Source organism: Miniopterus natalensis, chromosome 11, assembly GCF_054644295.1.
Source record: "Miniopterus natalensis isolate mMinNat1 chromosome 11, mMinNat1.hap1, whole genome shotgun sequence".
Taxonomy (NCBI): domain Eukaryota; kingdom Metazoa; phylum Chordata; class Mammalia; order Chiroptera; family Miniopteridae; genus Miniopterus; species Miniopterus natalensis.
Window position 1 is genome coordinate 59684516 of NC_142091.1, and position 141736 is coordinate 59826251.

The 141736-nt window shown below is 36.9% G+C and overlaps 3 protein-coding genes and 2 pseudogenes across 7 annotated transcripts in view; 2 read left to right on the forward strand and 3 right to left on the reverse strand.

Moving 5' to 3' along the window:
- DEPDC7 (DEP domain containing 7) overlaps positions 1 to 14276 on the forward strand; it is a 19962-nt gene extending 5686 nt beyond the window's left edge. The window contains exons 2-9 of one of the 2 annotated variants that reach the window (XM_016206191.2): positions 6433 to 6823; positions 8601 to 8728; positions 9529 to 9718; positions 12028 to 12239; positions 13024 to 13166; positions 13355 to 13480; positions 13575 to 13653; positions 13963 to 14276. In XM_016206191.2, the coding sequence (XP_016061677.2) occupies positions 6433 to 6823; positions 8601 to 8728; positions 9529 to 9718; positions 12028 to 12239; positions 13024 to 13166; positions 13355 to 13480; positions 13575 to 13653; positions 13963 to 14156 (1463 nt within the window). In that variant the 3' untranslated portion in view covers positions 14157 to 14276. Of the gene's footprint in view, positions 1 to 6322; positions 6824 to 8600; positions 8729 to 9528; positions 9719 to 12027; positions 12240 to 13023; positions 13167 to 13354; positions 13481 to 13574; positions 13654 to 13962 lie in introns of those variants that run through there. The other variant, XM_016206190.2, reaches the window with a different exon arrangement.
- A 7303-nt stretch (positions 14277 to 21579) lies between these two features.
- TCP11L1 (t-complex 11 like 1) lies at positions 21580 to 42950 on the forward strand. Of its 3 annotated transcripts, none has more exons than XM_016206192.2 (9): positions 21580 to 21804; positions 26175 to 26307; positions 28895 to 29015; positions 29757 to 29977; positions 33144 to 33280; positions 35395 to 35600; positions 38854 to 39035; positions 40748 to 40920; positions 42403 to 42950. In XM_016206192.2, exons 1-9 carry the CDS (start codon positions 21642 to 21644, stop codon positions 42603 to 42605), a joined length of 1539 nt encoding a protein of 512 aa, XP_016061678.1. In that variant the 5' UTR covers positions 21580 to 21641; the 3' UTR covers positions 42606 to 42950. The 3 variants fall into 3 exon arrangements, with proteins under 3 accessions (XP_016061678.1, XP_087677929.1, XP_016061679.1); XM_016206193.2 differs by having other exon boundaries at positions 21724 to 21804; positions 26179 to 26307; XM_087821803.1 differs by lacking the exon at positions 40748 to 40920.
- Positions 22474 to 23092, reverse strand: LOC148092039 (large ribosomal subunit protein uL15 pseudogene; annotated as a pseudogene).
- Positions 28253 to 28638, reverse strand: LOC107531963 (NADH dehydrogenase [ubiquinone] 1 beta subcomplex subunit 4 pseudogene; annotated as a pseudogene).
- An 8621-nt stretch (positions 42951 to 51571) lies between the features above and the next one.
- On the reverse strand, positions 51572 to 121419 carry CSTF3 (cleavage stimulation factor subunit 3). Of its 2 annotated transcripts, XM_016206195.2 has the most exons (21): positions 121245 to 121419; positions 106339 to 106440; positions 106124 to 106219; positions 72641 to 72673; positions 72150 to 72247; positions 71155 to 71221; positions 71036 to 71070; positions 70815 to 70941; positions 69240 to 69317; positions 68320 to 68482; positions 66388 to 66497; positions 65648 to 65764; positions 65314 to 65388; positions 62700 to 62843; positions 62216 to 62318; positions 58750 to 58819; positions 57306 to 57501; positions 54840 to 54993; positions 54081 to 54175; positions 52732 to 52792; positions 51572 to 52294 (listed from the first exon to the last, which is right to left on the reverse strand). In XM_016206195.2, exons 1-21 carry the CDS (start codon positions 121269 to 121271, stop codon positions 52092 to 52094), a joined length of 2154 nt encoding a protein of 717 aa, XP_016061681.1. In that variant the 5' UTR covers positions 121272 to 121419; the 3' UTR covers positions 51572 to 52091. The 2 variants fall into 2 exon arrangements, with proteins under 2 accessions (XP_016061681.1, XP_016061682.1); XM_016206196.2 differs by lacking the exons at positions 54081 to 54175; positions 54840 to 54993 and having other exon boundaries at positions 121245 to 121416.
- Between the last annotated feature and the right edge of the window lie 20317 nt (positions 121420 to 141736).

The following is a 141736-nucleotide window of genomic DNA, read 5'->3' on the forward strand; positions in this document are numbered from 1 at the left end:
TATTGGAATCACTGTACAGGAACTTTTTCCCATTCAGTCACAGCTGTCTAGTTTTAACACCCCAAACACAGTTCTCTACCTTTATCTATTGTCAGGTTTTGGTTAGTATCCAATAAATGAAGTCCTTTTCCTTTGTCTTGACAATTCTGTAAATAATGTTTTAAAACCTCATATAAAAAAATCCTTAAATAAAATTCTCTTAATTAAATCTTAAATGATTTAGGATTTTTATATTATTTTCTGATGAAGAGTTAAATCCTCTGGCATGTATCACATCTTGTCTTTGCATCTGCTAGTGGCCTTTATTTAACTGAATACTGTTCAGAGCTTGACATCATCATCAAGGTGGTATGAATAGGTAAAGAAAGGGCAGACTCTTTGAGGGTAGAGACTGTCCTCTTAGTTCAGAGAAAGGAAGAAGAAAGATACCCTCACCTTTCTTTTTACTTTGTGTGTGTGTGTGTGTGTAAATGTTTTAATTAGAGGATTCTTAGATAAATCTTTAAAATTTTAGAATAGATTTAGATTTACAAAAAAGTCATGAAGTTAGTACAAAGAGTTCCCATATGCCCTTCACTCAGTTTCCCTTATTAGTATAGTACATTTGTCACAATGAACCAATACTGATACATTATTATTAACTAAGCCCACACTTTACTTAGACTTCCTCAGTTTTTGCCTACTGTCTTTTTTTCTATTCCAGAATACCATCTAGGATATTCCATTACATTGAGTCCATGTCTCATTAGGCTCTTCTAATTGTGACAGTTTCCCCCTTTGTTTTCTGTTAATTGCTGGGTACTGTGCTAGCCACTTTACATATATTGTCTCATATGATCCTCACAGTGACTGAGAGAAGTGTAATTAGCTCTGTTTTGAAACAAAAAAAGTTGGGTAGTTTTCCCAAGATTGCATTATTAGTAAATGATGGCGCTAAGAATAGGACCAGGTCTCTGGGACTCCAAAACCCATGCTTTTGTTTTATATTTTGTATTCACAGAAATTAGCACTGTGCCTACTGTATTAACACAAGCTTCCATGTCTGAACAGTATTTGATCAACCAAAGGTTTTTGAACTTTGGCATTTGCTTTGTTTTGGGGGCTGGCCCTGTGCATTATTGGATGTTTAGCAGCATCCCTGGACCCTCAACCCACTAGGTGCCAGTAGCATCCCCTCTCCTCAGCTTGTGACACAAAAATGTCTCTAGACATTGTCAAATGTCTAGTGGGGAGTAAAATCACCCACTGTGAACCACTGTGTTAAACCTTCTTTAAAATTTTTTAGTAGTTGGTAATAATTTACAACTAACAAGTACTGAATAACCAACTGTATTATGTGAAGCACTCCATAAGGCATTTAAATAATTTGAATCTCTGTAAACTATAAGGAAATTTGAAAGAAATAAGGCACTAGCTCATTGTTCAATTTTTGTAGAAACTGCCTACCATGAGCTATCTGAGTTTTTTGGAGGGGAGGGGGGCAGTTTAATGTCTGAAAATGAAAATAAAATTCTTACATGTTCATTTTTAGCATATTTTAGTCATTATGTATGTATGTTTATATTACATTGGAATCCAATTTTATTTATTGATTGATTGAGAGAGAGGAAGGGAAAGAGAAATATCGATCTGTTGTTCTACTTATTTATGCATTCATTGGTTGCATCTTTTTTAAAAATTGATTTTAGAGAGGAAGGGGAGAGAGAGAGAAACATCAATGTGAGAGAGAAACATCAATTGGCGCCGCCCCCACACCACATGCACCCCAACCAGGAATCAAACCCACCACCTTTTGGTATACTGGGTGATGCACCAACCAACTGAGCCACACTGGCCAGGGCTTCTTTTTTTTCTCTTTAATTTATAATTTTTATTGTTGACACTACTGCAGATGTCCCCCTCCTTTGCCCACCTCCCTTAGCCCTGACCACACTATTGTCTGTGTCCATGAGCTATGCCTGTATGTTCTTTAGCTAATCCCTTCACCTTCCTTTATCCAGTCCTCCCACCCACCTCCCCTCTGACATTTCTCAGTCTGTTCCTTGTATTCATTGGTTGCTTCTTGTATGTGCCCTGACCAGGGATCTGACCTGCAACCTTGGCATATTAGAACAATGCTCTAACCAACTGAGCTAGCTGGCCAGGGCCATGGGATCCAATTTTATAATGTGTATATTGATCTTCTAAGGAGTTAATATAATCTTACTATTCAAAATTATTATGTGTTTTAGCCCTTAAATAGGTTTTCACAGTAGGACCATAGTTGATGCTGACTGCACAGATCATAGTCAGTGCTGGTTATCCCTTTGTCACTCTTGAGTAAGTGTAATTTCCTGACATGTCTGCCTCATGACTTGATTTTTAGGGAACTATTATGGTAACAGCTTGATTATTTAGTGTGCATTTTTAGAAGCAAAGATGGTTATTTATTATATTACAAATATATATCAGAGCTCAATAATAGAAGTTTAACTTTTTTATTATTGGTAACTTTTTGGTAGACTTCTAATACATAAAAGGGCAGGTCTTTTTTTTTGAAAAACAGCTATCGTTTTCAAGCAAATAAAGATAACACTGCTTGAAAAATGAATGTTAACTAGCCTAGACTTATGTAGTACTTAAAAACGTGTATAATATGTTACAGATCTGGTTTAAAACAATTTCTGAGTTTCTTGTTAGGCCACTTTCCAAAATGCTTTTTATCTGATAAGGTCAAATTTTTCATATGCTTCATTTCTTACTATATTGTATCTGGTGTTCAATATCTATATCTAACTGGAAAGGTATAATTTCAGTCTCTGAAATCCTATAATCAGTAGTTTAGGCCTGAAGTCAGCATTAAACATAGCGTTCAACTCTTGTAGCATGAAATGAAGAAACCAACCTAGAGGTAAATCTCTTATACAGGTTGATCACAGCTGGTCTGAAGACTCTTTGATTCTTTGGTCATGATGATTTTAGAGCACACTTGACCAAATGTAAATAAGGAAGCATCAAGATGTAAACAGTGATAAATTTTAAAGAATTTTCCAGCTCATATGCAAGTGATGTTTGAGGACAAGCTGAAGCTTCAATTCTGGTTGCTTGGCTTACAAAGCATTCATTATATACTTCTGATCTCTTGAATCCTGTTTAGAAATCACAATAATTCATCTTACTGGACATGTTCTGCTATACCAATATTCATTTCAGCCATTAGATGGTGATAAATAAATTTTAAACCAGCATGTGGGGGATCTGTGTTCAACTGGTGAAGTCGGCATTAAAAAAACAGGTTATCCTGGTGTGGGTTTTGGCACATTTACTTGTTAGGTCAAGGGTATATTATGTATTAAAGTATCTGTACGAACATGAGCTAGTTTAGGCCTGTGGGTGGCAATGCTTGAGGGGAAATATTCAGGGTGCAATGGCTGGGAATTAATGGTCAGTGAGAACAGAGGGGACCTGAAAGGGCTGAATTATATAATGCCTGGAGGACTCTGGAAACACTGTGTGGCTCACAGGTGCCTGCTATCCTGCTCTAACCTGTTCTTTAATCTTTTATGCTGTGTTATCCAACCTGCAAAACTTCCTGACTTCCCATATTCAAGCAAGTTAACAGGGAAATTTATCCTTTACCTTTAAATTCCCACGTGCAGATTAGCCTTTTCCATGTCGCTGAGGCTGTGTATCCCTCCCTCTCACCTACTTCATTTGTCTTATTGATCTCAAATTAATAAGTGACTCAGCCTTATCTTTCAGGGTTTGTGTGCCAACCTACTTGTAGCTCAGCTGACTTACGTGTTTCGCCATTAATATTATCACTAACCCAGAAGTCTGTTTCACTGGTACTTAAAAGGCAATCTAATCTCTACAAGATTGAATCTGGCTTATTTTCCTTTCCTGTCTTACCCCTGTGTACTGTAAATAGTATATATTATAGAATTTATGACATCCTGCCTTGTTTTAGGAGTATTAACTACTAAGTTAATAGTAGTTAAGGGTTCACATAGCTTGATTAAGGATTCACAAATCTTAAAGTTGGGTATTTTGTTTCTTTTGATCTCACTGGCTCACTTAAAGCTCTTTCACTTAATCAAATTCTTCAATGAAAGTTAATGCTAAAACTCTCTGGTGGCTTACTTTTTTACTTGAATGTATTGGGATGATAGTGATTGGTGGCTTGCTCTAGTATATTTATATTTAAGTACTAGGAAAAGCTAGTATATATTTACTACCTATGAAACAGGGCAAGTTTGTTTAATTCACTGAGCCTTAATTGCCTCAAAATAGGGTATTAATAACTATTTCAGAGGAGTTTTTCAGGATTAAATGGGAGAAGGCAGAGTTTGTCATACTGTGAATACTAAATGTTAGCTATTAATAATACAATGAAGATATGAAAAAGACTAAAGAGCAGACATTAAGTTCATTTAAATCTTCACTATAATCTCTGGTAGTTTAGGAAGTTAAGCATAGTAATGGCTAACACTCCTTCTGTTTAGTCATTGTGACTGGAAACAGTACAGCTGTTCCTGAGTTCTGGACCTATTTTGAAATTCCATCAAATGCCTGATTCTGGCTCTATTCAGTAGAGACTAAATAGTGTACCAGTAGTAAATCTAGTTCCAGTTAGATTTATCTAGTTGATTCTCTATAATTTCATTCTTAAAACTGCTCACATGATATTTGGAAAACTGGCATCATTTTTTCCCCTTCTTTGTTTATTAATAGATTATGAAGTATCTTGAATTTTAAAATAGAATTTTGATAATTAAAAACAATTAATGATTATTTTAAAATAACACCATAATAATGACTAGATAGTAAATTGCCCATCAGCTTTTGGTATTGGAAACCTACAAATAAACAGTAAAGGGCTTTATGTATATGTGTATGCCAGTAAATTTTCATAGTAAAGATGTTAACAATGCCTGGCCAGGCGTGGCTCAGCAGTTGAGAGTCGACCTGGGATCCAGGCGATCAGGGTTTGATTCCCGGTCAGGGCACATGCCCGGTTGTGGGCTTGATCAGTGACTCTCTCATCATTGATGTTTCTGTCTCTCTCTCTCCCTCTCCTTTCCTCTCTCTGAAATCAATAAAGATATATTAAAAAAAAAAAAGTTAACATTGCTAGTAGCTACAAAATTATAGTGTAATGGTTCACTACACTCATTATATTAATTGCAACACAAAAGATGAATTCCAAATGACCCACTTAAAATTTATGACTCTAGTGCATTAAGTGGAATTTTAATATCCTTCAGGAACTTATCTTTGCTTTCACCTTATATATTCTGTTTTATCTAAGAAGGCAGGAAGGTAATTTCCAGTAGTAGTTTCAATTATAATTCTCCATATTCCTTACTGTTGTACTGATGCATATTGTTTTCCTTTTTAAACTCCCTTAAGGGAAGTTTTCAACTTCTCTGTTAAAATATCCTAAAAATAAAGGAAGTTTGATAAATGCTTTAAAATTATATAGGACATGAGCCAAATCCCAGTACCATCTCTTATAATGTCTGGAATTACACTTATCCTCTGTAAATGTTTTCCATCTTTCAAAAAGAGGTATCTCCCTCATAAGGTTGCTATGAAGACTAGATCATTTATGCAAGGCCCTTAATAGAGTTCCTTGCACATAACTGGTAACTGCCATAAGGTCCTACTTGATCTGCAAACTCTTACCTCCACTCCTCTCTGATCTCACTTCCTACTGTTCTCTCCCTTGGTCACCCACTCAGGCCATGCTGGCCCTCTTCCTCTTCTCAAGGCCTTTGCTCTCTCTGTTCTCTCTGCTCTTCCCCCAGATATCTGCACAGCTTGCTTCCTGGTTTTTAAATGGCTCCCAGAAACTCAGTCTTCTGCTCAGATATCACATTGTTAGAGAGCTGTTTCCTGACGTCCATCTAAAATAGCCTTCTCTTCCTTACCTAGCTTTAGTTTTCGTCTTAGAATTGATTTAACACATTTGTATTATCTGTACCTCCCCATAAAGTATGGCTATGAGAACAAGGACTTTATTTTGCTCACTGTTGTATCCTAGTAGATAGGACAGTGTTTAGCATATAGTAGGCACTACATTTTTTAATGACTTGTTACTAATAACTTAATATTTCAGTAACAAGCTGACCCCATAATTATTCCTTATTAATAACTTGGGAAATTGCCACTCTTTGCTTTTTTTTTTTTTTAAATATATCTTTATTGATTTCAGAGAAAGGAAAGGAGAGGGAGAGAGAGAGGCAGAAACATCAATGATGAGTCATTGATCGGCTGCCTAGCCTGCGCAACCCGGGCATGTGCCCTGACCGGGAATCGAACCCCAATTGCCTGGATCCTAGGTCGACGCTCAACCGCTGAGCCATGCCCGGCCAGGCGCCACTCTTTGCTTAAGGATTGCTTAGACCTTATCACAAATGAATAAAGCTACTCTGATTTTTTCCATTCCAGGTTTCAGTGTGGCCCAGAAACCATTTGGAGCCACATATGTATGGAGCAGCATTATAAACACTCTTCAAACACAAGTGGAGGTGAAAAAACGAAGGCACCACTTAAAAAGACATAATGACTGCTTTGTTGGTTCGGAAGCAGTTGATGTCATTTTTTCTCACCTAATTCAGAATAAATATTTTGGTGATGTAGATATTCCTCGGGCCAAAGTGGTAAGAGTGTGTCAAGCACTTATGGACTACAAAGTATTTGAAGCAGTTCCAACCAAAGTCTTTAGAAAAGACAAAAAACCTATGTTTGAAGATAGTAGTTGCAGCCTTTATAGATTCACAACAATACCCAACCAAGACAGTCAATTTGGCAAAGAGAATAAACTACATTCACCTTCCAGGTTAGTATATAATGTAAGATCATCATGGGATATTGGCAGGATTTTGTCTACTTTTTAATGAGATGCTCACTGGCTTTATGTTCCTTTTGAATTAGCAAATTAGGCAAAAATCTGAATCTGTGGATAAATTTGATAGAGTTACCTTTTGTTTTTTCAGTATCTCTTAGAATTCTTGTTTGTTTCTGCTAAATATAAAATATGAACAATCAACAAACTTTGATTTTTCTGCTTCAGGTTACAATTATAGTGTAAAAAATGTTAGAGAGTTTATACAGAGCGGTATGAGAGCAGAGAAGGTGAGGGCAGGCAGGTAGGGTATCACTAAACTCCACAAAATGGCAGCATGTGGGAGCCAGAATGCACATGACCCATGAAGGAGTTTGTGCTTGATCATACGTTTGGAGAGGCCACAGAAAGATGAGACTGCATTTTAGAAAGGACGCCCTGCAGCTGTGTGGTCAGCCTGATAGGGAGAGCTAGCTCGGAATCTTTTGCAGTGTCGCCGCCTACACGTGAGGGTGAGGCAAGCAGCGTGGTGAAGAGGAGGGGGTCATTTAAGGGAGAACATGGGACAGACTGTACAGCCCAGTGATTGAAGTGAATGTAGGTGAGGAGTGCATAATGAACCGAGTTATTTGTTATAAAAAAACCTTTTCCCTTTTATTCCCCTCAGCTAAACTGTGTCAAGGTAACTGAAGCTCTTATAATTCAGAACTGACACAAGTCAGAGTTTTAGTGTACTGACTTTCAAATATTTAAAAATTCTTATATTTAAAACATAAAAATTTACCGCTATATGTAGGAAGGAAATATGAGGATAAGGTAGGGCACAGTCAGCACTTTCCAGATACAGGTCCACAGGCTTTATCTGAAACCCCTGGTTCCTGACTGATGGGTCTAATAGTTTGGAGCTTTGGAGATTTTAGAGGAGTATTTTATACATATATATTAGATAATACCCCTAGAGGTCTAGTACAGCATCTAGCAGTCAACCTATTAATATTTTTTCGGTAAGCAAAATACTCATACTAACTGTGATAAATAAAAGCTATGATAGTCTCAAGAGAGGTTTTGTCATATGAGTTCTGAGTAAACTTAAGATTTTTTCTAAGCTTTCTGGGTTTCAGAATTGTGGACAAAGGATTGTAGATCTGCATTTGGAAAATGATTAGCACTGTCTATCAAAGAATGCCCCAGAAATAGAGGTAACTGATAAAAACATTAAGCATAATGAAGTTTGTTTTAAAATTCAGACTAAAATTTTAATCATTGAATTACTTAAATATAAATGTTCAAAGGGGAATTTAGAGTATGTATATTTAGGCTTGATAAAAAAGGTGGGATTTTGCTTTTTATTCTATTCTTAGAATTTGCATTGTTGTGGGTTTTTTTGTTTTAGTTTTGTTTTGTTAATCCTTGCCTGAGGATATTTTTTCCATTGCTTTTCAGAGAAAGTAGAAGGTAGGGAGGAAGGGGGAGAGAGAGAGAACCATTGATGTGAGATAGTCACATTGACTGGTTGCCTCTTGCACGAGCCCTGACCAGGGGTGGGGAGCAAACCTGCAACCCAGGTACGTGCCCTTGACCAGGAATCGAACCCACAGCCCTTCGGTATGTGGGCTGACACTCTAACCACTGAGTCACACAGACTAGGGTGCATTTGTTGTGGTTTTGCTCTGAAACACAGAAACTTTCTAGAAACTCTTGGCTCTCGCATACTGAAATATTTCTGTGGGCTTACTAATAAACATGAATTTATGAAATAAATTCATTTTAGGTATACAGATGCATTATTTAAGTCATCTGATATCAAATCGGCAAGTTTAGAGGATCTGTGGGAAAATCTGAGTTTAAAGCCTGCTAACTCCCCTCATGTAAATGTATCTGCAACTTTGTCTCCACAAGGTAAGCTAAAGAGGGTACAAGTAAGAAACAGAAGATTAACTTCAAATAAAGTTATTTAAAAATGTTTCAATCGTAACCTTTTTAGAATTTAAATATTCAAAGCACAAAGAAAGAGCACACTGTGTATTAAAACTGTTTATATTAAGTTTTAACAGAGGTCTATTATCTTTAACAAATAGATCAGTGTTGCAATTCTTGAACACTGACTTTTGTCCTATCAGCTGGCAGAGGTTCAAATCTGAAATGTTTTGCATGCAAATTTTTATTTAAAATATGCCCTCAGATATTTTTTCCCTAAGATTTTATTAGTTTAAATAAAAATTTGAAAGTTACATTAAAATAGTAACAGAATTCTTATGTTCTGCCTTGTCAGTAGCAGTGGAATAGAGTTTAATGACTGATTTCCACCTTCCCTCCCCCATCCTTGGGGTGGAAACCCTGATGGAATAATCTGCAACCAAGGGTTTCAAACCAGTTTTCAGACTGAATGAATCATTCTTTCTTCCAAAGTCCTTATTAACATGTTATATGACTTGATTTCTTATCTCTGCCATATAGCTTTTTATAGTACAAGAATGAAAAGAATTCCTGTTGTCCAAAGTCTGTTCTCCTACACTTTAAACAAATCTCGAATTGTTTTAAGAAACTACTTCTCATAAAGTTGACTATTTCTCTTTGTCTCTTTTTTTTTTTTTTTTTTGTGCCACAAATTTACTAGCTTAGACCTGCCTAGACAAATACTACAGTGAACATTTAGTAACTATTGCTACTTTTCACCCCATCATTTTTTCCCTGTGTAGTTATTAATGAAGTATGGCAAGAAGAAACAATTGCACGTCTACTACAACTTGTAGACCTTCCACTTCTTGACTCCTTACTCAAACAGCAAGAAGTTTTACCTAAAGTTCCTCAACCTAAGAGGCAGCCTGACTTGGTCAACAACAGTAACTATCTGGATCGAGGGATTCTCAAAGCTTACGGTGACTCTCAGTATGTGGAAATATATGTATATAATAATTTGAGTGTGCTTGTAGGGTGATTATAGCTAGTTTTAAGATAACCTTTTTAATTCTTCTATCCATAGAATCAGATATGCATGGGAAGTTGATATTATCAGTATTTGAGAAAGTAAAGAACAAAATCACCATCGTCAAAATTAGAAAAAGGTTTATATTTCATTATTTTTCATATTCATTTTTGTTTCACATATAACTTACTTGTACATCAAGTGAAGAAAATGATTATGCTTCATCTTCTTATCTTTGTTAAAATGTAGGTCTGGTTTCTTAGGGCTATCTGGTCTTCAAAAAAACCTGGAAAAAATGAACAGATTTGGCAAATTCTTAGAATCCTTTGACCACATATGCTTTAAAAAAATTTTTTTTTAATTTATTGATTTTAGAGAAGAAGGGGGAGAGAAAGAGGTTTGTTGTTCCATTTATTTATGCATTCATTGGTTGATTCTCATATGTGCCCTGACCAGGGATCAAACCTGAAACCTTGGTGTATTGGGATGATGCTCTAACCAACTGAGCTACCTGGCCAGGGCTCCACATATGCTTTTATATGCCTCTAGAATAGTGTTAAATATGTATTTTTAAGTTAACTAGTTTTATTAAAGAAATATAATGAAAGTAACTCTTGTTCTCACCTCTGACTACCATTCTCCTGAATATAAATCTTAAGGTTTAAAGGCTTAAATTAACTTCAAGAACTAAGGGAATTATTTCTTTTTTCCTTAAGGAAGAGTGCTATATTCCTTATAACTTTGAAGCTCCTCTCCTAAATAAAATTATTAAAGGTTAAAATCTTGTAGTTTTAATTATTTTGCCTTAGCAGATAGTGTTCTAGCACAGAGATGGAAATGTTAGAAATACAACTTACATGTTTAGTACTTCGCCAGCTCTACATTCCAATGAACTGTTTTATTATTTTATTTTTTAATTGGTTTTTTAATCCTCACCAGAGGATATATTTTCCATTACTTTTCAGAGAGAGCGGAAGGGAGAGAGAAAGAGAAAGAAATCATCAATGTGAGAGAAACATCAATTGGTTGCCTCCCGCATGTGCCCCAACCAGGGCTAGGGATCCAGCCTGCAACCAAGGTATATGCCCTTGACCAGAATTGAACCCAGGACCCTCCAGTCCATGGGCTGATGCTCTAACCACTGAGCCAAACTGGCTAGGGTTCCAATGAACTATTAATAAACAGCTGAATGTCTAAAGATAGCTTAAAACCTTATGTGAAAAAGTTAATCCCAACTTACTAGTTATTGAACTCTGCATGTATAATAGGAAGTTTATTATTCTACAGGAATTTTAATTACATTTCTGTAATCTAACGTAACGTGAAAACATTATTACCTTAAAATTTAAATACAGAATCAGAAATTGTGCTAGAAGTAACCTTAAAGATCATCTAGCTGCATCTTTGCCCAGAGAGGTGAAGTGACCTGCCCACCATAATGCACCTGGGTGGTAGATTAGTTGTTAACCTGAGTCTATAGCAGCAGAGTACAGGAATATTTTTAAAATCTCTATATATTAACAAATTAAATATTAAAAGTCATTTTATGGGGGAGAGATTAACCAAAGAATTTATATGCATATATGCACAACCCAAGGACATGGACAATGGTGGGGAGAGAGACTGGGAAGGGGTTTGGGATGGGTTGGAATGGGTCATTGGGGAGAAAAAGGGGTATCTGTAATATTTTAAACAAAAATAAACATAAACAAACAAAAAAAGTTATTTTATGTCTTGAAATATACAGCATTTCTCTTGTTACTCAGCTGGTATTTTATTAGAAATGGTAATAAATATTTAATTATTCTGAAACCTTATCATATCTTCCTCTATTCTCTCCTAGCCAAAGTGAGAGATGACAGATCATATGTAGAGCTCTGAAGGAACACTATATTAGAAAAATAGTGGTCTAGGAGTCAGATCTGGGATCTAGTCCTGCCTTGGACCTTGAGCAAGTAATTTAGAGTTTCTGTGCCTGCACTGTAAATGTGAATAAAGTTTGAATTTTGATGTCCTTTTCAGCTCTGTATTATTCTGGATAGCTTCCATTTTCACTTTTTTAAAAAGTAAGAAAAAGAAGACATATAATAAGCCAACCTTTTTAATCTGTGATACATGACCTAGCTATATATTAAAAAGAATCACACATATCTTTATCTAAGTGTGTAGAAATTTACCCTGGTGGCAAACTTTGAATAGCTATTAAGTTGGATATTGTGTGTCTATTTGTTACTCTTCACTTTTTAAAATACTTCTTTTTTTCCTCCCATAGGGAAGATGAGTGGCTCTCTGCAGCAACTGATTGCTTGGAATACCTTCCAGACCAAATGGTGGTGGACATAAGCAGAAACTTTCCTGAAGAACCAGATAGAATAGACTTAGTGAAAGAGCTTCTTTTTAATGCCATTGGCAAATATTACAGTAGTAGGGAACCTCTATTAAATCACTTATGTGATGTTCATAATGGAATTGCAGAACTCTTAGGTAAGTAAGATCTTACTGGATACTAGAATTTGTCTTTTGGATGAAACAAGAAAATGTTAATTGTCCTCAAAATTCAAAATTAATCAGAATGGTACAACTTCAAGCTGGGAGTGGATATGGATTGCATGTTTTTTTCAAAAACGTCTAGGGATAATTTGGAAAGAGGCTCTGAAAGTTATAAGCTCTGAATAAAAAAAAAAGTTATAAGTTCTAAATAGCTCTGAAGTTAGCTCTAACTTCTGGTGGCCACAGAAGAATGTTGCTCTCATTCACTGGAAGCTTATTGAACAGAGAGTAGCAGTTCTCTTCTTTAGACAGCAACACCATTACCACCACCATTCCCCTTCAGTCGTCAAAATGGCAGGCACTCTGCTTTGTCCCTCTACAAGTGAGCCAGACTGTTTCACCTGGTCTGTTGAAAACAAATTGGCAGGTTCAGAGAATCCTATTTTTCTCAGGTAACATCAGTACTGTACATATAGTGTGCCCTCAGAATGTACTGAATTGTTTGAAACAGGCTGGAAATTTATGTATAAAGCCGAGTTAGATTTAACATCCTAAGATGATTATATTGACAAGGACTTGGGTATTAGTTGCCAATCTGAGAATCGGCTTCCTTGATGGTATTGGTCATTCATTGGAAATCCTAGTCTTTTTGGTTTGCTTTTGAAAATTGTTTTGAGTAAATTTACTGTTTAGCTTAAGCTTTAATTTGAATACTGTTCCCTTTAATATAGTCATATTTGGTCAAAATTAAAAGCACTTTTTTTCCTTTTGGCTCAAGTGAATGGGAAGACTGAAATAGCATTAGAAGCTACTCAGCTCTTTCTAAAGCTTCTGGATTCCCAAAATAGAGAAGAATTTAGAAGACTACTGTATTTCATGGCTGTTGCAGCACATCCTTCTGAATTTAAATTACAGAAAGAAGTAAGTCTTTTGTGTAAAATGTTAATTGTAGTCAGTATCCTTAATGCTTATAGGACCCACGTGTCACATTATTCCATCATCGGCATCAAGTATGCTGAAATGGATAATAGCTATTATTATTTAACATTGCCTTTTATATTGAACTTTTAAATATATGCCATTAGGTATGTTTTGTTTTATTTTTATAGTGTGACAACCGGATGGCTGTGAAAAGGATATTCTCAAAAGCTATTGTTGACAATAAAAATTTATCTAAAGGCAAAACTGATCTTCTGGTACTCTTTTTAATGGATTATCAAAAAGATGTTTTTAAGGTAAAACTCTGAAAGTAGTTAATTTGGGCTTATGTAGATTAAAACGCATTTGAATAATGTCCAATATCCGCCCCCCCCCTTTTTTTTTTTTAAGATTCCTGGAACTCTACATAAAATTGTCAGTGTTAAGCTCATGGCCATTCAGAAGGGAAGAGATCCAAACACAGACACAGGTAATCTGAGAAATATTATTTTCATGGTCTTCCAAAGATAAATCCCTACTATTTATTTGAAAGTGTTTTGCTATAAGTAGTTGTAGTTAATTTCAACTAAACTTTAGACAGTCTCCTCAGACTTACCAAAGAGCCTCCTTATGCTCAAATGCAGCCTGACCAGGGTTAGAAAGTCAGCAGTGCTTAGTATCTTCAGTGCATTTTACAAAATGTGGAATAAAAATATAAAAATAAAAATATTGCTTGATTTTTATAGTTAAATCTGAAGAATAGATTCATTAACTGAACTTTGTACTTTGAATATTTAAGGATATACTTTTTGCCAGAGAATTGATCAAAGTGATTATTCAGACCACATACAGAAGACAACCAAGGATGAGCTACTGAATTTATTAAAAACTATTGATAAGGACCCAAAACTGTCTGCCAAAGAGAAGAAAAAATTGCTAGGTCAGTTCTATAAGTGTCACCCAAACATCTTTATTGAGTATTTTGGAGACTGAGTTTCTAATGTCTATATATAACTTTTGTATTTTAAGAATTATGTATCCTCAAGACCCAATCACATTTGTAATTTTGAATGTTCTTCTAAATATGAAACTGTACTTAATAAAACTTTTTTTGCATAACCTTTTATGTCTGGAACTGAGTTATTAGATGGTGTATTGCTGTTAAGTACTGATCTCTCTTAGGTGAGTTGATTTATAATTATTGTGTACAATACTTTATAGAACATCATAGGAATTTAAATGATATGACATTGTAGTGTTTACATAAGAAAGTATTAAACAGTAAGGATATACATAATTACAAGTTAACAGGAATGTGGTTTGTACTTTAAGAGGTACTCCTTAAAGATACAAGATTTGATAAAGTGAATTTGCTAATTACCGTAAACTGTAAACAAGTCAGAAATTGAACTTTCCTACTGCTTTTGAAAACTTCAACATCTTTTAAAGCTTATTGTGGAAAATTTCAAACATATATAAAAAATAGGGAGCCCGGCCAGTGATGCTCAGTGGTTGAGCACTGACCTAGGATCCAGGAGATCGAGGTTCGATTCCAGATCGGGGCGGGGGGGGGGGGGGGCATGCAGGAGGCAGCCGATCAATGACTCTCATCACTGATGTTTCTCTCTCTCTCCCTCTCCCTTCCTCTCTGAAATCAATAAAAATATATTTTAAAAATAAAATGGAGAGAATAGGATACTGAACTCCCACATACTTATCCAGTTTCAACAGCTCATGGTCAGTCTTGTTTCATTTACACCCCCACCCATTCCTTGGTCCCACCCCAGCAAATTTCAGACACATCACTTCATCTATAAATTTCAGTGTTTGGCTAAAAGTTAAGGACATTAAAAATATAACCACAATATTATCACACACAGACCCACAATTCCATAATATCATTAAATGTGCAGTGTTCAAATTTTCTGATCTTAAATGATTTTGATAGTTTATTGAAATAGGGATCCAAATAAGGTCCATAGTTGCAATTGGTTAATGTGCTTAAGTCTCTTTTAGTCTATAGGTTCTCTTTACTCTTCCTCCTCCTCTCCTTCGCACATCTCCCTCTCTCCCCCTCTCAGCTTGGTCACTTGTTCATATCTATATTTCTTGGCCATTAGAGCTAAAGTCTTCAACAACTTTTTATCCACGGTACTGATTATTTTGCAACTACTGCACTGTCAAGATATATTTGGTAAATACACAATATAATACAATACTATTTGAAATTGTTCAACCTGATAATAAAACCAAAAGATTACAATGAGAATGAATTTCATCTATTTAAACTTAGACTTTTAATGAAAGGTAGGGAAAATTAAAATGATGCACCAATATGCTAGCATGTCAATAAATCTTTTATTTTCTAAGATATAACTGATAGTCTTTACCTGGGAGAAAGTTAAGGACTCATATCTATAATATACCCATGATACCAATTCTAATAAAGCAGGGAATAACTTCACATCAGTTTTTTGTTGTGTGCATAGGCAAGAAGGGAAGGCAGCTTTCTTTACAATGAAGTGACAGAAGATAGTTGGCTTAAGATTTAAGTGTGAGGAAGTTTTCAGAAACTACTGAAAGTGGTGAGACCATAGCTGGCAGCGCAACTGCATGTGTACTATCTGATTTGCAACCTTTATTTTGCACATAATCAAATAGTATGATTATTTGCCAACCAAAACTAATGCCTCTCTCTCCTTAAGGGCAATGAAGAGCTAAATGCCTAATTATATTCACGGTCCTAGAAGGAACAGCATTCTAATAATGACAATTTCATGGAAAATCTAGTAAACCCAGAGTCTACCTCACACTTCAAAAGCAAGAACAGGATCACGTTGTCAGAAAAATCGGTCATGTTTACTATCAGTGCTGTCAGTGTTCCCCTGAAAGCCTTGGGCAACCCTCCTGTATCACTAGAACTGTGAATCCTGTTTGCTGTGTGCCCTCTGTCACTCATCTATGTTGTCCTCCTGGGGACCCATCCCCACTTATACCCCTGATTCATAAGTGTCTGTGAGCCTCACCACCAACCTAGCTGAGACACAGCTAAGCACTGATCCTAGGACAGCCTACCTGTAGGCGAATGAGACTGATTCTGCACAAAAATCAGCTTGGGCAATCAAATTCTGTATAGAAAAATCTAAACTATGAGGGAGTAACAACAAAGCACATGGAGAAACCAGTCTGTAGTGTAGTGAGGGATGTGAAGTAGCCTGTGGAGAAAAGCAGGGAGGTGATGAGAGCTGATCTCTGAAGCAGCTGCCGGCTTCCTGTTCCCAAACCCTACGTAGCCTTGCAGTGAACGTCCTTTACCTTGAGGTAACCTGAGCTTCCAGTCCTTGTAGCCAAAACTGAAATGCGTGTCAGTGTTTTTAATATTTGAAGGAAACAATTCAAAATATATCAAAAGGTTACGAGGCATTCCAAATCAAATCAGTGGTGTTTGTTTGGTATTGTCACAATGTCGTCTCCACGTGTGAAAATTGTTTATATTAACCCAAGGAAGGCAGGGAGCCTGGAGGTAGGGGGTAGATCTTGCTAGGGAAGGGATTCTAGCCTGCATCTTAGCAGCACCTAGAGAGCTTACAAATTCTTGCCTGGCACCCCCCCCCCCCCCCGCAAGTTTCGGATGATAGTTTTAGAATACCCCCAAAAGATACTAAGGTGTAGTCAGGGTTGAGAACCACTAATCTAGACTCTATGGTACATCAGGCTGGACTCAGAAGTGAGCACTAAATGTTTTCTTTCTAAATCTCAGTTCCAGTTAGTTGAGTATCTTAAGGGTATTTTCCTCCTAAAGTGAATCCTCATCTGAGAACGTGTGTGTATTTAGGGGAAAACAATGTGCTGGTCAGTGAATGGCTTGAGGGCGTTGTATTGCACTCTCGGCCTTCATTATTTTAGGGATAACTGCCCACCTGTGACCTATTCAGACGCGGTGTTCGAAAGCACCCATTCCGCTCCATCTTGTTTTCTAGTCATTTAAGTATGTTCATAAGCTACAGGTAGATGATTATTACCTTCATTCACTTTGTTGAAGGCATACACGATTTATGCTCAGTCTTACAGCATTTTTACCAATGAACAGTGAAGCGTCACGTACCTTTTACTTTTTAAGATGAGGCACAAAAGCTACTTCTGTTCGTGTTCTCTACCTTACTGTAGCTGAGAAAAGCATGGCTTCCTTGGAACAGCCCCGAGGCAGTCAGGAGACAGCCAGGACACCCCCCCCCACCCCCCCACCCCCCGTCTGGGCCCGACGAACACGGGGCTGCAAACCCGGCTTGTCCGATGGAGAGCTGTCCTTTCTAGAACTCGACGGCCGACGCGAGGGCTCCCCGCGCCCCCCGCTCATGGACGACCTAAGCCAAGCTGAACCCTCGTGGGAACCCTCTGCCCCCGCTGCCTTCCGTCTTTTCAGAGCGAAAGTCTCGCTCTTCCTATCGACAAAGTGTGGCAGCCACTTAAATCTGAGCTGGCCCCAAACTTAAACCTAGTCTGCGACATGAGAGCGAGGCCTGGCTATCCAGGCGGTGAGCATGCTTTTTTCTAACAGTCAAAATGAGGGGAGGGGAACAAACTACTACGTGAACTACAACACCTGAAGTAATACTTAAATTTGAAATCCCGGGCCGGGAAGGCTTGGAATGGGGCAGTGGCTAAGCGGCCAGCTCTTCTTCACTTGCCTGACGCCGCACCTCCTCTACCTCGCGCTCCTCGGCCGCCGCCCTGAGGGAAACGCCCGGCCGCGGCGCCCGCCTTTCCGTACGTAAACATGGCGCGGCCCCGTTCTGAGCCACGCCCCCCACCTTTCCGTACGCAAACATGGCGCCGCCCTACACGAGTGGGGGTTACGTCTCCAGGTTAAGAGCTGCCTCCCCCTTCCCGACGCTAAGGAGTGACTCCGCCGGTCGCTGCCCACCCGAGCCGGGCGGGGAGGACGGCTCGCTGCGTGGCGAGGGATGCGGCCTTTGAGGGGCAGAGGCTGAACCGCCCCGCCCGCCGCGCATCACTCCCCGCCTCCACAGCGGCGCCTGCCCAGCCAGATTCCCCGCCCCAGCAGCAGCAGGAAGAACGCCGACTCCGCGGCAGGTGAGGGAAAAGGGCGCGGAGGCTGGAAGCGCGAGGTCGACATCACAGGCAATTCTTCGCCTTCTCCCGTCGGGTCAGGTCCCGGTGATGGCGGGTGGAGGCGAGGCAGGGGCCGCGACCGCGGGCGGGTTTAGCGCGGCCTTTGTCCCACCCCTCGAGGCCGTCCTGCGAGCGCGCCCAGCATCCCTGGCTGGCCCCCCGCCGGGCCACTCCCTCGCCAGCCCAAACGGTTGTTTACGGACGCGGGGAGTGAGGGGCTCTGAGCGCCCGAGGAAGCGGCTCCCGGCGGGGGGGCCGAGCCCCGTTATTCCGCCGAAAGCCCCTCTCTGCTGGGGCGTCTCCCGTGCCCCAGCTCGGGCCCGGCGCGAGGCGCAGAGGGACGGTCTTCGCGGCGGGTGCGAGGAGCCTCCTGCCCGCGGGCCCCTGGGCTTAGCAGGGGCTGGCGGTGGTTGAATGAACGCGCCCTGCAGGCCCGGAACCTCATTACCATCCGCGCGGAGCCGGCTCTGCGCCGTGTGTTACGCAAGTTCTGTCGTTTAAACTTCCCCCAAACCTGAGAGGCAGGTAGGGTGTAGCTGCCCTTTACAGAGGAGCAGGCTGAAGTCACCCAGCTAGTGGAGAACTGGAACCCATGGGTGCCCGCGACCGACGCCCAGCGCGGCCCCACGCGCTGACCTCACAGAGCCTTCGCGCACCGCCTGGGGGTGCACGTGCAGATGTTTGCAGCCTGTGTGGGGACTAGGGTGGGTCTTGGCCCTTGCGTTGGAAATCTAGGTGAAGGGTTTTTAAAAAAATAAAAACTAGCAATTTTACAGTCTGGCCACAATTTATGTTTTTGCTTTTGTCACCTGCCTCTTTCTTCTACTCATTTTCCTGTGCCTCCAGCTAGTGCTGAGTGAAGTGACCCTCTTTCCCCTCCTCTCCCGCTCCAGACATGTTTTTAAATTGTATGGAATCCAAATTTTTTTCAGCAAGACCAGCTCAAATGTCCTCTTTTCTGGGAAGGTTATTGGACTCTCCTTCCAAGCAGAGTTAGTTTCTCCCTCTGCTCTGCTTCCTTAGTGATTTCATAATGCCATTAAGGCTTAAGTTTCACTATGTTTCCTTGTAGCAAAGCCTGCCTCTCCCAGACTAGACCATGCCTTTTCATCTTTCTATTACTATTTTTTATTTTTTGTTTTTAAAAAATGTATATATCTTCATTGATTTCAGAGAGAGGAAGGGAGAGGGGGAGAGAGAGAGAGAAAGAGAGATAGGAACATCAATGATGAGAGAGCCGTTGATTGGCTGCCTCCTGCACGTCCCCGACTGGGGATGGAGTCTGCAAACCCAGGCATGTGCCCCCACTGGGAATCGAACTACGATCTCCTGGATCCCAGGCCGATGCTCAACCGCTGAGCCATGCCCAGCCGGGCCTATTACTATTTAAATAAGTATATTTTGAACTGGATTTAAGGCAGGGATGACTGCCAGATGTCTAGTAACCAGTCCTACAGGAGTTCAGAGAAAGGTCCAAATATTGATGAGGTTGGGGAAGTGTCCTGGAGGAGCTTGGACTTGAGCCGAATCTTAAAAGGATGGGTTAGTCTCCTTAGCTGAGCGCCATGTCAGAGATCTGGAAATCCTGCCCTTTCCCCTCACTGCATAGAATGAATTACTTCATCCTTTCTGAGCTCATTCCCAGCCTGTGCAGAGTATAAAATTAGAAGTGTTTTCCTTTGTCCCTTCCCGTAAGATATGCTGGTAACACTATCTTTTGGGTCTTGGAGCATTTCCAGAGCCAAATAGGGTTTAGGACTGAGAGGAGATTGGTGTCTAGAGTGAGATGTTGGAAGGTAAAGGGGAACTGCTTTCAAGCAGTCTTCAGGATGTGAGTGTGATCTGGCTGTAACAGGTCACTGTATTGATCGCGAGGCTTGATTCAGCTAATCTGGCTGTCTAGGCAGGTGTTCCCTCCCTCCCTCACCGCTCCACATGCATTTCTCCCTAAGCTTCACTCTAGGTCCGAGAAGACGACCTTCCCCGATAGAGGACAGCACTGTTCTTGGGTCAGCGGTATATGAGTAGCTGCTTTCCCCTCCTAGAACCTCCAAACAAGCTCTCAAGGTCCATTTGTAGGAGAATGTAGGGTAGTCAAGCTTCTAAGACTCCAGACACATCCAAATGGGGCACTGCATTTGGCAGTCTGCCTTCCAAGAAAATACAATAAAATTTTTAAAATGAAACAATCTTCATATTAATAATATAGGCCTGAAAATGTAAATTCCAGTAACTTCATTCTATTTAATGGAGGTATCTAAAATTTCAGGTTATTATATCAAGTGATTGATTCTTCTCTAATGTGCAGAAAAGAGTCTGCCATACCTCCCAGAAGCAGTGGACATTTCTTTTGATCTCTGGATTATCTCCCAGGTGTAGTAATAAAGTCTAACTAGTGTTTATGAAAATGTTTTGTGATCTTCAAATGCTAATAATGCAAATACTAATTATTTTCAGTAGTGGAAATGCAGGAACATTATGTCTTTCTTCTCCCTTAGTTGGAAACACCTTAGGAATAGAGAACTCTAAAACTAGGGTGGGGGGAACAACTTGACAGGAAATTTACTGTGGTTACTGTTCCAGGCCTTTAACTGGCCCAAACCGATGTGTTATTTCTATTCTAATCAGCGCAAAAAAAAGAGGAAAAAAAAAAAGCCACACCCAACCACATATATCATGGTTATTTACAACTCCCTGCTTTACTCACCATCCTTTTCTGCTGACTGGCAAGAAGTTAATAAAAGTATTTGCCCCACACATTCTTCTTAAATGCTTCATCAGAGTCTACCTTCCCTCTGTCATCCCAGGTATCTTACTCACATAATGGGATCAGGAAACCAACTCCAGCCCAGCATGTTCACTTGGAAAGCCTGATCAAAAGCATTATCTCCAAAGTTTTCCTACCAGTGCTCAGGGATGAAACTAAAGAATTTAAGAATTGAATCACTCTTTGAATTAAAATAGGAGCAGGCAGTTTATAGTGTTATCTTCTAACAGTTTAAAGCCCTGTGTTCTCATGACATGGTACTCAGGAACGGGACAAAAATATTCAAACGTGTTACTCTCTCTCAGAGGTACAGGTCCATAAATTTGATAAATAACAAGTGTCATTTTACAGGTGTCTGTTTAATCATTGAAGTAGAGTGTTGTAGCTAGATAAGATCTTAGCAAGCCTATTTATTTTACAGATGAGAAAGCTGAAACCCAAAGAGATTAAATGATTTTCCTAGAGTCATGCTGCTGCTAGTCACTGACAAAGCTAGAACATTTTGCTTCATTTTTTTTTTTCTCTCCTAGGTTCATTTTTTTTTCTTTTTTAAGGAAAGTGAATAAACTTAATTGAGAATGTCTGAAAACCTTGACAAGTCCAATATAAATGAAGCAGGAAAATCAAGATCAAGTGATTCTGAACAAGGCTTTGAAGCTGCTATGGAAGGTTCTGATGACGCTTTACAGAAAAAAACAAAGTCGGGCTCTCCTAGCACCCAAAGAGTGCAAAGACCTCACTGTAAGCAAATTTGACTTTGGTTGGAAGCAATATTATCATTTTCAGAGGATATTTGTATTAGGCTTCATTGTATATGTGACCATCAGCTAGGTTCTAATAATATGATAACATTGTCAATAATTAGCATTTAAGAACAGTAACAGTTTCTTAACTGGTAACCTCGTCACTTGTGGGTTTTCAATTACATGAGAAATTACAATTTTAGAACAATGTCCAGAATATTTCTTTCTTCCTGCAGCCTCAGTGACATTCCAATTTCTCTGAAGTATTCTGAAAAATAGGAGGGTAGAGTACAAATTGCAGCTTTAATTAAAAGAGTGTTTGAAAGTCTGAGGCAGGTTCCAGCCAGGACTGTGCTTGTGCAGGTTAAAAAAAGGGGGAGGGGTTGAATGAGAGTGACTTCTCCACACCCTAGGTTCATTGCCTGGAGCTGACTTCCCACATGTTGAGGGGATTCAGATTCTTGAACTTATGTGGTGAAGTCACTTCAGATCCCTGGCAGGAGCGGGCCTCTTAGATGAAAGGGTGGTAGTTTGCAGAAATTCCCAGCAGTTGCCCCAACTCATGTCTTTTATTAAGAGTACTTACACTTTTTGAAGTGAGTCCAAAAATGGAAGTTTTAAGAGGGGATGTCATAGTCTAAGAATGTCAGTGCTGATGTTATCTCTTTTAAGTGCAGATGATCAGTAATTTCTCATAGTTGGAAGAAGTACAAGCATTTTTGTGTTTGAGGTGCACTTCTTTTAAAGCTATCAGGGTCCTTCCAGGTAATTTGTTAGTCAACATAGGATTCTTTTTTCTTTCCCCCTGGAAAAGCACTTCAGAGCATTTAATGAACTTTCCTCCATGTGGCTTCAAGCTACCTGGACACAGCACCCCTCCCACCCCCCCAACACCCTTAGTCTTTTCCTCAGCTCTTCTGCTGAAGAACTTGGCCTTCATGATGACAAGCTGCTTTGGGAGCTTTCCCTTCCCCAGAATTTTGTAGTAGCCCAGTTGCACCACGAGTGATAGGAGCAGCTCCAGCCTTGTTTTTGGCAGCATTTACCTGTGTCTGTTCACTGACCAAGGTCCACAGTTTATCAAGGTTCACAGTTGGGCAGAAGCCCTAGTTCCTCTTTAGTGCCACCAAAGTAACCAGGTGATATTTGTTGAAGTTAATCCTGTGATAATGCACGTCATCAGCATTCCCTCAGCCTCCCAGGGGCTTCCCGTTCTTGCTGATGCAGCTGTGGCCCTAGCTCATGTGGCTCCAAAGTTTCCAGGTCTTCCTCAGTCTGGATGGCATGTCAGCGGCCAAGATGAAAGTTAACATTGTGTTATTATAGGAAGCATTGGTGGGCCCTGTTTTATTACTAAGAGAACTTGTTGTATTTCTGTTATTTTCATAAATTTAAGACGATCTTACATTTGGAGATTTTTGCAAAACCAAGGTTAAAACAAAACTTGGATTAAGAACTCATAGTTTAATAACTCCTGATGCTTGGTATTGATATACCACAGTGGGAGTTCCATTTTTTGATAAGTGGTAACAGAAAACACTGACTTGAAGAAATTTAATAATTATTGTATATCTAATAAATCTCTACTGAGTGCCTTCAAATTTTTAATCAACTTTATTGTGGTATAATTTATACTATATAATAAAATTCACCAATTTTAAGTGTGCAGATTGATGAGTTTTGATCAATACATTTACAGTTATGTCACTACCACCACAATCATGAGCTGCTAGAACATTTCCATCACTTCCCAAAATTTTCTCTGCCCCTTTGCGTGAATCTTTCTCCCTCTTCCCCTATTCCATGGCAACCACTGATCTGCTTTCTGTCGCTATAATTTTGCCCTTTCCTTTGGTAATTTTTTTTTTTAATTCTCACCCGAAGATATGTTTTTAAAAATTGTAGAGAGAGGAAGGGAAAGAGAGACAGAAACAATGTGAGAGAGAAACATTGGTTGCCTTCCACACTGGTGACCAGGGATCGAACCCACAACCTGTGCCCTGGCTGGGAATCAAACCTGCAGCTGTTTGGTGCACAGGATGCTGCTCCAACCAATTGAGCCACACGGGCCAGGGCGAGAGTCATTTTTTTACACATTGCTCCCTAATTGTTCTAGCTCCATTTGATTTAAAAACAACAAATTTTGCCTTAACCACATGTATACTTGACGTGTGTGTGTTTATCAGTCTGTTTCTGGATCTTCTGCTCTTTCAGTTGTTATATATGTCTGTCCTCATACCAAGAACACACTGTCTTGTTTATTGTAGCTTTACAGTGGTATTGAAATTGGTTAGTGTGAGTCCTCCAACTTTCTTCTTTTTTTTTTCCCAAAATGATTTTGACTTTTGTAGGTCTGGTGCATTTTTATAGAAATTTTAGAATCATTTTGGCAATTAAAAAATCTTGTTGGAACTTTGGGGTTGCATTTTATCAATAGATCAATTTGGCAGAAATTGACATCTTAATAATATTGAGGCCCGGCCAGGCATGGCTCAGCGGTTGAGTGTCGACCTAGGATCTAGGCAATCGGGGTTTGATTCCTGGTCAGGGCACATGCCCGGGTTGTGGGTTTGATCAATGACTCTCATCACTGATGTTTCTATCTCTCCCTCTCCCTCTCCTTTCCTCTCTTTAAAATCAATAAAGATGTATTTAAAAAATAATAATAATATTGAGAATTTCTATCTGGGCTTTGATTTTGGAAATTTATTGTGTTTTTTTCAATATTCATGAAGCAACTTTTTATTATTGTCATTAATATTTCCTGGAATTTTGTTGCATTTTCCCAACTTCCCATTATGTGACCAAATAAAAATTTTTGGTCAGACAGGGTGTGACCAGCTCTTAGATTTAGTTCCCTTTTATTTTTTATTCCTCACCCGAGGATATTTTTTCCATTGCTTTTCAGAGAGAGTGGAAGGGACAGAGAGAGCGAGAGAAACATCGATGTGAGAAAGACACATCGATTGGTTGGCTCCCAGATGCGCCCCAACCGGGGCTGGGAGCGAGACTGCAGCTGAGGTAAATGCCCTTGGCTGGAATAGAACTCGGGACCCTTCAGTCCGTGGACCGACGCTCTAACCACTGAGCCAGACTGGCTGGGGCTAGTTCCCTTTTCTCTGATGAGCCAAAGAAAAAAGTAAAAGAGGAAGGAAAATTATTTTTCACTAACTTAAGATCTTTGTAACTATTAAACCCTGTGCAAACCAGTGACATTATCTCATTTTAAGCCCAGATCCTGTCATATGACATAAAATTAGTATTGTCATCTTCTAGGCCAGTGCTTTTCAAAGTACAATTTCTGTGACCATCAGTATCATCTGGAGACTTGTTAGAAATGCAGATTCTCTGGCCCCACCCCAGACCTGCTAAATCAGAAACCCTGAGAGGAGAGCCCAGCAATCTGTTTTTACAGCACCCCTCAGCCACCAATTCTGTTACAGGCTAAAGAACTGCTTTCATGGACTTTATTTTAAAAACAGCTTTATTGATACACAAACAAATGTATGTATTTATCATAGACTTTTAAAAAACCAGGAATTACCCAGTGTTCCTTGGCTCAGAACGCCTGGGGAGATTTGTATGAGAATTTTCTTTTTGGAAGATAAATCTCAAGTTTTATCAAAGGAGAGAGAGTTATGGAGACCAGTTATGGGGCTATTGCCGCAGTTGATACAGATGTGAAATCTACAGGACTTGGGTATCAGGGCAGTGGAAAGGAAGAAATCAGAGAGGAATCAAGGTTTTGATACAGTGAGCCTGCATTCTACAAAGTTCTTGAGTTACACACCCTCTTAATTTCTTCATTGGTCAGCTTTAGAACTCACATTCTCACTTGGTATCTGTAAAGGGTAGTGGTTTTAGCATTGTTTAAACAGCGCCTGGCACCTAAAGTACTTGCTGCTATTTTAATTTGGGGAGATTGAGTGATGGCACAGCCTTAGTGGTGGAGCAAAATGTAAACTGCTCATCAGAATGAGACAGGAAATCTTAAATCTGGCAACTCCTTTTTGTCATTTAGAATGGGTAGGCAAAGGAATTAGGAAATAAACTCTCAACATATCGGTAAATAAAGTCTATGAAAGTTTTTCTAAGTCTCAGTTCATTCATTGTAATAATTGTTCATTGACTAGCCTTAGTTAAAAAACACACCGTGTTTTGAGTATTGTAAATGATTTCTGCTTTTGGGACTGTAGGTTAAAAGAAAAAAATAATATACATTTATTGTTTGAAATTCCCACAATATTTTCATAATTAGAGGCATAACCAAAATTATTAGCTGGTACCAGAACCACTTCCTTCTCCTTACTTTAATAGAAATTCTAGTCTAGAGAAGCAAATCTCTTACACTGGGTTTTTTTGTTACAGCTAGTCCTCCTCGTTTTGTGACAGTAGAAGAGCTTCTAGAGACAGCAAAAGGAGTCACTAACATGGCTCTAGCCCATGAAATTGTAGTAAATGGAGACTTCCAGATTAAACCTGTTGAACTACCAGAAGACAGGTAAGGCGGTTACTGAGTTACTTGTTTAGTAGAATACAGTGGCACCTCGGTTTTTGAATGTCTCCGTTGACGAACATTTCTGTTTACGAACACCGTAAACCCTGACATAAACACTTCGGTTTCCCAGCACGCCTCGGAAGCCAAACATGCCACACGGCTTCTGCTGAGGGCAAGATCCTGAGGCCTAGCTATTGGCTGTGCATCCCTTGGTTCTCGAACGTTTCAGAACTCAAACGGTCTCCTGAACGGGTTACATTTGAAACCCAGGTACCACTGTACTGTCATTTCCCAGTTCTGGAAATGTTTTCTTCACTTGTCACTATTCAAATACACCTCTCCTTTTGTATGTTGCTAAAAATATTTCTATACCAAGAATTACTAGAGTTTGAAAGCAGATGGAAGGACTACTGATCCTTCAAAATGTAAACAAAAGGTCTGGAAATCTCCTGTGGGAATCTTTCATGTTAGCTTCTCCCTTCGCTATAGGATTTAGCTGCCTCATATTGTGTTTTCATTGCATTGTTTCATTCATGTTTTTGTAACTTTTACGCTGTACTGTAGTAGTTGATTTTCTTGTGTTCCTTACCAGGTTGTAAACTCTACATAGACAAGGATTGTGCATTATTCTCTGTATCCCTAGCACCTGGCAAATATCATATTGAATCTAAAATGTGCATTTAAAAATGTATTGTCACAAGAAAGAAATATTGTTGCCCATTATAGTTGTGAAAGTGCAATGGAAAAATAAAGGAGGGGCCCTGGCTGGTGTACCCGTGGTTAGAGCGTCGTCCCATGCACTGAAGGGTCTTGGGTTTGATTCCCGGTAAAGGGCACATACCTGGGTTGCAGGTTAGATCCCTGGCCCCAATTGATGTGTCTCTGTTACATTGATGTTTCTCTCTCTCCCTTTCCCCACTCTCTCTAAAAATCAATGGAAAAAATTTCCTCAGGTGAGGGTTAACAAAAAAAAGAAAGGAGAAGGAATGTCTGCTGGGTTGGCAAGTTCTAATATCTCCTACAATAGGCTTCTAAATAAGACTTTCACGACATTTTTATGTGTTCTGCAAAGATAGTACTTTTTGACATTAATAATGAAGAATTACTTGTTTTGCTCTCGTGATATAATTACTAGTTTTAATGAGATGTTAAATATAAGATGATATAGTTTGGTACCTCATCTAAGCAGTTGTGTCATATATCACATGGGAATAAGATATTTTTTAGGAAATAAAAAGTGCTTCAACCTATATACATGCTGAACTGTTATCTTAAACCACTTAATCATAAATACCTTAGGAAATGTGATGGTATCAGAAAACTAAAAATTAACAGCTCTAAACTTTCCAGTATTCTTTTTATCATATGGCACTGTTATATGTTGTTAATTGGACTAATGCCATCTGTCAAAATAGTTGAAAGTTATTCTTTCCAATGAGGTACTTATTGAAATAAATCACTAATTAAAAATAAGAAGGTATGTGATTAGTTTAAGCCTGTCTGGTAAATCTTCCCTTTATTCAAATTTTTTAAAAATTTCTCACCCTAAACGCATAGAATTTGTGTTTTTGAAAGTGATTCGATAATAGCCAAAAAGTAGAAATAACCTAAATGTCTGTCAATACATAAATAGATAAATAAAATTTGGCATATCCATGTAATGGAATATTTTTCAATCATAAAAAGGATCATGTCACTGATACATGTTACATGGATGATGATGCTTGAAAGCATGTTGCCTAGTAAAAGAATCCAAACACTAGTCCACATACTGTACAATTCCATTTACATGGAACATCTAGGAAAGGAAAATCTGTAGAGATAGGAAGTAGATTAGTGATTGCCTGGGGCTGGGGGTGGAACTGGGCAGTGGAACAAGGGACCTTTTTTTTTAATGATTAATAGAAGATTTATTTAAACAATAATACATATGGTCATCATGCTAGACTTAATGTGAGATGTTAAATGTTTGATCCAATTTTTGTTCCTGGATACATTTTTCTTTTGTATATCAATTTTAAAAACATAGTATCAGAAGAAGTAGGACCCAATTCCAATCACAACTCCTAAGAGTGAGGTCTTGGGAGTGGGTCTGAAATTGAGGTAGATATTTGCTAATCTTGCTTAGGTCTAATGAGTCAAAGCAGGATCTCTGATGGGCCCTCGGCTGCTGGAGTTGTTGTACTGAAGCAGGTACTCCCTTTTCAGCTGGGATCTTTTGGCCATCCTCTCAGCTTGCACCTTTCAGGTTTCTGGAGATATGTCATATTCAGCTGGGTCAAGGGTAGGGGGCAAGGTGTCCAAGCTCAATGGCTTGTACTCAGGGAATGACATCTTTGGAACCTGGCACAAGACTCAGGCAAGAGGGGTCTTACTGAAGTGATGGAAATGTTTTGAAGTTGGATTGTGGTAATGGTTGCACAACTTGATGAATTTACTGAAAATCTTTGAATGGTATGCTTAAAACAGGTGAATTTTACAAAAGTATGTAAGTTATAGTTCGAAAAAAGCTGTTTTAATAAAAATGTCTTGAGGCTCAAATATTTTATTTGTTTTTGCCTTTTTTTCCTCCCTCCTCATTTGCTTCTAGTTTGGAAAAGAGAGTAAAGGAGATTGTGCATAAAGCTTTTTGGGATTGCTTGAGTGTCCAGCTAAGCGAAGACCCCCCAACATATGACCATGCCATTAAACTTGTCGGGGAGATCAAAGAGGTAGGATGAAGAGCAAACTGTGCTGCTTTCGTGGTGTGTTAGGGATATTCAACTTCTCTGTGTTACTGTGCTGGAAGACTAAAGTTAAATTACTTGCTGAAATGTGGATTAGGAGTATTTTTGGCTTAATGCCCCTTTTAAAATTTCAAATAAGCTATAATTACCTGAAGATGAAGAAAAAGTTAATATTTTGAAAAGTTAATGTTTTGTAGCTGAAGAAAAAGTTAATATTTTGAAAAACAGAATTATGTAAAGAAAATTTATTTTATTACATATAGGTGATTTATAAAGGTATAGACATGGTATAGACCAGGTATAGACATGGTCAGTTTATAGTGGCCAAAAGTGATTCAACCTGTGGAATAGAGAAGGCATTAAGTGAAAGGTAGGACTGTTTTTGCAATACCTTTAGCAGTAGTATCAAAGAAGAGATGTATCCGTGGAAATCGGCATCTGTGGTTGGTCCACAGGCTCTTGTTAATGAATGTGTTTTATTTTTCTCACTTTTATTCATGTTGTATCCAGTTGAGTGCTACCTAGAGCTTAAATGGAAACTTAAGTAGCTAGTCTAAATGATTTGTAAACATGCTTTTCTGTAGATTTATTGAATAAGGGGTTAAAATATATGCAACATTATAGTAACGATAGGTTCTCATTCTGGTACATATTAGTTCCTTTATATATAATAAAAAATGATGTCTGACTAAGAAACTGATTAAACTTGGCTGTGCTCTTTTGCAGACTCTCTTATCTTTCTTGCTGCCTGGTCACACTAGACTGAGAAACCAGATTACAGAAGTCTTGGATCTGGAGCTGATAAAGCAGGAGGCAGAGAATGGGGCCCTCGACATTTCCAAGCTGGCAGAATTCATTATTGGCATGATGGGGACACTGTGTGCACCTGCTCGAGATGAGGAAGTTAAGAAACTAAAGGACATTAAGGAAATAGTGACCCTTTTCAGGTATGGGAATTGTGTTAATCACCTCAAGTGTACCTAAAACACAGAGCCTGTTTTTAAATTTAGACTTCCTCGAGTATAGACATTCATGCATTTAAAAACAAAATTTAAAAACAAACATTTTATAAAATATAGAAAGGTAGAAAGAAGGAAAAAATTCACCTATAATTTTACTACCGAAAAGGCACAATCACTATTATTATGTTAATATATATAGTTTTAGTTTTTAACCTTAATGTTTTTTTAAAAATCCAGACCTACAGAAAAGTCACAAAAATAGTATAATTAACACTCATACATCCTTTATGTAGATCCCCCAGTTTTTAACATTTTGTCATTTTGCTTTCTTTGTATTTTATTTATTTATTTTATTTCTTTAATTCTCACCTGAGGACATGTTTTTATTGATTTTAGAGAGAGGGGAAGGGGGGGACAGAGAGAGAGAAACATCGATGTGAGAGAGATATCAATCGGTTGCCTCCTGTACCGCCCCGACTGAGAATCGAACCTGCAACCTAGGCATGTGCCCTGGCCAAGTATCGAACCTGCAACCTTTTTGGTGTACAGGATGATGCTCCAGCCAATTGAGCCACCCAGCCAGGGCTCCCAGTTTGCTTTCTTTTTATATATATGAGTATGTATGCATGTACGTGTATTTTTTTCTCCTGACCCTTGTGAGGGTTAATGGCAGATGTTGTAACGTTTCACCCTTAAATATTTCAACATCTCCTAAGTATGTAGATGTTCTCTTACATAATCAAAATACAAACAAGATATTTAATAAATTTAACTTTAATGTAATCCTATTAACTAACATATTTTATATTAACTTTCTTTGGCCTTTGCATGTTCATATTTAAATATATATAATTATGATTAAATTTGTATAATTTTTATGCTAATACGGGCAAAGAATTGACTTGATGCCACCTTTTGGTTAACTGCTTAGCCATGTGTTTCTGTGAACAGATAAAGGTGTTATGCATCAGAATGGTACTAGGCAACATTACTTATGGGGAAAGTGACCTCTGATTGGTAAATTACATCTGGACTGAAAGGAATGATAATGAACTATAAATACTGCATGGGACACCATACACTGGACTTCCTTTAGTGGGATAACTTTTATAATTGGATGTGCCCCTGGTGGAGACCCTAGAATCCATGCTGTAGAGTTGTTACAAAATATATTAGCACCCAAGGTTTTTAAGCCAGTGGCTCCCACATGTCTGAGTTGTGTGCCTGTTGAAGAGGAATGCTTGATGCTGCCCTGTTGGCAAGCTGTGTGAACAAATGATGCCAAGCCTGTGGCTTATGGCAGTCTTGTAAGTTTGAATGTTAAATTGAAACTAAGGAGACTTCGTGGTGGGCATTGCTGGCCTGACTTTTTCTGTTAACATTATACTAATCATTTCACTTTTTTTTTTATTTGATATTTTATTGATTTCAGAGAGAGGAAGGGAGAGGAGAGAGATAGAAACATTAATGATGAGAGAGAGTCATTGATCAGCTGCCTCCTGCACGCCCCCCCTGCTGAGGATTGAGCCCGCAACCCAGGCATGTGCCCTGACCGGGAATCGAACTGAGATCTCCCGGATCACAGTTTGATGCTTAACTGCTAAGCCACGCTGGCCGGGCCACTTATTTTTTAATTGAAAGTGTCATTGAGATAATTGTATATTTGCATGGAGGTGTAAGAAATAATATAGTGCTCTTTACCCAGTTTCCCTCAATGGAAACATTTTGCAAATTATAGTGTATCACAACCAGAATATTGACATTGATACAATCTACTGATCTCACTTAGCTTTCCTGTTTTACTTGTGTGTATATATGTGTGTGTGTGTATTCATTTTTATTTATTTATTTGTTTTTAAATTAATTTATTTTTAAAAATATATCTTTATTGATTTCAGAGAGAGGAAGGGAGAGAAACATCAGTGATGAGCCCGGCCGGGTGTGGCTCAGCGGTTGAGCATCCACCTAGGATCCAGGCGATCGGGGTTCGATTCCCAGTCAGGGCACGTGCCCGGGTTGTGGGCTCAATCAATGACTCTCTCATCATTGATGTTTCTATCTCTCTCTCTCCCTCTCCTTTCCTCTCTCTGAAATCAATAAAGATATATTAAAAAAAAAAAAAAAAAGAAAAGAAACATCAGTGATGAGAGAACCATTGATCCTGCACGCCCCAAACTGGGGATCAAGCCTATAACCCAGACATGTGCCCTGACTGGGAATCAAACCGCGATCTCCTGGATCCTAGGTCGATGCTCAACTGCTGAGCCACTCCTGGCTGGGCTGTGTATTAATTTTTATATGATTTTATAACCTATGTAAGTTTGTGTATATGCTACCACATTCAAGATACTGAACAGTTTCAACACCACAAGAATTTCTTGCATTGCCCTTTTATAACAAACTTACATTATTTTTAAAAACTTCCTGTAAGCGTTTTCAATGGCTGCAAAATATTCATTTGCATATAATTAAAAAATCTTTTGGTTAAAATGGACAATTCGATTTTTATAATTATTTACTATTTAACTCTGCAATGAATATCTTTGTGCACAAAACTTTCATCTGTATTTTAGGTTCTTTCCTAAAGATAGGTTCTTAGATGGGTTGACTATGTCACGTCTGCTCATCAGGCACATTCAGAAAATGAAACAGCAGTTATGCCACCAGAACTAGAATGTAAAGCATGTCCTAAAACTGAGAGAGACTGAGGTAGGAGGAGAGGAGAAAGGAGAGTTAATTATCTTTCTTTCCTAGGAAAGTGAATTAACCTATGTGAGAATAGCTACCAGGAGGTGAGTTCTGTGCGCCTTTACCTCAAGTCTTGGACTCCTTCCTTCCTCTGTCGCTGCCAACAAGGCTGACCCAGAGCCAAGCAGTGCATTTGGTCTAGACAGGCAGTTGGAGAAGCTTTGTTTGCCTGGGGGCAAGGGGCGGGGACAGAAGGCAGCTTAAAAATTCATAGTCTTTTCAAACTATTATTTAAGCTTTTGTGTTTTCTAAATTTGTTTTTCTTAATCTACTTTCTCATGATTTTTCTAACTTATCTTGCCACCCTTTTGGAGATGATAAGACACTCAGATCACCTCTTTTTGTTAAAACAATGTTACTTTACAAGTGTCCAGTCCTAAATCCTTTTATCTTTTTCTTTTAGGGCAATTTTTTCTGTGTTGGACCTAATGAAAGTGGACATGGCAAACTTTGCTGTCAGTAGCATTAGGCCACATCTCATGCAGCAGTCGGTTGAATATGAAAGGAAGAAGTTTCAGGAGCTCCTGGAGAAGCAGCCAAGTATGTTTAATGTTTCGGGGTTTTCTTCTGTCATCTGTGTTTTTTCATTTTAGTTGTGGTAGCTTGTTGCATGACAATATTGTTTTTAAAACAAAACTAAAATTTAGTATGATAATAGTCTTATTTGAAGAAAGAAAAGCACAAGACATTAGAACTTGAAAAGAAAATTTAATTGACAAGCAAGAGAAATATAAGTGGGATATAAAAATAGAAATTTGAAAGAATGAAAAAGTCTTAAATAGGTCTTTAATGATGACACCAGTTTGAGATAAATTTCATAGTTGGCCTTGATTTTAAAACATGACGAACTTCTTGTGATCGTTGAATTTACTTCCCTCCTCTCTGTGAAGTACATCAAAAAATTTCTCTTTGCTTCTGCTTCATATTCATAAATCTGCTTTCAGACCCCAAAAAGTCCTATTTTTATGAGCCTCCCAGACAGCTGCAGGAAAACATATGACTATAGAATCCAAAACTGTGTTGCATTCCTAGGGTGCTTGTGGGGTCTCTGCATTGGCAGCTGTTTTCTGGGTAAATTGCAGTCTTCACATCCAGTTTATGACTATTCCCATCATAACTTTACTGGTCACAGAGTGAAAGTGATAATCTTGGCATAGACTGTGAATTTGCCTGACGACAATAGTTCATTCAGCCCCAGGGAGAGAAGTTCGAGATGGTGCTGGGACAGGAGGAGAAGGAAAGAGCAGAGGAGAAGTGTCAGCACCAGAGGAAGATTGTCGAGTGCTCCTTATGTGCCAGGCCTGTGCCAGGGCGCATGTGCACTGTCATACGTTACCCTCACCCACTGAGCCTGTGGGGTAGGCCCTGTATTGTAACCTCATTTTACAGATGTGGACATAGATTTGAGAGATTTTTGACCAGAACTGATTGACCACACAGTTCACTTTCTCAACCAGTGTTGCACTGCCCCTCAGGAGACATCCAGGGCTGCAGTTTGACAGGCCCTAGAGCCTAAACGTGAGCCAGGGCCCAGCGAGGGACACACTGCTGCAGGGCGGTGGTACTGCTCCCTGAGCTGGTCAGTCCAGTACTTATTATTCACAGTGGAAAAGCCAAGGTTTCCCAAAGCTGCAGGACTATGAGAATGCTCTTGACAGAAGGATAAAGCAAGAGCGGAGCTCAGAACCAAGAACTTCATGTGGTCACTGTGGTGACAGAAGCAGAGGTGTGTCCTCTTGCAGCAACGAGGAGTGAACTCCAGCCATGGCCTTGGCTGCCCACTGGTTTTTAGGTGGACTCCACTGGCAGAGTTACAACACGTTCTAGGACCTGGTGGAGGAATTTTTTGCTCAGATAATGTGGACAGAAACCTCATTTTCTTTCTCTTGTGTCCTCCCTCAGAGCCCCTGGTGCATTACTCAGCTTAGAAAAGTATGGAGATGTGATGGTGAATGAAAGACCACTGAGGGCCCTGGCCGGGTAGCTCAGTTGGTTAGAGCGTCTTCCCAATACACCAAGGTTGTGAGTTCAATCACCAGTCAGGGCACATACACGGATTAACTAGTGAATGCATAAATAAGTGGAACAACAAATTGATGTTTCTTTCTCTCTCTCTCTCTTTCCCCCTCTTCCCCCCTTCCTTTCTCTCTCTCTCAAATCAATAAATTTAAAAAAATTTTAAAAAGACAGCTGAGGTGTCCCTGACAGTGCTCCAAATGCTATATAATACACATCAAACATGTGACGGAGCTCTCCTCACTCAAGGCTGATAGTAAACCAGATTGATTTGAGACTAAGATCTAGACAAGGAAAAGCCTGGGAGGGAGAGAAGAGAGGGAAGGTTTGTTGAACATCTGTAGATGTCAAGGCCTGGCTAGGTGGTGGTTTATAGATCACGATCTTGTTTCATTCTCACAGCAGATTATGACGTGATATTCATTTCTTTATCTTAGGAATTTGATGTTCAGACAGATTATGACTTGCCTTAGATCACTCAGCCAGTAATTAGTGATACTGTGATTTAAACTAAGTTGTGTTTGATTCCAAAGTCCATATTCTGTACTATACTACACCTCCAGGATGATCTTCCCTAAAGTCATTCCTGGAAGCATCCCTCCTGATGGTCATAGTAATGTCCACAGCCTTGTTCACAGATTCCCTGGACTTCGTCACCCAGTGGTTGGGAGAAGCCGCAGATGACCTTATGAATCAGAAGTATAAAAATGCCCTGCCAGTGGGGGGAGGGGCCCCTGACTCTGGGGACAGTCCCATCCCAACCATGCCAAATCCTGTTGCTGTCCAGAATTGTGCTTACCTGAAGCTTCTGAAATGGGACCACCTCCACAGACCTTTCCCTGAGGTAAGTGCTCCAGAGCAGGCTAACTGCTCATTTCTTTTTGTGCTGCTGAACTTTTTAAAAATAATAGTTTTGTTATGCTATAATTCATATACCACAAAATTTCCCCTTTAGATTGTACAAGTCAGTGGCTTTTTGTATATTCAGAGAATAACGTGACCATAGCACTATTTCATTTCAGAATATTTTCACTTTTTGTCTCTGTGGATTTACCTGTTCTGGACATTTCTTATAAAGGGAGTCATATAGTATCGGCCTTTGTGTCTGGCTTCTTTCACTAAGGCTAATGTTTGTCCATGTCGTAGCATGAGTCAGCACGTCATTCTTTTTTTTTTTAGTTGTGTTTTTCTTATTGTGGTAAAACAGACATTACAAAGTTTTTCATGTTTAAGTGTACAGTTTAGTGGCATTAAGTACATGCATATTGTTGGGCAGCCACCACCACCGCCATCCATCTCTGGAACTTTTCCATCTTCACCCATTGAAACTCATTCATTGCTCCCCTGCCCTTGGCAACCACCATTCTACTTCGCATCTCTGATTTTAACTACTTTAGATGCCTCATGTGAGTGAAATTACACAGTATTTGTCCTTCTGTGTCTAGCTTATTTTGTTTAGCATAGTGTCTCCAGAATCCATCGCGTTGTAGCACATGTCAGCATTTCTTTTAAGGCTTTATCGCTGCACCACATTTTTCTTATTCACTCATCAGTTGATGGGCATTTGGGTTGTCTCCACTTTTTGGCTATTGTGGATTGTGCAGCTGTGAACATTTGTGTACAAGTTTTTGTGTGAACATATGTTTTTAGTTCTCTTGGGCATGTACCTTGGATTAGTTGCTGGGTCATGTGGTAACTCTTAACTTTAACATTTTGAGGAACTGCCAAACTGTTTTCCAAAGTAGCTGTGCACCTTACAATCCTATCAGCAATGTATGCGGCTTCCAGCTTGTGCTGCTGAACTGCTATCCTGTTGTTACTCATCTTGATTAAACGGTAGCGGTGATGTTGCCTTTCAGTTTTATCTAAAGAAACTTCTTCCCCTTCCGTGCACAGCAGTATCTTTTCTTTTTATGTTTTTCACAGTAAGCACTTCTAACTGCTGTAGTCCTTTGAGAAGATGACTAACACAGAATTTCCCCATTTTGTCTGCATGTAATAGCTGGTTTGGTGTGTAGACTCCCCCCTCTTTTTTGAGGGCACTCTGGCTTCTGATCTCTAGCCTCAGATGCTGCTACTTCTCTAAATATCTTTATCTCTAAGTTCCTTATTGTTGTTTTCAGGATATTGGAAGCCTAAGGTTCCACCTCTCACCTCTGAGTTCTGTATTTTGTTCCAGAGAAGGTTCTAAAGAGGGTACTGAATTAGGGGCATGGAGCAGGGAGTAGTTCCTTCTGAATAGTGGCTTCTTCTCTCCTGGAGGGCAGTTGTCAGCCTTAAAAAAGAGCTGTGAGCCCAGCTGACATGGCTCAGCAGTTAAGTGTCAACCTGTGATCTAGGAGATTGAGGTTCGATTCCCGGTCAGGGCACATGCCCAGGTTGTGGGCTCGGTCCCCGGTGGGGGGTGTGCGGAAGGCAGCCGGTCAATTACTCTCTCATCATTGATGTTCCTATCTCTCTCTCTCCCTCTCCCTTCCTCTCTCTGAAGTCAATAAACATATTTTTTTTTTTAAAAAAAGGGAGCTTTGAGGAGAATGGTATTTTCATTGGGGACAGATGTCTACTCTCGGAATTGATCTTTGGGAATCTTCTGCATCCTAAACTCACATAATGCATACTACTGGGAGGCATCAAAGCAAGGACACTGCTGTCTGTCTAGCAAAATGAAGTAAAAAAAGAGGCGGATGAGAAGTCCATTGAAGCATCTGTGTTTTACAGTAGTCTCAGTCTTCTAGGACAGTTTTTACTTGTTAAGATGAATTCTGGGCTAAGACCCCAAATTGTTACTGTCTTGATTTGGTGTGTCAGTTTCTTATAGCAAAACCGGCCGTTAAAGTTTATTTGCTTAACCTGTAAAAACTAAGATCAGAAGTCATATCCCTTTGGTCTTTCTACTGTTCTTTCCCTCACTCCACACAGGGGACTTTGCCCTGGTAGGACCCAGGGTATCCTTAACACAAGGGCACAGTCATGGAAATTCACCACTGACTGCTTTCCAGGAGGCTTTGGGTTATTATCTGTCATTCCCAATTTTTCTATTTACTCTTTATTTTTCTTTCTTTATTCACTTACCAAATCTTGAGAGCCTCCTTTCTGCTAGGTACGAAGGATGAATAAGCGTAGGCTCTGCCCTCAAGGACTTTCTCCCCTCCTTCACTCTGGTGCCAGAGAGGGTGACTAGCTGTCTGGTTTGCCCAGGACTGTTGTGTGTGGGTGTGAGTGTTGGTAGGTGTTGGGGGGAGGGTGGTGTTTCCGGTCCAAAGTCTGTGTGCCCGATGCTTGGAAAAGCTAAAACTCAAAATGTCAGAGTCTAGAGTAAGTGAAAGTTTATTGATCAACAAGGCACCAACTAAGAAGATGGGAGACCTAATCCTCAAATCCACTTTCAGAGAGTACAGAGTTTAGCCTTCTTTTACATTAAGGGTATGGAAGGTGGGAGAGCCTGATTTTGTAAAACTCCAGCCACGAGCCGAATTCCTTTAATGATTAGCATGTTTGTATGCTGCGCAAAGCAAGAGTCATTAGCTTGAAGGCCTTGGGAATGGAGCAACCTTGCACACATGGAGCCAGCGAGATGGAGCATTTCACTCTTACAGTGGTGGTGGTGGTTCACAGAACTTGGGAATTTCATTTTTAAAACTGGGACAGTCCAGACAAACTGGGATGAGTTGGTCACCCTCACTCTGTACCTCATTACCCTTTCTTATCTAATGATATAACTTCTCTTGATTGAGTGTTGCCTCTGCCAGCCACTTTATATGCATGGTCTATTTTCATCTTTAAAACAGCCCTTTGAGGTAGGAATCCTCATTCTGCATAGCGCTGAGTTGAAAAACCTTGCGTGAGGTTATGCTGCTGCTATTAAATGACGGAGTCTGGCTCACACCCAGTCTGTCTCATGTTCTTGATGCGTGTGTTCTACTGCAGTCTTTTCAAGGAAGGGTAATTCACACATGATTCCTTTATGGCTCTGAAATGACTAGAAACTCTGAGGTAGGGAAACTTCAGAGATATGTGTGGGGGCTGTGGCCCCACCGCCCTCTGCTGGCCAGCCCGAATCTACAGCTCAGGGATAATTTCTGTTGTTTTCATTACAGACAGTTTTGATGGACCAACCTCGCTTTCAAGAGCTCCAGCTCCAGCTGGAGCAACTGACCATCCTGGGGGCCGTGTTGCTGGTCACATTCAGCATGGCAGCCTCAGGAATTTCCAGTCAGGCGAGCTTTGCTGAGAAACTTAAGATGATCGTGAAGATTCTGCTGACAGATATGCATCTGCCGTAAGTGGCTAAGAGCTGTGTAGAGAACCTTTTAATGGATGCATGGGAGACAGTGGGTGGCAGAGAGTAGACTGAACTGGGGTCTCTAAGTGTAAGGCAGAATCTGGGGCCACTCTCTAGGAACCGAGAGGAAACCTTTTTCTCCAACTTTCCCTACCCCAGCAGAATTTGTTCACAGTCACACAGTCAAAGTTAGAATCAACTCTAGGCTTCGCAAGGGCCTAGGATAGTAGCTTTCAAATGTTTCTGACCAGGGCCCATGGTAAGAAATTCATTTTCTGTTGTGATCTAGTACACACTTAGACACAAAGTGAAACTTACTCTAACTCTGCTTAATACACTCTGGTATTTCTATTCTATTTCATAAAAAGTACTGTTTGCTACTCACTGAATTGCTTTCACAACCAACTAACAGTTTGGACAATAAGCCCCAGGGAAAGTCCATGTGAGAAGCCATATTCCTCAGAGTTGCATGTATGTGATTAAGGTTTTCTGTCCTTTGGACATTTCTCATAGACATTTTGTGGTGGGTATAAAGTGGATTATTTTATCAGCCAGCAACTGATCTGCACTTTTGAGGGCAGCTGCTGTAACTGCTCTTGTGGTGAAGTCAGATTTGGTGATTTATGTGGTTTACAGCATGTAGAATATTTTTTAATGGTTTTAAGTAAACAAGGTCTGATAAGGTCCAGTTTAGAGGATTCTTCAAGGGGAATGTCCTCAAACATATTCTCATCCTTACAAAAGGAGGAATTTTACTGCTGAGTTAGCACAAAGCGTGGCTGTTGTCTGGTGCAGTGAGGGGCATGTCCACATGTTGTGACGAGGGGTTCAGTAGTCTTGACTTAGGCCAGGAGGTGTTTGCTGAGCTGAGGCCTAGCCTGAGACACTGTACAGGTGTAACTCTGAGCTGTCACCCAGCTTCTCTCCAGTAGAACTGCTCTGTCAAAGTTACTGATAAGAGGGGCCCTGTTCGGCGCTTCCTTAGGATTCCAGCCCTACACAGCCACAGTCACACTGACAGTCAAAGCTGGTGCGAGTGGTAAGTCCCAGGGCTTGTGCACTTGCTCCCACTAATTCTGCCATTCAAAGAATCTAGACCCAGAGCAATGGCAATTAATTGCCTTCTCACAGAATATCCACTGGCAGGAGGGCTCCCAGCAGACACTCTAGGAGAGCCTGGGGTCCCAGGAAATACAGAATCGAATTTTCTTAACTTTTAGGTTTCAATTTTATTTATTCTTTTAAAGTAGTTAATACAGTCACATGTTTTGAAAATAAAAAGGGAAAAAGCATATTGAATGAAAAGTTTCCCTCCCACTACTGTCCCATAGCTACTGAATTTCTGGTTTCTTGTGTATTCCAGAGATGTTCAAGATATTCATAAATCCAGGCTTATTTCACCACACAGATGCTAGCAATAAGTTGGGTTTTGGGTTGTTGGTCCTGATGTAATCTGAGTTCTCCCCTTCCCACTATCCTTTCTGGGGTTGAGTGGGGAGAGGGAAGGAAAGCAGAGAGGGGACAGAGACAGTCCTTGAGTCAGGTGTACACAGCCCGAGAGGTTAGGGGCAAGGAACAGAATCATAAACATTCCCTTTGAACACATTAGTTCGTGAATTGGTTATCATGACTTTTCTCAGGGCATGGGCAGATGTGCACTTTGTTTATAGGTTTTTTCTTCTCTGGCTTCTTGTTTCTCTTTGCTTAAGCTCCTTCCATCTGAAGGATGCCCTGATTACCATTGGGGAGAAAGTCTGCCTGGAGGTGAGCAGCTGCCTTTCCTTGTGTGGGTTCACCTCATTTACCACAGACAAGGAGACCGTGCTCAAGGGCCAGATCCAGGCTTTGGCCAGTCCTGATGACCCCATCCGCAGGATCATGGGTACGTTTCTGGGGAGGCAGGTAGTAGGGAGGCAAAGGTTTGGGCAAGAGAGCAAGGGGCCATCATTGTTCTGAAGGCTCTGATTTTGAAATTACAGGCCTAGGTTCAAAAGCCTGCTCCAACAAAAGCTGAATGATTCGTGGTTATTAGATTTCAGATTAGAGTAGAAGGCTGGATCAGTGGTGGTCCTGCTTCTAATGCTATGACCTTTTTTTATTATTCTTAGTAAAAGAATATTTTTAACTTTTTTTCATATTTTACAAAAAAAGAGGTATGTAGATTAGTGTTTTTTAAAAATCATTTTATCCCAGCCCTGCATTGGTTACAGTTTCCCCTGTGCGTCACCCCGGAGTAGCCTCTCGAAGATATTGTTGGGCCTTGGATCATCAAGATTAATATCATCGACCTTGGTAGAGATGCAGGAAAGTGCTTGTAGATAGACCACTGGCTGAAGAGCTGCTCCTTGTCCTGCTATCCTGGCTCTTTAGTAACAGCCGGTTATAGACATGGAGATAAAAACCTGCCCTCAGGTAGGAATGATATGAGAACCTCCACTTCTGGGTGAAGCTTCCAGCTCTGGGAACCTTAGAAAAACAAACTAACTTTGGAACAGGGGTGATCCAATTAGCAGTACCTCTGTCAGTGTTATTGGGTTCTGAAGGGTGGACATCATTTGCACCTGAGAGGGTTCCCCAGGGCAGAGTGTGGGCAAGTAGTGTGAAAAAGCCCATTCAATATAAATATCCCTATTGCTTTTGTAAAGAAATCTATAAGAAATGTGGCTTATACACACAGTTTTTTGGCTGATAAGGACACACAGGAGAGTACAGAAGCATTGTAGAAAGGAATGGAATATAAAGCACCAACTTAAACTATTCCTCAGAGTAGGACAACTTTACAAATGCCCCCAACTCCACAGCCTTCCATTGTAGGCATTAACGAAGGAAGTTCATGCTTCTTTCATAGGGGCTCAGTGGGAAAAGACATATCACAAGCCAACAATGCTCTTTTCTTTTTTGAACTTGTAATTCCTGCTTTATTTTTCATCCCACTCTTTATGAGATCTTCCACAGTGGCTAATGTTGGTCGCAGTATGGGTTGCTCCTCTGAGAGCAGAACCTGTTGATACTCTGGTCTCCCTTTATTTATTTATACATTTGTTTTTGCTTTCCACATGTAGTTTGAGCTTTTATAGGGGCCAGGTTCCATGCTAGGCACTGTGCTGGATGCTGGGGAGAGAATGATGAACACAGTAAACATGGTTCCTACTTTGATTAAACGAACCATCTAGTGGGGGAGAGGAAACATTACAAATGTGATGACTGTTCAGAAGTGCAAGGTGCTATGGGTACCTGATCTAGGGGGTGGTCAGGAAAGACTTCCTTTAAAAGGTGATTTTTAAGCTAAAAACTGAAGCATAATCAGAAGTTTGTAAAGTCACCCTGAACAAGAAACAACCCACTGCTTTCTTTTCTATCACAGATTCCCGAATCCTGACTTTCTTAGAAACCTACCTTGCCTCAGGTCATCAGAAACCATTGCCCACAGTACCTGGGGGATTGGGTCCAGTCCACAAAGAGCTGGAGGAGGTTGCTATTAAATTTGTTCGCCTGGTCAACTATAACAAGATGGTCTTCAGTCCCTACTATGATGCAGTCCTCAGTAAGATCCTTGTTAGATCCTAGCACGTATGCTCCCTACCGTAGCAGTATTAGCTACTCCACTCAGAATACCTATTCTCAACTATAATGTTGCTTTGGAAAATGGTCCTTTAGTACATTTCTATTTAATAGCATAGATTCCAAAAGGAAGAATATTTATTGTGTATCACTGTTGAAAAGACTTGTTGAAAAATGCGCTGAATTCTATTTTGAGAGTTTGTATTTATAAGTGCAAGTTTATAAATCAAAGAAGCTTTTATCTTGAGTTTCATAGGAAGCACTCAGCTTTTGAATGGTTGACTGCTGTGTGTCTCCACCCCAACTCTATCATGACTGTAGCTGCTTTTCCCAGGAGGCTGGGACCTCTCTCCTGTTTCCTGGGTAATTTTTCTTTCAGACACCCAAGAGTGAAAGAGAGTAAGCCATGACCTTGTTTAGACTCTTGACTCTCTGGCACAGCCTTGCACCCCTTCTCTCTCCAGGTATTTTGTGTTAGAAGGGCTATATATTGTCTTAGTGCCTCACCCCCCCACTGCCCCTATTTATTGCTTTTCCCCTGCCTGACTCAGCCAGAGCCCCAGAGACCTTTTGTTTTAGAGGAGAATTACTTGATTTTAAAAAGCTTATTCTTTTATACAAAATTAGTACTGAGTAATGATAGCAGTTATGATTTATGGGATCTAGAGAGAGGAAGTTCTTTGACTTTTAAGCTTTGAAAGTTAAGGAGAAAATATATGTATTAAATATGTGTTAATGTAATATAAAAGATAAATGTTTGGAGTTTTTACTGAAAAATTCACTGTGATACAATACACAAATGTACTGATTAGATTAGAATTCTAGCATTAGACTTAAGTGTTTTCAGATAAATTAGTATGAATTTACTACTTCTTTGATAAAGAAGTCATAGAAAAATCCCTGCGTATTGTGCAGTAATTTTTGAGGAACTTCAGTGACCAGAACTCCCAACATATCTTATAACTGAAAGAGGAATTTGGGTCTCATAGATGACTTGCTCTATTAAAAAAATAAAATGTGTGCATGTGCATGTGTATTCCAGACAGAAACATTGTATTAGAAGCAGAGCCATGAAGTTATTGGAGTGGTCTCCAACTGCTAGAACAGCAAGGGGTGAAATAATGCAAGGAATACCTTTATTAAAGGCAATGAGGACAGAAATCTAAGATGGTGGCAGAGTAGGTGGAAGCTACACTCACCTCTTCCCAGGACAAACTGGAATTACAACTAAAATATAGAACAATTATCCTGAATAAACAACTGAAGACTAGCTGAAGAGAAGTTTTATAACCAAGGATTTACAAAAAAAGCCACTTTGAGACTGGTAGGAAGGGCGGAGATGCAAAAAGGGCTGGTCCCATTCCCATGGGTGGCAGCTAAGGTCCTGAAGTGACATCTCAGCTGTAGGGGGTTCCCCCTGTGAAGTGTGGGATCTCACCCCAAACTGGGCTCCCCAGTCCAGAGCACCAGAGCCAGGAAGAGGAACCCACATAATATCTGGCTGTGGAAAGCAGTGAGGTTTCTGTCTACAGGGGAAAGACGGAAATCTGTGAGAGTCACAGGCACCTTCTTAAAGGGCTAATGCACAGAATTTTGTTCACTCACCCTGTGCTCTGATGGAGGGATGGCGGAGTGAGTAGAGTCTGGGGTTTGTGGCTCTAGGATCCCCTTTCGGAGTCCCTCTCCCACACTCCATCTTTCTTGGGTGGAGCACTCCCCTCCATAAGCATTAGCCTGGAGGAAAACAACCCCACTTTCTGGACTCCCTCTCATCCCACCCTGTGGAGCTTATGCCCTGCTGAGGAATACAGCCAAAGACTTCTTCAGTTACTGAGCCTAACAGGCAGCTGGCAAGCAGAAGCAGGTGGAGGTGGATCTCGGGGTGCCTTGGGACTTTTGCTGACCTGCCTCCAGGCCCTTCCTGTGCTTGGTCCTTCCTGTGCACACCCAGGCACAGCAGAGGCAGCCACAAACTGTATTGCTTGTAGCTCCAAACAACTTGCTGAGGACCAGTCACAGGCAGTGTCTTACATTGGCCTGCACCAGAGTCCCTCCCAAGAGGCACAATGCCAACATATCCAGGGGCCAGCTTCAGACAACATCAGAGCAGGATCCAGACAGCTTTACAAGTGGCATATCCAAAGGGAGATCTCAGCAGGCACCAAACCCTGCTGAAGAGAATTTCACTTCAGGTGGTGAGTACCTGCACAGCAGCTCACATGCTGTGGTCGGGGCTGAGCCTCATAGTCAGCCAGCCTGAGGGTTGATCCCATGCACAAATGGGCCAATAGTAATCAAGATTCAATTACAATAGGAGGGCCCATATAACCCATGTGAGAGACATTCCTAGAGCTCCCAGCTCAGGTGATTAAGGAGACTGCACCACTAGATCCCACAGGACACCTACTACATAAGGCTACCACACTAAGACTGGTAGTCATAGCAAATCTATCTAATACATAGAAACAAACACAAAGAGGCAGCCAATTGGGAGACAAACAGGCCCCACAGGAGAAATCTCCAAAAAAAGAGCTAAATGAAATGGAGGCAAGTAATTTATCAGATATAGAGTTCAAAGTAATGGTTTTAAGAATGCTCAACAGCATGAGAAAGGATATAGAAACCATAAAAAAGGAAGGTCAGAAATGACTACAATACCTGAAATGAAGAATACACTGGAAGGAATAAACAGTAGGTTAGATGAAGCAGAGGATCAAATCAGTGATTTGGAAGACCAGGTAGAAGGAAACACCCAATCAGAGTAGCAAAAAGAAAAAAGATTTTTAAAAAATGAGGACAGTTTAAGGGACCTTTGGGACAACATGAAGTGTAATAACATTTGCATCACAGGGGTTCCAGAAGGAAAAGAGAGGGAGCAAGGGATTGAGAACCTATTTGAAGAAGTAATGACTGAAAACTTCCCTAACCTGGTGAAGGAAAAATACACACAAGTCCAGGAATCACAGAGAGGCCCAGACAAAATGGACCCAAAGAGGCTCACACAAAGACATATCATGATTAAAATGGCAAAGGTTAAAGACAAAGAGAGAATCTTAAAAGCCACAAGAGAAAGATAGTTACCTACAAGGAGCTTCCATAAGACTCCACTTTCTCAATAGAAACATTTCAGGACAGAAGGGACTGGCATGAAATATTCAAAGTGATGAAAAGCAAGGACCTAAACTCAAGAACTACTTTAACCAGCAAGGCTATTATTTAAAATTAAAGGAGATATAAAGAGCTTCCCAGACAAGAAAAAGTAAAGGAGTTTGTTACCACCAAACCAGTATTACAAGAAATGTTAAAGGCCCTGCTTTAAGAAGAAGAGGAAGAGGAAAGAGGATCATAGTTAAAAGAATAAAATGGCAATAAATATGTACCTATCAATAATTACTTTATTTTTTATTTTATTTATTTATTTATTTTAAAATATATCTTTATTGATTTCAGAGAGAGGAAAGGCGAGGGAGAGAGAGAAATAGAAACATCAATGATGAGAGAGTCATTGATCGAGCCTGCAACCCAGGCATGTGCCCTGACCGGGAATCGAACCCCGATAGCCTGGATCCTAGGTCGATGCTCAACCGCTGAGCCACTCCCGGCCGGGCAATAATTACTTTAAATACATAGTAAGAAACAAAGAAGGACACTACGTAATAAAATAAAAAAAGGAGCAATCCAGAGGCACACTGGCCCCGTAGACTGTAGTGATACCAGGCTTAAGAGGAGTGAAGGATTATATCGGGGAACATGAGATTTCTCCAAATACATGCTACACGTTTTTTGTTGCTGGTTTTTTTGTGTGTTTTTTTTTATTGCAGTCAGAGATGTATGCTGTGTTATGTGGCTAGAAGTCATTAAATTCTAGACTAAAGGACAAATCTTCCCTGGTTTTATTGGAAGGGGATAAAAAAGTTCATAAGTAGAACTTTTAAAGAACAAAATTGTATCTTTTCTAGTGTGTTCGGTGAGGTCACTTCTGGGATCAGCTCTGTGGTTAACGTTGCTCTGTGGCCGCTGTGCTGTGGGCTGTATGATATTAGCTCCAAGCCTGAGCGCTGAGGGGCAGCACTCCTTTGCCTGCCTCAGCCTCAGTGTTTGGGACTTTTCCCCCTCCCCCATCAAGAATGAAGGAGAGGAGCTTTACCCCCAAATAATACACTTCCTGTAGTTAGTCTTCCTAAATCTCAAAAAATTTTTTGCCTTCTTTTGTAAGAGTTAACTCTTATAAGATTCCCCCCCTCATGAACTCCTAAATTGACAAAGTTACGTTTGTTTGACATCTTAATGCATATTATATAACAGGGAGCTTCACAGACTCTCGTGAACACCCCCCCCCCCCACTTTCCACTGATGTTCTTTCTACAAATGGCAAAAGCCAAGAGTGAAGGAGGCGAAGTTCAGAATCACAATATTCATATTGAATCGTTTTGTTGTTGCTCTTTGAAGATAAGTGAGCTAATTTTCTTCCTGGAATCTCATAGGATTATCACTAAGGGCCAGGAAAATTCACTTAGTTCACTTAGTCACTCAGGAAATGTTCATTAAACGTCTACTTGTAACTCCTCCCAACAGCTGTCCAGCTCGCACTCTAAGACAAAATAGCCTATGGCATATAAATTATCATTCAGAAATAAATTGGTTCTTTATACTACATACAGATTGAATTTGACATAATTTCCTGCCGTGTCTTTTATGAAAATGCTAAGTTTATTTGGCAGTGGTACTTAACTACATGTGGATGGAACTGAGAGCCTCGAGGGTTAGGTCAGTATCAACAAGTGTCTTAAATTTATTTGATAATGTCATGAATGAATGAGTGAGTGAATGTCTAGAGCAGTAACTGCTACTTTGGGTGGATGATCAGTCTATATGGTGTGTGTGTGTTTTAATCTCACTTGTAAAGTAAGCTGTGAACTGTGATTGTTATATAATCATGGAACCCGACTATAAATATATTTCAGGTCAGAACCACACTGATAGGATGTCTTATGGAGTAAATGCAGTAGGTGTATAAGAACCTTTTTCTCTGTGAAGAAATGTTATTAATCATAACATTGGCATAACAGGCATATAAAGTGCACATACTGTCTGACAGTTCTGAAGGGATCATTCAGCAGTTCTGTTTTTGTGGAGGTGCTTACTTTTTTTTTTAATCCAAGCCATAAGTTCCTGGGCATAGAGGAGGTTACTGCCACCGATTTTCTTGGTGAATTTCAAGGGAATAGGTGTTTGCTATTTGATTTCCAGTGACCTTTTGGCATGCCCTGATTTCTGTGTACAATATTTGTATTTCTTTTAATTTTGAGGCAGAATGGTAGAGTGGAAAGATGGGGGCTGTCAGGAAACCAGAGTTCTGATCCCATTACTGTTATGTACTAACTGGGGCAAATAAAATAAAAGGACTAGACTTGACCCTTAAGCTCCTTTCTAGTTCTGACAATGTTATACATCTGACTTGAGTAGCTGAGTAGACTGCAGTAGGATTGTGCACAAAGCTCCTGATTTAGAGGAAGATCTGGGTTTGAGTCTTTCCTCTGTTGCCTTCTTACTGCTTTCATGATATTGGCCAGTCTCCCTAGGGCCTCTGTATTTTTTCTGTAAAATGGCAACACTACTCATACTTCCTGTGAGCATTAAATTTGTTAATGGGTATTAGAATGCTTTGTACATGGAAAAGGACTCTTAAGTTGCTTTCTTTATTAAAAACAAAGGAGGGCATATAACCCTCTACCTGTAGGTGCACATCTATTATTGTGATCGAGTCGACTGTTGGTGCCCAACCTCCTTTCAGTCAAGATCATTTTATAGGCCTGTAGGGAAAGCTTGCCTCCTATCCTGTCCCATACTGATTTTCTTCCATCATCTCTCCTGTACAGAGCCTGCAGTCTTACCCTTTCTTATCTCCCAACATCTACTTTCACCCCAGTATTTTCTTCCCTTCTCTACCTCTATATTATTATTTGAACTAAATGAATGCATGGATGGATAAATGAATGGGTGACTGAATGGTAGTGCATGATGGGCTGTGACACTCATATTGAAAGGCACTAATTGAAAATATAATCTAAATGAAGAACTACACATTGCAATTGAGTATTTAAATTGGATTTTGTATTATATTTCTAATGGATAGACTTTTATTCATAGTATTCAAAACGACTTGATGGGCTAGAGAAGGGGAAAGCTTTGAGCCCAATGAGCTCTGTCAGCCTATCAAATGTTCACTGATACTTTCAGAAATGGCCAGAGTCCTAGAAGATAAGTGTCGGAAACCTTAACAGACAGAATTTTACTCAAAACTGTCTCTGGTGTGGTTTCTGTCATACCTGACTACATTGCCTTCTGAACCTCAGAACCAGAGCTAATCTATAGGCCCAGGTTGATGGAGTGTCACTTACTAGGTTTTGAAATCAGATGTGTCTGTAGTTAGTAGCAGTAGTCGGATTTCACCGTTTTTAGGTTTTATCTGAGCTAAACATTGAGAACCTTTAATTAAGTGCAACTTCTGACTTTAAAAGCAAACTTACAATTGAAGTTAACACTGTTCTTTTGTCCTTCCCATTCATGTTGCCTCTGCTTTTTAAAGTACTGTCTTCCTTATGCTCAGAGTGGAACTTTGGTGAGGACTCAGGGAAAAAAATTTAGTGAACTGAATTCTTTTTCTTGACTTTTATTCTCAAAGCTTGGCTGGCTGACACTTCTGTTGAATATTTAAGATTTTTCTTAAATCAATAACATGGTACCTGAGTGTTGTTACTTGGTATGAAGTCTTTCAAGACTTATGAAATTTTTATTGAAGAGAATATGATTTTACTTGTTGAATGTCACAGTCAAGGAAGAACTACCAACTTTAATGAAGTTTGTTTTGGGAAATGAAATGTAAAAAAACAGAATTTAGGAACAGAGTAATTATACTTTTACTACTGTGTAAATGAACTCTTAATTTTACATATTAAGTATAGGTTGATGTAGGGTTATAAAATTACCAAATAAATTCATAATTATTGACCAAGGTCAATATGCTGATAAAGTGGTGTACTTTTTCCTTCTTTTCCAGTGGTACAATTTGGTTGTTCAGTTTTATACTTACTAGGTAGGTATTACCTTTTACTTCAATAAGTTTGGTAACATAGATATAACCTCTTACTTGCAATTTACTGCTGAAGGCTAGAGTTTGACTGATTTTTGTTTAGGATGGACTTACAGTCCTTAAATGTTATCCAGTTCTAGAAATGTGGGGATATTCTGTCACTGTTTTTATAAAAAGGAAATATATGGACACTTTTTGGAAGTTTCTCTGGGTCCTGCAATACAGATATCTGAGAGTCCATGGGCTTGTAGGACTGGCTATGCCATGAGAGTCTGTACTTTAGATTTCCAAAAGTTCAGCTTTCTAACATCAAACTACTTGTTCAGTTGTGTTCACAAAAGGAATTTCAAATATTCAGACAGAATCATTAAAAACTAAAAATTCATATATATCCATAGCAGTTAGAACACTAGAAAATGTTTTCTTCTAACAAGAAATAATACTTTTTATGTTTAAAGGTCAGATAATTTCTAGGGGAAAATATCTTAGAAATAAATGCAGTAGGAGCAGTTATAGCATACACAATGCCTTAATAGTACTAAGTGGCACTTTTCACCAAGGTAGGTAGAGGTGTGTGTCTGTGTGTTTTATTACAATGCTTAAAAAAAATTTCTCATGCACATTCATGTCACTTTGTTTTGTCATTTATGGGACCATTACAGACCAATACAGGTATTTGAAACCATTTTGTCTTCTTCAATACACTACCCAAAGATAGCAGTTTAGTATTCACCAGCTTTATTTTCTATTTTCAAATCTATGCTATATGGTACTACTTGTGTCTTTCAGATTGTTTTGTTGATAAAAAAAAAAATCCACACAGCCTGAAAATGAACTTAAGAGGATAATAAAATCTGAATTAAAGCCAACTGTTTTGAGAGAATTTTAGCTTTAATGGGAAAAAACAGGAGACACATGCTTATGATCAACTTACGTAAATATAACCTGGCTACATATAAGTTTATATAAAAAATGATTCAATAACCTTTTTTCCATTATAAGTTTTATATAAATATTTGAAGCTGATTTTAAAACATAAAATTAATAATCACATTTGAATTCAAGTTCTAAATTGTGTACCCAATATATGATAGTTTCTTTAATAACCATACTTCCTTCATTTTTTTCCTTCCTGATTTTTTGCTTTTATTCTGATTCACAACCCTTAGGCTCAGCTAGTTTTCTGTATGGATTTTCTAGAAATGCGTCAAGAGGAGGTAATGGAGCTAATGAAGAGCAAAAACCTAATGCTTTGGACTTAATTTGCATGACAAGTTTGTGCTCACTGTAATTAAGTTTGGTTAATTGGCTGTAGTTTTCTTTAGTGCTATGTTTAGCTCATGAAAAAAATGTTGAACACCCGAGCACTTTCCCAAATATATTTATGTTAGAACAAGACAGAGGGTGGTTGAAGGAATTCCCACATGTTGCTTTTAAGAGAAATGATGATAAAGTATCTCATTCTGCCTCAGGTTAATTGGGGGAAGTGCATTCATATTGAGGATTTCTAAAATGTTTTAAAAAATTTTACTTTTATTGATTTTGAGAGAGGATGGGAGAGCGAAAGACCAATTCATTGTTCCACCCACTCAGGCACCCATCGGTTGATTCTTGTATGTGCCCTGACAGAGGGTGAACCCAGAATCTTGTTCTAACTGAGCCATTTGGCCAGGGTGGTACTTTGCCTCTTATAAATGGATCCCTCACGTTCCCAGTTAGTACCAAAAAAGATCAGGGGGGACATGTCGTTAGTTAAGTGTACACACAGTAAATATGACTCGTTCTTGTATTGTTGACATTTATTTTAAACAGTATTGGCTGAAAAACATAAAACAAGTAGCTATTTTAAATAAATTCTGAATGAAAGCAAGAGGCAAGATGTTTTTGAGATCCTTTTATTTTTTTAAAGGATTGTTTTAAAATTTTAAACTACAAAACAGATTCCATACATTCTGCCATAAATAAAAACAAACAATAAGGCAGGACTCTACATAAGCAAACTGAGGACAACTGTTTTCAGAAAAATGTGATAAAATGCTTTACAATCATAAGCCATCCAGTTTTTAAAATAAAACTATTGAAAACTCACAAGTCTTCAAGCGGCACATACAAGACACCCTTGAAGAGGGAACAAAATGTGGTTCTGCCATTTTGTACTGTTCTCACATTTTTGAAAACCTAATTTTGTTCAGAGCATAAGTCTGTTCCATATTCTAAAATTCACACAGGTTGGTTGGTTTTCTTTCCCAAGAACCATATGATAGAGGCACCAATGACAATACAACTTTGTTTCCAAGAACCTTGTAACAAAGCATTGTCTCTTTTAAACATATGACTTAAGAGGCAAAAAGGGAATCCTGGATAAGAGTTTTCTTTCGGAGGCAGATTTTGAGCCTGTTTCACCGAATTCGCTTCTGCTGCCGCGCTCTATAAATGTCATGAACAGGAGGGACGACAGCTCCCTTTTCCTCATCTTCATCCGAGTCCTCGTTGGGCCTTTTGACGGCCTTGGTGAGCACTGCATTACTTTCCACAGGGCCGTTGCCCTCCACAGCCAGCTCTGGGGCTCCGCCAGTAATGATCCTCACGGCTTCCTCAACAGCTATTGAAACAAAACAAGAAGGACTTTTGGAAGATGTTGAAAATTGCACTGCTATGATAATGTATGTATGTACTACTTTGCATACTTTAATTTCATAGCCTACCCTGAGCAAAGCATGGGACAGTACTACTGACACTAAATAATTAAAGGAAAAGACAAAAATTGCTGTTAAGCTTAATAAAATTGTTTTCATAAGCCAAGTCTAATAGTGGATGTGCACATGAATAGAAAAGATAAGCTTTTATGGCATTTTAGTGAAATTAGAATACGAAGAAGTCTCTGTGCCAAGGAAGGTTTGGATCACTCCCAGGTTCCTTTGTACTTCTACAGGATGGCTAGCTGGTTTTGGAAACTTCAGTGGCAAAGCATAACAATCCTCTCCTGCACAGGAGACAACAATGAGTTCCACTCTACGAAGAGGAGCTTTCATCACTTACTATTGGGTATCTTGCATCTTCTGAAAATTTCCATCAGTTCATCCACTTGTACAAAAGGACCCTATTTTGATACAAATAAATTTTATTTATTTTAAAATTTTTTATTTTTTTCCCCCAATTACAGTTGACATGCAATGTTATATTAGTTTTAGGTGTAGAGCATAGTAGTTAGACATTTACATAACTTATGATTTGATCCCCTGGTAAGTCTAGTGGGCACCATACATAGTTAAAATATATACTTTTTTATGGGGCACATCTGTAATACTGTCAACAATAAAAAATACATATTAAAAATATACATATATTTTTAATTTTTTTAAAAAAATTTATTGATTGATTTTAGAAGAGGGAGGGAGAAAGCGAAACATCGATTTGTTGTTCCACTTATTTATGCATCCATTGGTTGCTTCTTGTATGTGCCCTAATGGGGGACTGGACCTGCCAACCTTGGCACATCAGGATGATGCTCTAACCAACTGAGCCACCTGGCCAGGGCCATAGTTAAAATATTATTGACTATATTCCCTATGCTGTCCACATCTGCGTGACTATTTTGTAACTGCCAATTTGTACTTCTTAATCCCTTCACCTTTTTCACCCACTCTCCCAACCTCCCTCCCATGTGGCAACCATCAGTTTGTTCTCTGTATCTATGAGTTAGTTTGATTTGTTCTTTTACTTTGTTTTTTAGATTCAACATATAATTGAAATCACATCTTATTTGTCTTTCTCAGTCTGACTTATTTCACTTAGCATGATACCCTCCAGGTTCATCCATGTTGTCACAAATGGTAAGATTTCGTTTTCTAAAGCTGAGTGATGCTCCCCTGTATATGTGTACAACATCTTTATCCAGTTGTCTACAAATGGACACTTCGGTTACTTCCTTATCTTAGCTATTGTAAATAATGCTGCAGTGCACACAGGGATGCAGATATCTTTTCGAATTAGTGTTCTGGATTTCTTCAGGTAAATCTCCAGAAGTGGGATTGCCAGATCATAAGGCAGTTCTATTTTTAATTTTTTGAGGAACCTCCATAGTTTTCCACCATGGCTATACCAAGCTGCAGTCCCACCAACAGTGCACAAGGGCTCCCTTTTCTCCACACCCTCCCCAACATTGTTTGTTGATTTATTGACGATAGTCATTCAGACAGGTGATATCTCACTGTGCTTTTGATTTGCATTTCTCTGGCGATTAGTGACGGTGACACAAATTTTAATTCCCAATAATCTGACAAGTTCAAAAGCACTCACTACTTTATGTTCCCCATGATATAAGAGAAAAAGCACACAGTTACTATAACTCACATAACAAGTATCTATCATGAAAATTGTGAACTAACCTGGAAACAGATAGGAGGGGGGAGAAGTTTCATTAAAACAACAGCTGCGGGTGGTACTGGGAATACTCCACCAGGGACAGGGTGTAAACCTGGAGCTAGAAAAGCAGGAATCACATGGGATGGAAAGATTCTGTACATTAAGAGCTAAAATAAGCAATCTGTACATAAAGATGTTCTATGTCTATGTTGCTTTGTTCTGGACATTTTAAGTTGCGTTTAGTGCTTTACATGTTTGAACAAACTCGAGGTGAAACAGTGAGAGCTGTTTCAACTCCATGGCCACTGGGAGGCAGAAGAGTTAACAAGGGACTTGCATAAAGGGCCTGAACTAAAGTCCATTTTTGTCAAAGACCATTTCTAAGCCCAAGTCATTTATTCAGCAATCCACTTTAAAGTCAGTTATTCAACAACACATTTAATCATAAGGGCATGGTTCAACAGGATCCAGAGAGACTACTGCCCATTAGTAAGTATAAATTATACCAAGTAACATCGCTGAAGTAAGTTTCCAGATAATCTGTATGTAGCAGCATTTCTGAAAACTGTCTAGCATCACTGCCAAAATGGGTTACTGGAATCTGGGTCATTGAGTTTTTTTGTTTTTTTTTAAAGACATTCTTAACATACTTCAAAGATTACAGTCGAGTCACTTGTCATAGTGACCCTAGTCTAATAATGAACCTACAATGGAAAGGTCACATTATTTGCCCCCCACACCTCTGGATTTAAATCAGTACTGGATCTAAAGTTATGGCTTACGTGCTAAATGTCGTGGCTGAAATGGAATCATCTGCTGAGTATCTGGTTTAGGGTATTCTGGTTTTCTATCCACTTCATCTTTCAGAACAGGCACTATAGAAGGAGCTACAACTGGGTCTGGAATTATAGCTGCTAGCTTAGCACGGGAGACATCCTGAAAATGCAGAACAGAAGAATCCTAAACCTGAAAAAGGGACTTATAGAGATAAGTGCAGTTCTACAATCTTGAAGATACACTGAATAAATAGGTAAAAACCACAGAGAGGGAGAATGGAGAGGAATAAGCATGGCGATGAGGGTAAAGACTGTTAAATATGCAACAAGGAAAGTTCAAAGGCTCTAAAGATTTGGTTTTATAACTTTACCCAACCCTAGTTTATTTAGGACATTTGTCAGATAGACACAAGTTTTTGTGGGTAAATACATAAGACTGGGCACCAAGTACAGTGGGGTAATTGGGAAGGAAATATGCGATTTTAGGTACTTTTCTGACACCTCTCTTTCACTGGAATTGAACACCATCTATCAGTTTAGGTGAAGCTAGGTTAAGTGAGGTCCTGCTTCATGGAAGCTGAAATAAAGTTTACCATTGGTTACACTAGGAAGATTTTGCTAAGGAAATGAAAAAGTATTCCCAATATACAATTACTGGAAGAAGGAACACTGAGCAGCCACTAGTTGTCAGACAATTTTAGCCACTTATTCCTTCTTTGATGAGGCAAATATTAACATCTCCATTTCAGTGAAGGGGCTGAAGCTCAAAGAGGCCCTGGGATTTCCAAGGTCATGCAGCCATGAAGTAGAGAGAGGACTGGGAGCACAGGCCTCTGCCCTCAAACCCAGTCTTCATTCTGGTCCACTGGCAGTGCCCCACAGGGCTGAGAAAACTCCAGTGGGAGCCACAGGGCCACCTATTAGCAGAGACCCCACCCCAGAGAAGTTCCTTTGCTACAGGCAACCTGCATCAATCGCCCTGTCTGGAACCAAGAGTCCTTTTTGCCACCATCGAGGGATATAAAAGCATTTCACTTTCTCAGAATTTACTCACATGCTGTTGGTGGCAAGTCTAAATGAGGAGGCCCACTGGGAATTACTTTTTTCTCATGTTCCCTCTCACACACATTACACATTAATCCTTCCAAAGGAAAGGAGTAGAAAGAGAAATAGAAGATGGAAAATTCATATTCAAGACATGTTTTACTTGGAAATAGTTAGCTCTCTATTTCCATTAACTTCCTTAATTTCCATTTTCATCTTGGCAAAGTTGAGACAGCCTTTTCTAATAAATCCACACAGTCTAAATGTCTTTGGCTTTTCATTGAGAAATAGTTAAACTAGAAGCAGAACCTGCTCAGCCCTGAGCAGTAACCCCTTAGTTTAGTATAGGAACCTGGGACTGGCAAGAACGGAGCTTCCAGTAATAAAAAGGTCTGAAGTTTCATTATGGATAGTTTTTCTCAAATACTTCAATCTGGTTTGGGCAGCAGACCAGTGATACGCAGACCAAAAGAGGGCAGTGAGGAAATGGAGAGTGATGGTCAGGAATACAATAATTCTGGTTGGATTAAAGGGGCCAATCTAGGGCTCTTCCCTTCGAATTTCCATCTTAGTCTTTGTTATGATGACACAGAAAAATCAAATAATAACAAAACAATGGTTTTCTCAGCAAGGGCCATTTCTGTGTAAACATTAATTTTTCCTCCTGGTCTGAACAGGTTCAGGTAGCCAGATTTGTTTTCTTATGACTGCACAGAGGAGTTCCATTCCTAGATAAGCTAATTTCCTCAAGGACCCCACTGAAGGAGCTCTGCTTTAAAGATAGCGAGCCCTCAGGGAAGTTTACTGGTTTAACAAACTGTAATATTTCTTCATTATACCTACAAATATGTAACAGGAGCTACATTTGGTTTAAGATCTCCTGTCAAAATATGTTCATCAGTTTTAATAACTATTTTTAAAATGTAATACCTAAGATAACATTCAGATTTTCTTTGTTTTTCTTCCTTCCCAATACCTCCATCTATGTGCCCACCAGACAAATTCAGGGAAAGAATGAAAGCATTTGTTAAATCTCATTTTAATTCTCATTCAGTAATTTTTTTATTCTCGCCTGAAGATATGTTTATCGATTTTAGAGAGAAAGGAAGAGGGGGGAGAGAGAGAGAGAGAGACGAGAGACTAGAGACGAACTAATGTGAGAGAGAAACATCTGTCAGTTGCCTCCTGAACGGGCCCTGACCAGGGATCGAACCTGCCACGTTTCGGTGTGAGAGGCAATGCTCAACCAACTGAGCCACCCAGCCAGGGCAGTACATTCGATACTCAGTGTTTCATAAACTCAAGGAAATTCCCTGAACTTTTTTCTTGTTTTATTCTGCAAATCAATTCCAATTTCTACTTCAGAATTTAGACTGAAGTTCGCCCAGAAGTAGGGACACCACACATATCTGGACCCTAAGTACATACCTTATAACCAAGTGCTTTCAGTTCACTTGCAGAGCAAGGATACAAATCCATGAACTTGTATCTATCTACCAGTAGAGCTGTTTCTTTGCCTTCATACTCTTCCTTGAATGCTGTAAACCGTCTTTTCTCCACTTTGAGTATACTAGCTAGATCACCAATATTACTTTCAAAAGCTAGAAATCGGGCCCAGATTTCTCTGTAAGAAAATAAATATCATCAATACTTAATTATTCTGGGTTTGGGGCTAGGAGTCCATTTACCAAAAAAGCCTTAAGTTCCCTCTCCCTTTAAAAATTATGTCTCTTTTTTATTATAAAGATTTCCAAACTACAGAAAAGTAGAATAGTGCAACAAATATATCATTACCTAGATTTAATCATTGTTAATATTTTGCCATATTTGCTTTATCTTCTTTTTGTTTAAGTATTTGAAAGTAAACTATAGACAGCCTAATATTTCACCCTAAATACTTCGGTATTTAAGCCTTTTTGTGAGTTTTTGTTTATTTAGCATACCCTCCTATCCTTTGTGGTCAATAAGAGAGATTATTTACCCCAGAAAAGGTAAACTCTAGGCGGAAGAGCTAAAAAAGGAATCTGGATAGATTTCCAGTTTCTCCTGAATACTGTGGCTTCACCATTTTGTTGAGTGGCATGAATTACAATGTAGAATACATTCTTCATTCAATTTTATGAATCAGAATATAAAAGCTCTCTATTTTTTCCCATTAACATGGATCACTGGGGATCAATTTATGCCTCACTACTATTCTAACAGCCAAAATTAATTCTCTGAGTCTCTACTAAGTGTCATTAAGCACCAATGTACTAAGTGCCTATTATATACCAGGTATAAAACTATCACAAAAATCCTATACTGGTAGATATTGTTATTCAATGAAAAATAAGGATTGGTAAGGTTGTGAGATCTCCCCAAAACATAGTTAGCTAAGCTGGAATTTGAACCCAAGAATCCAAAACCTTACTATTTCCACTGTATCACTATTTCATGTTGTTCCTCTGTTTAGTAAAACTGACAGAGGCAAAACCATAAATCAGGGATATAATATAATGTGTCAAACAAACTTTCAATCTGTAAGAATCTTTGCTTTCAAATAAGAGAGGTAAAAATTTCAGAATACTTCTTTAATTTGTTCATATCAATTTCTAGGGATATAGTAAATTAGAAAGATATATTAAAATAGTAAATTGCTATGCAAAAACAAAAATTTTCTTGAAAAAAACAACTAAACTAAAATTTTTTTTTTAATTATCATAAATGGGTATGAAAATACTGCAGGCAGGCATTTGTAAGTTAAGCTTCCAGAGAGAAAGGAAATTTCTCCTGAAACTTATACTCAACAAGCAAACATTCATTTCATAGATCACAATTCGAGTATTCAAGCCACATTAGAACTGACCAACAAGTTTTTACAATGGCTTACCCTGACTTTTCAGGAGGAAGGCTTCCAGATGTTAAAACTCGTTCAAACAAAACTCGGGTATTATTGTCCTCTAGGATAAAAGAGTTTTTAAATATTAAAAAACTTCAGTTTGACATTCAATGGTGTATTTTCACATGCATTATCTCATTTAATATTCATGAAAATCCTATGCAGAAAGGTAACTATTATCACAACCAATTTTTATAGATGAGGAAACTTGAGGTTCACAAAAATTAAGTGAGCAGATCTGACTCACTGTTATTGGGTATTAGAGCTATAATGTGAAGCCAGGTCTTTTTACCTGTAGTTCAGCCCTCCTCTGTATACTGCAGTTGTAATGTAAAACTATTTATCACAGTGATATCTGAGCCAGGCATTCCATTTGCCTTTTAAAAGTAATGAAAATTGCATATCTGCTGATATTAGAAATGTCAGACTATTGATAGTTTTTAAATACACTGAATGGGAAGGATGGCAGCTCAAATTCAGACACAGTTGAGTGTCTTACTTTATAGCACCAGGACTACTCTGTATTTAAGTTTAAATTCCTGTATAGGTACAATAATATCTAGACTGGTGGATAAATATGCAAATGAAAAATGAATTGCGCCCGACTGGCGTGGCTCAGCGGTTGAGCATCGACCTACGATCCAGGAGACTGCAGTTCGATTCCCAGTCAGGGAACATGCCTGGGTTGTGGGCTCGATCCCCAGTGGGGGGCCTGCAGGAGGTAACCAATCAATGACTCTCTCATCATTGATATTTATGTCTCTCTTCTCCCTCTCCCTGAAATCATATTAAAATAAAAGACATATTAAAATAAAAAATTTAAAAATAATGAAAAAAGAATGGTAACCAGAGGTGGATTAAAACTTAAGGGTCTTGGGAGGTCCTCTGTAGCTTGAACTGGGAAAATACTTTTTGCTAAGCTCTAAGGGATCTATTAAAACTTAAGAATCAAATTCAATTATTACTAACAATAACTAAATTGTATATTTAAAATGGGTGCATTTATGGTGTATAAATTATACCTCAATAAAACTATTTTAAAAAAATCCAGCAGAGTAGTTGGTTTTTATTGTCTTAGGGTAGTTATTCAGTTTTACTATATGTCCACATGCAAAATAAAACCAAGAGATTGAAAATGTATTGAGCATGTATTAAAAATGTATTGAATACCAGAGCCAGTTTGGGGCTGCCCATGTCCCTCCCTGGTCCCTGGGGGCGGCTGCAGTAGCAGTACCAGTGACTGATGCCTGGCAGAGCAGCACAAGCTCTATTGTACTTTAAAAAGTGGTAAGTAGCCTGGCTGGTGTGGCTCAGAGCACCCTGCTGGTTAGAGTACCAGAGGGTTGAGGGTTCGATTCCCAGTCAAGGGCACATACCTGGGTTGCAGGTTTGATCCCCAGCCTGGTTGGGGCATGTGCGGGAGGCAACCAATTAATGTATCTCTTTCACATTGATGTTTCTCTCTCTCTCTCTCTCTCTCTTTCTCTCTCTCTCTCTCGTCTCTCTCCCTCTCCCTTTTACTCTCTGAAAAATCAATGGAAAAAAATACATATATATCTCTTCGGGTGCAGATTAACAACAACAAAAAGTAGTAAGTAAATCTTGTATTTTATTCCTTTTGCTCTGTTCCACGCTTTGCTCTAGGCACAGTTGTTACCATTCCACGTAACTTTCCACTGCTTGTTACAGTGTTCTCTGCCTGAAAGAACGCATTTTCCTATACCTTTACCTGGCTGGCTACTGCTCACCCTTCAAGACCAATCTCATGTTCTCTTCCCTATGACACCTTCTAGATAGCACTGCCCAACAGAAATATGATGCAAGCCCAAAATGCAATTTCAATTTTCTGCTAGCCACATTTAAAAGAGTAAATCCAGGTGAAATTAGCTTTAACGTATTTTACTTAACCCAATATAAATTGTCATTTCAACATGCAATCAATATGAAAAATTAAGATATTTTACATTTTTTTCATACTAACTCTGAAATCTGATAACTTTTTTTGCACCACATTTCATTTGGGCCTAGTCACATTTCAAGTGCTCAATACTTAGTAGTCTAATGGCCACTATAACTGCACAGCACAATTCTAGAACTTAAAATATACTCTCCTCTCTGTGCTTCCAAAGTATACCATTCAGAGCTCTATTACAGAATTTAGCACATCTTTTTCATAATTGTTGCCATATCATAAGTAATAACATTTATATATAGTATGCTTAACACATTCCATATATTCAAACACATGCAAAACCTCATATAATCCTCTCAACTATCCTATGAAAGTACTCTTTACTATGACCGTTCTGAAAGTGAGAAACCTGAAACAAGTTTATACGCCTAACCCCAGAACGCATGCTGCAGTTATGTTTACACATCTGATTTCCCCATGAGAATGCTCTTGAGGGAAGGAAGGAGTCCTATCCACCCTCCTGTTCCCAGGCCCTAGTAACCAGGAGGTAGTGAATAAATGACAGAGAAATGGGTAGATGGATGAATGAACAACGGACTAGCTAAGACACTGATTGTGGAAGACAAAAATGCTGACACCAGGTATCATCCTCAATTTTAGAGTAGCAAATATTATACATAGTAGTAACTACTTAAAAAAAATCAAGCAAAATAATTTAAAATTGGTGAGGAACAATTTCATACAAGAAAAAAATTTAATTAAATGCTCCACTGTCTCACTTTTTGGAGTTAAGTCCTTTTCCGAGTGCAGAATCACTAAGCTGAAATACAAAATCATATTTAAGTTGTATTCTTTTCTACTATTTAGGTAGACAGAATGCTATATATTTTCTGAAACTATCATTAAAACCATTGATATATAACTGTGATACCTAATTCTATAATCATTTACATGGCATATAATTGTATTTCTTTCTTAAATCAATTTTTATGAGATAATTTTTAGTAAAACAATGACCATTACTATTATTACAACAGGACAGGGAAATAAAAGTAAAGATGCTAAATAAACATAAAGTATGGTTCTGAAATCAGTTCCCCAGTAGCCTCAAAGCATTTTTACTTTACTAGTTGGGCACCTTTGAGTTTTGGTGGCTAGAGTTTTTGTCTGTCCTGTCCTGTCACCTCTCACCTTTTCCCCCAAGCTGGACACAAGAGATGATTTGCAGAGAGTCATCAGAGATGAGCATCAACAACTAATTCTGTGTCTCCAACTCTAAATCTGCAGCTTTATCCTACTACTGATGGGACTTTACTGATAATGTATTAAAGACCATTCTGCAGTCAAAAGGCATCCACCATTTCTCAATAAATATAAATTCTTGGTTGAAAGGCCCCAAATATTTCTTGAGTGCCTAAGAAGTGCCTGATTCTGGTGTGATGACATAATTATAATACACTTGAGAAGGAAAAAATCCTGCAACATAATTTCAGAGAATGACACTGATGGCTTAATATTAAGTAATCATTATATAGATCTACTTACCATTGAGGTGAGAAAGATAATCAATATAGGCGAGAACATATTCTGGAATGTCTCCATATTTCTTTAGCCCCAGCTCAAAAATCTTAAAGGCAACAGATTTATCCTAAAAGTAAAAAGAGGAAAGTTCTGATTTCCATGAAATGTCAGACAAAATACTCCAAAGGATATTAAAACTACAATACCTAAATGTGACAAGGTACATTAAGAATTAAAATGGAAATTAAAATCATATTAAGTAAAAACTGCTCAGCTAAAAACCACTCAAGGGGGTTTAGATTCAGAAATATGGAGTTTAATAAGGCAGAAATTTGTAGGCAGTGGGGGTTTGAATTGATGCTTCATGTAATTGTACACAGATGCACCTAGAATTCCTTTATTACCTGAGCAATTAAAGCTTAATGACAGAAACTATGACTACCTTTCTTTTAATTAATGCATCTCAGATGAAGGAAATTATTTTATCATATTTTATTTCAGTATTTACCTTACTACAGTAATACTCCATCAGTGCTGCAGTAACATAGACATGATGGCGGGTTCTGGTATCTTCTCTTGCTTTTTTAAATATCATTCTTCCAGATTTGATACCCTCTGCTCTTCTTGCAAATTTCATATATTGAATATATACCTATGCAAAATCAAGTGTTTGTTTTTATAAATAAGGCAGAATACGATCCATGTAGTATTCAAAACTGGCTTATGTTATTTTAATATTAATATGTTTTCTGTATAAGAAATCTTGAATACTCAAGAAATCAGAAAGTAAGATTATAGATATTGCACAATTTAAATCCATAAGCAAATTTGTTCTGGTATTAAAGATGCATGCAAATTATTTTTTTATTTTTCTAAAATATATCTTTATTGATTTCAGAGAGTGGACAGGAGAGGGAGAGAGAGAGATAGAAACATCAATGATGAGAAAGTCATTGATCAAGCCTGCAACTGGGCGTGTGCCCTGACCGGGAATCGAACCCCGATCGCCTGGATCCTAGGTAGATGCTCAACCGCTGAGCCATGCCTGGCCGGGCTGCAAATTATTTTTTAAAAATTGAGATATATTCACATACCACAAAGTTGACCCTTTAAGTGTATAATTAATCCAATAGTTTTTTTACACAGTTGTGCACTCATCAACACTATGTAATTCCAGACCATGCAAATTAAATTTTAAGGAGGGAATAAAAGTGAAACTACTAGTAAACTCAAGTTTTGATCTAATACAAGCATGCTTAACAATATATGTTTAACCACTTTTGGGGGAGGGGGCAGGCAGTGTTATAACTTAAGGCAACAATTAGCAGTTTTCATCCACATTAACTGTTTGTAGATTTTTTTTTTTAATATATCTTTATTGATTTTAGAGAGAGGAAAGGAGAGGGAGAGATAGAGATAGAAACATCAATGATGAGAGAGTCACTGATCGGCTGCCTCCTGCACACCCTCCACTGGGGATCAAGCCTGCAACCCGGGCATGTGCCCCAACTGGGAATTGGACCCCGATCGCCTGGATCCTAAGTCAACGCTCAACCGCTGAGCCACGCCTGGCTGGGCTGTTTGTAGATTTTTTAAAGTACACAGGTGACCAATGTATAGAACTTGTTTGGTGAATCTTCATCCTCATTTCATTTTCTGGACAACTGCACCCGGAATACAGTATGGGGCGTTCCTTATTACTTAGGCCCAGACAGCTTCCTTCAGCCTGGTGTCAATGTGCACATCTGGAATTCCCATCTCCTTCATGGCAAATTTCCAGATCCCTCTGAGTGCCTGAGGGGCCGCTTCTTAAAACCCACGCCATAGATGCGCTTGTGAATGTTGATGGTGTGTTCTCTGGTCACTACCCTGCTGATGGCAGAGTGGCCCTTCTTCTTCTTGCCACCTTTCTTTGAGGGAGTCATTATGCCGGGCCCAAGCTGGAAAGCCTTCACATTTTCTTAATTTATTGCTATAAAAGTCCACTACTGCCCAGCTGGCATGGCTCAGTGGCTGAGCATCTACCTATGATCCAGGAGATCGAGGTTCTATTCCCAGTCAGGGCAAATGCCTGGGTTTCGGGCTTGATACCCAGCAGGGGGCGTGCAGGAGGCAGCTGATCAATGACTCTCTTATCATTGATGTTTCTCTCTCTCTCTCCCTCTCCCTTCCTCTGAAATCAATAAGAATATATATTTTTTTAAAAAGCCCATTACTATTTTCCAAAGACCAATAATGTAACTTTATTGATAAACTATATTTTATACTCAGCACCTACAGAGTGCCCAACACATGATGAATATGCGATGTTTGTTCAATGAACAAATGTCTATGGATGATGAGTAGGGTCCTGATTTGCCCAGTTTCGATGACGTGAAACTATTACCCCGTTTTGACAAATGGGTAGATAAAGGAATGAATTGCGAGTTCCTTGAGGAAAGAAAACTTATCTAATTTGTCATTATACTACTGGAATGTAGTACATAGCAGTTTGCTAAATGAATTTAAAAATGATTATTAAATGCCAGCAAATAAAGCAGTATAGCTGTAGCTGACTTGAGGCAGGGGGTCTAGAGCCCCACACATTGGCCTGTCCCCTTCCCCTCCCACTGAAAGAGCTCCACTGTCCTTTTACAGAAGCTCAGGGCTTTGAAAACCATTATTACAGAGCAGTATTCAGGACAAAGTGAGTTTCTGTCCAGTCTCTTCTCAGGATGCTGGTTTCTCTTGCCTCCATTTATTTAAAAAGAAATATTTATTATGCTACAATTATGTGGCATAAATGGCTTTAAAGCATGATGATAATGAAGGTGTTAGAGAAAACCCCACTGTAGCTGTTTCATATTGCTGCATTAAAAAGAAGAAAACTGAGCAGAGAGCAGATTAGTAATTGCCAGGGGTTGAAAAAAAGGAAGGGCTGAATACAATGGTGTCATGTGAGGGAATTTTGGGGAGTGACTGAAATGTTTTATATCTTAATTGTGATGGTAGTCCCATGACTCAGTGTTATAGGTCAAGATTCATAGAACTAAGTAAAAACAGTGAATTTTATTGTAGGTATATAAATTTTGTTTGTTAAAGCAGACTGCACAGGTGGGAAAGAGATTTGTAGTGTTACTCACCAAGGTGGGGTCAATATCCTCAATTGCCAAAAGTCTGTTATATATACTGTGAACTTTCTCATACTTCATGCGACTCTAAGGTGGTAGAGAAGAAGTGGATATAAATATATACTCTAAACAAGCAGGATTTGAGCTCTGAGGAATCCAGAGGCTGCACCCCACAATGGCACCTGCTTTGAGCATAAATATATAATGAGCTGAGGACTAATAAATGTTTATTTTGCATTATCTTTGTCTACCAAAAGCAATATTCTAGGCAAAGAGGCAGCCACAAAAAAAATTCAGTCCTGCAGTATAAATCCAATTATAAGTGTTCTAAATAATTTTTACTCACCTCTTCATAATCTGCATATGCAAAATACAGAAGCATATTCTTCTTTAATAAAGTGCTTATGGCTCTTTCATATATATTAGCAGCTTCATCACTAAATAATTTGGCATTATTCATATCCTAAGATAAAAAAATAAAAGTTCACTCTTAAAAATTTTAGTACAGCAGAAAGAGAATAAAATACACACTCATGTATACACAAATGGACACATATGCATTTCTGGGTTTTAAAAATATTCCACAGACTTATTCCATTATTTTAACAGAAGAATCATAAAGTACTCTAAATGATTTATCAGTGTAATACATTAAAAAAGAGGCACTAGCCCAGCCAGCATGGCTCAGTGGCTGAGTGTCAACCTATAAACCAGGAGGTCACAGTTCGATTCCTAGTCAAGGCACATGCCCGGGTTGTGGGCTCGATCCCCAGTAGGGGGTGTGCAGGAGGCAGCCAATCAATGACTCTCTCATCATTGATGTTTCTATCACTCCCTCTCCATTCTTCTCTCTGAAATCAATGAAAATATGTTTAAAAAAACACACACACACACACAAAAAAAAACCAGCCACTATATTTTAATTCTGAGTAAGGAATTCTAATCATATGAGTGTCACTAAGATTCATATTGGCATAAGGTTTCAACAATTATTCTTCATTACCAAAATTTATTGTTATATTTTTAGCAAATTACTGCTATGCCAAAACCATGAAAAGACCAAAAGGGACCGAAAGGAATACTCACCCCTTTCTCTGCTAACAGTTTACTTGACTGCTCAAGATACTGTGCAGCTTCATACCAAATATCAGGGTGATGGCCCAACACAAGCAGGCACTGTTCATAAGCAAACATAACTAAGGAAAGACAGTCACAACATTCAATTAAAATGTTATTTATAAAACTATCGATACAAGCATCACAATTAAATTATTAGGCTAAGACAGGGCACTCAATAATGAATGATAATTAGAAATAAAAAGCTTGAGTGATTTCTGGCACCATCATCCTCCCAAGCGCCATCCATCCACCCATCATTTATTAAGTTAATGCTTATTGAGCACCAACTGTATGCTAGGAATGTAAAAGACACCATGAATACACCAGTGAATAAGACTTCCTATACTCAAGAAGTCTGCAGTATATTGAAAAAATCAACATTAAGAGAGCAATTATAAAAAGCAGGAAGTATTGTGATGAGGAAAGTACAGGGTACTCTTGAAACTTACAGCAGCAGGACTTAACATAGTTTAGGGACTCAAGAAAGGCTTCACTAAGGAACTGACATCTAAAGCGAAACCTGAAGAAGGGATAGAAGCTGGTCAGACGAGACAGTAAGTGGAGTGCAAGAATGTCAGGAGTAGATACAAAAATGGTGTAGGCAACAAAACAAAACAGAAACTGGTATTTGCAAAGGCCTATAGGTGAGAGAGCAAGGCAAGATTGATGAATTTTTGAAATTTCCAAATTCTAGTCTGGCAGTAGCAGAGTAGTCTGTGTCTGATTAACTCTCCTGAAAATGAAATTCATATACTGAAAAATACAAAAGCAACTATTTAAAGGCACTGGAGAAGACCTAAAGAACAGAAACCAGAGACTAAGCTCTTAAAAAATCAGAACCACACTGGGTGAGATCCACATTTACTATGGCTTTTCCACCCAAGGGCATACCCGTGTGTATAGTTTTGGGACAGCTAGGACTCAAGTCAAATGCTGAAGTTTTACTGGCTTGAGAAAAGTAATATTGAGTTCTAGATCATGACGGCAGCTAAAAATTAAGGGGGAAATTCTCCAGAAGAGAGCCACAGAAGGTGGAACCTGAAAATCTGGGCATACATGCCCTCAAATCTTTAGCTAACCCCCAAAATATACAGTCAGGAAAGAATACAAAGAGCACAAGCAGAAAGCAAAGCTGGAAGGCTGAAAGGGCGGAACAGATATCTCAGCAGCTGTCCACTGTAACAGAGACCAAGTTTGGAATTCGAGTCCATCAAGTTAGAGGGACTGGGTAAACACCTCGTACTTTCCATTACGTCTTAGGAGTAAAGACTATGTCCTAGGACTAAGAGATTTACACTGAGATTAAGGGCAAAATTAAAACAGACCCATCTTAACAGTGTAAAATCAAGCCACCACAAGGTCCGGGTGACCTACCAGTAATTTAACTCCCTGATAAAATAAAACTCAACATTCTTCATTGGAAGATAACAAAATCCAGCTTTACAGTGTTTCATCTGTACATCTGTACAATGTCCAAAAGAAAATGTGACCCATAGTCAAGAGAAAAGGGAATCAATCCATGATGACCCAGATGTTGGAATTGGCAGACAAGAATTTTATAACTATTGTTATAAATATGTTCAATGATACAAAAAAAGAGATGGTAATAGATATGGAATTGCAACTATAAAAAATACAAAAATTTCTAGAATGGAAATTTGTAAAACTGAAAAAAGTAAAATATCTGAAATGAAGAATTCACTCGATGGACTTAACAGTAGATTAGATATGATAGAACAAAGCTCACTGAAGATGGAAATAGAGCAATAAAAATTACTGAATCTAAAGAACATAAGAGGAAAAAAGACTGAGGTTAAAAAACCACCTTGGTAACCTATGGGATAATATTAAGTGGCCTAACAAACACGTAACTGGAGTCCCAAGAGTTAATCTTATTACCTCTTTTAGTTATAAGGGTCTGATCTTCTGTACGAAGAGGGTTACTCTTCTCCCACTGTATATATTTCTTCCACATATCTACCTGTTGAGCTTCTTGAGGGGTATTCTGAGGAGGCACTGAGGGAGCATTGCGGTCCAAACCTTTCATTACTGTCTCATATTCCTAGAAAACAAGCAGTTAGCATTCTGTGGTGAGCACAGGAACTCCTCAGATATACAGGATGTTGGTCAGTTTGTAACACTTTGCTAAAATGCCTATTTCTTCCAAATACCATTTTGTTAAGATAATGTAAAAACTATTTTAAAACAGGGAGAAAGATTACAGTGAATTACCTACCCCAGAACAGGTTCTCAAGACTGGGTGAAAAAAACATCCCTGGGCACTCCCTACAAGTAATCTAGGAGGTCACTCTCCAGGACAGATCAACATGACTGATGATCTGGTGGCATCATTACTGCCATCTTTGAAGAAACTATATTTCTTTTAAAATTTCAATAGTTTGTATTACTAGGCTATTTGCCTGAACTTCTCATGGTGTCAATTAATGAAAAGGTACGTTCACATGACAGAAGTCTGTCTCTGAGAGCTGTTACCAAAAACATAGTACGGTATTCAGGTATGCATGTGCAAATAGGAGGGAAGGATAAGAACTCCATTAATTCTAGCTGGAACCTTGTCTCTATGACAGGTTTCTATATTTGAAAAATTTCTTCCGAACTCAATTTATTCTGTTTTGCCCTTTAACATGTCTGTAAATAGGTATTTCATTTCAAATATATCATCTGCTCAGACAATGCAATTGTCATTAAGATTGCTAATGACTGAAAATATTAAGACTAATACCAGAGAGGAAAAGCTCTTGTGTAAACAACATACTCATAACAATCATTAAAATAAGTGGCCTGGCAGAATTTCATACCTTTGCCACACGCCTAGCATTCATGTAATCTCTACTCCGATCTTCAATCATTTTTTTAGCTAAATGAATATTGATACCCTAAGAAAAAACAAAGGAAAATTAGTTAAATTAACTATATCTTAATATTAGCATTATACAGTTAATTTATTCATTTACTAAATTACTTTACATTTTTTATTTTAAAGGATTTTTTTGGTTAGTAAAATAAAGGTTCAATCACATTATATGATTCAGAGATCGAGGAAGATGTGCTTAAGTCTGTTATGAACTGGCAATAAATTTCCATATATCAGAAATTTCTAAAGTTGGGGAACGGTTTGGAAAGGATCCAAATTCTATTTCATATAAAATTTTAATAATGATTGATGTACAGATTCATCTGGGTGAATAGCCATGGCTTAGCTCTAACAGTCCTTTTCTAACTAAGTCTGCATAAATTGAAAAATAAATGCAGGAAGAAAAAGAAAAGAGAAAAAAAATGCAGAGGTAGCAAGTAGACATAAATATTATCATTCATATCTAACAGTTCTCAAAGAATAGACCTGATTCCCAAGATCCCTTCAGTGGGGCCCATGAGATCAAAACACTTTTCATATAATACTAAGACATTACTTGCCTCTCTTGCAAATACACAGTGGAATTTTTCAGAGGATATATGAAATTCAGTAACATAAAAGACTGAATTTAGAAGCAGGTAAGAAAATCTAGCTGTCTTTTATTAAGTTCAATATTAAAGAAGGTTGCAAAAATACAAAACAATGCCACTCTTCTCACTAAATGTTTTGTTTTGGAAATTACAATTTGTTTCAATGACTACCTATGTTAAAATGTAAGGAGTTTATTATTATAAAATTTAAATGATTAAAAGGTATTTTTAAATTTCTCAGTTCCAACTTCAATATGCTAAATTTGATATATAAAACCCATATTAAAATGAAAAGTTCTTTGTGGTCGTCAATAATTTTTAAAATCCCAAGAGCAAAAAATTTGAGAGCCACTGCTCATATCTATGAGGGAATGATTTCAATACTCTATATAGTTCTTCCAAATCACAGTGGACATATGAGAAACTTTTTTTAATGATGAAGCTTTTTGGCATGTATGTTTACTTAATAGCTCAGATGGTTAAAGCATATGCCAATGAGCCAAGTATCTTGGATTGCAGCTCCATCTCTCACAAATGCAAGCCAACAATCCTATCTATGACTAGGTGAAAGCGGTGCATTGCAACAGATCATGACAATTGGAAAAACAATTCTAAAAAGGTACAATTTCATAAGGGATCAATGGCAATTTGTGTGTATGATTGTGTGGGTATAGTTTAGCATTGAATAAAAATGGGTTCTGTTAAAACTTTAATTTTTCCAGAGTAGTCTCTAAAAAATAACTCAACAATAATATGAGACTCTTAAACCTTGCAAAAACATTTCTAAAAATGGTTCTTTCATTATAATCAACATAAAACCAGAGATGTGCAGCACTAACACACAGGTACCTAATGTCAGAAAGGTGAGAATCCACAATGCATTAAAATTAAAATGGCTTGGTTATAACAACTATTCTGGCCTAATTTACCTCTTCATACTTGTTATAGTCTCTCCAGAGTTGTTCAATGTTGATCATTGGATTAACACAACCTCGTTGATAAACCCTTCGGACAGCTGTTATTCTCTGATTTTCTGCATAAGATCCAACAGCTTCCCTGATGTTAGATAAGAAATACCATCAATTATATTATAGTTAAATCAACTGTGCACACTGAAAAAAAAAAAAAAAACAACTATAAAAATACTTACACGCCTTTTAAGAAATTGATGTAATCTACCCAAATCTAAGAGATAAAATAAAATGTTAGTATCTTTCTTGATATTTTCAAATTTACTAAGTGTATATATTTAAAAAACTTTAACTCTACCTGATAAGACATAATTTCCATCCCAATTTTATCCAGTGCAAAGTCATATGCTTGAGCCATTTTTTCTCTGAAATGTGATAGACACGGTTTTTAAAAAAACTGTATTTATTTAAAAAATTTTTTTAAAACTGATTTTAGAAAGAGGAAGGGAGAAACATTGATGTGAGATAGAAATATCAATTGGTTGCCTCCTGCACACACCCTGAATGGTGATTGAACCCGTAACCTTTTGGGGCACAGGACGATGCTCTAACCAAGCCACACTGGCCAAGGCAAAAATTCTATTTATTAAAATGTATCTACAACTGAAACACAATCATAACTTCTGATCATATGATCATCTGAACCCTTTATATATATAAACAAGAATGTAAAGGCATCTTTGAAAGTATACAAAGTAGTTCTTTTGTTTGGCCTGCCAATGTTACTAATTTGTTTCTTTTACTGCTTGTGAGCTTATCAATGACTGGGCTCAGGTTTTACTTATTTTTATATCCTTTAAATTGCCTAATCTTATAGGTAGCAGAATAAAATGTAGAAATATCTGGTATAAGGAGGTAAGTTACATCTGAAGATCTATTAGCTCTGAAGTAAAATTTAGAAAAAATGAACTTCCTCTTCAATATAAGACAATAAAGGCTAATGAGGAAAAAATGATAGAATTCTAGTTATAGACAAAACTTGCCTGTGTGTTATATATAAAAATAGCATTTGGGAAGGTCCATTACTTCCATTCAGCGAAGTTAGATGGGTGGGAGAGAATCAGAGCGGGGAGATCAACTACACAACAGAATTGTTCAAGATGCCTTGGAATACTCAAGTAGCACACTGCATCATAACCTGCCAAGAGTGGGGCCACGACAAGTAATAAGATGCTCTTTATTAAGTTTGACAACAAGCCTGTCTCTTTCCCTGGAGTTAGAGGTGTGAGTTACTGTGCAATTGACTGTGTGCCTGGGGATCACTTGCATTCTTAAGATGCTGATTTAACTTACTTGTAACTTGGTAGTTTGCCCTTGGTTTCTCGGACATATGAAAGATAACACTTCCATAAATCAATGTGCAAAACCTTCATAAGGCATCTCTGAAATAGCTATAAATACAAGAAAACATTATCAGAACCCACAAGTAAATTTCACAGGTATATGGGTGAAACTGAACATTAAAAACAAACTCAGCTCCTTTCATGAATGTATCTTCTTACAAAAAAATGGCAAGTAATAACTCCTTCCTAGTTCCTATTTTTAGATAATCAAAATCATTCTCATGATTTTAGTCAGTAAAGTATAATCACTTTCTTTTCCTTTTCCAAAATTTTTATTACGAACATTTTCAAGCATACAGAAAAGCTGAATAAGTAAAATGAACTCCTATATAATCACTGTCTAGATTTAATAATTTAACATTTTTCTATATTTGCCTTATATATGCTAAGTCCTAAGTTAAACTTCAACATAAAAGTCAATGTATATTTAATAGAACTCACCTTTTCAACCTTGTCATAATTTTTAGCTTTAATCTAAAGAGAAACAGAAAAATATAGGATTAACATCATTCTTTTTAAAGTATTAAAACACTACCTCTCATTTTCTTAAACTAATCTTGCAAATTCATCTCTGTACTTTCCTGTTAATTCTACCTTTCTAAAATAATTAAAAGAAGTTCGAACTCAATATGGATATATGCATTGTAAATATGCCTTATGTAAACTCATCCTATATGAATAGATTTTCTTGCACTCATTTATGTTGAAATTTTGTGAATTTAAAATTTTGTAAAATAGTCAACAAGATGAATACAGATATACAAAGCATAGGACAGAAAAAATTTTTTGCTAATTTTGACTACACATAAATTTTAGTCACTCAGACAAACTACTCTACTCCAGGCATTGGGGCTACCAGTGAACACAACATACATAGTCTGCCCATGTTCTCACAGAGTTTACAATTTTATGGGGAACTAAGTGCCAAGATGGGAGAAGTACAGGGTACTAGGACCATTTATGAGGAACACAAAACTCAGACTTCAGGAGTTGCAAAAGATTTCCAGGAAAAAGTTAAGATGTTAAGGATAAGGTATTATACTGGTAAAGAAAGGAAGAAGTTATTCCAGGCAGGAAAAATCACATGAGCAAAGACCAAGATTAAATATAATTAGATTTTCTTTTCTTTTTAAATATGTTTTTATTAATTTCAGAGAGAGGAAGGGAGAGGGAGAAACATCAACGATGAGAGAGTCACTGATCAGCTGGCTGCCTCCTGCAAGCCCCCGACTGGGGATCGAGCCTGAAACCTGGGTATGTGCCCTGACAGGGAATCAAACCATGACCTCCTGGCTCATAGGTCGACACTCAACCACTGAGCCAAATCTGCTGGGCTAGATTCCCTTTTCTTTTCCAAGTATTTTTATCAGATGGTAGGTAGGATTAGTTGCTCAAATGCGACATATCAGCAAGTTTTTGTTTTACCCTAAGTGGATAATTTGGTTAGAGAAATCTTGGTTTGCGGTCCTTTTCTCTCCGCAGTTTATATAAATTTCCCAGTTTTCTGGCTTAAGATGCTACAGATGAGAACTCTGATGACAGTCTTTTTTGGCTTAAGAATTTTCTTCTTTTTAAAATTATTGCCTCTCCTCCTCCTGTTCCTTTTTCCTTAGAACTCCTATTATACATGTTATGTCTCCTTATTCTGTCCTCAAAATCTATTATTTTAACCTTTCTTTGTTTTTTTGCTCTAGGTTTAAAGATTTGTTCTGTTAGACTGTCCATGCCACTACTTTAAGTGTCCATGTCCCGATCCTCCTCTATTGACCTATTGCTGTAGCTGGTTCAAAAACAATGGTTTCCGGCACCGATTTCTAACACTTCCCTTTCAACCTCACTGCGTTCATATGATGTTCAGCAGCTCTATTCTGTTGGGGGCGTATTCCGACAGATGTGGGATCACTAACTGCAGTCATTTTTCCCGTTTATTCACGGATGCTATGTGATACAGGAAGAGTCTCTAGTCTTGACTACACAGTCCCAGGGTAGTACCACCGATCCCTTCCCTTCCATGACAGCTATGTAGCAGGCGTAGAGAGAAAATAGGCTGCTGGTAGTCCTCTGACAAAGAACCAGAAAGAAATCTTTGCTCAAGAGTAGGGAGGGCTCAGCCTGCCTGATGTTCACATTCCTCTGGGGTAGAAAGGCAGTTGAGGGGTTCCAAGTATTTCTATGGGTCAGTTTCCAATGCCTTGCCCTAGGCTCTCCACCAGCCCTCTTCTTTGAGACAGCCATAAAACCTGAGGTTCCCTTGCATCCAGCTGCTCGGCTCAGTAGAGGTAAACAGGTTGAGAGTGGCAGTGAAGTAAGATGAGTTCAAGTCACCAGCTTCCAAAAGCAATGACAGGTTATATCCAGTTCTTACAATAGGCCAGGGAAACCCAAACTACTCAGTGGGAACACTGGCAAAGAATATGAATAGGTGATTCCCAGAAGAGAAAATGAAAATGGTTAAAACAATATGGCAACACATGAAAACTTACAAAATGGGAAAAACAAAAACAGTTAACAAAGTAAATGTTCATCAATAGAAAAATGGTTTACTAAATTGTGCATTAACATCATGGAATATTATATACGACATATGAGATGAATTAGGACTGTTAACAGGTAGTTTGGGGAATTTCCACAAGATTTTATTGAATGAAAAAAAGATTTAAAATGTGTATAATATAACCCATTTTTGTAAAACAATGAAAAAATAAATATTGCCCTAGCCGGTGTGGCTCAGTTGGTTGGGACGTCGTCCAGTGCACTGCAGGGTCTCGGGTTCGATTTCCGGTCAGGGTACATATAAAACTTGCAGGTTCGATCCCTGGTTGGGGCATGTGCAGCAGGCAACTGATCAGTGTTTCTCTCTCTCCCCCTCTCCCTCCCTTCCTCTCTCTAAAATCAATGGAAACTTATTCTTGGGTGAGGATTAAAAATAATAAATAATCTTATTTGTATACATGTATGTTTGTATATGATTTTATGAGCATGGAGAAAACATGGAATACACACGAAACTGCTAATGTAGTCAACAGGCAGAGTTCTATCAGTGGAGAGAGGAATAGAGACAAGAGACTGCATATCATGTATACGTCTTCATGTATGCATTTCAGTAAAAATTACATCTTATATGTGTAATAAATACAGACAAAAAATTTTACATTTCTTTCCTACATGAATTGATCCTATACCTTAGCCTCATCATTATTTGCTTTAATTGGTATTGGTTCAATATATACATGTAGAAAAAGACACTTCTGACTAATACAGGAAGAGTCTCTAGCCTTGACTACATGGCCACTGATTGTCATTTATTAATTCAACCAATTATTCTTTGACAGCCCCTGTATTAGAGCCTACACTGGTAGCATTATCATAGCAGCTATAATCTCATTGTTTTTAATGTTTTTATTTTTGAGAGAGAAAAAGGGAAAGAGAAGCATCGATATGAGAGAAAAACACTGATCAGTTGCCTGCCCTCCGCATCTGACTGGAGATCAAGCCGGCAACATAGGCATGTGCCCTGACAGTGAATAGAACTGGCAACCTTTTGGTGCACAGGACAATACTCAACCAACTGAGTCACAATGGCCAGGGCAATTTCATTATTTTTAAACATCACTCAATTTTTTAAAGTCTCAACCTGCTTTGAAGCAGCAGTGTGATAAAATGAAAATAATTTGGTCACCTTGTATTTACTGAATCTCTCCCAGCATCCGTGTTCCTACTTATAAAATGGGAATGCTAATAACTACTATAAATGATTTTCCAAGGATTGAAAAGAAAATATAGCATCTATACATTCCAGGTGCTTAATGAATCATGTACCTATTAACAAAATTATGAACCAAAGGAGTTTAAACTTTCCATTCTATCTTCTCTAAACAGAGCTATGTAAACAAATAACCAGAAAGACTAATGTTTTTATAATTGACCCCACTAGAGAAAAACAAAGGTATGCTGCAGGTCATATTCAAATTCCATTACTGGTAAAACCAGTACAAGAACATGTGAACATCCTTCCTTTGGTCATCCTACTACTGCACCATATTTCTTCTTTTAAAAATTATTATTCTAGGTATTGTTTATTATTTATGTGAAAATATCTTACCTTGAAGTTAAATATTCTTAAATATATTTAGCATAGTTATGTACATTTTTACAGGGCTCCACATGAAAACCAAAGCTTGGTTTAAATTAAAAAAAATAAAAATCTTGATATTGCTTTGAAATTTGTTTTGACGTAAGAGATTTGAGTCTATCATTAACCAATCAAAAATGCCTCCATTTAAAGCCCTTTATATACATAAACATAACTTACAATGCATTCTAAAACTTGCTTGTATCTATCTATTAAAAGTAATGCTATGTAATTATAAATGACAGGGGCCCTTAAAAATTATTTTTGTTTTCAGTTCTCAAATGTCAATGTGCAACCATGTGAGGTAATTGTTAAAAGTGTAGAATTCTGTTTGTAACAGGAATCACAAGTTATACTAATGCGAAGATTTTTAAAAATGGTTGGAAATATACCAAAATATAAAAATTCATGTGTTAGTGTGATGGAATAACTGTTTTTTCAAAATATTCTATAATGTAGTTATATTATTTTTGTAATTAAATTACAAAAAGTTGATATATCTACTGCTAGTCACAAAAATTTGTCATCAAACTAAAATTTTTGCACAGCAAAGGAGACCATCAACAAAATAAGACAACCCACTGAATGCAAAAAACTTATTCACTGATATATCTCAAAAGGGCTTAATAACCAAAATTTATAAAGAACTTATAAAACTAAACACACACACAAAAATTAAAAATGGGCAACAGACCTGAAGAGACACTTCTCCAAAGCCAACATATAGATGGCCAACAGACATATGAGAAGATGCTCAAAGTCACTGATCATTAGAGAAATGCAAATTTAAACCACAATGAGATATCATTTCACACCTGACAAAATGGCTATCATCAATAAATCAACAAACAAGTATTGGCGAGGATGTGGAGAAAAGGGAACCCTTGTGCACTGTTAAATGTGAATGCAGACTGGTGCAGCCACTGTGGAAAGTGTATGGAGTTAACTAAAAAAATTAAAAATGGAGCTGCCTTATGACCCAGCAATTCCATTTCTGGGAACTTATCTGAAGAAACCTGGAACACTAATTTGAAAGAATATATGCACTCCTATGCTCAATGTAGCATTATTTACAATAGCCAAGATTTGGAAGCAGCCCAAGTGTCCATCAGATGAGTAGATAAAACAGGTATGGTACATTTACACAATGGAACTGGAGAACATTATGTTAAGCGAAATAAGCCAGTCAGAGAAAAACAAGTACCATATGGTTTCTCTCATATGTGGAATTTAATGAATGAACCAACAAGCAGAATAGAGACAGACTCATAGAGAGCAAGCAGGCAGACAGCTTGGGGGAGGGGGCTGTTGGGATTGAGCAAAAAAAGGAAAAAGAGAAGAACTCATGGACATGGACAACAGTGTAGTGATTGCCAGGGGGATGGCGGTGGGTGGAGGTAGAAGAATATATAGGGGGGATAAATGGTGATGGGGGAAAAAAAAAGAAATATTTGTCATATACTTGGAACATTATTTTTGCTGAGTCATTCTAATTTTACTAAGATATGAAAAGTGGATATGGAAGGAAAGGAATAAAAAACTTTCAAGTTGTCAGATGAGTGGTTATTGGGGGAAGAATAAAACAAGTATAACACTGAATTAACACATCTATTCCTGATACATTTTTTTAAAAGAATTTTTGTAAGAGTTTATTTGAGTCAAACTGCTGGAGAGCAAGATCTCAAATGCTCCCTATTCCTGATCCTTTTAAACACTTCCCAATTCCAGTCCTTTGTTAGCTTCACCAATATTTCTCAAGCATAACTGAACATTAATTATCTTTTGGAACTAAAACTTTCCTCTGGGCATTTATTGAAACTAATGATCTTTTACAGCAGATTATTTAATCCTGCAAAATGTAAATCTTATCAGAAGAAATATCTAATAAACCAATGACTTACTGTGGTAACATCCATTTTTAACAGTTTAGATATCTGTGCCCTTTACCTGGAAAATTTTTATATGGAGATCTAAAGAAGCCACAGTATTTAACTGTTTGAAAATAAATTATTTTCCCCAAGTAATATTAGGAATATTTTTCACATCTCATTGAACATTTTATAAAATGGTATAAATGTCCATAATGTCCCTAAAACTAACATTTTTCTTAACAGAGAAACCTCTACATATTTTGGCTGATTTCCTCAAAATCAATTTTTTTCTTATACCTTAGGGAAGTAAACAAATTCCGTAACACCAGAATTTTTTTTTAAATTTATGTTTAGAATTATTAATTATAATAATCATTAATAATTGTACAATTATTTTTAAATAATTCAAAAAACATATTTGACAAGTGAACCCAACTGACATATAACTCCTTAGAGGAAAGTAAACAAACAATTTAAAGGAAAAAGGAAGTCTCTAAATACTTTGTTTAGGTTTTCATATAATAACCATTCGGGACAAGCCAATGCTTGTTTTAAGACACTGGGCTAGATCCCATCTCAAGTAAGTTTACAAGGCAGTTGCTTACAACAAATGAGGAATTGTGAACCCACATTCGTAATTTGTCCCCCATATCTTTTCTACTCTATAGTATAGCATATGCACTTTTGTGGAATTTAAGACAATCAATTTAAATTGAGTCTGAGCTACAGAAGCTGATTCTGTTTGTCTAAATTCTCAAAAGCTTAGCTCCAACCCTGAAACCTGAAAGCAAATGGCATCCTAAACACAAACCCCATCTTCCATTCATTTAGCCTTTTTCGCTCCTTTGCTGCTGCTCTCTAATCTCTTATACCCTGGAAAAAAAAAAAATGTTTTCGAATACTACAAAGTAATTTTAAAGAATTTGGGAAATATTAAAGAATGGCACTTTAAGATCTATCAACAGATTTTTTAAGTTGCTGAAATAGCTACAGAACATTCTCCTTTCAACCACCCAGTCCCAATTTTAAAGATACCAGGAAAGGAGTGCTGGCAAACAAATTTATTTTATTCAACAAATAATTGTGTGCCTATGTGGTAGGCTCTTACTAGCAGTGGAGATACAGTGGTGGATTAAGCCAAGTCTTATAACTCATGGAGGTATATTTTAGTGAGGGAGTCAGGTAAATAAACTAGGTAGTTAAATCTTTATTTGTACTTCCTAATTTTTCCTACAATATATTACTTCTGCAACTTATAATTTGCCTATTAAATGTAGTCACAAATGTATGCTTACATATACACAGATTTAGATTTAACAAACTGGCTAAAACCTGTTGCTGTCCCATAAATTTTGTTCCTTGAGACACTTAAAATGTGTTAAAGAAACAACGTATTTGTGAACTATGAGTAGAAAATATAAACCACTGTTAGTCACATTATAATTGAAATGAAAATTTCCCAAGCAAAAAATACAGTTCTAGATTAAGTTTACATGCATTTTGATTTTTTGTACTAACCAAATTAAGTATTCATCTTCCACTTTTATGAACCAACTAAAAAATATCTGTAGTGTGTGCTTCAGATTTACTGGGTGGACATGGGACCACAGACCTGAATTTTATTAAAGATCTTATAATCAAGTTGGAAACATGAAATTATTAGAGGATTAAATTTTAAAATTTAATTTTACATATGCTCCATGTTCTATAAAATTAAGAGGAAAAGGAGTTCTGTGCAAAGTAGTTACCAAGGAAAGTTTCACTGAGCAGATGAAATCCAGGTCATTTATGAGAAAAAGGGTTTGTGTAAGTCAATGAAATAACATGAGTTTCTCAAGTTTTCTGTGGAATAGTGAGGACATCCATAGAACCAAGAATATGTATTAGGAAAGTAGGTTGGCTAATTGTGGTGGCAGTCCATTACAGAGGCCTAAATAAAAGCCAAGCAGAGTTTAAACCTAATACACACAAAAATTGGACATCACCCAATAATGAAAGTACAGAAGCTATGGCGCAGCAGCAGGGCTGGGGGTGAGGGAGGGTGAAGCTGGGGAAGACAGAGAAGTGACTTTCAGAGTCATGGGATAAGGCAAGAAGGCACTAGCAGAGAAGGAGCTAAGAAGCTGTTGCTGTCATTCTTAACTGGGGTAACAGTGGTCTGGGCTTGGGAAAGGGGGGAAAGGGAGAGAAAAACAATAATACAGAGGGGAAAAATAACAGGTATTTTTTTCATGGGAACAAAAATGAAAAATATTATGGTAAGTGCTGTACAGTAAAGCTTGCTTTTTATTATTTTTACTATAGTGTTTTATTTGATTTTTTTTCTTAAGAGAAAGGGAGAGAGAAAGAGAGACATCAATTTGCTATTCCATCTATTCACGCATTAACTGCTTGATTCTTGTATGTGCCCTGACCAGGGACCAAAACACAACCTTGGAGTATTGGGGACAATGCTCCAACCAACTGAGCTACTTGGCCAGGGCCAGTTTACTTTTTTTTTTTAATGTATTTTATTGATTTTTTAATGTATTTTATTAAGAGGAAGAGAGAGGGAGAGAGGAATATCCATCTGCTGCCTCCTGCAGGCACCCAGGCCGGAAATTGAACTGGCAATCTTTTAGTGCATGGGATGACACTCAACCAACTCAGCCACACCAGCCAGGGCCAAGTTTACTTTTTATTGGATTTAATGTGATAACCATAAATAACTCAGAATTTTTTCAATGTTAGGAATAAGGTATTGGTTTTCAAATAAGACAGTGAGTACATTTAAAGTCAGTATCTGAGACACTGGTTTAGTTTCTCAAAAATAGCCATTACCAGGCAGAGAAAAGGAACAGAACTCCAAAGAGTGCTTGAGATAAAAGGATAAAATCACATCTAAAAAAATCAAAGAAGAACACTGAGACCTGACGGATGATACACTTTTATACTGCTAAATAAGTATAACAATTATACTAGATACCTAGCATCACGGAAAATGATTCACCTAGTCTTTCTTAACATCACTTTACAAAAACTGGGTTACATTTCTCTACTTTTTGAGCAACTTGCCTACTCTTCCTGTATTTCCCCATCAACAGATTTATGAATGTGGAAAAAATACATTTCCTCCTTCCATTTCCTTTCCTCCAATTTTATAGTGCATTCCTCATACTAAAATACCCTTTGTTTATCAATGCTATTCTTTCAATTTTAGATCAGAAATTATAATTATGCAACTCTGCCATTATTTCTACTTCTAATTGAAATGATTTAATTTCACATTCCTTTAAAATGTTCACCAATAATCCCCCAATCATCCTTTTCACCAAAATTATACATTTACTTAATCCTTTCCTCTCTACACTTGGACAAACTATACATTAGCGACTTCTACTAAAATTCTGAAGTAATTAAAAAATCTCACTACCTAAGTCAATTTGAAAGGTCAAACCTTTGATAGTGAATATCAATTCTAAATGTCAGTCTAAAGAAATGATCATAAAGATTTAAAGATACTTCAGTAAAATGTATTTGTTAGTTTCTTATAAAGCGGGGGTGGGGAACGTTCCGCCCAAAGGCCATATAAGGCCTGCGAAATCATTTGGTCTGGCCCTGCCAAGGGAACTGCAGGAGGGACTCGAAATTCAATAAACCTAGGAGCATTTTTCATAGCAACAATAACTTTGTATGCCCCGTGAATGATATTATAAATATCCAAATGGCCCTTGGCAGAAAAAAGGTTGTCCACCCCTGGGAACAATATAAATGTACAAAAATAAAGGAGTGGTTAAATAGCAGATATCTAAACTGGACTACTTTAGCATATTTAAAAGTGATTTTATATAGTAAATAAAGTTTTAATATTTATTTTATAGATATCCACATCTAAAAAAGCTAATAGTGGTAAAAAGTGGAAATATAGATTAATCCCCATTATGCTATACATTTCAAATTTCCCTGCAATAAACACATTATATTACTCTTTTAAATAAGAAAAATAAAAAAGTTTTATTTTCCTTTTTAAACAATCACAAGTTGTTTTTCCTTCCTTGTGTCTCCTTTTCAACTTCCGTTCACTTGATACGTCATTATGCTTGCCTTTTAAAACTGCACCATTTAATTCCAAAATTTTCATTCATCCACATATTTAGCTTCAGTGACATTTATGAAAGCCTACTATATAATTGTATATTTTCAGTACTCCATCTAGGTATTATTCCTTTGACTCATTTGAAAACAAGTGAGTCAACATCATAAAAAAAATCCCACCGCACATGTCTTCTCTATCTAGCCCGGCTGCTGGTAATTTAGACTGCTTGTCCCAGGACCTCATCCTTTTCCTGTCTGAGATGTGGCTCAATAAACACTTTCTTTCAGAAAACACAATGAAATCCCACAAAGGCACTGACTTTTATTAGTTTATCTCCCAGCACCTAGAATACTGCCCACATTCAATAAATAGTGGCTAAATCGGTGTGGGTAAAAATCTATCACTGATTGAATATCATTCAGACCTAACTTGTGAAGTTAATATTATACTAACTTAACTATTAATAGAAATATAAAAATGAAAATGCACAACTTGTATAGAAAGCTCATTATGAGTTCTGTAATTCTTGTTAAAACATTAACTAAAAAACCTCACTTCACTAAGAGGGTTCACTGCTAAAACATTAACTGAAAAACTACACTGTCAGTCAATTCAGAATAAAAGAACACCTTTTAAAAATAGATAAGGACTTATTAAAACTCTAATATGGATTTTAAAAAGATTTTCACCTGGTTTAGATAATTCCATGTAAACACCCAAATCAATTTCGTTTTTCATTAATTCTCTTGAAAGAAAACATGATTTCCCATCTAACACTGCCTCAAATAACAAAGTATAAGATGAGAGACTAGAATTTTGAAACTGGAGGTTAAAATAAGTAAATATAACTAATGAATTATCGTTATAAAAAACAGATAAAAATTCAAGTTAAAAACCTTAAATTCCAGCACAATCAAGATATAAAGATGAATCATTTCCACTATGAGACATGTTTCAAAGTTGGAATTTTGGCTCTATTTTAATAGGGAAAGTCCTATTTGGAAAATTTTATTACCTCCAGAATATTTATAAAGTAATCTAGAAAGTACTTATTTAAAAAAATTTTCCCCCTACTCCATAAGTCCCTAAGTGCATTTCTTCAAACAGGGTCACATTTAAAGCATGTGCTATTTTCTCTGGAATTTATGTAGTTTGAAATGTTTGGTTTGCATTTCACATTTTCTTCCTTCCAAATACGTTTTTGATGATATTTTCCAAAGTGATACCACCAAAAGTAAAAAATTAAGCTCAAATCCTATATGGAACACCCACTAAGGTTTTAGTAGACAAGAATGAAATAAAGATCAGACTGGAATTGCTGGCATAAAAAGGAGTCGATCTTTGTGCTATCACTGAAATATAAAGTTGAAGAGGAAAAAAACCTGAACAAGCAACTCTGGGTCAAAAAAAATGATACTTTATCCTATAAATGAAGTCTGGAGGAAGTTCCAGTAGTCTAATAAATACATGGTCATTCTTTCCGGTAGACTCTAACCTACAGGTCTAATTTTGTCCTGGCTTTATGTAACAAGTTAGTAGAGCTGTCAGACTACCAAAAACTGTGACATATAAAAATAGGAAAATTAACATTTTTCTGATACTCAGTTTTCCAAAGAACCTAAGCTCCTGACAGCCCTTTCCCAATTGCAGGTATACCTAGACTTGAAGAACAGGAACAAGACCACTGTTCTGTTCCCTCCCCTTTTTATCCTACAATATCCACACAAACCAAGCAATAAAATAATCTTAAGGATGGGCTTCATATGCTACAGTTAAGATGTACTGTTTGATAGGAAGGCAAGCATGTTGGAAAAATAGATTTTATGGGCCTGGGCTAGGGAGCTCAGTTGGTTAGAGGGTCATCCTGTCCCAGTATGCCAAGGTTGCAGGTTTGATCTCCAGTCAGAGCATATAAAAGAAGCAACCAATCAATGAGGGGAACAAATCGATATTTCTCTCTCTCCCCTTTCCTCTCTCTAAAAACACAAAAAAAAACAAAAAAAATCAGTAAATTTTTTTTTAAACTAGATTTTATTAAATGTTTACCTCACCATTGGGAAAACTAGTTTCCAAAATGTTTAATGTTAAATAGTACAAATATAATCCATATGCTACATAAAACTCATATCAAAGGGACCTCTGATTCCTAAAAGATACCTTCATTTCCCTCCTGCTACTTTTAATGAATGACCTATTGAATACTCAAGAGAATGTGTACTGTGAATCAAGGTTTTTCTTCACAAATATCTTATAGGCAAATCAATTTAAGGGGGGAAAAATGTAACTACAAACAGAAACATAACTCTTATTAAATCTATTTAAAATTATTATCATTACATATGGGTAATTCAAGTCTTCTCTTATGTCTTCCTAACACTGAGTTGCAAGAATATAAAAGAATCAAGACATGTATAAGAAAAATAATTTTCAAACAAGATTTAAATGAGAAATCATGGATTTTGATCAACTAAATGAAACTCTAAGCACAACACATATATTTGAAAGAAAAATATTTAAAGCAAGTAAAAAACACAAGAAAATATTTGTCTTTCATCTCAAAGCATATTTATCATTCCTTCCAATAGGATATTGAGAAAAACAGCACAAGCAATAAAGATAACATACTATTTAATTATATCAAAATTATGTGAACTTCTAATAGTCATGCTAAAGTTAAATTTCCCTTAACTCTCCTAACATATAGTGTTCCTGCAAATTAAAAACAAAAACAAAAAACAAAAAACACAGAAAAATGGGGTAAAGAGGATCAGTTCTCAGAAAAATAAATCTAAAGGGTCTTTAAACATATGAAATATGCTCAATCTCCCTTATAAAAGAAATGCAAATCAAAACCACACTGAGATCATAATTCTTTACCTATGAAAACTGGCAAAAAATTCAAAGTGTAATAACATATTACATAAAGAAGATAGGAAGTTGGTTTTTGCAAGGATTACCAGTGTGATTTTACATTGTTTCAACCTCTGTGGAAGGCAATTTGGATATAAAATTTTTAAAAATACTCTTTGATTCAGCAATTCCTTACCTAGAAATTTAATATATAGATATAGTCACACAAATGGAAAAGACACATACACGCAGATACTCAGTGCAGCAATGTTTACAATAAAACAGGTTTGGGAAGAACCTAAATGTCCTTCAGTAGAAGAGAGGTTAAATAAACTATGGAATACTAAGTACTTATTTTTTAAAAACCAAAAAACTCTAAAATTTACTTTGTTAAGGGGAAAAGGAAAAAAGCTGAAAAAAGGGAACATAAGATTACATAATTCTTCCTGTAAAAGGAGAGAGAAAAAATAAACTGAACATTTGGGTGGCTCAAAGATGGGTAGAAAAAAGACTTCTTGAATTTTTGAACTATACTTTAAAAAGTACACACACGCACACACACACGCACATATATTAAAACTCTTCACATGATACATATCTTTTGTGGCTTCTCTTATATTTAAACATATTTCTGTGTTTCAACATCAATTCTCAAAACATTCTAAATACTCTAAATGTACAAAAGAAATAGCATATGTATTATGTACACAGAATTAGATGTATAATAGTTAAATTATTTAAGTATTTTTAAAGCAAGGGGTTACTTTTGAAGTTTCTCTAAACACCTAGTAGAATTTAAGCATTTTTAAGACAATCAACCTCAACACAAACTACATACATACATATTTTCATAAAAATTCAACTCATTTCATCAGATAATTTTCAAATCTAAAAATGGGTATTAACTAGCGGAATAAGACACTATTGTCATTCAAGATTTTAAATGTTTTATAGTCTTTGTAACATTTAACAACGAGATTACTGAAGTGATATACATGGGTAAATATTTGACTGAAAGTCAACATTTAGGAAATGGTTGGAAGTCAAAAACTTTATAAACTAGCATTAAACCAAACAAATAAGATTTACCAAATTTATTTACAAATAAACATAAAAATAAAATTCATAATCATTTAACTCTAAAATAAACTTAAAAATATTGTTACAATTCTAATAAAGGTCCTTTCATTTTATGAGGACTTCCATTAAGACAGAATGACTTTGGGGGAGACAGCTTATTAAAAAATAGAGTAACTTAATGCTTAGTAAATGAGAAAAATATTCTTTAAAATATACATATATGAATCTTATAGTCTGAAGAAGTTATACTATAATCAGAAATGCCCAAAAATACATGTGTAACTTTGGCAATGTTATTTTACTGTGTGTAGAATACCTTTTTTCACTCTATAGATTTTTTCCTGCATATAGAACTTTGAAAACTCTTTTCTTTCTGCAAATTCAAGAGGCAATTTCAGTCTTCTGGCTTCCATTGTTGCTGTTGGGGAGTTGTCAACTTAACTGCCAATCCTTTGAAAGTCATTTGTCTTTGTATCCGGTTGCTTCTGTGATCTTTTTTCCTTTAGTTTTCTATAGTTTCATTCTCATATGTCTAGGTGGATAACTTTTCTTGTTTGGGATTCATTGAACATCCTGGATCTGTTGACTGCTTTAACCATTCTGGAAAATTCTTAGTATTTCTCTTAAAACTGTGCTTCAGCCCAATATTGCTCTTCTACTTCTGAAACTTCAATTATACATTTTCCCTCTATTCTTTGTGGCTCTTAATCCTTAATTTCTTATTTTCTATTTCATTGTCTCTTTAAGCTCCAATCTGGATTTCTTCAGTTCTCCGATTCTCTCTTCACCTCTTTCTAATTGGCTATCAAACTATTTCAACCTAAATCCTAGTTTTTGAAGTCTTTGCAGATCTGTTTCTACTATATGTGATTTCCTTATTTGCTTAGTTTTTTACAACTGAACTACTTTTCATTGGAAAAACATTTGTGGGGATTCTTTTTTGCCATAGGATGAAGATGTATTCATTAATAAAGGCTTTGAGCCCAGCCAGTGTGGCTCAGTTGGTTGAGTGTCATCCCATGCACCAAGAGGTCGCTAGTTCAATTCCTGATCAGGGCACATGCCCAGGTTGGGGGTTCAGCCCCAGTAGGGGGTGCAGGAGGCAGCTGATGGATGTTTCTCTCTCTCTCTCTCCCTTCCTCTCTCTAAAAAAATCAATGAAAAACCTATTTTTTTAAAAAAAGTTACGCTTTACTAGGCACCTAGGATCATAATTCAGGTTGAGTACACCTTACATTCATGGTTCAAATTCTTTTGAATCACCCAAATGATGTTGATTTGGCCCACAAATCCATGCAAGGGCCAACTTATTGTTGTAACATCTCAGGATTTCCCCATTCCACTCTGCTCAGGATCACAGCAACTTTCCTCAGTCTCTTAAGGATAGGAAGGTAGCCTTCATTTATTTCTGGTCACTGTCATCCTGAGTATTGCTTGGACCCAGCTTTAAAGGGAGAGGATGTCCTGCTGGGAAGGCCTTGGGCTTTGACTTCTGCTGCCTTAAGCTCTAGAAGCATTCAAAATTTCAGCTTAAGTTTTCTGTTTGGCAAAGGCTCTCACAATAAAATGTTTACTCTGCTTATCTCCCAATGTTCCTTGTGTGTGTATGTGTATGTGTGTTTTCCAAGTAGGTTTGGCTTGGTAATTCTTTGCAATGCAGTCAGTTCTTCAATGCTTTTAAGATGTTTTTAAAATTATGTCCAGCAGCCTGCCTTGTTTTCAGTGAGAGCTGATCTAAATAACTGAGCTCACCATATTAACTCAATCTTCTTATATATATTTTATTAACATCTAGCTTTCAAAAAATTAGCAACTAACTTAAAGCAACTAAAGGAGCATTTGTGATCTTGCTTCCCAGCAATGCCATCAGTTTGGCTCAAATACACTCTTACAAAAATTTTTTTAAAAAGCAATTAAAAATAAAAACTTTAAAATCCAATGTTAATTGAAACCCTAAATCTCCAAAGGTTAACAATTTTATAGAACTCAATCAAATATATTTCCTGTAATATTTTATAGCATTCCCAAATAAATATAATTCAGTTCTCTGAAACACTTTATTAATCCACCAGTTTGAGTTTACCTTTAATGTTTGCTATACCTAAGTTAAGAAAGTTTGGGTGAGAGCTACAAGAAAAAAATAAAAATGACAAATTATTTTTAACATTAGCTTTTTTAAAAGACAAAAGCTAGAGTAATTAATCTTTTACATGGTTTTAAAAATAAATCTATATAAAGTTAAGCTAATGGATGAAGTTAAAATAGGAATTTGTATATATTTTAATGTCTACATGTCTTAATGAATGTCCACTCATCAATTAGATGTTGGCATTATACACATATACAACATCAGACAAAGTTATGAAAGGAGGTGGGGGACCAGAGTGTTTATGCTTTACTAATTTAACAAAACCACCTGTAAAAACTCAACTTTCTGCCTCACATATACACATTTGTTGTCCTGGAAATTTTACTCCAATATATGGAGTGTCCCAAAAAAATGTATACACATACTTTGAATAATTAAAGGCAGTGATTATTAAAATACATTTCATTTTCAAAATTGAACTATTAGCTGTTAAAGTATATATACATTTTTTTTGGACACTCTGGATGTGGCTAAAAGTTTATTGTAACCAGTAAGGGATTTACCTTCTATATCAAGTTTTTAAGTTTTATCTGAAAGTATTCTGGAATCACAAGCAAACATTTTTTTAAAAGGTACTTCCAGCCCTAGCCAGACTTGCTCAGTGGTTAGAGCGTCAGCCTGTGGACTGAAGGGTCTTGGGTTCAATTTCAGCCAACCGAGGTACATTCTAAGCCTGTACCTCAGTTGCAGGCTCGATCCCCAGCCCTGGTCAGGGAGTGTGCAGGAGGCAACCAATTGATGTGACTCTCTGACATTGATGCTTCTCGCTCTCTCCCCCTCCCACTCTCTCTGAAAAGCAATGATAAAAATATCCTCAGGTGAGGATTAAAAAAAAAAAAGGTACTTACAAATACTAGGTAAATTAGTAATGTCTTTTATACTGGGTAATTCTTTAAAAACCTCTCTCTTGTGTCACACATCAAGATAATTTTAAATATAACTGAAGCTTATTCTAAGATACTCAAATATCTTTTGTACTTTTAGAAAAACTGTAAAGATAATAAAGATAATTTTTAAAATCTAAGTTAACAGTAAAGGTATTGACCACCTATATTTTTATGAAAAATAATATTTTGTTATAAATTGATATCATACTCTAAATCTTAGAAATTAAAAGTTGTAAAACATGATAAACTCAAACTTTATTTTCCACTGTGAATTTTTCGTACAACAAATATTTAGAGTGCCACTATTATACCAAGCATTGTTCTGGGTTCCTAGAACATAACAATTTACAGAAGACAAACCCTTAGAACAGTAAACTGTTTACTATACCAGGAGATGGTATTATATAGATGAAGAGGCAAGTCTTGAGGTGCTAGAAATAGAAATGTTAATTTTAAATAGGATGGCCATAGCAGATCTCACTGAGATAACACTTTAGCAAAAATTTGAAGAAACCAAAGGATTTTGTCAGGCACCTATCTGGACAAATTTCTTTAGAGCAGATAAAACAGCTAATGTATACAAAAGCCTTGAGGTGAGAATGTGTTTAGAATGTTTAAGAAAGTCAGCGTGACTAAAGAGACTACTCTGTGAATTACCTACTAAAAATATCAAGCACAGAATTTCATACTCATGTTGGTATCCTAATTTACTTCTTACACTTTTTCTAATTATTAAAAATTATCTAAACAACCTATCTCAGTTTTGACTAATGACTGACTATTGAACATATACAAATGTTAATATAAATTCATATAAATGCATGATTTTCTTTTTAATTTACTTTTTACTATATCCAACTTCTACTTGGAATAGAACTCTGTTTATTCTAATGTTTTGGAAGATTCCAGAGTAGCCAAACCCAATTAAGAATCAGAACTCACTAATTTACTCATCAAATTTCCATTCTAATCCTCAATTACTCTTACTGCTATAAAAACAATGTTTTCCATGTAATACCATTCCTTCTAAAAAAATACACAATAAATCGCTATCACATTAATACAATTCTTATTAATACTTCCATTATTCATCTAACATATTGCCACTGGTAAGTAATATTCCCTAATAGATTTTAGGACTTTATAAAATTTTGAAAATAAAATTTAGAAACTGATGTAGATTTACCAATTTTTTTTGTTAAATAGATGTTTGAAAACCAATTCTTGGGCTTTCACTTTTCTTAATTTTAGCCAGTCTTTACGTATTCTATTAATATTCACAAGATGTCAGAACATTAGTTTCAGGGTTTTGTTCAAAACTAAGTTTTGATCTTTGATACTAATATCAATAAAAGTGTAAGTGGCATTTTAAAATCTTGGTTATCGATTCTTTGTCCTTTTGGTATAACTGACCCTTTTAGTGTACCACTTGCATATTAATGCATGCCTTTAAAAAAGTGAGATATAATTTCAAATTTTTTTCATTAATACAATTCACATAACAAATGATTTTTTTTCTGTGCATGACCTGGAAACTGTGTTTCTAAATAGACACTGGCAATGTGGTATATTAGGACTGTCATTTAGCACAAACACTTTACTCATAGTGAAAATTTTTCTAGGAATCCAAACAAGGGAACTGCTTGAGTTTTATCTATCCAAAAAAAAAACCAACCAATTTTCTCCCTTAAAAAAGTCTTCCTGTCTCCCCCGAAATGAATACTCTGGTCAATTAATGTCACATTTTCCTCAAACTATATAAAGACTACTAGTATAAAAGATTTCATAGCTTCTTATTTCTATTATTTTCTTAAGACTCAAATACAAAATAAAAATGAAACCAAGAGAATTTTTTAACCAACATGCAGTTTTTCTTTGAAAAGGAAGCTTCCACTCAGTTAACTTACAAATTCATGTAGGCATTTGAGTTAAAACAAGAGCCCAGAATTATAAATATCTCAACTTAAGGTTCTCCTAGAGCAAACTTATATTCATATTACTTTAGCCATTATAAAATTTCAGATGTTTATACCTCTTCTCTAGTTCTTTTCCTAACAGCTTATCCAGATTAACTATTGAGCTCGTATGTTTCTGTACTTAAAAAATTTTTCAGGTAATAGTCATCTATCTAAAGTACCGGGAAAAACTAGAAGCAAACTTCAGCTTAAGAACTGTCAAACTGTGGCCCTGGCTGGGTGGCTCAACTGGTTGGAGCGTGGTCCCACTCACCAAAAGGTGGCAGGTTCAATCCCTGGTCGGGGTGCGTTAGGGAGGCAACTGATAGATGTTTCTCTCCCTCTCTCTAAAAATCAATGGAAACTTGTCCTCCAGTGAGGGTTAAAAACAAAAACAAACAAAAAACCTATCAAGTTGTGGCCCTGGTCAGTTGGTTAGTGTCACCCTCATATGCCAAGGGTGCAGATTTGATCTCCAGTCAGGGCACATACAAGAATGAACCAATGAATGCAATGAACAACAAATCAATGTTTCTATCCCTCTAAAAATCAATAAAAATTTCTTAAAAAACTATCAAGTTTTTTCAACACTTCAATAAAGTATGTCTTTTCTCCCCTTTGTTGAGGACTGGGCAAGTATTTTTTCTATCAAACATAGGCATTTTCTCTATCACAGCACCTACCACCTGGTATTGTAATCATCTCCTATACCAAACTGTAGATTTGTTCACTGATGTGTCCATAGCATCTAAGTGTCTAGCACGCATTTACTCAGTACATACTTGAAAATTTCGTCTTCCTTTGATACATAAAGTCAAAGCAAGAACCTGAAACAAGACATTTTTATGTACTTTTCTGCCTATAGCCAGCCACATAAAAACCTATGAAAATGTAGAGATGATATGGGGCCTGGAAACGTACCAGATGACTTTAAGAATCTATAAATTTGTCAAATGTACCACTGAAAAAACAGTATAACATTCTGGGCAATTTTATCTGAATATAACCCAGGCAAATACAGGATGGGGCAAAAGTAGGTTTACAGTTGTGAATATGGGAAACAGCATTTATTCTTGTATTATTTACTACTGTATTATTTTCCACATGAACTGTAAATGTACTTTTGCCCCACCCCGTATATAAATAGGCTTCTGTTTAAGTCAGTTTACTAAATACCCAGTTTCAGGGTACCCTAAGGACTCCACATATAAAATCAGTTGCCAAAGGATTTGTTAACAAAATCCTGCAAATTTTAATGTGCAGATAATCTCCTGAAAGTTAAACTGCAGCTTATACTTTTCTTCCTATCCAAAAAGTATCTTAGAATAAGCACCACTGAATACACTAAATTTCAAGTTATTCAATTATGGAAAACTTAGAACTGCTAAGCTGTTTTTATAGGTAATTAATTCAAGTTTGGATATACATCATAATGGCTTCTTTAGAATATACTGAGAAGTATCAGGAGGCTGCATGAAGACAATTCAGTTTTCAGTGACAGGAGATGTGATCAAAAAATATTTCTTGAATATTTTAGGTCTGCTAAAGCACAAAATACAAATAACTGGAAATGCTGATCTAGTTTCAATGTTATTTTCCCATTAACTACAGGAGTCAAGACCCTCCTTCAAAACTTTTTAAAGAGAGAGCTGGATATTGTGTCCTTCTGTTTCAATATTTCATTTCTTCATGAAGTTTTGTTCCATAATTTCAATTTTTTAGAAATCCTCACCTGAAGACATTTTCATTATTAGAGAAAGGGGAAGGGAGGGAGAGAGAAATATCGACTGGTTGCCTCCTGCACATGCCCCAATCAGGGCAGGGGATCAAATCAACAACCTAGATATGTGCCCTGACTGTAAGGGACAATACTCCTACCAACTGAGTCACACTGGCCAGGGCTTTAATTTCAAATAAAGATCTCCCCCCTCACCCTAGCCAGTTTGGCTCAGTGGTTAGAGCATCAGCCTGATGACTGAAAGGTCCCAGGTTCGATTCTGGGCAAGGGCACGTACCTCGGTTACAGGCTTGATCCCGGCCCTGGTCAGGGTGTGTGAGGGAGGCAACCAATTGATGTGGCTCTCTCACATCAATGTTTCTCTGTCTCTCTCTCTCTCTCTGAAAAGCAATGGGAAAAAAAGTCTTGTTTCAGGTTCTTGATTTTATGTTAAATAAAATAACATAAAATCAATACAGATCTCCCTTCCAAAACCAAAAATCACAATAAAGTATAGTTTAACCTATCAGAAAGCTTATATTGCAAAACTTCTACACTTCAATGGATAGGAAAGTATAAAGAAAACTGTTTAGTAAGCAGATATACAACATACTTAAATCCTGAATTCTCGCCTTGATTTAAGAAGATTCCTTTCTAATAAAATTCCTAAATGCTACACAAGAAAGCAAAATTTACTGTTCTCACATTAATATTGAATGTAAATAAACATTTGGAATTGTTCTTCTTAAAAGTCCAGAATTACTAAAACTTGCCTCTTCTGTGTTCAGAGTTCCTGCTATTTGAAATTAGACCCAAGTACATGACTAAAAAATTTCAAACTGTGAAGGGGAAAAATACAGAGTAGCAAAGTAGAATTTTAGAGCTAAGATTTTATACATACCATGAGATGAGGTTGCATAGAAGTTATAATACCATGTCATCTTCTATAAAATTTGTAGAAATTTTATGTGGCTGTGAGTTGCTGAATCTATTTTTTCAAATGTAACCACAAATCCTAATAGCTAAATGAGAACGCAAGAAAGTCTTGAGCAAAGGAAAAAGAAGTCAGTTATGAAGCCATTATATAGCTATTTCTATAACTCACTGTATTTTCAGTTCCTTAGGTTATTTAGTATATAGTGGCCAGTGACTAGGAGCCTAGACCCAGAAATGAAATACCAGAGTATAAACCCCCACCTTTTCCACTTACTTCTCAGTAGCTTACCCTTTAATTTTATTGGCCTTAGGAGAGCTATTTAAGTCCTCCAAATTTCAGAAAAGCTGAACATCAGAAGAAAATGAGGGATAATAGATACCTAATTCAAAAGGTAAAATGGGATAACCTGGTATTTCATATAAAGCACTAAACACAGTGCCCAGAATATATTAAAGGCCTAAATTTCAGTTGTTACTGTTGATGCAAGCAATCAGAATAAAGAAAAAAATCACTATCAACAAGATACAACTGAAAATCAACAATGGATTTTTCAAATGTAGACACTATCTTTTTACTTCTAAAAATCTATCCTAGAATATATTTCACCTTCAAAAATGTTTCCCTCGCATGCTTTTCCTTATATATGTTCAACAGAATACCGTTTCTCATAAAATTCAGTAGTTTTATAGATCTAAAACTACTATACCTAAAATGTAACATAATTGAAAAACATCTGCTTACTTTTAAGAACTCCAGTACAGTTCCATGCATATTTTGGGTAAGAGCCATAAAATTTTTAATTTATTGCAAATATATTTAAATTAAGAATAAGTTGCCCCTTAGTAGTAAAAATACTAAAAGTTCCCACCCCATTCCTCAGTATTATGGCAGTCTAAAGAAAACTACTGTCTGGAACAATTTATCAAACTTTTCCATTTATGTCACAATTTATAGATTATTGAAAACAACACTTGAATTCACATTAGTTTACTTATTCAGATGGAAAAGTGACATGAGTGAGAAATAGTATGAAATCTATGTGGTACACTGATACACAGAAGGCACAGTAGAAAAAAAAAAGACTATTACAAAAACATAAAATTCAAATGACTTCACAGATCACAGAAATAGGGAATTTTAGAGACAATAATTCTGAGACAGTTAGAAAAAGGTAAGCATGAGCTGGATATTAAATTAAAATACCTCCATTACTTTTCAGTGTAATAATGTTGTGGTTATGGAGGCAATCTTCTTTATATAAACAGAGAAAGAAAGCGTGCATGGCAAAACATAACACTGGGTCAAGATGGGAGGTGAAGAGGTATCTACAATAATATTCATACTACTCTTCAATTTTTGCCTTAAAATTTTCATAATAAAAAATTGGAGAGGGGAGAAAAGAGAGGTTAATAACTTCCCAAAGTCACAGTAATTCAATGGAAGAGTCAAGAATAGAAAATCCTACGTCACCATATTCCAAATTGTGTCACTCCTATTCCTAAATACTATCCTTTATAGAGTAATCTACAAATTCTTTGCATTTAAAAAAATAATTCTTTAAACATATCTTTCTACACTACACAAAATGATCAGGTCACTGTTTTAATAACACAGACATTGAATAGAATTCTCACCCTGCAGGCACATGGCAAATAAGCACCCCAACAACTATTTGAAAATTAAATCACAGAAGCTTATATAAGTAAGTTTGACTTGGAGTGTGTTCTTTGAATGTAAATTTCACAACTATTCTGTGAACTTGGGAAATTCAAATTTACCATCTAACAACTTGCTTTTTGGAAAATACTACTTTTATGGTTTAAGCAAACTTTAAATGCTAACAGAGAAATTATTTTCTTTCAAGTGTTAGCTTTCTTCTTTATGCCTCAACCAACCAAAGAATTTTTTAGAAGTATTTTTAAAACATAGCATTTGCAAACACAATCAAGTATTTATCTAGGTGATCTTTTTGACTCACTTTCTAACCTGTTTTAAAGCCCAAGATAGCATGATTTTTAAAAAAACAAATTCTTGCCCAGCTAGCTTGACTTAGTGGTTGTCAACCTACAGACCAGGAGGCCACGGTTCGATTCCTGGTTAGGGCACATGCCTAGATCCATAGTAAGTGGAGTGCAGGAGGCAGCAGATCAGACTCTCTTTCTCATCACTGACGCTTCTTTCTCTCTCTCCCTCCCGCCTCTCTAAAATCAATAAAAACATATAAAAATAAAAAATATATAAATTCTTATTTGAAGAAATATGCCATTTGGCCAACTAATTAAATCAACAGATATTTATTCCCCATAGCTTACAGTGGGTCTTATAAAAACATAACATTAGTTAAGTTTCTATATAACCTCATGAGTAGGGTAGCAATATTTTTTATCCTCACCAAATTATTTATGACGAAATTTAAAGGCATTACTGACACAGTATATGATTTTCTGTTTAGAAAACATGGTATAATCGTAACTCACTCAAATCCTGTAAGTCATCTTTTAACTACACTTACTAGTAAGTTGTTTAAAAGAAAAAAAGTGGGGGCAGGAAGAGAGAACCTAGTACTTCCAAGTTTTCAAATATAGGTTTAAAGTCTGAGTCATTAATAGAGTAATATTTACACTAAAAAATAAACAGAAAAGCACTAATGTATCAGAAAAATATGATTCCAACAAGAATTGCTGATAGATTAAAAATGGAGTGGACAGTTACCGAATGAGAATTGACTTTTACAATATCAAAGTATCTCCCATTACAAAAAAAAAAAAAAAAAAGTGATTACACGTGGAGAAAATGGTCAACAATGACATCACCAATAAGGAGTAAACATCATGTACCTGAAGATGAAACAGAGGATACACAACCATTTGTGGCCTTTCAGCTAAAACGTATATAACTTGAATCTAATAAGGAAATATCAACTTAAAGCTTAAAGATCAAATCAAAGAAGACTAAAGAGGATGACAGCTACATATAACAGCCTCAGACTAGAAACTAAAAGAAAATTGCTGTAAAGGGCATTACTAGAATAATAAAAGCAGAACATGGACTACAGATTAGAATTCTATTAATGTTAAGTTTCTTGAATTTCTTAAGTGCTTGTTTATGTATGAGGACATCTTTGTTATTAGGAAATACACTGAAGTATTAAAAGGTCATAATGGCCTGGCCAGGCATGGCTCAGCAGTTGAGCGTCAACCTCGGATCCAGGCGATCGGGGTTCGATTCCCGGTCAGGGCACATGCCTGGGTTGCTGGCTCGATCCCCAGTCGGGGGCGTGCAGGAGGCAGCCGATCAATGACTCTCTCATCATTGATGTTTCTCTCTCTCTCTCCCCCTCTGCCTGAAATAACATTTTTTTTAAAAAAAGGTTATAATGTATGCAACCCAATCTCCTATGGTTCAGGAAAAAATAAAATAAAGCATATAACAAATGTTAAAAACTAGTCAGTAAGGGTAAAGTATATATGGGAATTCTCTTGTCACTTTTTGAAAATTTATCACATTTTCAAAATGAAAAATTTTAAATGTATAAAAATTGCTTAAATAAAAAAGTTTATAATGTGTAAAAGCAATGTTGACTTGCTAGTCAACCCATGACAAAGCAGATTAAACTATGTGATCCCCAGTGATTGACATACAATTTTAATCTTCAATCTAAACTGTTTTAAGCATTTTCTCACTAACAATATCCTGAGAACCACAAAATCTTGAAATTCACTTATTACACAGTATTTAAAACTAATATTAATAATAGACAGATGAGTGAATTACATGTACAAAAACAGGTACCAAAATTATTTTGTTGGCAATCTTCTCCAAGTACATTTAAGCTCCCTTCTACCGCATAAAGTCTATACTTTCACAAAATAGGATAATTTTTTTATATTTACATTTTGTAAAATTTAGATATTACCTGAGTACTTCTACAAATATCATTGGAGTCGAAATTCTTAATTATAACTGGAAAGAGCCAACACTCTTGAGGATAGGCATTAACTTGAAATGCTAAAGTTACCATTTTTTAAAGATACACACACACACTTAGTTATATTGGATATAAAAACTATCAAAAGGCACTAAGGAAAAAAAATTTTAAGTAAGGGCACAAGAGTTAAAATGGTTAATACGGCATGCCCACCAAAAATGTATACATACTTTAACAGCAGATGGCTAAATTTTGAAAATGAATTGTAGTTTAGTAAACACCACCTTTATAATTATTCAAAGTGTGTGTATACATTTTTGAGAGATACTCTATACTTACACTCATGTGTAGTGAAAATTTCAGAACTGGATAAAAACTTGACTACCGAAATTGCTAGAAACGACTGGCTCTTTGAGAACACTTCCTTCCCCACCTCCCAAAAGAATGGGAAGTACTTGTAACTTCCCATTCAAGTACTAATTAAATGGATGTTAGCTAATAATCTGAAATTATGATGTGGTATTCATATTAAAAACTGTCTTGATGGTAAAAGTTAGCTACCCAAAAAGCTGCATTAATTCTTTTAAGTCACATTCTTCAGCCTAAGTGGAACTTTCTTAACACATGGGACTTCCTTACAAGTTGTTAGAGTTTGGCCCTTAGGTGATGATACAGGGTGGGGCAAAAGTAGGTTTATAGTTGTGAGTACAACAGTTTATTCTTGTTATTATTTATTGTATTATCTTCCATACAAACAACTGTGAACCTGCTTTTGCCCTATGCTGTATTTTTTATGGAGCCACAGAATCGGGTGTCAAACCCAGAAATAAAATCAGCAAGTAAAAAACTGTCAAAGTTCTTTACACAACCCTAACCCTGACTGCAGACCTCAGAAAAAGTTACACTGGTCAGTACTCCCAGGCACCTAAAACATGCCACTAAGATTAACACTAGACTGACCATATACTGACTGATAAATCGCAGCATGGCATATTCAAAAGAATTAGCCAGGAGACTATAACCAATTTATAGTCCAGACAAGTTTAGGGAGTATGCTACAAGGAAAGAAGTGTACTCACAGCATTAAGATTCAGTTGCTGCCTTCTAAAGCCTCAATTTCCAAAACCTGCTGCCAGAAACACCTAACAGATTCCATGTGTTCATTCTTTGGAGACTGAGCGAGCAATACTGGTATACTAATTGTAAAGCTTGTACACTTTAAATGCTTCCCAGGTGATCCTATAGTGTAGTTTGTAAACTTTGGGTTTAAGGGATAACAATCTCTTGATTTTACTCATATATAAAATAAGAAGGCTAAACTAATTCATTTTACCTTTCAGCTTTGAATTTCTGATCTAAATTCAATGTCCGCTTTGGCTTTAAACATGTAATACTTGCATATTCAGTTTGCTGAGTAGAAAAAATTTCAAGAAAAACATGAAATGGTCAAGTTTTCTTTTCCAATTTCAACATGAAAAGATACAGAAATGTCACCACAAAAGACAATTTCCCCTGATACTATGTGAGGTGATGGATGTTAACTAAACACTGCAATAATCATTTTGTAATATATACATATATCAAATCATTGTTAGACACCTTCAACTTATACAATGTTTTATGTCAATTATATCTCAATAAGCTGGAAAAGGAAATAAAAAGACCATTTCCCATACAGGAATTTTTAGGCAAAGACTTAAAATAATATTATCTGTACATGTCACAGCTAAAAATCTTGCTCAAAAAAAGGGGGGAGGAGTGCGCCCCAGCTGGCGTGGCTCAGCGGTAGACCATGGAGATGGTGGTTTGATTCCCAGCTGGGCACATGCCCGGGTGGCAGGCTCAATTTCTAGTAGGGGGCCTGCAGGAGGCAGCCAATCAATAACTCTCTCTCATCATTGATGTTTCTATCTCTCTCTCCCTCTCCCTTCCTCTCTCTGAAATCTATATAGATTTTTATGAAAGGTTGTAATTGACATGTTCTGTCACATGAACAAAAGTATCAGAAAAATAAAAAATAGCTTTCAGACTCTATCTTTGGACCCTATTACATTTCAAATTATTCCAAAACTACATTTCAATATTGTCTTTGATGTAAGATTCTTTGTTTTTATAATTATTACTTAGTGTTTCCAAATAGAAAATTTTTCTTTGGAAGCCTACTAGCATACAGAATCATAAAATTTATACCAGATTATACTTTCCTGAGCCTTAAAAAAGCTTTTTAGTTTCTCAAGTTGTATTCAAAGCAAATACTCATAATTTTGTTGATACTGCTGTGGACTGTGAATACGTGGAGTGGGGGGGGGGGGAGTTACAGACTTCGATTACACCATTATATTATTTGTTTTCTGCTCCAAAGTTGTAAGAGCAAAACTTTAGTGATAAAAATTAAAATTAAAAAAATAAATTATTTACGAGCAAATAAATGCAGCCTTGTCCATTCAGAAGTACAGCTTTTAATAGACAGCACTATTATTCAGACATCTTCATTTCCTGGAAGTGTCTTGAACCATTCGAAAGGAACCATTCAAAAGGAATAGCTATTTGCAAGTTGAAAGCACACATTAAACAAAAAACCCACAAGGAACCCATTAGAAAATAGCTGAGCCTTTGACTTTAAGAGGTCTTTTTGTTTTTTAAGAGAAAGTCAATTAATTGCCACCTGGTTCCCTTATGCTCAAGTTAGAACCAAAATGCAGAGCACCTTAAACTTTGTGTGTGTTAGGATTAGTTCTATTTCCAAATATGGAAGTTTCTAACTGTAATATTATGAAGGGCTTAAATGTGTTTGTGTTCATTCACGGATGCCACATTGGAGCATATCTTTAATACCTCTTGACATAGGCATAGGGGGTCATATATACCAAAATAATCCCCTAAAATCTTATTGACTACAATGACCAATAATTTTTAAACTATTAGGCATTTGTATATTAAATATTACGCTATTGCATAAATGCTCAAGAAATTTAGGCTAAAACACTACCCCCAGGGGAACTGCAAATTGCATCATCAAACAGTCCTTTCTGTTTCACAACGAACAGAATGCATGTGCTTTTTATTAAAATCTGCTTAGAGATGCCTTTTCCACATTTTCAGAATATACCATAACTCTTGTTACCCATACAAAAATAGAATATAAAGAAGCTGGGTTAAAAATTTAAGAGTCTCTGCAGAGGGAAAAAGATAGCCATTTTTAAAAATGTTTATCAGTGACAAAGAATATAATTTTGCTTTTATAAGAAGTTGAGAAACATAAAGGCAATTACGTTGAATAGTGAAAGATTTTGCTTAAAAATAAATGCCTACGTTTCACATAAAATAATAAACTACCTCCAAGACATAAAGAATAGAAAATTAGATTTTTAAAAAAGAAATGTTATCTAATTAACTATGTCCATTTGCAAAGAGTTTTATTATACACAATGCCTTGGGTGAAGAGAAAAGGCTCCCAAGGAAAAAAAATGTATAGACCATATTAGAAGTGACAACACCCAAACATCTATGCCACAACAGAAGGGAAAATGAAGGGGATGGGACATCATAATAAAACCAAAAATAGAAGTTTACTACCTACAGTAGTAAACATGAAAATATTTCCTTAGTTTTAAAAATAGTATATTATTATTCAATGCACTTTCAGATATTTAATCACTCAGGTCTGTGTCTGTAAATAATTCCTGCTTTCTTTTACACCCCCACCACTACATTACACATGCATTTAAGAAACTACAGAGTACAATCTGAATAATCACACAGACATGGACCAACATTTATTACAAACAGGAAAAGAGCAGATCTATAGGAAAAGAGTACAATTTTTTTTAAAGATTGCAAGCTGAAGAATAGAAAAAATATAATCATAATAAAGCAATAATTTTATCTGCATTTAAAAAAAATCACATTGCTCAATATATACAAAACATCATAGTTTAAACTGCTACTTAAAGGCATTAAAACAGTAAAGACAGTGGAGTAGTTTATTTTAATTTAGGTTACTCATGTTCCATCCTGAGTACACTTCCACTTTCCAAGAAGAAAGGTATTTTTAAGTCATTTTTCCCAAGTAGAAAGGTTATTTTGAAAAAACTGAATATACTTTACAACCCATTATTTGTATAATTATTCATGTTTTTAAATTCTTTAAAAGAAAAAGCAATCAATTCTCTATATGCTTTTATTAAAGAATTACAGCTTTCACAGACAGCAAGATACATTGTTGCTATTACCAGCAGCATTACCTTCATTTCTCCTTCAGCTAACAAAAAACATCATCCCTGCTTATGAATGTGGCCCAATTCAAAACAAATTACTTCTAACAGTAAGATATTGTACCTTACATGCTGTCGCACTGACTACCTAGCTACATGAAAAGCTGTAGTCATAAGAGGAGGAAAAAACACACAATATGGCAAAACTATAAATGTTCTCAATTTTATGATACGCACTGACTCTTCTGATCACTCTTAAAAGTGTTTCTTTAAACAGCATTGAGGTTCTCATGGGATATTCCACTTAGTGTTTAAAAAGTCACATTTCTTAAACTTAAAAATATACTACACTGGCCCTGGCCAGGTAGCTCCACTGCTTAAAGCACCATCCCGATATGCCAAAGTTGCAGAGGTTTGATCCCCAGCCAGGGCACACATTAAAAATCAACCAATGAGTACTGGCTGGTGTAACTCAGTGGTTAGTGTCAGTCCTTGCACCGAAGGATCCTGGGTTCTATTCCCGGTCAAGGGGACGTACCTGGGTTGCAGGTTCAAACTCCAACCCGGTCGGGATGCATACAGGAGGCGGGAGGCAACCAATCAGAGAGAGAGAGAGAAGGAAAGACAGAGAGAGAGAAAAAGAGAGAGAGAGAGGGTTTGTGTGTGTCTCCCCCCTCCCTCCCTTCCACTCTCTCTAAAAATCAATGAAAAAAAAATATATCCTGGGGTGAGGATTAATAACAACAAAAAATCAACCAATAAAAGGATAACTAAGTGGAATAAAAAATAAAACCCCACAAAAATATAAAACCCACCTACACTGCAGATTTAAGACATCCATATATCAATTAAATGGCTATAGATGTATTAAAATGTTTACTTTAAAACTAACCAGCAGCAAAAGTATTTTCACGTAACACAATTAGACTCTATATTTCATATCTATGGAACTTTAAGAATAGTCATACAATTTTTTGTTCTTATGACAGTTAAATCATGTAAAGTAGCAGTTTTGGAATTCAAGAATAAAGCAGTATCTTTGACATACCTGAGGCAAAATGTGATTGCCTATATAGTCATGAGCTGTTTAACAACAGGCATACTTTCCGAGAAATGCAGTTAGGCAATTTTGTCATTGTGCGAACATCACAGAGTACACTTACACAAACCTAGATGGTACAGCCCACTACACAACTAGGCTATAATAGTACACCACCATTGTATATGTGGTCTATCACTGACCGAAATGTCGTTATGTGGCGCATGACTGTATAATACATACAACACTATAGTAATTTGGTTTAATTTTGAAATTATATCAAAAATACAAAGATGTTAGTCCTAAATGCCCTTTCATTAGAACAACAGAATTTTATCTCCAACGCTTTCTATGCTTTAGCAAAAAAATAAATAAAAGTAGGTAATGAATTAAGGATGACATTATAATGCTCAGATTTTACACAAGAAGCCAGGTATTTCCTAAATGCTCACTAATATGAGAAAAGCTGGTATACTGGCAAATATTAAAAATCAGACCAGTGTCATTAACTACTTTACTGAGAATTATTTATAATGTGTTCCCATTTGCAATTGATATTTCAAATTTAAAAGCAAGATACATCCTTTTATTGCCACTTTGGTCTTAAGTAGGATTTACAAGAAACTTTTCTGGGGACTCAAATCATCTTGTTATGAAAGATGTATGTATTTTCTATTAGAGAAGAACTAAATGTATTTGGACTCATACAAAGTTGGTTTAGCTGAACACAAATAAATGAAACACTACAATTTTCCCACCATGAAGTATTGAGTTACAACAAATGTATCAACAAAATTTTATTTCCTTGAGAGTGCATACAGGATGTTATATAAACACTGTTAATACTACCTCTGATGTAAAGACATCCTTATTATTACTTTAGATTTAATATATTATAAATAGGTCATTTGTCTTCACCAGAAACATTAAGGGCCACATTGGGTTGATATGGGCAAAGAAATTTTTAGCCTCTCACAGGCTAAATGAAGTACAGAATGTGAAAATTAAGAAAAGAAAGAACAAATCAGAAAAGAAAAAACACAGCTCAGGATATGCATTTCTGAAATCAAGGTTCAGTTTAACATCTTAACTCCTAAACCAGAAATATAAATTTTACAAAATACACAACATATTCTTTACCACTTTTTCTCAAAAGTTGTTTTATACATACATTCATATTTGTGTGTATGTGTGTGTGTGTGTGTGTGTAAAATAACTGGAAACATTACCAACTAAATAAACAAGTCAACTAATAGCAGCTCTGAAATATATGAAACGAGTCTGATACTTAAACTTTCAACCCCTTGGAATAACATCTGGCCTGTTTTGGAATTCTCTTTTAGAATGTACTTCGTATTTTTAGTTAGGAAATGGGAGAAACAGATTCATTGTGTTTATACTTATAAAATAGAGTGTCTAATTGCCAATTTCATTTTAACTTATGCTATAATAAAACATGTATAATGACAATATTTGAGAAACAAAGAAATTTCTAAAATTCAGAAAGTACTACTTCATTATACAAAAACTATTATATACCAATGATGTTCATTTCTGATGAGTTTGCATATAATCTGTGTTTGTTAAGTCAAACTGGAATGCAGACCAAGTATAGGTGATTTGGGTTCCTTGCTTTAATAATGAGTATTACAAAGCAGCACTGGCTTCGGCATACTTCAGACAGACCTATTCACTCACCTGCTGAATTTCGCGCCAGTCTACTCTGATGATTAAATATATTAAGAAAAGAAATGGTCCCAAAGGATAAGTGATAAAACCTTAAGGATAAGGTCCTGGGCCAAAACCACAACCAGACTCCACATAAGGTACAATCTCTCTCACACAACAAACATACAAACACACACACCACATATACAACCACATACAAAAATTTTAACAGGCACACAATGTTCCTGCTGTTGTCCAGTAATTCACCCCTCCCAAAGTAATACAATACAAACTATACCACAAATACATTGAGTACACTGTAGCCTCCACTTAAAGCTGCTGTTGGTTGAGTCCACTCTGAGACACACATCACAGATAACAACACTGTGTTGTGCTGAAGTCTGTTCAGTACCGCTGATGACTAAAGCCCTTTGAATAGGTCCAAAACAGACCCACATATTATCAAATTTCAGCTATTGTGGAAAATATGACAAGGCTGCAGTGTACTTGATTATGCTGAGAATTTAAATTACAAAATTAATATTCAAAATAAGAATACTTCATAGGTTATAATGTGGACAGCAATTATTTTCATCTCACCCTTTCCATTTCATTAACTTATAACCTGAAAAATGATTTACTTGGTGCCAAATGTTATCAACACATTAACGCTTTATTATCATCTCGCCTGCTAATTCCAGTCTTCAAAACTGAACATTTCCTTCTAATCATAATTAAGAATGGGGCCCTTACTCTTTAAAATAAACATATCTGACTTTAAATATCAAGATAGTTAGGAAGCAATTTTTAGAAAGTATCATGGTGTAAATTATGATTACACAGGTTTAAGTCACAGTAGCTTATTCCTGTATAACGTAAACTTCTTCCTACAGAAAAAAATTTTCTTTAAATTATTGAAGTGCTTACATTTATTGACAAACCATGTATTTTCATGAAATTAAAATCTGAAATAACTTTTCATCTAAATGTTTCATTTCACCAGAGACGTTCAAAATACCCTATGAAACTAAGTTAACATTTCTGTATTTTCTTATAATACCAGTATTTCATATTTTTGTAAGCAGGAATAAAAAGAAAAATGAGTTCTAAATAAATGACACAGGAGGCAATAAATTGACACATGACAAGTAAATAAAAGGCTAAAGCACTCCAATACCATTGAAACTGTTTTAATGTTGTTGCAATTGCAAAATGCAACAATCATCAGCTTGTAAAGACCCAAATTTCAAAAATTCATTTTAATCACTCCTTCATACCTATTTTACAAAATAAAGGCAAGAGACATTTAAATCCTCCTTGTCTGAGTTGTGCTATCTATGTCCCTAACTCGTTTTTACCACTATAGTGTATGTTGCAATTCCCATCAGATGCTATATACGAAAAATAAAATAAAATATTAACCTCTGCTTCAATGTACAGTTTCCAGAATCTGCCAGAACTGGGGAACTGGGCAACAAGGCGTTCATAAGTCTTCCGGGCTTTGTCTATAGGTTGATTCTAAAATCGAAAACCAATAAACAGCATTTACAATGTTAGGATTATGAAAATATTTACTGTAGAACCAAGTAGTGTGACTGGACCCATAGAGAAGGAAATGTAATCCTATATCACTAAACCTGTGCCTCTCGAATGAGAATGCTCCAAGCGTCAAGGTCATATGGATTCTCTTCTAATTTCTTTTCGGCTTTCTTCACCTTCTCTGGGACATACTCAGCTGCCTGGGGGGAGAAAAATAACAAACTGAAGTTACTGTTTTAAAAATCTCATGCCTAATTTAATTCAAGCACAATATATCAGTTCCCGGATACAGTATCACAATACAAGGCATAAAAATGTCCTCTTATACAAACCCAACTTTTACATTAAATACTATAGAACAGCAGTTCTCAAACTTTGTGGTTTCAGGACCCTTTTTATAGTCTGAAAAATTACCGAGTTTGCTGAAAAGCTTGTTTATGTGGTCTATTTCAATATTTACCATTAGAAATTAAAAATGAGAAAAATGTTAAATATTCATTCATGTTCAAATAAAACTATTTACATATTAACATAAATATCATTTTAATGAAAATAACTTAAAATTCAAAGAGAATATCCTTGTTTTACATTTTTACAAACTTGTTTAATGTCTGACTTTTAAAAATGTAGCTGGATTTTCATACCTGCTTCTGCATTCAATCTGTTATAATATTACATCATGTAAAAATTCCACTGTACACTCATAAAAGTTTAAGAGTGAAAGGCGAATAATGTCTTAAATTTATTATAAAACAGTTTGAATTCACAGGTCCTCTGAAAGTCTTAGGAACCCCCAGGATCCCTGGGCCACCTTTGAGAAACACTGCTATAGTGCATTTATCCTGAGCCATAAGGAGAAAGCATGAAATGACAACGAACATTTTATTCTGATGTAAAAGTTTAAAAATATGACTCACAAATTTTATATACAGCATAATGAAAACTGTAAAATAAACCTGTAATAAGAGACTTAAAAGACTATAGTAAAATGTTTAGTGGTCGTGTGGGTGATGGACGATAAAAATATAGGTGATTCCCCCCTTCCTATCTCAGTCTTTTCTAAACCCTTTAATAAGGTAGTTTTATTTTTATTATAAAAATATAATCTTAAAAGTAGCTAGCACCTGATGCATGAATACAAGTAATAGCTCTCAAATTTTTAAGACTACTACTGTGTACCACAAAAAGAAAGTGATAACTTGGGTAAATGTTAATTTATATGAAGTTCCATTTTGCCTTTTTTCAGGACTTCTGGAAATCTATAGTGATACTACACATTAATATTCAAGAGGGGATAGAGAGGAAAGCATTGTCTCTAACACCTTTCTTTTCCTCCCTTTCTTTTTAGTGGCAATGAATATCTCATAAAACAATTCTGTCTCACTGGTCAGTGTGACACAGTTGGTTGGGGGTTGTCTGTGCACTGAAAAGGTGCCAGTTCAATTCCCAGTCATCAGAGGACATGCCCAGGTTGCAGACTCGATCCCCAGTAGGGGGGTGTGGAGGAGGCAACAGACTGATGTTTTGTTCTCACATGGATGTTTTTCTCTCTCCCTTCTTCTCTCTCTAAAAAAATCAATAAAAAAATCTATTTTAAAAATATCTCATAGAATTGTGTAAAAAGATGAATTGGGGAAATTTTTTTTTTAAGTAATCTATTTAGGAAAAAACATTACCTGGAAAAAATATATTCTTTTCTTTAAAATAAATTAGTTTCTACCATTAATAAATATGTATTTATTTAGGAGGGAAAAACAACATGTTTTTAAAAACTAATGTAATTTTGTATTAAAACTACATTTTAGTAATATACAAGAGCTTTATAAATAGCTTGCTCAAGATACTAAAACTAGAGAAGTTTAATAAAGGACTACTGGCCCCACCCACATATCAAAACATAAAATGGCACAGTAAAACAGTTTGGTAATGGTTATAAACCAATCACTGAATCAGGTTAATTCAGAAAAAGAATGATTTATGGAAAATCAGCAAATAATAAAAGCAACATTTCAAATCAGAAGAGTGGATTATTTAAAGTATGATGTTAGGATAACTATAGTCATCTGTTAAAAACACTGCAAAGTCAGCTTTGTCGAAATAAAGTTGAATTCCTATTTTACCCTTTCTACCAAAGTAAAAATTAGGTAGCTCAGACTTCCACATTAAAAACAAAAACACAAGAACAAGAGAAAAGCATACTGGAATTTATCTCTGTATGGAAAAGGCTCTTCAGAAGCTTTGGGGAAAAAAGAACTTAATTCATGAAGTTTAAATTTGTGTCCCAAAAAAAATCATAATCAAAGTCAAAAGACAAACTTAAAAAATAACCCCAAGCCTGGGTGGTGTGGCTCAGTGGTTGAGCACAACCTAGGATCCAGGAGACTGAAGTTTGATTGCTGGTCAGGGCACATGCCTGGGTTGGGGGCTCGATCCCCAGTGAGGGGTATGCAGGAGGCAGCAGATCAATGATGACTCTCATCACTGATGTTTCTACCTCACTCCCTCTTTCTTCTCTCTGAAATCAATAATAAAATAAAAAAATCCCCAATACATTAGCAAAGTATTAAAACTTATTAATATAAAGTCCAGTCAATAAAAAACCAACAACAAAAAAAGTATTCAAACAGTTCCTAGAAAAAAGTAACAACAAACTTTAAATATTCAAAAGAAATAGAAATGTAAACCATAAAACAGAAATCAAAAGTGTTTTATAATTAACACTGCACAAGCAAGGATATGTAGAAACAGACACGCTCACACTATTGACAGGGGCAAGTAGCAATACTGATCAAAATTTAATATGAATGTCCCTGAATTCCACTTCTGGCAACATATCCTTCTGCACATGTATACAGAAGACTAGTCAGTTACTAGGCTATCATTGCTGCATAAGACTAGAAATAATTTAAATAACCATGTATAAAAAACTGGCTAAATATTATGGAATTTGTAGTCACTAAAAAGAACAAGGTCTATAGCTAGTAACCTGAAAACAATCTCCATAATATTGGGGTTTTTAAAAAAGTGGGGCTAGGCTGGGGAGATACACACACACACACACACAAATACATACACTCACTTTACACTGTCTACTCCTTTCGTCTACTATTCACCTGAGAAATATTTGCTTGGTGCCTAGTATGTGCTAGACACTGTTAAAGGGGCACTTAGGATACAACAAAATAGACTTCTTTCAAGAGAGTTTACTTCTTGAAAAAACAAATTTTAAAAATATTTTTAAATAAACTAGGATCTCAATTTGTAAGACACCAACTATAAAATTTTTAAAAAAATATGTCTTTATTGATTTCAGAGAGGAAGGGAGGAGAGATAGAAACATCAATGATGAGAGTCACTGATATGCTGCCTCCTGCAGGCCCCCTACTAGGGATTGAGCCCACAACCCGGGCATGTGCCCCAACTGGGAGTCGAACCCTGACCTCCTGGTTCATAGGTCCCATGTTCAACCGATGAGCCATGCCAGCCGGGCACCAACTATAAGTTTTAATGATAAAATAAGTTAATCTGATACAAGATGTTAAAATCAGGAACTAAAAAACAGCTAATCTATACTTGAACTGCTTTAATCAATCAAAGTTAACAATTAGTGTTTCAAAGCAGCTGATAGCAGAGCAAATCACTCAAGATCCATTTGCTAAAAATTAAACTACCAAACTAGATAATGTATACCACAATCTGTAAAAGAACAGAGAAAATTCAGAAGATAGCATCTAATACTTGACCAGCATAATCACAGCAAGAAGTAAAAATGTCTTCTTACTAAAATAATGTAAGCCATTACACTAGTGTTTCTCAACCCTGGCAGCACAATGGAATATCAACTGGGAAACCAGAGATTTAAAAAGACACACAAGCCCCACCATCAATCAATGAAATCAGAATCCCTAGGAATGGTACTGAAACATTACCATTTTAAAAACACACGAAAACACACACAAAACTCTCCAGCTTGTTCTAATGTGCAGCCTCAGTTGAAAACCATGGCTTTCCACAGTATGAAATTAACTAAAAAAATTTAAAATGGAACTGCCTTATGACCCAGCAATTCCACTTCCAGCAATTTATCTGAAGAAACCCGAAACACTAATTCAAAAGAACATTTGTACCCTTATTCATTACAGACTTATTTACAATAGCCAAGATTTGGAAGCGGTGCAAGTGTCCATCAATAGATGAGTGGATAAAAAAGCTGTGGCATACTTATACAATGGACTACTACTCTGCCATAAAAAGGAAGAAAATTTTACCCTTGTGACAGCATGCATGGACCTAGAGAACATTATGCTAAGTGAAATAAGCTAGTAAGAGAAAGACAAGTATCATATGATTTCACTCATATGTGTAAGTTAATGAACAAACCGAACTACCAAGCAAAATAGAGACAGACTCATACAGAGCAGGCAGGCAGCTCTGGTGGTAGGGGATGGGGGGGGGGGGGGGGAGGAAAAGAGGGTTGGAGGGATTGAGCAAAAAAGAAAAAGAAAAGAGAGAGAACTCATGGACATGGACAATAGTGTGGTGATGGGGCAAGCTAGGGGAGTAGAAGAGGGCATAGAGGGGGTAAACAGTGATGGAAGAAAAAACAAAAAACAAAAACCATAGCTTCTAGGGCTTCCTAACCTTTATTGGTGCCACAGAACCTTCCACTGAAGCCTATGGACCCTTTCTTAGAATAATGTTCTTACATATAGAAACTATGAGGGACTTGAAAGGAAACAAATTTTATTAAAATATTATTGAAATATTTTTAATTTTTTTTAATCCTCACCCGAGGATATTTTTTTCCATTGCTTTTCAGAGAGAGTAGAAGGGGGAGAGAGAGAGGGAAACATCAATATGAGAGAAACACATGGACTGGTTGCCTCCTGCACATTCCCCAACTGGGGGCTGGGGATCGAGCTTGCAAATGAGGTACGTGTCCTTGACTGGAATCGAACCTACTACCCTCTGGTGTGCAGGCTGACACTTTAACCACTGATCCACACAGGCCAGGGCTATTAAAATATTTTTAAAACAAAGTGTCACATAGTAAAAGATAATTAACACATTAAATAACAAGATCCAGTGGCGAGTCTGGTTATAAGTGCAATATGCTGAATATTTATGTCCCCATCACAGCTGTTGCTAACACTACTAGTGTAGTTTCTTGTCTATATGCATGATTAAAGGAAAGGCTCAATTTGAGTTAAGAGATTCGTGAAAATAAAAGCTTTATTTTCCCCATCCAAGTTCACGGAAGCCCTGAAATTCTATCCAGACACTTGGGGGAAGGGGTTACTACCGTGGATCTAATGACCCATGCAAAGGATGTTGTAGATGAGATGTAAAAAATGTCTGTTGAAGATCTGTGTCAGGCATTAATCATCACTCCTTGTTAAGTAACTAATACATAACCCCATTTCATAATAAGAAATATAATTAAATTATATGAAACTGCTAACAGAACCATGATTCAGCTCTATTCAGAATCTGTTACATCCCTAAATATTTTCCTCTGGCCAAGGATGTAGTTAAGTGTTTATAAAGTAACCCATATTGATAATTCTCAATCAACTGCATTAATTAACAATGGAAGCTAACCAAAATGACTGAGAGTATACTCTGATTGTTATGGACACATTTAATTCTCAAAATAAAAAGTCATTCATCCTCACAGCTATGAACCAGTTGGGTAGCCAACAGCATATCTTTGTTTTCTGGCCTGGTTACCATATTGCTATAGGGCAAAAAAAAAAAAAGAAAACTGAACAGTTTGCTAGTATCTACAAGGAGACTGCATCTCCCTAAGGAATGAAGTTGTGCTCTGGCCAGGTATCTCAGTTAGAGTGTCATCCCCAATATGCCAATGTTGCAGGCTTGACCTCTGGTCAGGGCACATACAAGAATTAACCAATATATACATAAATAAGTGGAAAAACAAATAGATGTTTCTCTCTCCCTCTACCCCTCGCTCTTAAAATCAAATTTCTAAAAAACGAATGGAACTGTATTATTATCTATTATCTCCTGAATCTGCTGACAGATCAGAGGTATAAGAAAACTTAGGGCAAGTTTCCAGTGCCTATTTATAATGGAATAAGGTCAGAACTCTACTTACTATAGCAAAAGAACTATCTTATGCTTACCTGTCCCAGGACTTATTACTATAAGAAACTCTTATCAAAATCTAGCTTTTGCTTTTGAAATAAACTCTAATTCCATTATCACTCTTTAGATGTTAATGGGGAGTAGGATGGGGCCCCAAATCAAATGAACAGAACAAAAACTGGACTAGTTTTCAAGGCATGCACATTAACAATGATATTAGTAGAACTTTGGAAACTTCTCTGATTTGTACAATTTTAAAAACCAGAACATCAATGCAACTGTATGGTGTATACAGATACACATATCAACATATACAATTTCAAATGAGTACAAAAATCAGGGAAAAAAGTGAATTCAATGATGTACTTTTTTTTGTATAAGGAGAACGTTTTACTGAGGAACTCTCTTAGCACCTGTTCTATGAATTAGTTTTTTTGGTAGTATTGCTAAGACATGAACTGATTTTCTCTGTGAATAACACGTGCAACTAGCTAAAAGTACAGAGGTTGGGTAAAACCATTACATATTGACCTTTTAAAATTTCTTAATTTTGGTTTCATGAAGACATAAACACATACTGGATAATTCACCCATTTAAAGTACACAATTCAAAGGTTTTTAGTATATTCAGAGTTGTGTAACCATCACAATAAATTTTAAAACATTTCATCACCCCAAAAAGAAACCTGTACCCATTAACAGTCTTTCCCATTTCCCAATTCCCTAGCCCTAGGCAACCACCAATCTACTTTCGGTCTCCATAGATGTGCTGGTATTTCATGTAAATGATATCATACAATATGTGTTTTGTTTCTAGCTTTAATTTCCCATGTTTTCAAGGTTCATGTTTGATCACGTATTAGTGCTTTCCTTTCTATTACCAAAAATATTCCATTGTATGGGTATCTCACATTTTATTTATTCATCAGTTGACAGACATTTGAACTCTGTTTCTGGGTGTTCATTTTGTGGTTTATTTTTTCCCCCTTAGGTATATACCTAGAATCGAAATTGCTAAGTCATATGGTAATTGTATGTTTTACATTTTGAAGAACTGTCAGGCTGTTTTCCAAAGTGACTGAACCATTTTATATTCCCATCAGCAATGTTATGAGGGTTCCAATTTCTCCACCTCCTCACCAACACTTGTTGTCTTTTTAATGAATACAACCATCCTAGTGGGTGTAAAATGGCATTTCATTGTGGTTTTGATCTACATTTCCCTGATCATTAATAAAGTTCAGCATTTTCTCACTGGCCACTTGTTATCTTTGTAGAAATGCCTATTCAAGATTCTTTATTCATTTTTACTTGGGTTATCTTTATTACTGAATTGCAAGAGTCCTTTCTATGTTACAGAAACAAGACCCTTTTCAGCTATATAATTTATAAAAATTTTTTCCTAGCCCTGGCTGGCATGGCCCAGTGGTTAGAACATTGGCCTGCACACTAGAGGGTCACAGGTTCGATTCCCCGTCAAGGGCACATACCTAGGTTGCATGTCTGATCCCTATCCCCAGTAGGTTGGGGTGCATGTGGGAGGCAACCAATTGATGTATCTCTGTCACATCGATGTTTCTGTCCCCCCCCCCCCTTCCTCTCTAGAATCAATGGAAAAAATATCCTCACTCCTTGGTTGAAGATTTAAAAAAAAGGGGGAGGATTTTATCCTATTGGGTGAGTTGTCTTTTCACTTTCCATGCTTAACCTTTTGTTTGTCATGTGAAGCTAACTCAAAAAAATTGAACTTAAGACACTGGCCTGTTTCACAGGCACCATGCAATATTTTAACAATTCTCAAACTTTTTGTAAAGAATGACTTTGCACTCTTAAATACTGAGGAGACAAAGAGATTTTTTTAAATGTGGGTTATTTCTAGCAAAATTATTATATTCAGTGAAAGTTTAACCCAAGTGATAAATGTCAAAAGTATAGGGTGATGTTGGTCAAGTTTAGATTTAAACCCAAATAATAAGCTCTTGACCATGACCAACAGAACAAACAGAGGATGTGTCTCAAATCTGGTTTTATGAGTATTTTCCACTGTTAAGAGTAATAATGACTGACTGAATATAGTAGAGGGAGGAAAATCAGTAAAATGCTATCTTAAAAGCCTAACTATCCTCAAATAATCTGCAATTTTTTCCTCCACTTATTTTATCAAGAAATGTATTCAGGAAGAAGAAAAATAAACAAACAAAAAAGAAAAAAAAATTATTACAACACAACGTGTAAGGTCCAGGTATCTTCAATCCTTATCTATGTGGTTTGCAAGCTTTTATTTACATAAAAATCACCTGTGGTACCCATTTCAAATGATTATCAGTGTCACAGAATCTACTGTAGTGTGTCTAAAGTTGGGGTATAGGTACCTATACTTTTATAAAGCACCCAAGTGAGTATGACACAATGGACCATGGACTCCATTTTGAGAAACACTACCCAATCTATCCGTTGTGTAAATAAATGTTTTCCAAATGCTGTTTCATTAAAAATAAAATGGCATCAGGCCTAAGTCATTCTAATTTTTTTTCTAAAGCATTAAGAAAACTGCACATACTATACTATACATTTGAAGTTTCTATTCATAGGTAAACTTTTTCAAAATTAAAAGTAGACTAAGGTAGCACTCTGCCAGAGTATATGCAAGTACAGGCCTGAGCGAATTTAGATGCCTAGTGAATAAAGCACTTTATGTGGCAGGTGACATTAGGACTGAATACCTGTATTCCTTTATCAGTGCAACAGAACTCTGCTCTACTAGATGACTTTCTGTTATGTATCCTGCATGCAATCCCTTCAACTCTTCCCAAAACTAAAAATCTACTAAACATGCAAACAATCCAAAACCTTAAGAAAAAAATAGGCTAAACGTTACTGACACAAATAATTATACTTATCATACTTGCTTATTAAGTTCGCTTATTCATCCCCTAGGAAACAAATAGCTACAAACTACAAATAAAAGAATTTGAAAAATGTGGTTTCTTTAAACGAAGAGTAGCCAAGATGTTAATTAACTAGATAAACTAAGTGAAACATTAGAAAAATATCAATTATAACATAGTTCTGCCCTTCTGGCTTTATTCAGTATTTACTGTTTATTATAAAATATCCATTAATCTAAAAATAGTTTAAACATTTGCCCAACTCAAATCCCTTTTTAGATCAATTCTCACATCATTACTAACTGTCCAGCAAAACAAAACGACTCAAATTCATAGCTTGTCTAAACAAAAATAAAGAGAATTAGGGACAATGGCAGAAGAGCTTAAAACTATGAACTGTTTTTGGCAAATGTCCACTTAAGTACAAACATCTGAATACACATTTTACTGTCCCAGGTCTATCCAGGATGTCAACTCCTGTATTTCCTAAAACTCCTGTAATCCTAATGCTGAAAGAATGCACTCTCCTAATAGTACTTTTTCTGCTGTACCTCTGAGGAAAACCAATAGTTCTATAAACACAGATCAATCTCTCAGAAACTATCACTGCCAAATATTCTGTATAGTCTAGTTTTCTCAATAAACATTAACAATAAAGACCAAAACAAATTTGCCTGCCCAAAATTATGATACTAAATATCACTTAAAAATAGGAGGGGGAAAGTAGGAAAGACTACTACAGGTTTTATTAAAAACATAAAAATAATTGGGCCCAAAGAAAGTATCATCTAACATACATACTTGGCCCTTTCCCTCCCTCTTCCTAACCCTCACACACATTCACTTTGGCTTCAAAATTGTTTGGCACTTCTGTTACTTCTTAACTGCTAGTAAGTACTAATAATTACCCAACAAAATAAACAAGGCTTCATGTTTCAACATTGTGGGTGTTTCATCTTTCTTTCCTCATTAATGAGTATATAACAAAGCACATATTTTTCATATTTTCTATGTCTTCACAAACTTATTTTTCACCCAAAGCAAAACACTGACTTATGGCCCTGAGGTGGCAATTCCTTTATGCTTCTTCAAATCATGACAATTTTCCAAAGTGAGGATCATTTTGTTTATATTTGAGCCTTTCCTAATTTTAGAATAGGTTATAGATTGTTTAAAAAATGAAGTCTTGCCCTAGCTAGTTTTCTCAGTGGTTAGAGCGTGGGCCCATGGAGTAAAGGGTCTGGGGTTCAATTCTGGTAAAGGGCACGTACCTCAGTTGCAGGCTCCATCACCAGACCGGTCAGGGCGCTTGCAGTAGGCAACCAATCAATGTGTGTCTCTCGCATCCATGTCCCTCTCCCTCTCTCCCCCTCCATCCCTCCCTCTCTCTCTTAAAAGCAATGGAAAAAAATATCCTCTGGTGGACAAACACACCAAAAGTCACTTAAAAAAAAAAGCGACATCTTATTTCCAAAAGATAAGAATGTAGAAACATTTTAGGGACTTAAAAGTTCATATGAACTGACCAGGCCCAACCCACTTCTCTCCCTTTTAGCCAACAAAACTTTAGAAACCATCTACTCTTATACCCCAATTATTTTATTTTGTATTAATTATTTATGCACTTGTTTTCTCAAAAGTTTAAATTGAGACTTTGTAATGTGTATCACATATAGCTTTGGTCCAAATTAATCCATTCATTTACTGAACACCTTAATGTATGAAACAGTATTTCCTAGGTTGTTAAGATGCAACACTAAATCAATAAGGTAGCACCACCTTCAACCCAAGCTCAAACTCAGTAGAGGAACTCTAAACAGTAGTCTAAAAAAATAAATAAATAAATAAACAAACAAACAGTAGTCTACTAAGTACTGTAGGGAGTAGTGCACAAGGCAAATTGGAGCTAAGAAAGAATGAGATCAAAAGCTGAACTGAGTCTGGCCAGTGTGGCTCATGGATTGGGTGTCTTCCCCTGCACCAATAGGTCACTGGTTGGATTCCCAGTTAGGGCACATGTCCAGTTGCGGGCTCGTTCCCCAGTAAAGGGCGTGCAGGAGGCAGTCGATCTGTTTCTCTCATGGATGTTTCTACCTCTCCAATTAAAAAAAAAAAAAAAAAAAAAGTTGAAATGAGCAGTTAAAGTATCTACGAGAGAATAATATAGTCATAATTCTACACAGGAACCAGATGTGTTTTCATTGGGGGGGGACCTATATGCACAGTTCTGTCACCATTAAACTGGCAAAAACAAAACATGAAGCTCCAGAATACCCACAAATACTGCAGGGTAATTTAAATAACTCTAGAAATGCTAATGTTAACCTCCTTACAAGTGTAAAAAAACTTACAATAAACCTTAGCAGTGATTTTGGTTGTCTACTATTATTTCCTTCTTTCAAAGTACACAAATCCAGAGATTCAGTACCAAGAAAGAAATGACCATCCATATTTTTGAGTAATAAATTAAAAATACTGGATTTATTCAACAAATGTTTTAAAGCTTCAATGCTAAAGGCTAAAAGAAACCTACACTTCATATCTTGCAGGATTCTTGTTCCATCCCTTGGCACCTTTCCAAAGCAAATCCATGATTCAGAGAGGTTTTGGTTTTTTTATTATCCTTTACTTTTACTTAGTCTCTTTTTCTTGTCCATCATTTCAGGCACTCCTCTTCCTCTAAATTTTCACTGACTGCTGTCTTATACATAATAAGGCAAGCTAGTTAATTCATAATTTTAATCATGTCACTCTTCAAGGTATTTTTTTAATCACCATTTCAGATAAAGTTGAGTAACACAGTATCTGGGATTTGCTTTAAAGTAATAATGGGGGTGAGATGAACAAGAAAAACAAGATTTGCCTTGAGTTGAAGCTCTATGATAGGAACATTATACTATTCTTTCCTTTTTTGAATGTTTGAATGTATCATTAAAAAGTTAAAGAAAATATAATTATATGAAGATGATGACTCTGTTATTAGTTGGATGTCAAAAAATGTTTTTTAGATGATAGAAAAAAGATATAGGAGCCACCATAAAAGTTGGGACAAGGTGAGCACCCAAAAGAAAATGGCTAGCACTGATTTTAACATACTGAGTAAAGAGAAACAAATGAATTCAGTGATACTCAATAATTTTTGAAAAAGAGAAAGGAAAAAGAAAAAAAAAAAAAACAAAAAACTTCTTTACAGAAAAATATGAGCCAGTAAGTAGAGACAGAATATTAGAATTTTTTTAAAAACCATTATCAGCAGGAAGCAGTTACTAAAGATTTTAGGGGTGGAAGTCTCTGAGGAGAGAATGTTATAGGACAGTAAGAAGCTGGGAAAATTCTAGTACAAGCTGAATAGGGAAACTAAGACAGTTAACAGCAGTTTGCAGCCACCTAGTAAATCCTACCTTCCCCAAACCAAGGGCACTAATGAGTAAATGGTTTGCACTTCTCCTCCCCAACCAGAGGGTAAATAGCTTAAATCACCCTGCTCAGGGAGACAGATAACAGAAATCTAATTAGTGCCATTTGCCAACCACACCCAAGGACAGACAAATTAAGAGAATAAATCTCATTTTGGTACACCGGCATAAACCTGATGAATATTCCATTGATCCACCCCTAAACCCCCAGCCTTTAAAATCCCTGAAAACCACTCTCCCTCCAGGGGTGCAGATGCCATTCCCTTCCTCCTCTCCATCCCCGACAAGCACCTATCTCCTAAACTCCAAAGGACCCCAGGAGACTTGCAACCAGGGGAGCAATGGGCAGTGGTAGCTCCTCCTAGGCTAACCCCTGAACCTGTCTCCAAGACCCCCTTTTTTCTGACTTCCCAGTGAGCCAAAGCAGCTCATCCTAGGCTTTCCAGTTGCTTCTTCTATGCCCTTCCTTGTTTCACTGTCCTAAGTATTTTTGTTGCGGTCAGTAAATTCTTGCTTGCTTTTCTAAAAAACAAAACAAACAAAAAAATCCATTTGCCACCTCCAATGTAGTAACTGATTTATTCAACAATTAGGTAGGTTATTGAGGAACACAGTATCAACCCACAGATTACTAACTGTAAAGGGGAAAATAATATTTTACAGATACAGCTGTACCACCCTAACCAACTGATCAAACTTAAACATTACTAATGTAATGTTATAAAGTATTCTATCCAAAAACAACCTAAATATTATCAAAGCTCTGAGTTTAGGTTTCAGGAAATACAAAAGATGAACGGACAAGTTAAATGACACTGCACAGACAAAAATAAAATAAATCCAGAATATGAGAGTTCTAAAACAGTCCTGGACTCTTTGAATAGACATCCTAGGGGACAAAAACTGAGGGGACTATTCACAAGACATAATCAAATGTTGCAATGTGAACCTAGATTAGATTTATTTAAAACAAAACGAAACAAACCAACCCTATGAATCACATTTTGGGACAACTGGGGAAATTTGAATATGGACTGGATTTTAGAAATGATATGGTATTAATTATCTTAGGTGGGAAGATGACATGATGATTGTACAAGGGCATTAATGCTGAATTATGTGGGACTGATGCTGAATAATGAAAATGCTGAAATATGTGTCGACTTACTTGCAAATAAATATATGGAAGATAAAGCAAATACAGCAAAATGTTTAACAATTGTTGATTTTAAGTGAACAATTGTACTGTAGGTGTTCATTGCACTTTTAACTTTTTTCTATTCTAAACTTTGCACAGTAAAAGTTTTGGGTAAAATTTTTTTTTCTGTAAATTTTCACCAACACCTCTCCCATTTAAAACACTACAGTTCTGAAATATTCGAGGTCACAGCAACATTTCAGTGTCTTTACAATTTTAGATAAATTTAAGAATCAACAATGAATTTCGGAAACTTTCAGTGAAACTTCTGTACATTACTCCTCCCTTGACTTTCAAATAACAAAAAAAATGAACTCAGAAAAAGGGTATGCATAAACACATTTGATATACTAATTTTAAGACTTTGTATTCTTGGGCATCATATAAAATGTAAACACTGCAAAGATTGCAGGACTGAAATCAGTCCACGAGCAAACACAAAATTCAGTTAGCCAAACTTTCCCTGCTGGGGACTTGAAAAACGAAAACCTAAGTGTACTTCGTTGCTATGGCAATGGGAAACTTCAGGAAATTGTGACTGCAGGTTGGCTAGCCTCCATTTAAAAACTATTTACCTAAACACACCAAAACTAATTGAGTGACATCGATCATAAAGTATCACTTTCATCTTTCAAACGAAAAGGTAAACACTAATCCCACAAAATTCTGAGTAAAAAGCAAAAGAGACAAATTATCTAAAATTTTGAAATATTTAAACATCACTTATATCCAGTATTAAAACAGATGCTTTTATTTACAGAGGCAGAAAAAGACTTCTCATTTCCGATTTATCAAATTCTGCAATATTTGTCTCTTTGTAAAACGAAAATGAAATGTAAATAGAAGAGATAAAGGAAGCGGGAGAAAGCCACAAGATCCCTAACTCGTACCCAGCAAAACCATGCCGCACTCCCAGACTGTTTCCTTCATTCGCTCTGGCAAGTCCATGTCCCTAGATTAGTGTAAGCTCAAATTATTTCTCAAGCTATTCACCTATTTCTGGGTACACTATATATCGAAGAAGGGGAAGGGGAATATTGCCAAGTTTTTCGAAAACAGCAAGTACATGTTTCAAGAACCAATTCCTATGGACCACCGTATCAAAACGATATCAAAGGAAGGCATCCAACCGAAGTAGCCCCATGAACCTAAACTGCACGAAGCTGCTTCCCGGCTACTGACTAAATTGTGTTCATATTAACGCCTAAAACAGAGAAGCCAAAAAATAATTTTAAATCTCGGTCAGATCTTGCTCCCCATTCCCACCATTTTTCTGTATCCCGTCCTCTAGACACCCTGATCCCTTCCTCAAGCGAACATGGCTGGAGAACCAGGACGAACAGAGACTTGGAGAGAAAAGGTCGCCACGAGGCCCCACCGCGCTCCTTCCTCACCTGCTCCGCCGCAGCGTCTCCTGACATGGTCTCCGCTAATTAGAACGCGCAAACTGGCCCGAGATGCGACGCTAGAAAAGAAAACTTAACTAAAAACCACCCCCAAGACAATAAAGTCACCCCCTGCCCAGCAGGGCCAGACGGCCTACACGAAACACCACCGCCCACTCAGCTATGAATTAAAATGGCTGCGCCCCTGCCGGTGGAGGAGAGAGGTGTGGCTTCATATTAACTTCCGGGGCAGTGGGCGGGGCTAAGAGCGCAACTCGCCGGTTACTCGGCGGCGCAGAAGTAGAGACACCAGGGGGAGGTTCATTGCCTGGGATTACGTCACGGCCCTGGGCTGCCGAGACTGTTGCTGAACAGGCTGCAACCGGTTAGGAGGCGGGAAACTTCTGCTGCAAGGCTCGCGCGGCTTTTGGAATTGAATTATCAAGCTGTGGATCCCGGTTCTTCCCCTGTTGAATCTCGACTGCCAATCAGTTAAGTTCAGTCACACTGGCCAGCTTAGGGGGCAATACTAAATTTAATTGCCTTCTATGTTTTGGATATAAGGAACCTATCGAGGTTTTCTGTGGTTTCAGCTTATGATTTTTACGCTTCTTGGGAACGAGAGGGACAGATCAAGCCCATATTAATTTATACCGTCACCATCTCCTATTGTGTCTAAGGCTCTGAAGTCAGAAAGGCCTGGGTAGCACCTCACCAGGATTCCTCGTCTGCCAAATGGGGACCAGACTGCATTCTGACCCCTCTCATTAGATGGGTAGCCTTGGGCTATTTAAGTTCTCTGTGCCTCAGTTTCCTTGCCTATAGACAAGAATAACAATAGTGCCTGCAATTTGAGTACGTTATACATGAAAAGGTGTTCAGAACAGTACCTGGCATGGTCCAAGATTAAGTGAGAGCAAGTCCAACTCTTTCCCATTCAAGTTTTCTTACAGCCCCCTTACAGTTCCATGTTTTCTTACAGCCCCCTTGCCTGTAGTGGCCTACGCCCCAAAGTACACTATTCAACTTTTTCCATCCATACACGCCTGTTCTTTTCACTCTCCTGCCTGCCTCTGCCCATATTTCCTCCCCTGCTCTTCGCACAGCCTGAATTCTTGCCCGTTCAAGTAATCAGACACATGAGCAAAAGATTTATGTTAACAGATGTTTATTGCACCGTCCAGCAACAGTACTAGTTAAATATAATCACAAGGCATTTCAACAATGGAATGCCATGCAGCCAGCAAAGACAGAAAGGCATCCATGATATTGTTAGGTGAAAAAGCAGAATACAAAAATAGTGTATCATCTGATATTTATTTAAAAGCATTTGATAAGATTCCACACACATTTATGATTTAAGAAAAGGAAAATCTCTCCCCCTGGCTGGGTAGGTCAGTTGGTTAGATCGTGGTCCCTATACCCCATGGTTGCTGGTTCGATCCCCCGTCAGAGCACATACAAGAATCAACCAATGAATGTGTAAGTGGAACAACAAATTGATGTTTCTCTTTTTCCCTCTCAAATCAATAAGTTAAAAAACAACATTTTTTTAAGAAAAGAAAAGGAAAATCTCTAGTTAGGATTAGAAGGAAACTGCCCCGTCTGTTAAATATTTCCCAGAAATCTACAACAAATCATTTTCAACTACACTTTCAATTCTATTGCTACACTGCCAAATGAAATACATATGTTGGAAAATAAGATAAATCTGTCAATGGTTTCAAACCATATGATTTTCTACCTAGAAAATACAAGTAAATCAATTGACAAACTATTAGAAATAATAATAAAATCCAGTAAGGTGGCCCAATAAAAGATCAACTCATAAAAATTAATAGTTTCCTATACTCCCACAGTAATGGATTAGAAAAAATCATAAATGAAAAGATCTGCACATAATAGCAATAAAAACCATGAAATCCAGACACAGCTCTTGTTCTGCTCAGCTATGACCTTCCAATTACCAAATGCATCAGTCAGTCTTCAGTTCTCTTTATCTTATTTGATCTGTCAACAATGATGAAACTGATCACTCCCTTCTTTTGAGAACATTTCTGTCACTTAACAGAATACAAGTTTCTTGATTTGGTCACTACCTCATTTGCTGCAATTACACATATATTAAATATACATGTATGTATATTTCAATCAACATCACTCTTAAGACAAATATAATACTATTAACACAATTATTGTAATGTTTTATTACTGTGAATTTTGCAACTTGCAATGTTTTCATGAATCCCCCAGGTGGCAGACAAATACAATTTCCACTTGATTAAACAAATTTGGTTAAGAACATAACTTTCTTATTGTAAATCATGAGAAAATTTTCATCAGAATTCTAGAGTGAAATCCAAGCATACTTACCATATGATTAAGGAACTATTTATAACTTACACACTAATTTTATTAGAAAGTTAAATGGCAATTGTTAAATTGCTGAGCAATCATTGTGATTAAGTACTCTGATAAATATATATTCCACCTGATCCATCATTCTAAACACTTAGAAATGTATCTGCTGGCTATGAATGCTAATATTGGTCCTTTGGAATCTGAAAAACTCAATTAAACATCACTAATAATAAGCAAAAGCTCTGTTAACCAATTGATTGGAGTTTTAAAATTTTTTTGAAGTTTTCTATAGTTATTTCTAATTTTAAATTCATGTCAGTTAAAATTGGTCATATAAGAGTAAATGAATGTTATACTTGATATAATATACCCACTTACTATAAATACATTAAGCATACCTGACATTCTGACCCTCACAGTTATATTTCCCCAATGTTTCAGTCTGCTTTGTATATTTTGACCTATTTGCCAAAAGGTTAATGGGCTCATGACTACAGCTATGTAGAGGGATAGGCAAATATTTTAATTAATTAATTTATTTATTTATTTTTAATTAATCCTCACCCAAAGATAAGTTTCCATTGATTATTTATTTTAAAAAATATATATTTTATTGATTTCAAAGAGAGAAGAAGGGAGAGGGGGAGAGAGAGAGAAACATTAATGATGGAGAGTCATTGATCACTCCTTCCTGCACACCCCCTGCTGGGGATTGAGCCTGCAACCCCAGCATGTGCCCTGACCAGAATCAAACCTCGATCTCTTGGATCATAGATCAATGCTCAACCGCTAAGCCATGCCAGCCAGGCTCCACTGATTTTTTAGAAAGGGAGGGAGGGAGGGACAGAGGGAGGAGAGAGAAAGAGAGAAAGGAAAACATCTATGTGGGAGAGACACATCGATTGGTTACGCACCTTGGGATTGAACCTGCAACCCAGGTATGTGTCCTCAACCAGGAATTGAACCCGTGACCCATTGGGCCAACACTCCAATGTTTTAAAAACATTGTGTGAGAAGGACACAAATGACCTGCTAGTGTGTCTCAGTGGTTGGAGCATCAGCCTGCAAGCCCCCGCCCCCAACGTTGTACAGTCGTGCAGGAGGCAACCAGTCTGTGTCTCTCTCACATTGATGTTTCTCTTTCTCTTCCTGCCCTCTCTCCCTTCTACTCTTTCTGAAAAGCAATGGAAAAAATGTCCTCAGATGAGGATTAACAAAGAAATAAAATAAAAGGACACAAATATATTTGCAATTTTATTTTTAAAAATATATATAACATTTTCAAGTAATGAATTCTCCATGTACATCAAGGGTGGGGAACATCTCGCCTGTGGAATCATTTGGTCTGGCCCTGCCAAGGCAACTGCAGGAGGAATTCAAAATTCAATACATCTAGGAGCTTTTTTCATAGCTAATTTTTTTATAAGTTTTTATTGATTTCAGAGAGAGGAAGGGAGAGGGAGAGATAGAAACATCAATGATGGGAGTCATCAATCAGCTGCCTCCTGCACGCTCCCCACTGGGGATTGAGCCCATAACCCTGGCATGTGCCCTAACCAGGAATAGAACCGTGACTTCCTGGATCCTAGGTCGATGCTCAACCACTGAGCCACACCGGCGGGCATCATAGCTAATTTTTAAGCTGATAATTTTGTATGGCCTGAGAATGATGTTATAAATACCCAAATGGCCCTTGGCAGAAAAAGGTTCTCCACCCTTTGATGAAACTGCCTAAAATGACTATTGACTCATCTTCAATTAGAATGTTAATTAAACACATCTTTTACACATTTCTTAAATTTAATCTGACTCTATTACTTGAGTTGAAAAGGATTTTAAAAGTAAAAATGTAGAGCTGATCAGTTAAAACATCTGGGCATTGTTAAATTATATTCACTGTTGTAAATATTTTAAAAAATTAGTCAAAGCAGGAGAACAATATTGGTGAAAACTGAGAGAGAAAAAGCCAATTATAATCTCACCACTTTGAAAAACATTTTTTTTATTTCACAGTCCTTTTTGTATTCAAGCATAATTCAAAAAATGCATACTTATTTTTCCATTGTAGTAAACATTGGTATATGCAATTTTTATTTTTGTGGGGGGCTATTTTTAGTTTTTAAAAATGTGGGGTCTATACTAATTGGTATGACATAGACTTTGTACTGCTTCTTCTTTCCTCTTGAGAGAAGAAACTAAATGCTTTTGTCAAGAATGGGTACTAGAATCAGAATCTAACCAATAGATAGACTCCACACTGGTGAATTAAGCAATCCAATCACATGTACCTTATTTGAAAAGTTGAAGCTGAAAGAAGAGAGACAGTAAGAAAGAGAGAGAGAGAGATCAAGTGGACGCTGATGTAACCATTCCTAGAATCATCTCAATTATGAAATGGCTTAACAATTTTAAATTATACAATGCCCTTACAGTTAACCCTTTTCCTTAAGACTAATGAACTGTTCTTTGCAACCTAAAGGTGTGACACAACCACAGTTTGATAATTATTCATTTATGTCTTCTTTCCCTCCCTTTTTTTTTTTTTTATCCTTACCCGAGGATATGCCCATTGATTTGAGAGAGAGAGAGAAACATCAATGTGAGAGAAACATCGATCAACTGCCTCCTGTACGTGCTTGGACCTGGAATCAAACCTGAAACCTAGGTATGTACCCTGACCAGGAATCAAACCCACAGCCTTCTTGGTGTACGTGTTCCCTTACCTTTTGTGAGCTTGTTCAGCAAATGAGTCATTTGAAATAGAAATAACTTTTAAAAACAGATTTTACCAACTCCGAAAACAACTTAATGTTGCAGAAAAATAATGAATATTTTAGAACTTTGCTTCCACAGTATCATAATTATCCTTTATCCTGGAAATTGTATAAAAGATGTATTCATTTTCTAGGGGAAAAATCTACAATCTCCATAAATTTACATTATCTAAAATGCCATCTCTGTTTTCTGGACATGAATCTGGCCCACAAAAGACTCAGTGAAGTATGTATGCCTCATAATCTTTGGTGTAATAATATTCTGCATAGTATAATACTACTACTATACTCTGTGTGGTGATTTTCATCCAAAGACTCTTCCAAGTTCTTTTGTGAGGCAACAAATACTTAGACTCTGTGATGGTCATTTAGTTGTTTACTGGTAATACTACACAGAAGGATGGAGTGTGCTATCCTGGCACAAAGAGTTCTGCTGGAAGTTTAGAGAGAATAAAATGTCTTCATACTTCAGTGACTACAGAGAAAACACTTGTGAAAAAGAGAGAAAGCAAAGTTCCAAGAAGTATGTATTTATTATCTCTGTGCTGGTTGGTTGGAACTCTTTGTCAATGAAGTCATAGTTTTCATCCCAATGTGGCTCATTTATCTCTGCTAGCTTCCTTAATCATAGCATGCACCCGTAACCCCAGCCAACTGCTCGATAAATGTCTCTTGTTGGTCCAAAAGAGGCCTGAAAAAAATAATAAAATAGTCTGCAAATCCACCACTATAATTGGAAAAATAAAATTCTTGTCCAATTGGCAATAGATTTATAAACTTACCATTTTCATCTAGACACTGGTTAGTAGTCATGTAGAAAGGTGCTGCCTATATATACACAGGCAATTCCTAAATGATTCTAGATGAAAAATTTTTGATCCATCTTAATGCTGATGGGATTTCCCAAATGTGTTTCATTGTTTTTCAATCAATGTACAGATCGAACCTTACTTATTATTTTTAAATATTTATTTATTTAAAGACTAGTTTATTGATTTTTATTTTATTGATTGATTGATTGATTGATTTTTTTGTTACACCTCACCTAAGGATATTTTTCCATTGATTTTTAGAGAGAGTGGAAGGGAAGGAGGGAGGGAGAAAGAGAGAGAAAAAAAATCAATGTGAGAGAGACACATCCATTGGTTGCCTCCTGCACACATCTGACTGGGGCAGGGTAATAAACCTGTGCCCTTGACCGGGAACCAAACCCGCAACCCTTTGGTGCTTGGGCTGACACTCTAACCACTAAGCAACACCATCCAGGGCTAGTTATTGATTTTTAGAGAGGAAGGGAGGGGAAGAGAGAGAGAAACATTAATGTTAGAGCATAACATTGATTGGCTGCCTCCTGCATGGGGATCGAGCCCACAACTCAGGCATGTGCCCTGACCAGGAATTGAACTAGCAACCTTTCAGTGCACGGGACTATGCCCAACCAACTGAGCCACCTGGCCAGGGCTATTTATGTACACATATACATGTATATATGTTACATGTATATGTATATATGTAGGAGGAGAGAGAGAGAAAAGTATAGTGGCAAAATTTTGCAATTAAATGAATCTAGGATGAGTTTTCAGTTTATATTTCTTACCAGTTTTCTGGGTTTTAAATTTTACCAAATAAAAAGTTGGAAAAAATAATTCTGTAAACCTTGGAGGGGTAGAGAGGAGAAAAAAGTATTAGAGAAAGGATTTGGACAGGAAGGCCGATATTGGGATACTCCCCCTTGATTTTATTAATTTTTATTTACTTTTTTATTGTGATAAAAACATGTAACATGAAATTTGCCATCTTCATTACTTTTAAGTGTACAATTCAGTAGTGTTAAGTATATTCACATTGTTTTGCAACAGATCTCTTACAGAATTTGTTCATCTTTCAAAACTTTATACCCATTAAACATTTATTTCCCCCTTCCCCTTTCCCTAGCCTTTGGTAGCCACCTTTCTACTTTCTGTTTCTATGATTTTGACACCTCATATAAGTGGAATCATGTAGTATTTGTCCTTTTTTGACTGGCTTATTTTACTTAGCATATGTCCTTGAGGTTCATTCATGTTGTAGCATATAACAGGATTTCCTTCTTTTTCAAGTTGCATAATATTGCCCGGCCGGCATTGTTCAGTGGTTGAGCATCCACCTATGAACCAGGAGGTCACAATTTGATTCCAGCTCAGGGCACATGCCCAGGTTGCAGGCTCGATCCTCAGTAGGGGGCTTGCAGGAGGCAGCTGATCAATGACTCTCTCATCATTGCAGTTTCTATCTCTCTCTCCCTCTCCCTTCTCTCTGAAATCAATAAAAAAATAGATTTGAAGTTGCATAATATCCCATTGTATGTAGATACCACATTTTCTATTTTTTCAGATTGGTCTTTTATTATTGTGGGAAAATTGCTATACAAGATTATATATATTTCAGATGTACAACATTATAATACAATATTTGTATACACTACCTAGTGTTCACCACTGTAAGTCTGGTTATCATTCATTGCCATACAGCTGATCCCTTTCACCACTTTTGCCCTTCTTCAACCCTCTTCCCCTCTGCTAACCACCAGTCTGTTCTCTGTATCTATGAGTTTGTTCATTTGTTTTGTTTTGTTTAGATTCCAGAAATAAGGTGTTTGTCTTTCTCTGACTTATTTCACTTAGCATAATACCCTCAAGGCCCATCCATGTTGTTGCAAATGTCAAGATTTCCTTCTTTTTATGGTTGAATAATATTCCATTATATGCATACACACATACACACACACACACATGCACACACACATATCTTCTTTCTCCATTTATCCATCAATGGGCATTTAGGTTGTTTCCATATCTTGGCTATTGTAAATAATGCTTCAATGAACATAGGGGTGTAGGGGTGCATATATCTGTTTGAATTAGTCTTTTCCTATTCTTAAGATAAATACCAAGAAGTGGAATAGCTGTGTCATATGTATACCACATTTGCTTTATCCATGCATCCATTGATGGACATTTAGATTGTTTTATTTAACCTTTTGGCTACTGTGAATAATGCTGCAGTCAAAATGGGTATGCAAATATCTCTTTGAGATCCTGCTTTGAATTCATTTGGATATAGACCCAGAAGTGGAATTGCTGGGTCATATGGTAGTTCTATTTTTATTTTTTCCAGGAACTTCCATACTGTTTTTCATAGTGGCTACACCATTTTACATTCCCACCAATAGAACACAAGAGTTCCAATTTATCTGCATCCTTACCAATACTTGTTATTTTTTGTTTTTTTAATAGAGGCCATCCTAATATGTATGAAGTGATATCTTATTGTAGTTTTGATTTGCATGTCTCTTATGATTATTAATTTTAGTATCTTTTCATGTTTGTTGGCCATTTATATATCTTCTTTGGAGAAATGTCTCTTCAAGTCCTTTGCCCATTTTTATTGCTGAGTTGTAAGAGTCCTTTATATAGTCTAGATGTTAACCTTTTGCCAGATATATGATTTGTAAATATTTTCTCCCATTCTGTAGGTTGATTTTCACTGTCGGTTGTTTTCATTGATGCATAGAAGTTGTAAAGTTTGATGTAGTCCCATTTATCTACTTTTGCTTTTGTTGCCTGTGCTTTTGGTGTCATATCCAAGAAACCATTACCAAATCCAATGTCCTGGAGCTTTCCCCTGTGTTTTCTTCTAGGAGATTTATATTTTTTAGGTCTTACATTTTGATCTTTAATCCATTTTTAGTTAATTTTTGTATATGGTGTAAGGTAAGGGTCCAACTTCATTGTTTCGCATGTGGATATCCAGGTAGCTACTGGTTTTTAAACTTCCTTTTTTGCATGTCTGGCAAAGATCTTATTATAACATTGTAATATGTTTATTATTGAGGGCATGTTAGTGGACTTTTCTTTTTTGGTTTTTCAATTTAGCTTGATAACAAAAGTTCTCAGTCTGATTATATAAAAGGTATGTGTGAGTTTTCTCTGTAAGTATATTTAAATAATACATAAGCAACAAGTACATTCTTATACATCTTATAGCTGTATAAAAGGGGGGGGGGGAATCCAAGCAACTCTAATGGTAAGTGCTAATATAGAAAAGAAGTTAATTGGATAGAAAGAGCAATAATAATAGGAAGAAAGTAATTTATTAGTTAATTTGCTTTTGAAAACTTAACCTCTAATAACAGGGATCTTGCTTAGAAAAGTAACATTGAAAACAAACTCATATACCTGCCACACATTGTGCTCAGTATTTCTCTGGAAAAAAGAATAGAGAAATGTCTTACGTAATATGATAGTGGAAGATGGGACAAAACAAGAGGCATTTGGATTAGTGTAATTAGCATTCTGTTGAATTTAAGAATATAGCGTCCTACACATGTGCAAACATAGATCAGCAGCAGGTTTAGGGAAGCACTATTAGACTGCACCTGTTGGAGTCCTCAGTGATTCCAGTCCTTGTTTAAGGCTCCCAGTTGGAGCTGGCAGTTGTTGTAGGGATTACATTATTTAAAGCCTTCAGCTGGCTAGTGTAGGCAAGCAGTAACTTAGAAAACACTTAATCTATTTTTTAAAATCTGTTCCTAAGTTTGCTTTGCTTAGACTGTAAGACTTCATGCACCACCCACCTGCCACATTCTGGAATCTTTTTGTTAAATAGGGTAAGTTTATCCAAGGCGGGGGGGGGGGTGTCTTTAAGGAATATATATTTTAACACATACTTATTTTGAGTATAATTTATTTGTAATAAATATTTTGCTAAGCAACTAAAAAGGTATTATTTAAATTTATTTTCAAAAGGCAATTACCAAATTACTTATTTCAATAGCTATCTTAAAGTATTGTTTTTCATTATAGTTAGAGGACTTTTGGTAACAAACAATATGTGGACCCTTTCAATAGGAATATTTTAAAAAGGCAACTCCATGTATATTAAGTAACTTGGTAGCCCATTACCATATATTTGACTTCTTTTTAGAGAGCAGTATTACTTAGTAAGGCATACTGTGCCTTGAAATGACTTAACAGGGCGTTTGGATAAAAAAACCTTCCAGATAACTGTGAAGCAGAGGATTTATTAGGCAAATCTACTTATATGTTTTTAACCATTAGTTAGAGGTCCAGTATATATTTTTCACTGAGGAAAAACCTGCAACTATTATCTTTCCTCCCAGAAATTTTTAGTCTGCTTTAAGTCTCTATAATTTGAATTTGTTTAGATGCATGATAAATTAATACATTTCCAAAATAAAGAACTATGTTTCTGACATCATTCACTGTCTGAAGTTCTTTTTTGGTTGCCCTCTGAAATAATAAATCTGTTATTTTTCCAAATTATAGCCTATGGAATAAGATAATTTGGTGGTTATAAACTCTTATTTTCCTAAAATTTGTGTAGAATTTTTTGAAACAAACAAAACCCAATGAAATAGTAATAAAATATTAAATGTAAAAGCCTAAATGTTTTACATTACAGGCCTGAAGACTCCTTATTCGTAAAGCTAACCAATTTCATCACCTTTCTTGCTCTGGCTGGTTTGGCTCCGTGGTCAGAGTGTCAGCCCACAGACTGAAGGGTCCTGGTTTTGATTCCGGCCAAGGGCATGTACCTTGGTTGCAGGCTCTGGCCCTGGTCGGGGCTCGTGTGGGAGGCAACCAATTGATGTGTCCCTCTCACATTGAAGTTTCTCTCTCTCACGCTCTCTGAAAAGCAATGGGGGAAAAATATCCTTGGGTTAAGATTAAAAGAAAAATTTCTTTTTTAATTTCATCACCTTCTTTCTTAGCCTTTACAAGACTTTTCATTACTTTATTTTTAGAAGCTTATTTTGGGTATGATAGGATGAAGGCAAACATTTTAGATACAGTATGTAGGAGATGAAGAAAATCAATTTAGGATAAACAGCCTTCTAAATAGACAAAACGAAAATAAATAAATAAATATCCGAGATAATGGTTGAGCTATTTCAGTGCAGTTTCTTACTTGACTGCAAGTAAACCCCCAAAGACAAGTGGACTATGATTTCATGCTAAATGGTGGCATCCTTTGGAGAGTCAACTTGGGCAAATCAAATGACCTAAACATTTACACCAGCTAATTTTATTTAACTAATTTTATTCAATCAGGCAGAATTTCCTAATTTCTCCAGTTTGGTTGCTTTGAAAATGTTTTTGTTGGGCACTATCCCGGAACCCCAGGCAAATCTGTTAAGAAGTGCCCACTCTATTCCCACTTCTAGGCCACCTCCCTCTGAGTCTCTTTCTTGACTTCAGCAGGCTCCCTAGGGATTCAGCGCTCATTCCTCTACTCCTCACAGCTGTCACCACCTGCTCTATTTCCTGGGGTTCCTCCCCCACCCCATCCCACCTAAGACTGGTTGTGGTCTGACCCAGTTTCTTTAGCTTCCCCCCTTCCTTTCTGTCTCTGAAAATAAGTATGAAGCCTGTTTACACACTAAGGAAACAAAGTACTGGGATGAACCTGCAATCCAGCTGTCTCTGCCTTGGTCATAAACATAACCTTTTTTGGAGACCCATCAACCCTCATGTTCCTGACTTCCCCTTAGAATATTTAAAGAATAAAAGTGGAATGTTTATTTAACTTCTCTTTAAGCTATTTGACTTTTCAGCTAAGTATCACTTTCTCTTGAGTAGCTGCTTACTGCATACACAATGATTGTTGGCATGAAATAGTTAAACAATAAAATCCTAAGCTGCTGCACCCAGAGGGGCTGTTGAATGGTGTCAAAGGGAGTAAGCACTCTTAACTTGGCTACCCTGACCTGCTACACTCGTTTATAGCCACTAGACTGGCCTGCGTAGGTCTCTGAGTTTCTCCTTCTTGCCTTACATCTCTCTCAGTTGAATGCTTATCAAGATTAGCCCATCATGCCTATACATTTCTAGTGTGTAATATCAAAAGAGTACTACGTGGAGTTCAGAAGTAGTATGTTGGAGACTTGATTTCCCATATAGTAGATGGGCAAACATGGCCCTTTTCCCATTGGTTTAACTCTTTAACTCTTTGACTCTTCTCACTATACCCACATCAAATGTCACTGGTAACAAACAATCTGTGGCCAACACCCACAGGTAAGGATTCAAGATCTCTCTGCTGTAGTCTGCTTTGAACCATCTCACATATTAGCTCTCCTTTAGTCCCAAGCTGAATGAATTTGCATTCTGGCTTTCTCTTATTTTTCCTCATTTGGATATAATGGTCAGGTTTCTTTTTTTTCCCCCCCTTGGAACTAAGCTGGTAACTTCATAGAATACTGCCTCTGGCAATTTCCTTTGACCCAACAGGGAAATTAGATTAAATCTCTTCAAAACACGTGGTGTGTTGTATCTATTATCCACAATGCCAGAATGGTATCTTTTGTGTACTGTGCATTCATCATCAAATTTTGTTGTTGATGTTGGTGGTGAAGATTATGGCTTTGACAACTAGTTCTGCTTTAAGAAAGCACTGCATAAGTCTTTATCTTTGCATTGATGTGACAGACTTATAGTCAGCCCACAGGGGCATAATATGGTGTAGTGACAAGGATCATGAAGTCTAGACAAACTTCCTGCATTCAAATCCTTTCTAGCTATGTGACCTTGGTCAACTTACTTGGCTTCTCTAGGCCTCAATTTCCTCATGTGTACACTGGGGATAATGACTACTTCCTAGGGATGTTATGAGGACTAAGTGAGTTCACACTAGTAATGAAGTTAGAACAGTTTTCAATACATAAGAAGCACAAAATTGTTTGTTAAACAAAAAGTGATTTTTAAAATAACTGATTTACTTCTACCCACCTAGATAGTATTAAATTATTATAATAGGAAATGTTTCTATGTAGCTCAGCCAAGTTCCAGAATAAATTTAATTATAATTGCTTTTCCTGATATTGAATACTTTCAGTTTCAGCTTTCAATCACTAATAATCATCCAGTGGCAATTGTTATATGGATTGCTCTGAAACTTAGCAATGAGTGTGTTTTGTTGTTTTTTTATGAAGTTTCTCTAACATGGAATTACCTTTCACATAAAACAGATACTTAGAAAGTGTGTGTTTAAGTACAGTAGAAGCATTAAAGTGTTTGTTTTAAATTTCTTTCTACATTTTTCTTTACAGATTAAGACTTAATAATATATTGACCCTAAAAGGGAACAATTAAAAGAAATCATTGTACATCCTTATAATGGTCTATTATGCAGCTGTTTAAAAGAATGCAGTAAATTTATATATACTAGTATGGAACGGCCACCCAGCTATATTATGATAAAAAAGGAAAGTGTAGAACAGAATGTATGGTATGCACATACATGCTTTTGTAACAATCCTATTAAATGGGCCACACTCAAAATAAGGTGTAAGTAAAAAGCAACTTCATTCCCTTCGCTATCCCTTTAAACCTCGGAGGGAATCTTGGGCAAGGTCATAACTTTCTTGGTCACTTTTAAAAAATTAAAAGTCCCTGGAGCACTTTTATTTCCAATAATAGTTTTATTTCTGTACTTAAAGTGGCCAGTCAGTGAGATAATTGAAATTCCAAACCCCTTTGTAAATTAGAGCTTAGTCCTCCTCCAGCTCAGCTCTGCCATGAGCGCCCCAAAAGGGCAGACTGGGAGGCCTCTCAGCGTGCAGCCTCGGTCTCCCACTGCCTCTCTTCTACTTCTCCAGGCACCTTGGGCTCCACCAGGCTTGAAAGGGGAGGGGAAAGTAAAGGACAGGAAACGTCATACCTGACTAACAGTGTCATTCTAGCTGGGGCCTTCTAGGAGCAGCAAATTCTGGTTCTGATTCTGGATCTCTTCTATGGTTTTCTCAGAGATCCCCCAACTAGGAGCCTCTGGTTGTAATTCCTGTGATGTGGTTGATGCTCTTCTCTGGCAGGCCACTTCCATCTCTGATCCTCAGCCCTGGGGTGCCTGATGGTTACACACACACACACACACACACACACACACACTCTCTCTCTCTCTCTCTCTCTCTCTCTCTCTCTCTCTCTGTTGGGGGTCTCATGCCTCACTAGGAAGTCCAATTGGGCAATGTTGCTTTTAAGCCAATTTCAACATGGTGTTTGCCTGATGGTTACACACACACACACACACACACACACACACACACACACACACACTCTCTCTCTCTCTCTCTCTCTCTCTCTCTCTCTCTCTCTCTCTCTCTGTTGGGGGTCTCATGCCTCACTAGGAAGTCCAATTGGGCAATGTTGCTTTTAAGCCAATTTCAACATGGTGTTTGCCCATGAATCCACTTGACCTTCACATTAATGCAGCTCACTCCCAGGGAAGCTTGGCTTCTCTGTTCTCTGCCTTTTCAGGCCTAAATCCATAACTTCTCACCTTAGACTTCCCAGGTGTGCGCCAGACATCATTCCACCATGTCCCCCAAAACCTGAGGGATACTTTCCAGTCCAGCCTTAGAAGTGGACTCTTTGAAGGCTTCTTCTTGGTTTAAGGTAAGGGAAAACACTATTGTCTTGACACACATAGGCATGAGGAAAACACAAGGATAACACAGTCTTCTCCAAAGAAAACCCCCCTCTCTGGCCAGTTCAGTTTTAAGCCTTTAGTACCCTCAAGATTGGCTAAAGTTTACAAAGCCAATTTTTTTGTTTGTTTGTTTTTTAATGAAGAGATGACACTTATATGTTTCTGTCACCCTTTGGATGAGATGGCCATTATAAATAGTGAGAATGAATGAACACAGATTGTCTGTGGGTGTATTCAGTTATTCAGCAATTCTCATTGGTAGAGTCAATTATGTAAAAAACAACACTTTCAAATAGCCAGTTATTAAAATGGATTAACTCTCTTGAAGTTGTTGTTTAATAACTTCTATAGGCATTGTGTTCATCTTGGTACTGAATATGTCTCAGTAGAATGGCAATGCCAGTTTTTTACTTTTGTCTTTGTAAGTCCTATTTGGAAGATAGCCACTTTCTTTGGAATATGGGTGTATGTAGTATATATTGCTTTCTCCCAACTTTTGAGGCTGCAGCTGAAACTAAGACAGAAAGGGTCTCATTATAACAGCCGACTTAACATACAGGTTGGGGCAAAAGTAGGTTTACAGTTGTTTGTATGGATAATAATACAATAATTAGTAAATAATAATACAAGAATAAATTGTGTTTCGCATACGCACAACTGTAAAACTACTTTTGCCTCACCCTGTATATCCAGAGAATATGTCTTCAAGGATACCCAAGAAACAGGTGCTTACCTCCAGGGGACCGAGGGGCTGGGAGAGAAGTAAATAGAGGGAGACATGTCACTGTATAGCCTCTCTAAAAAAAAAAAAAAATTTACTGATTGATTTTTAGAGAGAGAGGAAGAGAGAGAGAAACATGGACTTGCTGTTGTTACACTTATTTATGCATTCATTGGCTGTTTCTTGTATGTGCTCTAACCAGAGATTGAACCCACAATCTTGGCATATCGGGGAGTTGCTCTAACCAACTGAACTACTTGGCCAGGGCTGTATAACCTCTTGTACTTGAAAAATTTTAGACCATGTGTATTTGTTATATACAATAATCTTGTCCTAAGATACTTCCTCTTGTAAAGTCAGAGCAAAAACATGCTAAAGAATGATGTTTGTTTTTTAAAAGCAAAATTATAACTCAATGCACAAAGTGAAGAATTGATACAATTATATAGTTTTCCAAGCCAAGAAAGGCACAACATTTTTAATTCTCCATATAGCTTAGTTCTGCGTTTTGTTTTGTTTAGATTAAATTATATTTGTCTCAGTTCTTCACTGTTTATGTCTGCCTTCCCGGTACCACCAAACTGATCAACTATGGTTGACTCAGTTTTATTTAAATTCTGTTTAACATCTGATTTTGAGTCATATAAGTGTAAAGTTGGAAGGAAACTTAAAAATTATTATTTGACTGTCCCTTAGGTCATAGATGAAGAAGCTTAGGCCCTCAAGTAAGTCATCACAGAACATACTCCAGTAAGCCTTCTGAGTGCAGTGGAGCCTGCCTGTTTTCTGGTGCACGTGTGAGCACATGTGTGTGTGTGTGCGTGCACACGCTTGCATTCGTTGTATTTTTCTTTTTTATCTTTTTAAAGCAAGTGTCAGTATCTACTGCATTGTATAACCTGTGGCAGCCCTTGTTCCTGCCTTGTGCTACCCTTAGGCTAGGAGTCAGTACTTTATATCTCAAGAAGAAAATCCCTTCTACAAGGCAGTAGAGGGTAGATTTAGTAGAGAAAATGGATTGGAGGGTTGCATCATAAAACACAGAGTAAAATTTAATAAATATCCCCATTGACCAGTTCTGTTCTCTCCTCAAGATTGTCTCTGTACCTTCTCTCCCTTCTAACCTTTTTTTGAGGCAGTCTCGCCTGGTTAGTCAGCTTTATAGCCATTGGGATCTACTCTCCAAACTCCTAAATCTCTCCCTTTTCTCCTACACAGCAATTTAGCTCCCTTGATTTCTTCAGTTTTTCATCTTCACACCTGAAATCCTGCTAATTTAAATTTTTCCTGTCACATTACAAGAAAGCAATAATAAATAAACACAGAATCCAGGTTTATATAGTTGAGAACACTTGGTATCACAAAATCCCAAAATATTAGATGCATAAAGTCCCTGATTCAACAGATGAAGAAGCTGAGACCTAAAGGTCCATGGAATACTATTAGTTATCCTCCAAAATCTGTTTCCCCATCTTTCATAGTGATAGATTTATAGCTTAATGTGGCCACATGACTAAGTTCTTACCAATAGAATGGGAACAGAGGTGATTTATGCAGCTTCCAAATCACTTGCTTAAAAGGAAGTTGCTTTGTTCTTCACTTCCTCTCTTTCTCCCTTCTCTTGAGCTGGAAATCAGATTTGATAGTTACACAACTAACTCGGACCACTCAGACAAAAACAATGCCCTCGAATTTTGCTACTCTGAGTATGGGCCATGGCTAGTAGCATCAGCATCAGCACTTGTCAGAAAGAATCTGTTAAAATAGGCCCCACTCCAGACTACTGAATCAGAGTCTATAGTTTAACAAGATAACCCTGGCGATTTGCAGCTATATCAAAGTTTGAAAGAACTACCTAGAAGATAGTGGAGTCATAAGATGGAAGGAATTAGGGTCCCTGATTGTCAGAAGCTGAACTACCCTGACAGCCACCTTCTCCCCGCCTCCCCATTTTTTTATTGTGGTAAAATACACATAACAAAATTTACCATCTTAACTATTTTTATTTTATTTTATTCTTTTAAAAATATATCTTTATTGATTTCAGAGAGAGGAAGGGAGAAGGAGAGAGAGAAAGATAGAAACATCAATGATGAGGAAGTCGTCACTGATTAGCTGCCTCCTGCACGCCCCCAACTGGGGATGGAGCCCACAACCCTGGTATGTGCCCTGACCAGGAATCAACTGCCATCTCCTGGATCCTAGGTCAACACTTAACTGCTGAGCCACACCTGGCCAAGCTTAACTATTTTTAAGTGAACAGTGTTAAGTACATTCGTATCGTTATGCAGCCATTGCCATCATTCATTTCCAGAACTCTTTCCTTCCATATCCCAGAAATGTTAGTATACTCTGCTTCTCTTTCCTCTCCAAGTGAGTCCTTGTTCCAATCATTTGGCTGTATGGGAACTTAAAGTGGGGGGCATCGTTCAGTAGTTTCTTAGAGGACATTTCAGCTCCGGTGGCCTAATAGTAGTCTCATGCTTCTTCAGCTGGAGTTGGCTGGCCACTTAGAAGTCATATCCCTTGAAATATGCAACAGTGTGATGGGGAACCAACAGGGTAAACAGGCAGTATCTCCTGGCACCTTCAATTTTTCTGAATTGATTTAAAATATCTTAATTTTATAACAAATGTGGAGGTTTTGAGGAATAGAATTCAAAATATTCACGAATGCTTGGATAAAGCTTGTTACATAGAGAGATTCCTAGTTCCCTGATGTTCTTGTATACCTATCCTTTCCCCTTCTGTCTACCTCACTCTCAGACCATTAGAGTTACACATTCACTTTCCTCTCTCTTAGGGATAAAAAGCTGGAACAGCATTGGCTTGAGGTATCTTCTGTATGGTAATCTGTAGTTTAAGGTAACAATCTACTGATCGCCCCCAACTCCTCCATTCCCACCCAAACATGTACATTTTCAGAAGATGCCTTGCTTTGGCACTCATTTTAGAGTTCCTCACTATGTACCCCACAGCAGAGTCTGGCCTTATTTCATATTTGTATCACACTGGAACCAAATGCAGTGCTGGCATTTAGTTTTTTGTTTTGTTAATTCTCACCTAAGGATATTTTCCCCCACTGATTTTTGTTTTAGAGAGAGTGTAAGGGGGGGGAGACAGAAAGAAACATCGATGTGAGAGACACACATCGATTGATTGGTTGCTTCCCTGTACGCAGTCCTATTGGGGCTGGAGATCAAACCTGCAACCCAGATTCGTGCCCTTGACCAGGAATTGAACCGGTGACCCTTTGGTGCTCTGGCCAACACTCTAACCACTGAGCCACGCCGGTCAGGGCAATGCTGACATTTAGTAAGTGTTAAATAATGAATGAATGTATGAATGAATGGATGAAATACTCTTTTGAGGTCTAAAATGGAAAGCTCTACCTCACCATTTAATTAAATGCAAGTAAAAATAAGGGATGCCAGTTACCACGATTTCATTTTATAAAAATTTGGAGAGGATAGAATGCAGCGCTGGCTGGTAGAGGCAGGCCCCATGGGGCACTGGTGTCCTGCAGGCGCCTACTGCACTCAGCAGTCCGGGTGGAAAGGACAGCTTGCTTGTATTCACAGTGACACTGCACACTGGCACTACATTGCTGCGGGGCAATTTGGCAAATTTTTGTGCTCTTGACTCAATAATTTATCCTAGGGAAATGATACGATATATGTAAAAAGATTTATTGATGGCAGTATTATTTATAATGAGAAAATATGGAAATAATCAAGTATTTAAAAATATGGTACTGGTTAAATTAATTATGGTACATCCACACAATGAATTACTATAGAATCATAAAATAATATCTTCCAAGAATACTTAATGACATGAAAAAAGATTCCATAATGTGCAAAATAAGATAGTAGTTGCAATCATTGCTGAAAGAAATTTTAAAAGACACAAATAAATAGAAAAATATCCTGTGTTCATAGACTGTTAAAATGTAATATTGTTAAGATGTCAATATTACCAAACTGATCTACAGATTTAATGCAATCTCCATAAAAATCTCAATGGCATTTTTTGCAGAAATAGAAAAAAAATCACCCTAAAATTTATGTAGAATTTCAAGGGATCCCAAACAGCTAAAACAATCTTGAAAAATAAAAAACAAAGTTGGAGATCTCACACTTCCTGATATCCAAACTTATTACAAAGCTACAGTAATCACAACAGTGTGGTATTGGCATAAAGACAGAAATGTAGGCCAATGGAATGGTATCGGGAACTCAGAAATAAACCCTGTCATATATGGCCAAATGATTTTCAACAAGAGTGCCAACACCATGAAATGAGGAATAGACGATCTTTCAACAAGTGGTGTTGGGAAAACTGCATATCCACATGCAAAGAATGAAGTTGGATCCCTACCTCACACCATACACAAAAATCAACTCAAAGGGGATCAAAGACCTGAATGAAGTGCTAAAACTATTAAACTTTTAGAAGAAAATACAGGAGGAAAGCTTCATGACATTGGATTTGGCTATGACTTGTATATGAAACCAAAAGCCCAGGCAACAAAAATAATAAATTGGACTGTGTTAAAATTTAAAACTTCTATGCATCAAAGGACACAATCAACAGTATATACAGTATACATATAGAATTCCTTCAACTCAGCAACAACCAGAAAACCAAATAACTCAATTGAAAAATGGGCAAAGGACTTGAATAGACATTTCTCTAAAGAAGATATACAAATAGCCAGCAATCACATGAACAAATGTCTAACATGACTAATTATTCAGAAAATGCAAATTAATGCCCCAATGAGCTAGCACCTCACACTTACTAGGATGGTATAATTTTAAAAGCAAAAAGAAAGTCCTGGGAAGGATGTGGAATTCCAATTATTCTTGCTGGCGGGAATGTAAAAATGCTGCAGCTGCTATTAAAAACAGTATGATCGTTCCTCAAAATATAAAAGAATTCTATGATCCAGCAACTCCACTTCCTGTTATATTCACAAAAGCATAGAAAGCAAGATTTTGAAGAGATATTTGTACACTCATGTTCATAGCACTGTTATTCACAATAGCTAAAAGGTGGAAACAATCAGTGGATAAATTAATAAATAAAATGTGGTATAGATGTACAATAAAATATTACTCAGCCTTAAAAAGGAAGAAAATTTTTACACATGT

Bases quoted from the DNA above. Each gene is read 5' to 3' on its own strand.
- CSTF3 (XM_016206195.2), bottom strand. From the start codon at position 121,271: ATGTCAGGAGACGCTGCGGCGGAGCAG. The intron at 106,441-121,244 runs GTGAGGAAGGAG...TTCTCCCCCCAG, and splicing joins GAGACGCTGCGGCGGAGCAG to GCAGCTGAGTATGTCCCAGA. The intron at 65,389-65,647 runs GTGAGTAAAAAT...CTACCACCTTAG, and splicing joins CATATGCAGATTATGAAGAG to AGTCGCATGAAGTATGAGAA.
- TCP11L1 (XM_016206192.2), top strand. From the start codon at position 21,642: ATGTCTGAAAACCTTGACAAGTCCAATATAAATGAAGCAGGAAAATCA. The intron at 21,805-26,174 runs GTAAGCAAATTT...TTTTTGTTACAG, and splicing joins AAGAGTGCAAAGACCTCACT to CTAGTCCTCCTCGTTTTGTG. The intron at 29,978-33,143 runs GTATGGGAATTG...TTTTTCTTTTAG, and splicing joins GAAATAGTGACCCTTTTCAG to GGCAATTTTTTCTGTGTTGG.